The sequence below is a fragment of the Mesoplodon densirostris genome, chromosome 18, assembly GCF_025265405.1.
Source record: "Mesoplodon densirostris isolate mMesDen1 chromosome 18, mMesDen1 primary haplotype, whole genome shotgun sequence".
In the NCBI taxonomy this organism is placed as follows: domain Eukaryota; kingdom Metazoa; phylum Chordata; class Mammalia; order Artiodactyla; family Ziphiidae; genus Mesoplodon; species Mesoplodon densirostris.
In genome coordinates, this window is record NC_082678.1 from 44080342 (window position 1) to 44214575 (window position 134234).

Below are 134234 nucleotides of genomic sequence, written 5' to 3' on the forward strand. Positions count from 1 at the left end.
TTTACATTCGGTTAAGTAATATTTTATTAATGATGTTTGCATCTGTATTTATAAATGAAATGGGCCTATAATACTTATATTACCCTTAACTGATTTCAGAGGCAAGAGTAACGTAGCCTCAGAAAATGAGTTGGTCGCTTTTTCACTCCTTCTCCAGATCTGTATCTCAAAATGCACTCCAGGCTGAACCATAGGAGATTATCTGGACCAGCATCCTGTTTCCTAAGCAGGCAAAATATTATCATTCCTATTTTACAGATGAGGCAATTGAAGCCCAAGAATAAATTCCTGAATGGGGTGGAATTGGAATCTGGAATATTTTAACTGCCTTGGATGTGTAACTTCTTGGTCTGACCAGTAAAATAATCACCAGTGACCTGTATAATAATGAGTTTCTGAGTTATAATACATAATATTAAAATAACATTGCAAGTTTCCAGAGTTCACTTATTTATCAGTTTTTTTCAGAACTCAAAACATATTTTCCCATAGAAATAAACAAGTTGGTAGGGTTTCCATATCAGGTTGCCTACCTCATATGGTGTAGGTCCCCTAACCTGATCCAATATTCCAACCAAATTTGATCTTTCAAATTCTTCCACTGTGACTTCTGGACTCAACATCTGTCATCATCCTTATATGCCAGCCTCTTCTCTGAATGTTCCTTTCGGAAACCTGGCTGTCTTGGAGGACACACTTCCCCGGCAGCCCTTTTTTGAAAATTAAATTAAATTAATTTATTTTTTGCCACGCTGCATGGCATGTGGGATCTTAGTTCCCCAACCAGGGATCAAACCTGCACCCCTTGCAGTGGAAGCACAGAGTCTTAACCACTGGACCGCCAGAGAAGTCCCAGCAGCCTTTTTAATAAAGGCCTATTTTTGGTCCTACTTCATACACCTCAGGGGCTGGAGCTGGGAGTATTGATCCTCAGTGCTACTTTAGACCATTATTCTTCCTTCATCCTTCAAAATCCTCTGCTCCTGGGCTTTTCCTGCGCCTGCGCCGGAGACGAGACCCTCCGAGCAGGGACTAGGTTCGCCGGAAGCCCGCGCTCCCGACTTCTGCTTCCGGGTCGGAGCCATGGCAGTGGCAAATTCAAGCCCTGTCAATCCCGTGGTGTTTTTTGATGTCAGCATTGGCGGCCAGGAAGTTGGCCGCATGAAGATCGAGCTCTTTGCAGACGTTGTGCCCATGACGGCCGAGAATTTTAGAAAAGATGGGGTTCCAATAGGATACAAAGGGAGCACCTTCCACAGGGTCATAAAAGATTTCATGATTCAGGGTGGAGATTTTGTTAATGGAGATGGTACTGGAGTCGCCAGTATCTACCGGGGGCCATTTGCAGATGAAAATTTTAAGCTTAGACACTCAGCTCCAGGCTTGCTTTCCATGGCAAACAGTGGTCCCAGTACCAATGGCTGCCAGTTTTTCATCACCTGCTCTAAGTGTGATTGGCTAGATGGGAAGCACGTGGTATTTGGAAAAATCATTGATGGACTTCTGGTGATGAGAAAGATTGAGAACGTTCCCACAGGCCCCAACAATAAACCCAAGCTGCCTGTGGTGATCTCACAGTGTGGAGAGATGTAGTCCAGAGGAAGTCTGAATCAGGCCTTCCCTTGCTCGGGGTGATGCTCTTGAGTAAGATAAGCTGGATTTGGCCCCTGTGTTTGCTTCCCTGCCTGCTGCTGCCCCATTTGATCAAAAGACCTTGGAAGTATCACAGACTCAGAAGCCAAGATTTTGTGTTTAAGTTTTCAACTGTAAATAAAGTTGTTCTTTTAAAAAAAAAAATCCTCTGCTCCTATGACGTTCATCTCTGGAAGTATATCGCCCACTACCTCTAATTGTTGCTGGGGTCTTTCAGCCTGATCCTTCACCCACATTCACTGACAACTTTAGCAACTGGCTCATTGTCTTCCTCTTTACACCCATGTTCTCATCATCATTGCTGTTGACTTCAAAGCCCACCAGGGTACTCCACCGACTTACAGTCTCTCAGCCCTCAGTCTCCTCTCCAGTGACCTTTCTCTTCAGCCCACCCTCAGGCCCCTACTCACGGCTCTGTCATCTCCTAAAACACCCTCTTCCAGTTTATTGAATTCAAGCTTCGCACCTCTTATGATCACCTCCTAGCCTTCCGGGTCATCTACTCATGTATCCCTACTCCTTTCACTTCATGGAGACCTTGAAACCATTGACCCAATCAGTTTTTCACTATCCACCGACACCGACTCCTTTTTATGTTTACTCTATTTTATACCCAATTTATATCCATGATCTAGCACATAATCACTCTCATGCAAATACTTTAAAATCCCTTCTCTCTCTCTCTGTTTTTTTTTTCCTTTTCTTTTGGATTCTCAGTTCCCTGATGAGGGATTGAACCCAGGCCACAGCAGTGAAAGCCCAGAATCCTAACCACTAGTCTACCAGGGAACTCCCCCTTCTCTCTCTCTTTTTTTTTAGAAGATGTTGGGGGTAGGAGTTTATTAATTAATTAATTTATTTATTTTTGCTGTGTTGGGTCTCCGTTTCTGTGCGAGGGCTTTCTCTAGTTGTGGCAAGCGGGGGCCACTCTTCATCACGGTGCGCGGGCCTCTCACCATCGCGGTCTCTCTTGTTGAGGGGCACAGGCTCCAGACGCACAGGCTCAGTACTTGTGGCTCACGGGCCTAGTTGCTCCGCGGCATGTGGGATCCTCCCAGACCAGGGCTCGAACCCGTGTCCCCTGCATTAGCAGGCAGATTCTCAACCACTGCGCCACCAGGGAAGCCCCTCTCTCTTTTTAACAAAATCCAAATCCTGGTTAATTCCAACCATCCATCCACTTGCTCCTTGGACCCAACTCTTTACTTGAAGGCTACTAGAGCAAAAAATCCACAGTGATGCTGACTGGTCACACTTTAAATCAGTGGTTCTTAACTGGGACCAATTTTGCTCATCCCCTCACTGGGACATCTGGCAATGTCTGGAGACATTTTTAAAAATTTTATTTTATTGAAGTATAGTTGATTTACAATGTTGTGTTAATTTCTGCTGTACAGCAAAGTGATTCAAATACACACACACATTCTTTTCCATTATGGTTTATTACAGGATATTGAATATGGTTCCCTGTGCTATACAGCAGGACCTTGTTGTTTATTCTGGAGACATTTTTGATTGTCACACTGGGGTGTTGGGGAGGATTCTACTGGCATCAAATCAGTGGAAGTCAAGGGTGCTGTTAAATATCCTATAATGCACAGGACAGTCACCCATAATAAAGAATTATCTGGTACCAAGTATCAACAGTGCCAAGGTTGAGAGATCCTGCTTTAAGTTAATATAACAAGTCTCAAAGGGACAATCGACACAGGGTCTTAGCACTTGCTGTTCCCTCTACCTATAACATGGTTCTCCCCTGGCTGGCTCATTATTTAACAGTCCCTTCCTAGAAAGGTCTCCCTGACCTCACTCTGGAGTGGACCCAAGCTCATCCACCACATTATCCTATTTTATTGCCTTCAAAACATGCATCATGGGCTTCCCTGGTGGCGCAGTGGTTGAGAGTCCGCCTGCCGATGCAGGGGACACGGGTTCGTGCCCCGATCCCGGAGGATCCCACATGCCGTGGAGCGGCTGGGCCCGCGAGCCATGGCCGCGGAGCCTGTGTGTCCGGAGCCTGTGCTCCGCAACGGGAGAGGCCACAGCAGTGAGAGGCCCGCGTACAGCAAAAAAAAAAAAAAAAAAAAACAACATGCATCATTTTTATGTCTTTATTGCCCACTTCCTCCCTCTAGAATCTAAGTTACCTGAGTGCAGTGTCCTCTTGTTTTTTTGTTTTTCTTCTCTTTGGCTGCACTGCCTGGCATTCAGAACTTCCCTGATGAGGGATTGAACTCGTGGCCCCTGTAGTGGAAGTGCAGAGTCTTAACCACTGGACGACCAGGGAAGTCCGCAGTGTCCTCTTGTTTATAGCTGTAGCCCCCATGTCAAGCATGGTGCCTGGTACATTACATAGGGACTCAGAAAATATCTACTTGTCAAACAAGTGGATGAAAATTTTGTTAATTTGCAATTTAATCATTCATTCATCAACTATTTATTGGTGATAAAATTCAGACATATCTCTGCCCTCTTGGAACCTATAGTACAGTGGGGAGACTGACACTGAGTAAATAATCACACAAGGTAAATAGTTTCTAACCATGATAAGAGCTTTGAAAGTAAAGTACATGTAGCGGTGAGAGCATTCAGCAGGTGATCTGACTCAGCCTGGGATGGGGTAGTCAGGCCAGGCTTCCCAGGAGAAGTAATATTTGAGCTGAGAGCTGAAGGATGAGTCGGTTAGCAAGGTAGTGGGAGGTTGGGTGGGGTAGATGGAGATGAGCACCCAGGCATAGAGAACAGAGTGCAAAGGCACTGTTGTGGGAAGGCACATAGCACGGTTCAGGAAGTGTGGCTGACGCACAGAGTCTGGTAAGCCACAGTGTGGCATTTATTTGCCAAATCCAGTGCAGCAATAGGAGCAAAAGTGTGCCATTGGAAGTTTTAAGGATTTTAAACAGGAAGTGACAAGATTTAAGTTATCCCGGAGGACAGACTTTAGAAGGACAAGCAGGGAAGCAGGGAGATTGGTTTGGAGGCAGTTGCAGTGTCCAGGCAAGAGGTGATGGTGGCTTGGCCTGAGATGGTCTTAACCTGGAGAGGAGCTGGATATACTTATGTAATGAGAAACACGGAATTTCAGAGCTGGAAAGCACCTGAAAAAAAAAAAAAAACAAAACCTCACCATTAATCAAAAGGTAGAAAAATTAAAATGAATAATAAAGAATTCATTAAAGTCTGCATTTTATAGAAAAGCAGGTTAATTAGCTGAGCATGAAGGGCCCTTTAATTATTTTTATTGAATAAAAGAAGGAAAGAGAGAAATGTTTGAGAGGGAGGAGCAAAGACGGGAAATGTGAGAGAGTTGAGATAAAAAAAGGAGAGAGAAAAATTAAATGAGAGAGACAGAGTAAGAAAGGTGTGTGAGCCTGAGCCGTGGCAGGAGGTTGGAGGAGAGGAAGATTGGGAAGAAACTGGACAAGGGGGTGGCAGCGATGTGCACTCAGGAAGATGTAAAGAAAGGCTACTTGGTGATGCTGGGCTCCAAGGGGGCTGGAGATAGGGTACAAAGGTAGACCAAAAGAGTGGGGAGTAAAATAGGAAGCGGAAAAGACAGGAAGGGGAGATGATAACAGATGAGGGAGGAATGGATAAATGGGGGATGCTTGGAGGAGATGTGTGGAGAAAGGATGGGGCCATACATAGCTCAGGGAGAGTGAGAGAAGAAACCTGAGGGTGAGGTGGCAATCTGAGGGCTGAATCAAAGGCCACATTAGAGCCAGGTGTTCTGGAGGACAGAATGGTGAGAGGGTGGGAGAGGGCACATAAAGGGGCAGGTCCAGGCTCAGAATGAGGGAGAGAAATGTGTGCAGGGCTGGGGGAGGAAGAAGAGGGAAAGGTGGAGGACGAGTTGGAAAGACTCCAAGGGAGAGGAATGATGGGTGTGGCCAAGACTCTAACCCTGGCCTTACCTTGCTCCCACCCTCTGCTGGCTTCTGGCCTCAGCGGTTTCTTCCTTCTGCTACAAGGACCCTTGAGACGGGATGGGATAGTGAACGCTGGGAGGTGGGGTGCCAACGGCCCCGCCGTTAAGTCATGTCAAGCAGGAATCGGAATAGGGGGCCAAGGAGATGGGGGGCGTTGGGGCGCCATGCCTGGAAGCTGGGTGTCTGTTGGAGGGCGACAGCGGCGAGCGGTGGGTGGGTGCTAGGAGGTGACTTTGGCGGTGGAGACTCCAATAAGGCTGCTGAAGTGGGGAGTTCTGCGGGATTGGAGCCAGAGCCCTTGAAGGTGGGATCGGCTAGGAAAGGAGAAAAAGAGCAGAGGGTTGGGGCGAAAGTAGGGCGGGACAAAGAGCGCCCAGAGTAGAACCCGAGAGTCCCTGCGTGGGGGAAAGGTGGAGCCAAGGCTGGCCTGGGGCATCCCCCCGGCTCCGGCTCCGCCGCGCTCTTAGCGCACCTGTCGGGGAGAGAGGAAGGGACATCCTGGTGCCCGAGGGACCTCCAGTCCAGAGGGGCTTACTCGGAGCTTGGGACTCCCGAGAAGACTCCGCCTCCTCCCCTCCGGCGGCCCAAGCCCGGTAAGTGAAGGGGCGTGACCCTGGTGCTCAGGTTTCTTCCTCCTCACCTGGGCCGGGAGGGGTGGGGGCCAGGACTTCCGGCTCAGGTGAGTGTCCCTTCGGTGACGTCAGGTCATCCTCGGCCGCCCCTCCGGTCCCTCCCCGCCTCGCGCTCCCGGTGCCCGCGGGGGCGCGCCCCCGACGACCTACATATACTCAGGTGCGCCGCACCTGTCCGCCCGCACCTGCCCGCTCACCGCTGAGCGACCTTTCTTCGCACAGCAGCCTTGGGCCGACAGCCCAGGATACTTTGGGGACTTCCAGCATCCGGGACCGCGCCCACACGGCCCCTCCACCTTTTGTTTGGGAAGGGTCGCCGAGCGCCGGAGGGAACTGCCGGGTCTTCGCGGATTGCTTTTGTCGGCCACCAGTCCTGTTCCCTCTGCTGTGAGATCCTCGCCCCGCCGGAGGGGTAGATTTGTGTTTACTTCGGTGACAAGATTTGCAAGCACTCGACCAAAAACTTTTTTGCCTCTTTGGGTGACAAAACTCGCCAGCCCGGCGCCTCCCGTCTTTTCTGAGGGCGGAAATGGCCAATTCGGGCCTGCAGCTGCTGGGCTTTTCCATGGCTCTACTGGGCTGGGTGGGCCTGGTGGCGTGCACCGCCATCCCGCAGTGGCAGGTGAGCTCGTACGCCGGCGACAACATCATCACCGCTCAGGCCATGTACAAGGGGCTGTGGATGGACTGCGTCACGCAGAGCACGGGCATGATGAGCTGCAAAATGTACGACTCGGTGCTCGCCCTGCCCGGTAAGGCCGCGGGACCGACGGGGCGAACGCGTCCAGGGCCGAGGTAGCGGGGTGGGCGCGGGCCCCGACCCCAGGTCACACGGCCCGACGCCCTGGGTTGCCGGCGAGGGCGGGCGGAGAGGAGGAAGCGGAAGCGGTCGGGCTGGGGACGCCGCGGGCCGAGATTCTGGGGTCGCACGTGCGCGCCTCCGGGGCCGGCTGCGCCCCTCTTCGCCCGCGGACCGGCCTAGTCTTCGGGCTTGGCGGCCGGCGGCCCAAGCACCTCCCGGGAAGCCGAGTCCTGGGGCGGGGCCTTCCCCCTCCCCCCACCCCGAGGAGGCCACGGCCTCCGCCATCTCCCGCCCTTTTCTCTGACAAAAGGCGGCGTGAGCTGGAGGCCTCGGAGTTGGGTTGGGGGCCGCGGGGTCGGACCGAAGGCCGAGGAGTCGTGCACCCTGTCAGTCCTGGGGCGCCGCCTGCGGCTTCTAATCTTATCGGCAGATTAGCCGAAGCCACAAACCGTGGCCTCGATAGTGGGGTCAGAGCTGGGACGAGGACCGGGATCTGCGGGCGGCGTCGGGTCTCCGACCACCGCTTTCGGGGCTCAGGCCACCACCTCGGTTCCTCTTCGATGTACCCTTTCACCCTTTCCCCTCCCCGGAGCAGTTTCGTCGAAACCCTGGCGCCCCGGGCGGATCCTAGAGCCGAGAGGGCGGGGCGGAGCGGGAAGGCCTGCGGAGTCGGGAGGGGGCGGGATCCACCCGCTCTGGCCTGGGACTTGGGCGTCGAGGGAGCCCCAGGCCTGCGGCGAGTGGGTGCAGCCGGCGACTCAGAGGCTGGAGCCATCCGAGGGCCGCTGGCATTTCCATCAAGGACAGCATCCTTCCCCCTTTCCTGCAGCGGCCTTGCAGGCCACCCGAGCCCTAATGGTGGTCTCCCTGGTGCTGGGCTTCCTGGCCACGTTCGTGGCCACGATGGGCATGAAGTGTACAAACTGTGGGGGGGACGACAAAGTGAAGAAGGCCCGTACAGCCATGGCCGGAGGCATCATTTTCATCTTGGCAGGTGAGCAACAAGTCCAAGGTGGGCCCAAGGACTGTTCTTGCCCATCCTGGGCGGGTAAGGGTGGGCACGGTGCTGGTTTGCCGGGGGCTCACAATATCTGAATCCTCATTCTTTCTCCAGGTCTTGCTGCCTTGATAGCTTGCTCCTGGTATGGCCACCAGATTGTCACAGACTTTTACAACCCGTTGGTCCCCATGAATGTTAAGTAAGTAAGAGAGCCCTGCCTCCTAAGGGGTCTGGGGTCGGGAGAGGCAGGCCAGGGTTTCTGACCCCAATCCTTTCCCCACAGGTATGAGTTTGGTCCTGCCATCTTCATTGGCTGGGCAGGGTCCGCTCTGGTCCTCCTGGGAGGTGCACTGCTCTCTTGCTCCTGTCCTGGGAGTGAGAGCAAAGTTGGGTACCGTGCACCCCGCTCCTACCCTAAGCCCAACTCTGCCAAGGAGTACGTGTAAGCTGGGACGCCCTTACCCCAGCCTGGCATCCTAGAGGTGCCCCCAGACATCTGAAAGGACCTGGGGCAGAGAGCTCAACCCGTGGGCAGGGTGCTGAGCAGAAGCCTGCGGTCACTCTAGCCCAGCACACCATGTACAGTTCCCTGGGGTGTTGGGTGTGGTGGGGAGACAAAAAGGGGGAGGGTGTGCTTTTTGTACAGTAATAAAAATATGTTTTGCAAAGTAGACTTTTTTTCCCTTCGGGGCATCTGCTTTCTTCCAACCCAGATCCTTGCAGAGAAGCTAGAACCTAAAGTGTACCTACTTCAGTTAAAAAAACATTTATTGAGCACCAATGGTGTGCAAGGCTGTTCCAGCTCCACTATTTCAGTCATTCAGTCCCCAACACTTTTGACTACTGACTCTAAACGACTCATGTTCTTGGCTTCCCTCATCCCCTCCCAGCCTCCAATCCTATCCACTCGCAACTCTTGCTTAAATAGCGACCAAAGAGCTTTTGTTTTTAATTTAAAAATTAAGATTTTATTAGGCTTGTGGGGGGGTGGTGTCACCTTCCGTTATGCCCCCATTCCACTTTCTCTCCTCACTGGAAGCTGCTCCCTGGCTCATGGGTCACAGGGCAGGGCCTCCACCGACACAGGGAACAAAGATGGGGCAGAGACAGGCTAAGGCCAACGCAAACAATGGAAGGATGGTTATGGGCCCAAGGTGTCTCTCTTCCTCCAATTACAGTCTAGTCACATCTCCTGGCCAGTTAAACATCTAGGTCATCATCTGGGTCTTCTTGGTCCAGGTCATCGTAAGCATCTGGCTCATAGAAAATGTGGCTGGTAGCCTGGCCCAGCCCAGGGCACAGTAGAGCCTGCTGTCTGAGAAGACATAAAGGGAGATTGGTGCTGGTGAGGGTGGGTAATGGGTCATGTCTGGATACCCTCTTTCCTTGTGACAGTGACTCCCTCTTTGGCCTCCATATTTTCTTGGTCTAAGTCCCCCTGTGTGACCTCGTTTAGTTAGCACAGAAGCGCCACCTGGTACAGGGTAGATACTCTTATACCGCTCTCATAATAGCCTAAGTTCTTAGCAGCTTGAGGGCAAGGATCCTGCCGAAGTCTGGCTTCACCTGCCCACACACTGGGCACAGGACAACAGGCATCTACTAAGCCTTTATTAACCTGCCTCTGCCATACCCATCTAGCTTCCTGTCCTCTTAGCACCGCTGCCTGGAGACAGGGCCGCTTCCCCAGGGTCTGGTCTGGCTCAACCCAGGCCCAGATTACTTTGGGGACATCTGTGGAGCTGGGACCCAAGGCTCTAACGGAGAAAAAAAGACATAAAGGACCTTTCCCATTGCTGGGGTTTGGGTGGGTAGAGAACCCCTCCCCAGACGTGCCTCTGGAAGTGGACTTCAGCCCCTATAAAGTCTAAGAGGTTAATCAACAACCTGCTGTTGCCCCACCTCTTAGGCCCAGATGCTGGGCTCAGCTCAGGGATCCAGGCACTGAGGCCCCAACCTTACTTTTCCGAGCTGAACTGGAAGGGCAGGGTCAGGCTATCTTTGGCTTCTCTCTCTTTCTTGGACAGGCGAAGGTTAAAAGTCAAATGAGTCGTGGGGTCCATCTGTAGAGACAAAGGATGCTGCCACTCTGCCCCATCACTGAAATCCCTGACCCCACCCCCAACCTCTGCAGTCTTTATCCCCCTCTCTCCTTTCTCCAGACTCCAAACTGCATCCCCTTGTTCCGGCCCTGGCTCTCTTAGATACCGAGGGAGTATGAGGATCTGGGTAAGCCTGGGATTCTTGAGGCGGCCCCCCTTGGAGCTCCAGGCTGAAGTCAGGAAGGACAGAGAACCACTGAGTCTGGGGAGAAGAAAGAAGAGTGTTAAGAAGGTTTTTTTTCGTCTTACTGAACAAACCAGAGAACCAGGACCTGCCACCCCAGCTCCCAGCCACTTATGTAACTGGCTGCTTCCAGCTCTTGCTCTCCTTTTTCATCTCCTGGAAGGTAGTATCTTTCATTGGTTAAGCTCACAGGATCTGAGCTTTCCAGGCTACAGAATAGGGATAATAAAACAATCTACCTCACAGGGCAGCTGTGGAGATACAACGAGGGCAATGTTCAAACCACGAGAGCCTAGGGAAGTGCTCCATCGCATCAGCCATTTTATTGCTCTTCCTCTCTGACCCCAACCTCCAGTTCTCCTGTGCTTCTGACCTGGTGGGTCGGACGCTGTTGGGGCCTCCGACAGAGGATGTGGGCTGAGGCCTGGCCCATCGCACCACTCAGGGTCACCTCGGTCTGAGCAAGGCTGCTCAGTGCTCCCAAGGGGCCTGGGCCGTGAAGCTCTTCATGCAGCAGGCCCAGCACATGCACCTGCTCTCCTGGGGAGCTGTCACCTGGAGAGGCACAAGAAAGGTGGTGCACGAAGGGCAGTAGGGAGCATTCGGGGGAGGCCTGGGATCAAATAGTGAAGAGGAAAAAAGGAAGGAGAGGGCCACGTTCCCTCAGAGCCCTGCCAGGGTCCTGACTGACCTCGGCCAGTGTCACTGCCCTGTTCTGACCTCTTTCAGCCCTCACCTTTAAAACACTTTCTTATTCCAATGCACATCGAATCAAGGCACCGCTCTGACCTCAATCCACAGGAGCGCCTCAAGGCCTTCAGGATGGAATCCACACTTTCAGCATCTGTTCTCCGCTTGTTTTCCAGCCTCATCTCTTACACACTGAACCATCTGCAGTGTCAGGAACTTGCCAAGATCCCAGTCAGTGCCTTAGATCCCCTCTTTCCTTCCCTCCCTTTTTACCAGCATTTACAAAGCGTCAGGCACTGCACTAAATACTTGCATTTTTAGGTTGGACTGTATGAAATTGCTGACATTTGATCATATCTGATCTACAAAAAAAGCAATTCCAAGTGGTTCATCTTCATACTATAAACTCCCTCCTTCCTCGGCTTTTACTGAGGAAATGGAAGCACTGTGAGACCAAGCACCTGTATACCGAGCTGGGTATCTGACTCTAAAGCCCATTCTAGTACCCACTGTACCTTAGGGCTAGTCCCAGTGCCCCCAGCTGGACAAACTGGCCCTTGCTCTTCAAGACATTCCTTCCTTAAGGTACTCTGTGCATGTTCCTTTATCATCGTGGTCCTTATCAGACTTTCTAGTAATTGCTGGTTTACTTGTCTATACCTTTACGGGACTTTGAGCTCCTGGAAGGCAAGGACCTGACTACAGTTAGCCTTTATTTTTCCATTATCTAGAACTGTGCCTGATACAGTGTATGTATGTGTACGTTTGTTGAATGAATGAATGAAATGAATGAGGGAAAAATAAACTTGGAGAAGAAAAAAAAGAGTAATTAGTAGATAGCATTATGAAGAAACCAATAACTAGAATAAAGGCTAAAGAGATGGAAGGAAGTCCAATTGGAGATCCCTGATATGTTTCCTGTTAGGGTGGAAAGGGGCACATCCCTTGGCAGGGGGAATGTATGGTGGGAAGAAACGAAGGAGGAGTCTCACCACGGCAGGAGTCCTGATGGCTCAGAGTGTGCAGAGTCTGGCAGAGTGTGGTGCAGGGAAGGTGAAGCAGCAGCCAGCTGAGGGAATCGAGAGCAATGGTGACAGGGCCAGGATCTGTCCTCCTGCTCAGGGCCCTCAAGACTTCCAGGGGACCCCCAGGAAGGGCTTCCCCAGTCTTTGACCAGTTGAGAGGGTCTCTAAAGAGGTCATGGTAAACGAGCCTGCAAAGGGAAACAGAAAGGCATGATTCTACTGCCCCTCCCCCTAATCTCCAAATTCAGCTTCTGATCTTTGTGGCTGTTTCTCGATTTTCACTAATATCCTAAACATTAGTGAAAAGGGTTTTTTTTTGTTTTTTTTTTGCGGTACGCGGGCCTTTCACTGTTGTGGCCTCTCCCATTGCGGAGCACAGGCTCCGGACGCGCAGGCTCAGCAGCCATGGCTCACGGGCCTAGCCGCTCCCATGGCATGTGGGATCTTCCCGGACCGGGGCACAAACCCATGTCCCCTGCATCGGCAGGCGGACTCTCAACCACTGCACCACCAGGGAAGCCCTAGTGCAAAGTTTTTACTGAGAAGTAGAATATAGTAATTGAGAGCACAGACTTTGGCATCAGACAGCCCTGAGCTGCAAGCTTGGTTCTACTTGTCCAAGGTCACCTAACTGATACATTACTTCACCTCTGTAAGACTCGGTTTCTTCATTTATAAAATAGGAATACCAACCTCCTGACAGCACAGTACTAAGTGATGCCTAAAGTGTATCATCCTCGAATGGATAAAGAGAAAAGAGAGGACCTGAGACATGGTTCCTGCCTGTAGGACAGCTTAGAGAAGGTCAAGAATCAAGTCTTGAGGTACTAACTACAGATAACATAGCGATTCAGGAAAAGAGACTGGCATGGACTAGAAATCCTGGGAAAGCTTCACAGTGGCAGAACTTGTTCCCAGACATCTTTCTATCGCCTGCTTCTCTTGTGAATGCCATCTTTACAGCATCACCTCCACTATAACAGCTGATACAAAATTAGGGCTCAACAGACAGGTGTAAACTGTTATTATCCACTTAGCTAACCAGACCAGGAAGTAATCTTTCTTAACCACCCAACATAGGTGGATTCAGGTACCTCCTGATCTGGCTGCTTTCCTCTACCCCACATCAGTCTGTTAAATCCAGGAAATTCTACCTGCTAAAGTCCTTTTACATTTGTCCTAAACTCTCCATCCCTACTGCCACTGTCTTTGGCCAGGCCTCTGTCACCTCCTACCATTATTCTCTAAGATTCACTGGAACAGGAATCATATTGGCTTCATTCACTGCTCTAACCTAGCTCAGTTCCTGGTTCACAACTAGTTCTTAACCGGTACTTATACATCTGAGTGAACCTGCATTACTGCAATAGCCTTCCCACCTGGTCTCCCTATCTCCAGGCTGCCCCCTCCTAACCCATTCTCCACACTGTGGTCACTGGACGAGTCTTTCTAACAGGTATGACGTTATCACTCTCCTCTCAAATTTTCGTTTTCGTGCTCTGTAAGACCTTCTACTACCAGGTACCTCTCTCTGTCTGACCTCAGGAAGCTCTTCCATCTCCCATGAACAGGTGTGCCTTCCATACCTCTCTAATTTTGCATAAACTGTTCCTTCTGCCTGTAAGACAAATCCCTATGTACCCTGCAGTTAGTGCTGATGCATGTTGATCACCAGATTCTGAGTAACTCAAAAGGCAGAACACGTTTATTCTTGTCCTCCAGTCCAGCCTCTAGTGCTAACCTGTACTGTCGGCCTTTTATTACTCTGTTCCTCTCATCTTCTATGGTCCCCGCTTTGGATTCTCCAGATACCACTCTTCATCATTCCTCTTATTAATTCCTACCTCTTGAAAAACCCATATCCATTCAATGAACAAGTAGCTGCTACAGGTTTGCCCCTGTTGCTGGAAGGGGAGTTCCTCAGCAACAGAGGTCCCAAATCCAATTAAATTTCTTCCAATTTGCACTTACCGGCTGTTGATATTGGAGTCAAACCCTTCACGAAACTCTTCTTCGCTCACTTCACAGCCCAGGATGTGGACTTGCTCCCCACTGAGGCAGAGATGAGGGGGAGTGTCAAAGAGTGGGGCCCAGGCTCCCTTCTCGGGTAGGACAGCGAGACGCTGCGGGATACTCACCACAGTGCAGATTTCTTGATAAGCGCCTTCAAGAGGCTGCGCCCCTCCCACTCCACGGAGTCTGGAGAGAGCGAGGGACGGATAAACAGCCTGAGAACACTGAGGTTTTCGCATTCGCGAACCGGTAGGGACCTCCACCCCTGGCCTCTTACCCACGGCCCTTCCTCTCCACTTCCGCCCCTTGGGCCCTGCTCCTAAGGCCCTGTGCCTGTGACCCTCACCCCGCAGCAGCACCAGCCCACCAAGAGCCAAGAGCGACTCCAGCATCTCCAAAATGCGTCGCGTCCCTCTTCGGACGCCCTCTGATGACGTCACTACCCATCGCCCCGCCCCTCCACATGGAAGGGGCGGGGCATCCACGATCTCTCCCACCACTAAGACCTGGCGTAACCTGGCGTGAGTGGTGCTTAGGTTCACTATCCCAGGAAGGCTCACGCGGAGCGACCCCTCCTGAGCCCTGGTGCACAGACGCAGGGACGACGCCCCTCTCTACATTTTTACCGTGACTAGGGCGGGAAGAGCCGTTGGGGCAGTTGTCTGTGGGGTGGGAGGGGCAAGTGGCCCCGCAAGCCCGCCCGACTGTCGGAGCCTCTGGCGCAAGTGACGTCACTCCGCCCCGCCCATGCAATTCGAGGCGGGCCTGCTTTGCCCCAGGCCCCGCCCCATCGCCACCCTCCGCGCATGCGCGATACTGGGGCCTTGTTCGGAGCACGATCCACTTTCCTTATCCCCACCCCCGAAGACAGAGTAGGGGGAAGTTCAGCCCCGGTGAAGCGAATACACGTCACCACCGGAAGTAGTGTCAGAGGGGAAGAGGAGGGGGGGAAGAAAGAAGGAGGGAGGCCTTTGGGCGGTAAAATGGCGCCTGTCAGAGTGGGAAATCCAGCTGCAGAGGCTGCAGCCCCGCTCCCTAGCGGCTGAGGCACCCCCGACCTCGGGGAGGGGGAGGCCGCTCCAGTCCAGCCATCCGCGCCCTTCGGCTCCCCCTCCCCTCCTTCCCGGCTCCTTGGCTCAGCCGGTCCGTTCGCTGCCACCGCGGCCCTGCGCGCGCCGCTGCCCCCGCCCGCCCCTTTCCCGCGGGCAGCCCCCTAGCGCGCCTGCGCAGCGGGCCACCCTCCGCTTCCCCCTTCCCCTCCCCCTTCCTTCTCCCTCCCTCCCTTCTCCCTAGCCCCCTCCCCCACAGCCCCCTCCCCCAATTCTCCATCCCCTTCCCTCCTGGTCTCGGAGGACCCCATCGTAGCCCGACCTGTCTCGGCCCGCAACCTCCGCGAATCCGTCGGTGCCACTCCCCGCCCATGTGGGCCCCCGCGGGCTGCCCACGCCTGTCCCCCAGCTCCCCGTTCCGCTGGGCTTTCCCCTCGTCGTGGGTGGCTTTCTGAGCCGCCCGCTCCGTGCCCCTCTCTGCAGCCTCTCCTGCCACTCGGGGCCCCCGTTCCCCCTCCCGGTGGCGGGGGGCTGCCCCCGGGGGGCTGGCGGAGCTGGGCCGCGGGGGCCCCGGGGCCGGCGGTGCCGGGGTCATCGGGATGATGCGGACGCAGTGTCTGCTGGGGCTGCGCACGTTCGTGGCCTTCGCCGCCAAGCTCTGGAGCTTCTTCATTTACCTTTTGCGGAGGCAGATCCGCACGGTGAGCCTGGGTGGGCGCTGGTGGTGGTGGGGACCTCTGTCAGCGGTGCTCGAGGGTTTTTGGAAAGTCTCGGGCCTCTGTTAGGGCCTAGAAACTGAGCCCCGGCGGCAGCGTTTACCGCTAGAGAATTAGAGCACCCGTCGCTGGGCATGGGGTGGGACGGGGAAGAGGAAGACCCTTGTAGTAGAACCGAGATGGTGGAGGGGGGCTAGATGGGGAAAGGATTTGGCAACTCTTGGGGGCTAGGGTGATGGGTGGGGTGCTCTTTAAGAAAGCTGTAGTTGTTGCTAAAGAAGCCGAGGGGCGGGGAACACCTGTTTGATGGCAGCAGGTCTGTTGATGTGGGCTTGTGAAAGACTCTCCTATTATTTGGAACCTCCGTGTGTGTTTGGTCTCATAACAAGGGAGAGACAGGCTCATGTGCCAAGGGTGGGGGTGGGGGGGGGCGTATGTCACCAACAAGGATGGGAACGTGGGAAAAGCCCTGGGTGTGAAGGAGAAATCCCTGCGGTTCAAATTAAGGGAACTCTTCCGAAAAAGGTCCTGAAAACTCATTTCATAGTGTGAGTGTGAACATTTGGGTTTATTAAGACTTTGGGACTAAAAAAGATGCATTTATGATTGGCATCTTTAGTTGTGGAAGGGAGCACATTAAAGTTTGGGTGTTCCTATCAGAAGACGGTGCTTGTCAGTTTAAGGTTTGAATCTGAGGGCACGCTTCTCAGATTGTTTCTCCAGGAGACCCCAGCATTGTGAGGGATACTGTGGGGAGTGTATCTCTGGGTTTCCTCTCCCATAGCTTTTCTCCAAGGTCAAACTTCCTTAGGCTAACATCATTTAATGCGCTCTGTGTTCCCACCATCACGGAGGAGAATCCTCTGAAGGAGTCTGGGGAGGATTCAGTGAGCTGGGTCGCAGAGGGTCTCCAGTCTGTACTCTGGTGTACCTCAATAAAACGTGAAGGAATAAAACCAGGTGCGGGCTGCCTAGGTCAAGGAACTTCCAGAAAGCCCTGAGTGGTAGTGGTGGTTGACTTACTGATTTGGGGAATGGGCCTGGCCTTGGATTCAGTGTCTCCTTTACCACTCCACTCCTTCCACTTCCTGATTTAGGGTTTAGGGTGAGGATTGTTTCTGGGTGGTCATGGCTGTAGGCAGGGCTATTTCCCTGAGATAAGGGTTAGGAGCCAAGAAGAATCGGGTCAGAGATACTGAGATGTGGGGGGGACTAGCTCCTGGGATTTTCCTTACGTGTTAGCTGCTGTCCTCTCTTCCTGGCCTTGCTCCGAGCATCTCCCCTTCTTCCCCTAACATAGCAGTTTGCTGATCTGGGTGCAGGGATTGGCTCCAGCACATGCAGAGACTGGTTCTTTGCAAAATTGCTCTCCTCTGGGCAGCACTGACCCCACAGCCTTTTGTCTTCCCTTCCTTCCTTTCCAGTCTGGTTTCTCCCCCCACCCCCTTTCTGGCAGATGCTTAGAGCATTCCCTACATGCCCAGCATGTGCAACCCGAGATAGCAGGGCAGGACACCCGAGCTGTTGCGGCCCTCATCGCAGCCCCGAGAGAAAAGAAGGGCACATGCCTTGGGATTAGGGGGAGAGGGCCCTTTGGTTTGAAAGTGGAGAGCCTGGTTCTGGTGAGACTTGGGGCCTAGGAACAGACTGTGCTTAGAAGAAAAGAGCAGAGGAGGGAATTGCCAAGCTTTGCACGGGAGAGATTTGAGTGCTGGAAACAGGAGCCTCTAGAGAAGGCTTGGAGAAGCTGGAAGGCCGAGATGGTGACGTCCTTGTCCCTTCCTCACCTCCCACTCACAGCCCTTACTTCACTCTGGCCTTCTTGATACTCTCTCAGTCTGCCTGGTGAGTGGGGCTTTCCAGTGTGCTCTGCCTTGCCCTGGGTACCAGGATAAGGAGGCTGTTCAGAGGGCCGAGGTTCTCTACAACTTGTGACTTGGCTAGTGGAGACAGAAATGGACAGGTGGCTGGTTAAAATAGGCCTGGTGGCCCCCAGCCAGAGGAACTTAGCTGACCTGACAACCCCTGGATTCCCTCATTCTCTGTTCCCCTTAGTGACCCAAGGACCTCCCCTTCTGACTCTTACGCCCTGTCCACTAAGGAATCTGAGGCTCTCAGCTCCCAACAGGAGGTGATGAGAGCTGTCACAAAGAATTCTTGAGGTGGAGGTGGGGAGGGCCACGCATTTCTTTGTTCCACGTAGCAGGATAACATCATGGTTAAGAGGGCACGTCCTTGGATCGGACCGCACAGGTACAATCCTGGCTCCACCATTTCATTGATTCTAATGTAAGTGATCACCCCTGCTATAGTGTTCTAGGAATACAGCCACGATCGAGACAGAATCCTTGCTTTCATTCTAACTGGAGGGGCAAACTGCTAAATAAGACAATTCCTAGCTGTGGGGTCTTAGGCAAAGTATTTAACTTCTCCAAGCCTTGGTTTCTTCGTCCTTAAGACGTAGATGATATTGTTGTTGTTATTATTAGGGTTGTTCTGAGGATGAAAGAAACAACCCTAAATTACACTATGCCCAATGTATGCTAAATGGTCAACACGGGCTTCCTATTAGTAGTGGGGAAGATTTCCTTGTCGAGGGTTCTAACCCTCTCTCTTGCTGTTCCTATAGGTAATTCAGTACCAAACTGTTCGATATGACATCCTTCCCTTATCTCCTGTGTCCCGGAATCGGCTAAGTGAGTATGCTGACTGGGAGGAACCCTAGGTGAGGTAGGGTTCAAGCTCTTGGCTGGAGGTTGGTTGGTGTTACCCCTTCCCATTGTGGTTCAGGCCAGGTGAAGAGGAAGATCCTGGTGCTGGATCTGGATGAGACACTTATTCACTCCCATCATGATGGGGTCCTGAGGCCTACAGTCCGGCCTGGAACGCCTCCTGACTTCATTCTCAAGGTGTGTGGGGCTGGGAAGTGATGGAATGGTTACGTCTGTTATTCTGCTCGCTTCTTTGCCAGTCCCAGAGCATCTCATCCCTGGCTGTGTCCTCTGGCAGCCTGAAGGAGGGAAGCAGGCAGTGGGAGGGTGGGGGGTGTCCTTTAGGCCTGTGTTGTGGTGCTCAGGACTTCTCCAAGCCCTGCTGTGTTCCTCTACAGGTGGTAATAGACAAACATCCCGTCCGTTTTTTTGTACATAAGAGGCCCCATGTGGATTTCTTCTTGGAAGTGGTGAGTTTGCAGAAGCTGAAGGCAGCTCTGTGGTGAAGCAGTGGTTTTAGGGCTCTGGGAGTTTAGAGGATTTGGAGGAAGTAAGGGATCAGGAGAAATGGGTAAGGGCAGTTTTGGAGAGGGGAGGTTGTAGGATGCTCAGAGAATGGCGTTCGATAGTTTGGGTTCATTTGTTTTGCTGATGCAATTCTATTCTTCCATGGCCTTCCCGCTCTTTTGTTCTTGCATCTGTGAATCTTAAGGGTGTATGGTGCCTAAGACTCTGAGTCTGAGGACAGTTTCAGAATTTTGTGTCCTCAGAGACATTCAGTGTTGTTGGAAGTCCTGAAGGACTCTGCTAGAGTCTTAGTAAAAGGGAACTATATGTCTGAATGATCATCTCTTCTGATACCTTCCTCTTCTCCAATCTCTTTCAGGTGAGCCAGTGGTACGAGCTGGTGGTGTTCACAGCAAGCATGGAAATTTACGGCTCTGCTGTGGCAGATAAACTGGATAATAGCAGAAGCATTCTCAAGAGGAGATACTACAGACAGGTAAGGGGCTAGAGTCCAGGTCTAAGAGTGAGGCTTGGGAGGCAGGCCATCAGGGAGGGACCTGAGTTTGAGGCAACTGCCCTGGAATGGGACCTTCTGAGGGTGTGGGGGAGGCATACTGTATAATCTCTTTTGTGAGAACTGGCTGCCTGTGGGCACTGTTGGGATTGGGGGAGCAATCACAGAGGGCGAGTCTCCTTTTGATGCCCAGCTCACCCTGCCTTCCAGCACTGCACTTTGGAATTGGGCAGCTACATCAAGGACCTCTCTGTGGTCCACAGTGACCTCTCCAGCATTGTGATCCTGGATAACTCCCCAGGGGCTTACAGGAGCCATCCAGGTACAGGGGACGGTGGTGAGTCTGGCAGGACTAGGAAGTGGTTCTGGGGAGGTATTTTGAATGCATGGAGCTGGGATTCCCTGGTTTACAGTAGGTCAGGATGCAAGTTGTTTCTCTTTTAAATGAGATGTTCCCCGCCCCCCATATCCATTTCATAAATCAGATTTCTCATATCGAAGTGCTTCTGGTAAGACACAAGGCAGTAAGTTTGACTAGAAGCCTCACCCTAGTATGAGATACGGTGATTAAAATTTTATTTTATTTTGAAGAATAAATCAAGAAGGTTTTACTTAGGTCATTGAGTTTGGGGGGGTATGTATTTTAAAGTAATGAACCCCACCCCCAAATAAAAGGAAAAACACCCTGTCTCTCTTGAATCCTTTGTTTCTTCTCATGTGCCTTTTCACCCACTCTAGACAATGCCATCCCCATCAAATCCTGGTTCAGTGACCCCAGCGATACCGCCCTTCTCAACCTGCTTCCGATGCTGGATGCCCTCAGGTAAGGGAAGCTAGACACTTAGATTTCTGAGGAGAGGAGCGGGTGGGGGATCCCAAGAAGGAATAAAAATTGGTCCTGTTTTACTTACTTATCTCTTTTCCCTTAAGAATATTACTTTTGAACAAGGTCTTCTTAAAACTCATCACTTTTAGCCATTGGGTTTTGGGCAAACTGAACCTGTCTCATGTGAAAACGGTGATCCTTTCCACCCCACGTCTTCCGTGAGGCTGCCTTACAGTAGTGTGAGGATATCAACATAAGGACTCTACCAATGCAAGTTATTGTTGTCCCAGGTTCACCGCTGATGTTCGTTCTGTGCTGAGCCGAAACCTTCACCAACATAGGCTCTGGTGACAGCTGCTCCCCCTCCACCTGAGTTGGGGTGGGGGGGAAAGGGAGGGTGAGCCCTCGGGATGCCGTCTGGTGCCCTGTCCACTGGTGAGGACTGCCTGGGCAGGGTCTGCCCCTCCCACCCCTCTCTGCCTTGGGAGCCCTGCACTCCATATGGAGTCTGGATGGACACAAGGGCCAGATTCTCAAGCAGCCTCACTCTAACTTCGTGTTCGCACTCCCTGGAAACCCCAGACTGGGACATAAGCGGAGGCCTAGGAGAGCCGCAACAGTGTCTGGTGGAGAGACAGGACTGGCCAGAGTGGGAGAGAGACATTCGGTAATCCGGGAGGCTCAAAGAGAAGCCAAGCCAGCTTTGTTGTGATTTGTTTTTTTAAAAACTCTTGTACAAAACTGATCTAATTCTTCACTCCAAGGGCTGGGTTGTGGGTGGGAAACTGGGATTTTGGGCCACTGGATTTTCCCCAAACTTGTCCCCTCCCTTACTTTCTCTCTATTTTCCCTTCTTCCTAGATTCCCCTCAGACCTGTAACCAGCTTTCTCTTTTTTTTTCTTTCTTCTCTTTTAAACCATGCATTATAACTTTAAAACCAAGGCTGCCCTAGGTCCTTCTCTGGGGTTTTGGGAAATGAAGGGAGGGGTCTTTGTTCACACCCACCCTGTCCCCTAGGCAGAAGGAAAAGAGGCTGCTGTAGACCCGAGGGGTAGGGGGAACGGTGGTGTTGGCTTTCCCTGGTGGGAAGGGTCTTAGTGACAGGATGGGCGCCCTGGCGGGGAGTGAAAGGACAGCTGTGTGTCCTGAGGGAACGTGAGCTTCAGTGCGGTAGGACGGAGAAATATGAAAGGAGGAGAGACCTGGGCGCCGGCAAAGCCCGCATTTCGTCTGGGGGTGGTTAACGTGAACAAGCTAAGCAGACGCTGCCCCTGAGCGGCGTGGGGCGGGAAGGTTGGGGGGGGGGTGCTCCACGCCAGCGGCGGACCGGCCGAGCCCCGGGGCTCCACCTCCCCAGCGCTTCCCTCCCCGAAGCTAAGCCGGCTCTACTTCTTCGCACCCGCCACGTGACGCTCCGCCCTTCTCCGAGATCACATGATACTTGGGTACACAGGGTGCAGTATTCTTCCGCGCTGACGTAGTCCTTACTTTTCGGACCTCCTCTCTAGTCCCTATTGGTCCACTAACCCCTGGAACCTAAGCGTTCCGTGCGTCTTTTCAAACATACGTTTCGTTTTTCCCCTCTATTTCCGGAGACCACTTCCTCTGCTTGGGTACTACTTTGTTTTGGTGTCAACGGCCGCTTTCAGCGTACCAACACGTTTCATGAATAGCTCTCCTTGTAATTATCTGCTCTTTTCCTGTACGTTATTTCCGAAAAGAACTTTTGGAGAGCCAAGTCTCAAATTACGATCACCATCATCCAGCCATTTTCATCGTTACCTTCCTGGGGGAAACTCGGGAAATGGGTTTTCAGTTATCTTCGACGATAACAAAAGCCAACAATCTTTCCTACGCCGCCTGCGTAGCCTCCAAATTGATTCCAAAGCGATTGCGCTGACGGCGTGGGGGCGGCGGTCAGTAGGTGGTGCTACGCTAGTGGCGTTAGGGCCGTTGCGCTAGCGGCGTAACATAGCAGGCGAGGAGGCTCCTGATGGTCGGGGGCGGGGTTGGTGAATAGGGAAGTGGCCCAAGTCTCGGGATCGCTCCGCCGAATCCGCCCGCGCGTTGCCGCCGTCGCCACCGCCCCCCGTCCCGGCCCCCCCCCCCGGGTTCCCTCAGCCCAGCCCGGTCCAGCCCGGTTCCCGGGAGGATGAAGTTCGTGTATAAAGAGGAGCATCCGTTCGAGAAGCGCCGCTCTGAGGGCGAGAAGATCCGAAAGAAATACCCGGACCGGGTCCCGGTGAGGACAGTAGCCAGGGCCGAGGGCGCGGGGCGCTGGCGCTGACGCCACAGCCCGGGCTTGAGTCCGGGACCCGCAGCGCGGGCATCAGGCTGCCGGCTGTGGCGGGGTTGGGAACGAGCCCGAAACTGCTGTCCCTGGGACCGGAGGTGAAAGGAGTGGGCTAGCGGTAGGGCTGGGGTTGAGAGGATGTAGACGCGAGAGACAGACCTTGAGATTCATGTGGGAAGCCGTGGGGCGTTTGACAGTCTGAGCTTCACATGGGGTTTTTCAAATTGAAGCTGTAGTCGGCCCAGACAAGTCATCCCCTTATGATTAAAATAACAGTTTGTTACGACGCCCTGTTTAGGGATCCTGGATGTTTAGGTGAATTTGAGTCAGTGGGGTCAGAATCCCTACTCAGGGCTGCGCCGCGTGTTCAGAGACAAAGAGAAATGAGTCTGGGGTAGGTGTGGGTGTTAGGAATGTTGTTTGAGTTCTTGACAGGTGGAGCTGTCCGGTTATATACCTAACGTCTCCTAATTTTCACCTTCTCTTTAACAGGTGATAGTAGAAAAGGCTCCCAAAGCTCGGATAGGAGACCTGGACAAAAAGAAATATCTGGTGCCTTCTGATCTTACAGGTGGGAATCTGACCCAATACCCGGGTTTGCTTTCTGAGGGTGGGAGCGCAGTTTCTGTGGGAGGAGGCTCCACATAGAAGGTGTTCTTTTGAGGGCATTTGTGATCTCTGACTTTATCAGGCCTTGTATCTTTGGCAGTTGGTCAGTTCTACTTCTTGATCCGGAAGCGAATTCATCTCCGAGCTGAGGATGCCTTGTTTTTCTTTGTCAACAATGTCATTCCACCCACCAGTGCCACGATGGGTCAGCTATACCAGGTATGGTGCCTGGGAAGTAGTGGAGGCTTTGGAGAGGAATTGGAAGCGCTTCAGAGGCAAAAAGTTTTAAGTCAGCAATTCTTGGACCAACTGGCTTGCTTAGCTCTCAATTTTATATTTGCTCTTAAAATTTCCATATAGTCTTGGGTTGGGGATTTGGACACGGCCGTGGGAGTAGAAAGAAAAGAGAATAGTGAGCTGGAGCAACTGTTGTGATCCAGACTCTCCCCAGGCCCCTCCCTGTTCCGAGGCAGCAGAGAACAGTTTGAGGTCTTTTTGCCCAAGACTGTTGGCTAGAATAATACTGTTCAGCGTCTAGGGCCTGGAGCAAGTGAGAGGGAGAGTCAAAATGAATGGTTTTGGAAGAATCTGTTCCGGTGGTGGGTGGTTCAAGTAACTAAAGCCCAGTTGCCTGAACACTGTTACTTTCTCCTTTCACCCCAGGAACACCATGAAGAAGACTTCTTTCTATACATTGCCTACAGTGACGAAAGTGTCTATGGTCTGTGAAGCTGCTGTCCCTAAGGTGGGGGGTCCCATTCTACAAAGAGAGAGGTGGCCCCCCTTCCTTGACCTGCTCCTCCTTGAGGGTCAAACACCACCTCCCTTTTTCAGGACCTGCACTAACTAATGTTTGAGACTCTCTTCTAGCCCCTTTAAACACAAGGGTTAATGGGGGAGATGGCCTCTAGTACCCACTCTTTCTCCCTTTAGCACCTTTCCCATTCTGCTTTAGACTTCTTGACTGTCAATCTCTGTCACATCTGGTGATTGTTTTGGTTTCTGTTCCCTTTCTAACTGCCCAAGGGGCTCAGAACCCCAACAATCCCTTCTTTTCACTACCTTCTTTTTTGGGGGCTGATGGAAGGGACTGAAATTGTGGGGGGGAAGGTAGGAGGCACATCAATAAAGAGAAAACCACCAAACTGAACTGGATTTTTCTTTGTGTTGCTCCCCTCCCCCTTTTGTTCTCCCTCGTCAGTGGTGGGGAAAGAGGAGGTTGGAGGGATAGTAGTATATTTTGGTTTGTTTTTATGTTGGGCTTTTCCTTGTGCATAAAAAGTGTGCTTTTGTTGTGCTGGATGGAATACTGAGTATCATTTCATGAAAGTTCAGTTTTATATACGTGTGTATGGATTGGGTCCTGAGGTTATAAAGAAAATTGTTTTTTTACTGTGGGTTTCTGTGGAAATTTGAAAGCACCTGCTTTAGATAAACCATCCAAGTTTGTCATAACCTTTTGGGTTAAGGAGATTTTCGAGTGTGGGAGCTAGTAAAAGGACTCTGTCCTCAGATGCATGTCGCTTAGACAGACTGCCGGCGTGAGGGATCCAGTGGAGTGTAATCCAGGAGAGGGAGAACACTGGGAGGAGGGAGCCATTATCACCGGGAGAACTTCATCTCCCAGCAGCCTTTTCTCTGTCTGGCCGGAAGTGGGGCGGTCCCCCGTGGGTAGAAAGAAGCCGCAGAATGAGGCAGTATGGTGGCCGAAAGTTCTAATCCCTTCTTTCCCTTCATCCCCTTCTTTCCTAGCCCCGCCCAGCCTACATTTCCCAGGAGCCTGAGCGCACTCTTCCACTCTCCCCTCTGCTCCCAATCTCCCCGCCACTCCCCGGGGGAGGAGAGCGGTTTAGTGCGCCTGCGCCAATCCGTGGCTTGCTGGGAACTGAGGTTCCGGAGGCTTATGCGGTGTCCTTTTTGCTGCCCCCGGACGGACTATAATCCCCTTGATGCATTGCGCGTTAGCGCCCGCGAAGGGAGGGGGGAGAGAGGAGGAGGGAGGGAGGAGAGAAGGAGGAGGGAGCAGGCGGCCGGCGGCGCGGGGGGAGGGGGCCCGGTCCGGGAGTGCGGGAGGCAGTGGTAGAGGGAGGTGGCGGCAGCGGCTAGCGGACTCGAGTCACAACCGAGTCGAAGCAGACACCTCCGTGGAGCGAGGCAGTAGGAGCACCGAGCACCGGAGGCGGCACCGGGATCCCCGGCTCAGGGGAGGGGGGCGCCGGACCGGGAGGAGGGGAGGGGGCGATGCTGGAAGCCATGGCGGAGCCCAGTCCCGAAGGTGAGCTCTCGACCGGCACAGAGCGCTTAGCCGGCGGGGGGCGGGCGAGGAATCTATTGGCAAACTTGGAGGTCGAGCCCCGGAGCCCAACGGGGGAGGGTGGGGAGGGGGTCGGGGGTCGGGGGCCTGCCCCTGGAGGTGGGAGAGTGACGAGTTGAGAGACCTTGGAGAAAGAGGAGTGGGAGACTGGGCTGGGGGTAGTTGGAGATCAGGCGCTGTGTGTGTGTAGGGCGGGTGGGGTGGGATGGGGGAGCGGGAGCTGGAAACCCACAGCTTCGGGGGTTAGGGGCCGAAAGGGCCTCCGGCAGGTTGGGGCCCTAGAACTGGGAGGTTGGGGGAATCTGGGGGCCGGAGAGTTGTTGGGGAGGAAGGATGTAGAAAAGGATTGAGTGAGGAGCTCGGTAGTTCGCCGAGGTGGGGGAGTTTGTGGCGGTGGTGCCGGAGCTCCCGGTAGTTGCCGCGGGAGCTAGCCCGGTGATTGTTGGAGGGGTGGGCAGATAGTTGTGGGGAGAAGAGAGGGGCTGGGTATTGTCTGCGATAGAGAGACCTATGCGGGGGGGTAGTTGTGGGGAGAGGGAGCCGGGAAGCGACGAGAGCTGGCTAGGTTTGGGGGCGGTGGGCCGGGGTGGGGGTTTAAGGCCGGCGAGTTGCGCCGGGGGGGGGGCTTGGTCGGTCGGCGAGGGTTAGAGCCTGGGAGTTGCGGAGGGTGAGGGGGGCAGCGGCGGCAGCAGCGGGGGTTGCTGGGGAGGAAGAGAGTAGCTGGTTGGGGGGGCTCGAGTTTAGGGGTCCGTAGCCTAGTGACTTGCTGGCGAGTCCGGGGGCAGGGAGGGGGGGCGGCGGCCGGAGAGAGCTCGGAACTGGGCCCGGGGCCCGGCGGGGAGCCCGAGGAGCTCGAGACGGGGAGGGGCCAAAGCCCCGGATGGGGGCGGGGGGACGGCGAAATTGTGGGGAGCGCGGTAAGGGGGGGCAGGTGGGGCCGCGTCCGGGTGAGAGCTCTCAGGTCTGTCCCGGCCGCGAAGTGGCGTTGGATGTGTGAGCCCGTGTGTGTGTGGTGGGGGTGAGGGGCGCGCCGGGCCTCGTGCTCGAGTAGAAGGGGCCGGAGGGCGGGGAGCGGTTCGGCGTGGTCATCCTAGACCCTGGGGGCCGGCGGGCGGCGTGTGCGGTCGCGGAGGGCCCGGGGCGGTAGAGCGCGGCGGGGTGGGAACTCCGGGCACTGGGCGCGTGTGAAGGACAGGGGCAGGCGGCAGCCCGGGCTCGGTCCGGGGAGCGGTATGGCGGGTGGGGCGCCGAGAGAGCCGAGGAACCCGGAGTCTAGAGAAACCGTGAGGTGGGGGGGGCGGAGCGCCAAGCCTCCGGTGGGGGGAAGGGGAGCGCTATAGCGAGGCCTGAGAGGGCGCCGCGCCCAGGCTCCGCCCCTCGCGGGGCGGAAGGGGGAGCAGCGGCGGGTCCAGCACCGCTGGGGGCCTGCTCGTCTGGCTGAAGGACCTGGGAGCGGAGGGGGTTCACTTGGGACCTCGGAGGTTGAGAGGTGGGGTCTTACACCGACTCTTTCCTAGTGCCTTGACTCAGCTTTTATTGCTTTCACAGATCCACCTCCGACCCTTAAGCCAGAGACTCAGGTGAGGTTTCCCATTCTTTTGCAGCCCAGTATTACTGCAGGATCCCCTGCTCCTTCTCTATCCCTCTCCCACTTTTTCCAGATTTCTCACTCCAGGGACTATGCTTTTGGGAATGTCCCTCGTAAACTGTGTGTGCTACATATTTTTTTCCTTTCAGCCACCAGAGAAACGACGGAGAACAATTGAGGATTTCAACAAATTCTGCAGTTTTGTTTTGGCCTATGCTGGTTACATCCCTCCTAGCAAGGAGGTAGGGATAGGAGGACAACTGACTGGAGGGTGGTGTCCTAGGGCTGTAGAGGGGCTCTTGAGCTTATGAGACTGTATTACTTTGTAGGCAGAGCCTAGAAATTATATGTAAGACTAGGGAAATGGAAATTTTGGTGGGAAAACTAGTATCTGGAGTGGGGGTGGGATTAATAGATAGGTGGTTTGAGTGCAGTGAATGGTTTTGGGGTGCTCTAAATGGAAGGTGCTTTTGGATAAAAACTTGAGGAAGCTGAAAATGGTAACAAATGAGGCTGTTCAGAAAGAACTAGAGAAATATGGCTCTGGTCTGGGGGATGCTGTGTTGTGAAGGCAGTGGGCATTGGGGAGATGGTTAGAATTTGAGGTGGGGGTAACATGGAAGTGTTCAAGAGGAGATGATGGGAATTGGGGTGGGGATAAGTTTTCTGAATACAGTAAGATTTAGTGGTTTGGGCCGGATATTTTGGTCTTTTAAGTTGGGTTTGTATAGGGGCTGAGATGACCCTGGGCCCCTTGCTGATCCTGGTCTCTTCTCCCCTTTAAGGAAAATGATTGGCCAGCCTCCGGCTCCAGCTCTCCATTGCGAGGTGAGAGTGCGGCAGACAGCGATGGCTGGGACTCAGCCCCCTCAGATCTCAGAACCATCCAGACCTTTGTTAAGAAAGCAAAGTCATCCAAGAGGAGGGCAGCTCAAGCAGGTCCCACCCAGCCAGGACCCCCAAGGTCCACTTTCCCTCGTCTGCAGGCCCCTGACAGTGCCACCCTGCTTGAGAAGATGAAACTCAAGGACTCTCTCTTTGATCTAGATGGGCCCAAAATGGCATCTCCACTGTCCCCCACATCCCTGACACATGCCTCCCGGCCCCCTGCTGCTCTCACCCCAGTGCCCCTTTCCCAGGGGGACCTCTCCCAGCCTCCTCGAAAGAAGGACCGAAAGAACCGAAAGTTGGGGCCAGGAGGGGGGACAGGCTTTGGGGTGCTTCGGAGGCCTCGGCCAGCCCCTGGGGATGGGGAAAAGAGGTCTCGAATCAAGAAGAGCAAGAAGCGAAAGTTGAAAAAGGCAGAGCGGGGGGATAGACTCCCACCTCCTGGGCCTCCCCGGGCACCCCCCAGCGATACAGACTCTGAAGAGGAGGAGGAAGAAGAGGAAGAAGAGGAGGAGGAAGAGATGGCAGCAGTGGTAGGAGGGGAAGCCCCAGCCCCCGTGCTGCCAGCACCTCCTGAAGCTCCTAGGCCCCCTGCCACAGTGCACCCTGAAGGAGTCCCTCCCACTGACAGTGAAAGCAAGGACGTGGGCAGCACTGAAACAAGCCAAGATGGAGATGCCAGCTCCAGTGAAGGCGAGATGCGGGTCATGGATGAGGACATCATGGTAGAATCAGGTGAGAAGTTTGGGGCTGCCCAGGGGTAGCTGGGTTGATGGGTTTGGGGGTATTGTGGATCTAAGAGCTCCAGCAGAACACCAAACAAACCATCTTTTCCCCAGGTGATGACTCATGGGATCTGATCACGTGTTACTGCCGAAAGCCCTTTGCAGGCCGGCCCATGATTGAGTGCAGCCTGTGTGGAACGTGGATCCACCTCTCCTGTGCTAAGATTAAGAAGACCAATGTCCCTGATTTCTTTTACTGCCAGAAATGCAAGGAACTGCGGCCAGAGGCCCGGCGGTTAGGGGGGCCTCCGAAATCTGGAGAGCCCTGACATATGCCATCTCTGGGCTGGAACTTCGAATGGCAACATGACTTGGGAACTGAGCCTCAGGGTCATCAGCCTGTCACCCGGAGCTGGGATGTTGTCCCACTTCAAGGCAGAAATTCCCAAGGGAGGCTGGTTTGGAAATGAGTGATGTTCCTATCCTACCCTTCCTTCCCGTCTTGTGGACTTGAACTCGGACCTAATGCAGTTGGGGGTGGGAAGCTGTCTGGGTCCCTAGACACTTAAGCTCTGTCCCTTGGACCTGCCACCACTCACCTTCTGGGCCAGGGTTGGAATTGGGATGGAGTGGGACGGTTGTCTATAAAACTCTAGTGTAAATATAGCACTCCCCTCCCTCATCTTTTCTTTTATCTCACTCCCCATTTATTCTACACCGGTTGTATTTTTAATTTTGGACTTCTCCTTTTGAGTATGGCAGCTCAGAGGTGGAGTACCAACCAGAGCTTGGCCGAGGGAGGAAGGAAAACAGAAAGGTGACGATGCTCTCACCTCTTGTTTTTAATAATATTGGCCAGCTGTTTGTACAGACAGCCTTCGTGTTGTAAATAAAGCAGAGTGGGCTCTTTTGTGTTTATAGCCCTCACTGACTGTCCTGCTTGGGAGGGAGGCTTTGGAAAAGCTGGCTGGAGGTGGGGCTGAAACTCACCTCCCTTAAAAGTCCAAGCTGAAAATGGCCTGGCGCTGCGCCTTTTCCACCAACCCTAGGACCTCGATTGGCTTTGCCCCACCTCACCCCCCAGTCAAGGACCCCCCCACAATTCCCACCCTCACCTCCCACTTGCACGCTCCAGCGGATCAGAGTTGCTTGGAGCTCTCTCAGGGGGTAAAGGGGGGTGGGAGTCGGTTGCCTGCCCCCTGAGGGCAGAGGCCAGCCGAGCCAGGGTAGTTGGAGGAGGCGGGTGGGGACACACTTGGGGGCGGAGCCGTAGAGGGTTGGGAGACCGTTGCTGAAAGTGGCAATAATGTGACGGGGCGCTAGGCGGAGCTGAGAGTCACGTGACCAGTGAGGGTCACGTGGTGGGGCGTTACGGGCAGAGCGGGGGCGGGCTAGTTCTAGCCACGTGACATGGGGAGAGGTGGGCGGGGCGCTGGAGAGCCCTCGCGACGTCTGCGGCGGCGGCGGCGGCGGCGGCGGCGGCGGAGCCCGCGGCTTTGACTCGCGCCCCACAGCCCGTCCCCAGCACCCCCCGCCGTCACCTCGCTGAGCCTTGTCTTTTTCCCTTTTGCACCTTTCTTGCGCTGGGTCGGTCGCGTTGCTCGCGCGTCGGTTCGTGGGAGTGCGCAGGCGCGGCGGGGGCGATCAGCCCCGCTGGGTGGGCGGTGGAGCCCGGGAGCGCGCGGGCGAGACCATGGCGGGCAGCGGCGCTGGGGGCGGTGGTGTCGGGGAGACGAAGGTGATTTACCACCTGGATGAAGAAGAGACTCCCTACCTGGTGAAGATCCCCGTCCCCGCCGAGCGCATCACCCTCGGCGATTTCAAGAGCGTCTTGCAGCGGCCCGCGGGCGCTAAGTACTTTTTCAAGTCTATGGATCAGGATTTCGGGTGAGCGCGAGGCCTAGACTAGGAACGACGGGGGCTGTGCTTTTGTGGGTTGGGTAATATTGAGGGGCACTGGTCTACTTTGGGACATGCTGGGATTTTCTGGGCTCTAGTGGAACACATCTTTACTATGCTCGTGTAGATTGGCTATCCCAGGACGGACAAGGTTATGCTTAGACAGATTGAGGCGTGCGGAACTGTAGGAGGACAGACTGGGCTATACTAAACCAGATTATAGAAGATTAGGCTATACTGGAATAGAGTGGGGCACACTGGTTTATTTTTGGGTGTTCTGGTCTGTGCTGAGGTAGATTGATCTCTCCGCTGGTAACTACATTGTGAGTAGTCCTGTAGCACACAGGCTATGTAGGGACATTGTGGACTCTGCTGATGTAGATTGGGCTATACTGGGCAGGCTTGGGATGTTCTGTCCTATACTAAGGCAGACAGGATAGTTTGGGGACAGTCTATTCCGTACTAATGCAGAGTGTTCTGTTGGGATGCCATTCTGGTCTCCAGCGGGTTCTTTTGATTGATCTTAGTTTCTCTGGGGGCCTAGTTTTTATTGGGACACTCAATACAAAGGCAGACGGGGCTGACGAGGTCTGTACCAATACAGCTGGTACAGTCAGCTGTATTGGGATATTTTAGTCTATAATGGTGTAGACAGCTGCACGTGGTAGAATAGATTGGGCTACCCTGGGGTAATTTGGGACAGTCTGGGCAAGACTGGGACTTTAAATAATGCAGAGTAGGCCCTTTTGTGTTTATAGCCTTTGGGACTGTGCTCTCTTGGTTCTCAGTCTCAGCTCTTGAAGGGAGGCCGGATCAGGCTGGGATAGCCTGGGTTATAGGAAAACTGAACAGACTGGGCTCTACTTAGTAGAAAGACTATTGGACGTTGGGAAGGTGGTACTGTCTTGGGAGTTACCTTGGATTTCAATGTTCTTTTTGTCAGCACTATAATCTGGGGCAATTTATTTAACTTTTGTGCCTTGATTTCGTCTGTGAAATGGAGTTAACCAGAGTAAAATGCTTAGTACAGGTGCGTGGTACGTTCTTGGTGTGTGATCATTGCCCTTATTAGCATTGAGTCTAATTCTTAAACTAGGTTATGATGATACAGGATAGAATCACTTGGCAGGCTGGACTATGCTGAGACTGGATTATGTTGGGACGAATACAACGTTATGCTGAGACAGATTGGTAGTGACTGGGCTGTGTTGTCACATTGATAATAGGTGGGATTGAGTTGACATATATCCAGGCTCTTAGAACCATATTAGGCTAAAGAGTTAATCCGACCCGGGCCTTCCCTGGTGGCGCAGTGGTTAAGAATCCGCCTGCCAATGCAGGGGACATGGGTTCGAGCCATGGTCTGGGAAGATCCCACATGCCGCGGAGCAACTAAGCCCGTGTGCCACAACGACTGTAGCCCGTGTGCCTAGAGCCTGTGCTCCACAGCAAGAGAAGCCACCGCAATGAGAAGCCCACGCACTGCAGCGAAGAGTAGCCACCATTCGCCACAACTAGAGAAAGCCTGTGCACAGCAACAAAGACCCAACGCAGCCATAAATAAATAAATAAATTTATATAAAAAAAAAGAGTTAATCCGACCAGATATCCCAATTTGGGGGGGAGTGTGTGTGAGAGTCTATTCAGGGCAGAGCGTGTCATAGTTTACACGTTTATTAGTTTAGCCAACAGGTATTTGTTAATGCTTACTAAGTATCAGGTACTTTGGCCCGTGGCCGGGGACATGGTGTTGAACAAGACAGGCATTAATGATTTCACTTGGTGATTGAAAAGAAGGTCCGTTGAAGGAAACCATGGGAGAGGTGACCCCCAGGGCTGGGCTTTAGGGTCTGTCAGGAGGAGCAGATGGCTTGGTGCAGAGTTTGTGCCAGGTGAGGCACAGGAGAATGGGGGTCTGGGCTTCACCTCTGCTTGGGAGCTCAGTCTAGTGAGGAAGGTACTATTCTTTGGTCTAATGGGTATTTTTATCTAGGGGAAGACAGCACATTTGGACATCTCTCTGGAAGTGAGTTAGAGAAAACTAAGGAAAGCATAAAAGTAGAGATGTAGATGAGGACCAAAGCCTTTGGGGGAAGTTGTGTGAGGAATAGGGTGAAAGTTGGAGGGAGGCTGCCTGCAGGGCTCCTAAGGTTAGATATCTGGGGCAGCTGGGGCAACCTTACGGGAAGCCTTTGAAATTGGACTGAGAGGTTTGAATCAGACTCTAGGAAATCTCTGGAACAGCGCTGAGCCCCTGAGGATGAGCTGGGGAGAGAAGGAGAAATAAGGAAAAGGAATTGAGTTTGGTGATTTCTTAGGTGTAAGTGTTTCAGCATCAGAGAAGGAGACTTGGACAAGGTGGGAGAAAAGCAACATCCTTGAGCTGGATGAAGATTGGGAGAAACTTCGAGTGTGGGTGGGAATGGGGGAAGCCAGTCCAGTCTCACTGACCTTTATCTTGTCTCTCGGCAGGGTGGTGAAGGAAGAGATTTCAGATGACAATGCTCGCCTTCCCTGCTTCAACGGAAGGGTGGTATCCTGGGTAAGGGGCCCTGCCAGAGAGTCCCTCTGGCATTGCCAAGCTCCTCCAAGCCTCAGCCTGTGCCCGCCCCCTCTCAGTTGCTGGAAGCTCTGGCTCTTTGCCTTCTTACCTGTTTGTTTCTTTGTCTGTTTTTGGCCATGCCCTGTGCGGCCTTCGGGGATCTTAGTTCCCCGACGGGGACTGAACCTGGGCCTGCCGGTGAAAGCACCGAGTCCTAACCGCTGTACTGCCAGGGAACTCCCATCCTCCTTACCTGTTTGGAGAGCCAGCCAGCTGGAGCTCCTCAGCCTTCTCCTTCTGGAGCCTCTAACGCGTGCTGCTGCTTTTTTTGTGCTTTTCTCCAGGCTCTCTCAGGCGCTGTCCCCTTTTCTACTCTTTCCTCTTACTCTTATCTCATATGCCTCACTTCCCCATTGAGCCGTTTTCTTTTGTTGTTGTTCTTTTCAAATCACTTGCATCCTTCTAGTTAGTGTCATCAGATAACCCCCAACCTGAGATGGCCCCCCCAGCCCACGAGCCTCGGACAGACCCGGCGCCTCCACCGCCCCCTGTACCCCCTCTGCCACCGGAGAGGACCAGTGGCATTGGAGACTCCAGGCCTCCATCCTTCCAGTGAGTCCTTGGGATTCTTGAGTCCAGGGGAGGGAGGTGAGGAGGGAATCCAAGCCCCTTGGGAGGGGAAGCCGAGGATTAGGAACCTTGTCCCACTGACGCAGGTGGGAAACCCTCTTTGCCCATGTAGCCCTAACGTGTCCAGCAGCCGGGAAAATCTGGAGCCCGAGACAGAAACCGAGTCAGTGGTATCTCTGAGGCGGGAGCGGCCTCGCAGGCGAGACAGCAGTGAGCGCGGCGGTGAGGGGGGCCAGGCCTGGAGGCCGGCGAGACCGGGAGCTGGGGAGGGGTTGGCTCCGACCCAAAGCCCTGACAAGGGTGAGGAGCCCGAGTCCTGGTTCCTGAGGTTCCTGTTCTCCCTCAGCGGGGGGCCACCGGCCCAGCGGCCCCTCGAGGCTCGAGCGCCACCTGGCAGGGTACGAGAGCTCCTCCACCCTCATGACCAGCGAGCTGGAGAGCACCAGCCTGGGGGACTCGGAGGAGGAGGACACCATGAGCAGGTGGGGCTCCGTAGACCTCCCCCGGGCGCCCTCCCCGCCCCCGCCGCCACCCCATCCTCTCCTTTGGCCCCGCGACCGCGGCCCGGCCAGCTCCCCGCCCGACCTCCCCACAGGTTCAGCAGCTCCACAGAGCAGAGCAGCGCCTCCCGCCTCCTCAAGCGCCACCGGCGGCGGAGGAAACAGCGGCCACCCCGCCTGGAGCGGGTGAGGGGCTTCTTGTGGGGCAGCTGGACCTCGGGGGAGTTGGGGATGCAGGCCTTGGTTTCGGGGGTACAAGGCCCAGACGGGGAGAATCCTGGGTCTTGTCCCGGCTTGTTGGAGGCAGTCTGGCTCCTTCCCCTTTACCCACCACAGGCCTCATCCTTCAGCAGCGTCACCGATTCCACCATGTCTCTCAACATCATCACAGTCACGCTCAACATGGGTATGGAGGGCGCCCGGGCCCTGGGGGCTGGGAGGACCTGGTCTCCAGGGTCCCTGGGAGGCATGAGACTGGGCCTTCCTCTCGTCACCTAGCCTCCCTCCACAGAGAAGTACAACTTCCTGGGCATCTCCATCGTGGGTCAGAGCAACGAGCGGGGAGATGGAGGCATCTACATCGGCTCCATCATGAAGGGTGGGGCTGTGGCGGCTGATGGGCGCATTGAGCCCGGGGACATGCTTTTGCAGGTGAGCTGGGGCGGGGCCACCCGCTGACCCAGGCCAGGGCCCTCAGCCCCTCTCCCCCACCTTTGACCCACCGCCCCTCCTGCCAGGTGAACGACATGAACTTTGAGAACATGAGCAACGACGATGCGGTACGGGTGCTGAGGGATATCGTGCACAAGCCGGGGTGAGCCTCCGAGCTGGTCTCAGGCCCTTGGTTCTCTTTCTTTGCCTTTTCACCCTTCGTTTTAAAGTGGCGAAACATAATGCTCATCAGAAAGTACGTAATGTGGGACTTCCCTGGCAGTCCAGTGGTTGGGACTCCGCGCTTCCACTGCAGGGGGTGAGGGTTCGGTCCTTGGTCAGGGAACTAAGATCCCGCATGCAGCACGGCGCTGCCAAAAAAAGTACATAGAGCAAGAACACGTAACGAGTGAGTCTGGAGTGAGTGGGTGTTTGTGTCCCCACCGCCTAGATCATGACCTAGAAGATTTCTGACCCGGGAGAGCCCCTCGCAGTGTCCCTTCCCACTCCCTCCCTCCTCACTCCCCCAGAGGTAACCACTCTGCTGATGCTTTGGTCATCACCACGATGGTTTGCTTGGTCGTCGTTTCACCGGCCATACACGTGTTTTTGAACAACACAGTTTAGTTTTACCTGTTTTCGGACTTGCTCTGAATGGGACCATGCAGCGTATACTCACTTGAATTGCTCAGCAGTGTGTTTTTAAGAGTTACCCGTGTTGGTGAGTCACCCGCATTGTGGAGCCTTCCACCATCACCTTCTCTGGCCCAGCCATGTCTGTGCTCCTTTTTCTTTTCCTTTTTTTGTCCCTCACCCATTCTCATTCCAGGCTTCCCCGCTCCTCAGGCCTCTCCCCTCACCCCAGCTTGACTGGCCTCCTCTTCCTCACAGCCCCATCGTGCTGACTGTAGCCAAGTGCTGGGATCCCTCTCCCCAGGCCTATTTCACTCTCCCCCGAAGTGAGTGATGCTCAGGGACCTGTAGCTGGGAGGACAGGGCGGGTGTGGATACCCTTGGCCTCCAGGCTACAGGGAGTGGGGTGGGTGAGGGTCAAGATGGGGCTGGGACAGGAGTCTTATTCGGGGAGGGACAGGGCTGGCTCTCTGGGACTGGGAAGTGACCATCTTGGTGGCCTTCGCTCTCCCAGATGAGCCCATCCAGCCGATTGACCCTGCTGCCTGGGTCTCACACTCTGCTGCGCTGACTGGCACCTTCCCAGCCTATCCAGGCTCTTCGTCCATGAGCACCATCACATCTGGGTCCTCTCTTCCTGATGGTGAGCCCCCAGGCCCACCTCATCCAGCCTCCCTGGAAGACCACCCAGTGTGGTGTGAATCCACCGCTCCTTGGCCCTACCTCTCATTTTCTGTTTCTCCTTTGTCAGGCTGTGAGGGCCGGGGCCTCTCCATCCATACAGACATGGCATCTGTGACCAAGGCCATGGCAGCTCCAGAGTCTGGACTGGAAGTTCGGGACCGCATGTGGCTCAAGATCACCATCCCTAATGCCTTTCTGGGTACGGCTGGGCTCTGGGCAGGTGGTGTGGGGAGGAGGAGGCCAAAGCTGGGAATGGTCCAGGCAGGGGTGAGGCAGGAGCTGGGGAGAAGAACCTGAGGCCTTTCTTTGCTCTGGGCGATCCAGGCTCGGACGTGGTTGACTGGCTCTACCATCACGTGGAGGGCTTTCCTGAGCGGCGGGAGGCCCGGAAGTATGCCAGCGGGCTGCTCAAGGCAGGCCTCATCCGGCACACCGTGAACAAGATCACCTTCTCTGAGCAGTGCTATTATGTGTTTGGAGACCTCAGTGGCGGCTGTGAGAGTTGTGAGTGCCCCTGTCCCAGCCCAGGGAGAGCGGATCTGGCTGCCTCGTCCTGCCTCTCCAACTCCAGGCCTAGCCCAGAAACCAGCCAGGGCCACCGTGGACGCTGAGCAGCATGCGTCCTGCGCTGGGCCCTGAGCTGGCTGATGACACGCGTGGGGGCTGACGTCCCCCGGTGTTCTGCCGGACAAGCTGTGCGCCACATGCAGGGTTGGGTCTGCTGGTGGGGAGGGCAGCTTTTCCTGAGTCACATAGAAGCATGTGGGACTAGTGGTGGCCCTGGCCAAGTTCCTGCCCTGATGGCTGTGGCCGGTGGGACATTTCCTGTCAGAGGCCTTCGTTTTAACCCCCATCGTGGATGGTTGTGGGGAAACGGTTCCCAGTTCCTCTTCATTCGATGTCTTGGGGTGCTGGCTTCTTAAAGCAGTGATCCTAGGTCTTTCTCTTGCCTTCCAGACCTAGTCAACCTGTCTCTGAATGACAACGATGGCTCCAGTGGCGCTTCGGACCAGGACACCTTGGCTCCTTTGCCCGGGGCCACCCCCTGGCCCCTGCTGCCCACCTTCTCCTACCAGTACCCAGCCCCGCATCCATACAGTCCCCAGCCCCCACCCTACCACGAGCTCTCGTCCTACACCTACGGCGGAGGCAGTGCCAGCAGCCAGCACAGTGAGGGTAAGTCACCGCCAGATCCCCATACAGCCGGGGCCTGGACGTGGGCACCAAGGTGAAGCCAGGGAGCAGAGGCTGGAGCGGGGACTGGGGAGGCCAAGGGACCCTGGGCTGGGGCTCAGTTGCTCCCATCCCCTCTCCCCCAACAGGGAGCCGGAGCAGTGGGTCGACACGAAGCGATGGGGGGGCGGGGCGCACAGGGAGGCCTGAGGAGCGGGCCCCTGAGTCCAAGTCTGGCAGCGGCAGTGAGTCTGAGCCTTCCAGCCGGGGCGGCAGCCTTCGGCGGGGCGGGGAACCTGGTGGGACTGGTGATGGGGGCCCTCCCCCATCCAGGGGCTCATCAGGAGGTGCTCCCAATCTCCGAGCCCACCCAGGGCTCCATCCCTATGGCCCACCTCCTGGCATGGCCCTCCCGTATAACCCCATGATGGTGGTCATGATGCCCCCTCCCCCACCCCCTGTCCCTCCAGCAGTGCAGCCTCCAGGGGCCCCTCCAGTCAGAGACCTGGGCTCCGTGCCCCCAGAGCTGACGGCCAGCCGCCAAAGCTTCCACATGGCCATGGGCAACCCCAGTGAATTCTTTGTGGATGTTATGTAGAGCGCGTGGTGGGGCCATGTTGGATCTCCACCCTTGGCCTGTCAGTGCTTGGTGCTCCTGTCCTGTGATTGGGCGTCTTGTCAGTCACGTGCTCATTACTCCTCTGGTGCCTGGACTCAGCCTGTCCTGTGGGCTGCTGCCTGCTGTGAGGTTGTTGCCACTGTGACTCTTTCCAGCAGTGCCTGGTTCCTCCCCCTTCCCTCAGGGGTCAACAAGGGACCTTTGGTTATTTTTAGCTTTATTGTTTTTTATAAGCCTTTTGGGGGGTTAAAATAGACTTTTTTACATTTTTGGGACTATTTTTTTACTAGACATTTTCTCTTTTGTATGAAGAATCCCTGTCTCCTGGGCCCCTTCTACCCCCAAAATGTGACCTCCTACTCCATTTGCCCAGTCAGCTCTGTCCTGCGCAGGGTGGGAGGGTGGTCAGTCGGTGGTACCCTGGGAAGTGGAAGGGGGTTGGTTCCCCTAGACAGCAGTCAAAGAAAGCTGGGGTATTTGGTATTTGGGGGCTGTGTAGCTGCTTTTGTTACTCTATTTATTTTAGTCACTTGTATAAAACACCAAATAAAGCAATAGGGGCAAACTCCCCATGCCTCTGGCTCCTTTCTTTGGGAGGGAGGCAGGCAGCAAGGGAAAGGACAGAGGTACGGCAGCAGAGCATGACTTGTTAGAGACTTTATTTGTGAGGCGGTAAGCACTCCCTCTGAGAGTAGGCACCTTCCTGGGCCGAGGCCCCCTTCAAGGCAGAACCAGGATCAGCACAGAAGGGGCCTGGGCTTGGGCTTGGGAGAAGGCACATTCTGGGCCAGGCCCTAGCTGAGAGTATTCAGAAGCCAAGGGGGTTGCTGGTGACCACGCCGCCCCGCTCCACCAAGGCCTTGGAGATGCTTTTGAAGTTACGGAAGAGCTCCTGCTGCTGGGGGTCAGACTGCAGAGCAGCCACGTTCTCCCGGATCCGGGCTGCAGCCTGGGGAGGGGGAAGGAGGGGTCAGACCTGTGCCTCGAGGGCCCCCCCCGCCGCCCCCTGTACTTGGTAGCCCTGGATCTCACCTCAGTACACCAGCTGTCACAGAGCATTTTCTCATGCTGGGCTGTGGGGTGGCCCTCACTCAGGGCCCTTGAGGCCCTGGGGGGAAGCAGGAGGAAACCAATCTGGGCTGTGAGCCTGGCCCAGGACCCCCAGTGCCCCCACTGCAGCTCAGGCCTCCCCCACTGCCTCCTCACCTGGACAGAACCACCACCATGGCATAGAGGTCAATGGCACTGTCTGCCAGACGCTGCAGCAGAAACTGTTCGTCTGTCAGGTAGATGGGATGCGGTTGGGGGGCGGTTAGTCGGAGGGAAAGGAAAGTGGGGGGCGGGAATGGGGTAGAGCTCACTCACTGACAATCTCCTTCTTGTGTTTTATCAGCTTGGTCTCCACCACTGCAGCAAACTGCTCCAGAGCCTGCACTGCCTGAAGAGATGGGGAAGGTGCCCGGGGCTCAGAGTGGGGCCCAGCCCCGTCAGTCTTCGACGCAGACTGTCCCCCCACCTTGACCACTTACTCACCAGCTCACCGCTCCGACTCAGTTCCTGGTGGATGGTGCCGCTGAGACTCAGGCCACTGCCCAGCCCTGCCCGCCTTGGAGAAAGGGGAAGGGTGACTGGTTAGTTGCCATACCCTGCCCTGCCCTGCCCTGCCCCGCCCCGCCCCGCCCTGCCCTGGCCCCTAAGCTTACCGCCTCAGCTGTTTGCTTGCCTCTCCCAGCAGGAGGCCAGCATTCCCAAAAGGATTCTTTAGAGCATTGCCAAGCCCCGAGAGTTCCTTTCCTTTGTCCTGTGGGGGGAGGAGGGTCCAATAGTCAGGACTCGCTGTCCTGCCCAGCTCCTCCCCCCATTTCTCCTCCCTCTTACCATACAGCCCTGCAGAGCCACAAACAGCCGGAGAATGTCATTCGTCCCTTCAAAGATCCGGAAGATGCGAAGATCTCGGAGCACACGCTCTACCCCAGGCTCCTGCCACAGGGGAAGACAGGTCATACGCCCCTGCTGGACATGCTGCCGCCTCCTCCTGGCCCACTGCGGCTGGCCTGGGCAGAGAGGTGTTCTGTACCTTCATGAAGCCCATGCCCCCCATGATTTGGATGCACTCATCTGTCACCTTCCAGGCTGCCTCCTAGGGACAAAGAAAACACCCAAAATTGGGTTTGGAGCCAAGCTCCCAAACCGGGCTCTCCCTCCCCACAGGCCTGGGACCTCACCGAGCCAAAGATCTTGCTGATGGCAGCCTCTATCTGGAAGTCTGTGGATCCCTGGTCCATGTTGGCACTCACCATGTACGCCATGGACTGAGGTTGGGACACGGGAAGGGAAATGGAAAAGGGCTGCATCAGACTCGACCTGATCACCCATATCTACAAGACTGGATCTGCCCTGGCGCCCTGTGGCCCTTGCCTTCACCTTCCAATGCCATGTGTCAGGCACGTCCAAATATTTGGTTCCCTGGTCAGTTCGTCAGGGGCTTGCAGGCATTTGACTTCTTGAAAGGGGTGAAGGAGTAAGGGTGGGGTGGGTAGACCAAATTTCAGGGACCTCTGGAAGCACCTCGGCAGAACAGCATGGCTCTCTCCATCCTGCGGAAGCTGAGCTGACTATGCCTCCCCGCATCCCCTAGGGCATTGGTGTAAAGCTGGAGACCCACTGCCCCAGGTGCTGCTGGGGGTTGTAGTCTGACCCAACTGGGAAGAAGGCCTCAGGGCTCTGGGGAGCGGGGTGGCCCTCACCTCAGTCACATATTGCAGCATAGCCATCCGGGCCAGCTTCTCCTGGATCATCCCAAAGTTGTGAATTTTTTCCCCAAACTGGGTACGATTAGCAGCATGATCCACCTGGAAGAGGGCACGTGTGTCCCAGTGTGGTTCTCTAGTCTCCTCTTTCCGGGAGGGGGGCTGGGCTGCGCTGGGATGGGATGGGTGGGCTTTGGCCACAGCCAGGAGTTCAGTCCAGGCTGGGTGGAGACCTAAGCTATCAAGTCTGGAGCTGTTGGCAGGGGAGGGGCCTCTGGTGGAGGGAGGGCTTGCAAGAGACCAGGGACACATGGAAAGGGAGACAGTGTGACTTAGGCTTAGATTCAGGCTAGCTAGGGACTCAGGCAGGGTACTCACCGCCTTAGCAATGATGCCCTTCATGGTGCCTGCCATGGCCGCGGCCATGCCAAACCTTCCATTGTTGAGAATGTGCATGGCGACCTTGAAGCCGCCCCCCACCTCACCCAGTACGTTCTCTGACGGCACCTGTACTCCGTCAAAGTGCACCTCTGCCGTGTTTGAGGCCTTGATGCCCATCTTCTTCTCAGGGGGCCCGCTGTGACAGACAGGGTGGAGAAGTTGCCACTGGGTGTGTGTGGGTGAGCCATTCATTCATTATGAGCCAGCCTGTAAGAGGCGCAGGCAGCAGTCCCTGGCATGCCCAGAGGGCTGAGGAGGCCTGGCTCTGTCCTGCTGTCGTGCGATGGGCTCAGTGGTTGCTGAAGCCAAACTTTAGGTCAGTTGCATGCATACTAGGCCTAAAAGGGACATGCTGTCCAAATGCTCTGGCTTTTGCACCCATCCCCAGAGTGACCTGTGACAGCCATCTGCCCTAGAACTCAGTACTGCCCCCTCCCTGGCTCCACCTCTTTCTCCCCAGCCCACTCACTTGGTGACACCTCCAAAGCTCCTCTCCACCACAAAAGCTGTGATCTTCTCCTTCACGGCCCCCGTGGCTGTGTCTTTAACTGGTGTCTTGGCAAAGACCGTGAAGATGTCCGCTAGGCCTCCATTACTGTGGAAAAATGAGAGGCAGTCAGGATGGAGCAGTGGGCCCTGGACGTGGGCAGAGGTGGAGAGGAGGGAAAAATGGGAGAAGAGTGCCTGATCCAAATCTTGCTTCCATTGAGGGTATAGTATTTTCCACAGGGGCTAGGCACAGCTGAGGTTCGGATAGAGGCTGCATCTGATCCACTTGAGGGCTCAGTGAGACAGAAAGCGGCAATAGTCTCCCCTATTGGAGAGAGAGCTCCTTTACACTGGGTTCTGATGGACCGGAAAGGCCCTTTAGTGCCCCCCACACAAACACAGTCATTCCCCCTTAATGCTTCCGGCGATATTCAGTGTCTTCCTATTTCCCCACCAGCACACTGTGATGTCTACCCAGAATCTCCCCCAGCCAACACACCCAGCTGTGTGGTGATCTAAGTACCACGCAGCCTAATTTGTGCCAGGCCCAGGACACTCCCGATCTCTGGGTCTCCTAGGGCTGCCTCACCAGATGCCAGTTTGGGGAGGTATTTTTCCTTCTGGGCCTTTGTGCCGAAGAGCAGGATGCCTTTGAAACCGATGCTCTGATGGGCCCCCAGGACGATGGCCACGCCGAGGTCATGCATGCCCACGATCTCCACCAAGCGGGCATACTGGAGGGGAAACAGGCATCTGGGGCTGTAACTGGCTACGTGGGGACCTGCCCTTAGCAGGAAAGCGTGGGCAGCAGGGCAGAGCCCGACCTGGGCATCCCTGCAGAGAGAGTGGGCAGAGCAAGCGGGGCCATGGCAGAGGAGGACACTGGCAGGTCTGTTCCAGGTCTCGGTGGGAGGTTGGTTCCCTACATTATCCTCAGGCAGTCCCCACCTTAGCGATTCATTAGGACTTGGGACCCTGGGTGAGGTCCATGGCCCTTGGGAACTGCAAGTAGTTTGGTGGTAAGAGTCAACATCCCACAGGCCCCCAGGGCAGCTCTTGGCAGAGACCTTAGCTCCAGGGGTGAGGAGTAGACTGGGACACTGGAGGTGACCGAGGGAGCTCCCTCACCTGGGTGTTGCAGAGACCCACACCACCCAGTTCACTGGGCACTTGCAGACCAAAGGCCCCCATCTCCTTGAGACCCTGCATAGTGGTCTCCTCCACTTGCTCCAGCATGTCATTCTTGGCAGGATCGTTCACCTCCTGGGGAAGGCACAGGATCTCGTATCCAGGCTCCTGTTAAGCTCCTTATCCTCTTTCCCACCCCATCAGGGACCAAGCTCTATTCCTCAGGCTGGTGCTGCTCACCTCAAAGAATCGGGACACAGGCCCCACCAGCTCTTTAAGAAACTGTGTCTGGTCCTCGTTGAGCACTACAGGGGTTGGAGTGGCAAGAGGGACGGGCAGGTCAGGCCAGGCCAGGCGGTCAGGGGAAAGACGCCCCATCCCTATCCAGCTCCGCCTATCCGTTTCCTTACCAGAGGGGTACGGGAACACCTGATCAGTGGTGAGCTGGCCTTTGAACATCCCCACAGCAAAGGACTTAGATTCCTGCACAGGGAGAAGGGAGTTTCAGGGAGCAGTATGGGGTGGGTCTGTCCCTAGCTTAGTTCCTCCCGGGCTCGAGCCACATACCGGCTTGGCCCGTTTTTCCCCAGTCGAAGCCTCAGAAGAGAGAGAATCGGACTTCTCCACAGCCGCCTGGGGAAAGGGATGGTTAGTGAGGCCGGTGAAGGGGATTCCAAAGTACCAAGGAAAGCAAAGGGTAAGAGCTGGGTGCCAGGGGAGGGCGCGTCTGCCACCTTTCCCCTAGTTTCATCTTCAGGGCACCCTGGTCTGCCCTTTCCCCTACTTTCGGCGCCAGGGCGATCGGCAGGTGACTGGGACCAAGAGGGAGACCCCTGCCGGCGGCTGGGAGGTGGGCGCCGAGGCGGCTTCCCGCTCTCATACCCTCGAAGGTGGCCGTCACTTACCTGGGCGGCCCCACTGGCATAGGGTCGCCAGGCGAGGCCGGGCCGGGGCTGCCCAAGGAGCGCACTGGGCCGCGAGCTGTGGGGAGTAGGGGTTCAGTCCTGGCCCGGTGTCCGGGCCCACTGCCCCCTTACCCCCTATCATACACACACCTCCCGCTCCCCAACCTCAGCAGCTGCCGCCCCATGCTCGGCGCCACCCTCGCCGCCTGCATCACCGAACCGCTCCGACCGGTGCTACCCTGAGCGTTGACTTAGCGCTCTCGCCGGGTTAGCCAAAGTCTGGTCCTCCAGCCTTGCCTCATCCTCCACAATGCACTGGGAGGCGGTGGGCGGGGGCTTCCGGCCGCTGGGGCATGCTGGGGGCTGTAGTTCCGGAGCGCCACCGAACCCCTGCATTCTGGTTGACCTAGGGTCATTTCCAAACGTCCCTTGTCTCCCCCAAACTCCTTCATCTCGCCTGTCCGAACTGGAGTGTAGCCCTCAGAAGGGGTGATGAGATAGGCTGAGACGGAAGACTGAGGAACTTAGGCGGCTGCAGCCAGAGGGATGGAGGGTAGACTGAAGGGAGGACTTCCCAGGTGGAATTAGAAGGGAGAGGTGGGAAGACATAAACGTAAGATAGATGCCAGAGGCAGAGGCATGGAAAGAGGACTCTTTGGGGTTCCTCGTGAAATCCGTCTCCACCAACACAAGACAGAGGGAAATAGTGGGGTGGGGTTAGAATGGGCATCATCAGAAAATCTACAAACAACAAATGCTGGAGAGGGTGTGGAGAAAAGGGAACCCTCTTGCACTATTGGTGGGAATGTAAATTGATACAGCCACTGTGGAGAACAGTATGGAGTTTCCTTAAAAAACTAAAAATAGAATTACCTTATGACCCAGCAATCCCACTACTGGGCATATACCCTGAGAAAACCATAACTGAAAAAGACACATGCACCCCCATGTTCATTGCAGCACTATTTACAATAGCCAGGTCATGGAAACAACCTAAATGCCCATCAACAGACAGATGGATAAAGAAGATATGGTACATATATAGAATGGAATATTACTCAGCCATAAAAAGGAACAAAATTGGGTCATTTGTAGAGACATGGATGGATCTAGAGACTGTTTTACAGAGTGAAGTAAGTCAGAAAGAGAAAAACAAATATTGTAAATTAACGCATATATGTGGAATCTAGAAAAATGGTACAGATGAACCGTTTGCAAGGCAGAAATAGAGACACAGATGTAGCAAACGAACGTATGGACACCAAGGGGGGAAAGGGGTGGGGGGGGCGGGGGTGTTGGTGGCGGGGTGAATTGGGAGATTGGGATTCACATGTATACACTGATGTGTATAAAATAGATAACTAATAAGAACCTGCTGTATAAAAAATAATTTAATTTAATTTATTTATTTATTTATTTATTTATTTATTTATTTTTTTTGCGGTATGCGGGCCTCTCACTGCTGTGGCCTCTCCCGTTGCGGAGCACAGGCTCCAGACGGGCAGGCCCAGCGGCCATGGCTCACGGGCCCAGCCGCTCCGCGGCATATGGGATCCTCCCAGACCGGGGCACGAACCCGTATCCCCTGCATCGGCAGGCGGACTCTCAACCACTGCGCCACCAGGGAGGCCCAATTTAATTTAATTTAAAAAAAATAGTGGGGTGGATGACCCAAGGCATATTATCCTGAGACGACGGAGTTGCACTAACTCTGGAAACACCAAAATTTTCACAGTAGGAAGGACCCCGAGGTATGCTGCCTCCCCCTTAGGGCCTCTGAGACCTTCCTGAACATCTCTCTGTGCCCTCTCTTGTTCTTTCCTGAGACCATGTGCTCAGGGCAGACCTCTGGACCTCTGGGCAGATGGATTCTTCCCAGTCCTGAGAGGAACTGTAGGAATTCTCATGTCCTGTCCCCTTCACACACACACACGCACGCACGCGCGCGCGCACACACACACACACACACACACACACACACGTCTACTCTGGGTCAAGAAGTCCCAGGTAATTTATGCCCCTCTTTTTGCCATTCTCACTGGGGACAGGCCCAGGAGGATAGAGTGACAGCTTCCTCTCCTTTTGAGAAGAGAGAGCAGAGCCCCTTGGGGTTGGCCCTGTTCCCCGGTGGTCAGGAAAATGTTGCGGTCATGCCTGGCTTTGGGGAGAGGGGCCAGCGTGTGAGGGGGAAGGTGGTGGTGGCGGTGGTGCCTGGGGACCTGGGAAGAATGGAATGGTGGGCGGGTCAAGCCTGCCTACTTTACCTGACAGCTCAGGCTGGGTGGGGAGAAGACAGCTCAGCTCTGATCCGGTGGATTAGAGAGATTAAAGTGAGAGAAGAGAGAGATGTCTGAGGGACCAGGACCAAGAGGTGAAAAACAGGAGTCCTTGTGAAGGAGAGGCCTGGGGGCTGGTGGGGGGCTGGGACCCAGGGATCCTTCTCCCTGGACCTTTCCAGAGAGTCTGGGGTGAGAGGGCAAAGGCTGGGGAAGAGGAGGTGAGTGTGTTGGTCTCTCTCTCTCTTCCTTGTCCCAATCCCCCCTCACTTGCATTTCACCAGCTCCCAGGTCAGCCCTCTGGCTCCTGGCCCCCCCACTATTGCGATGGGCACCCCCTCTCCTCACGGTGCTGCACAGTGACCTCTTCCAGGCCTTGCTGGGTGAGTCACCCCAGTTTTCTGGGGGGCGGTGGTGGAAAGGGCTGGCCTGTGCCTGTGAGGGCAATTACTGAACTTGGGGGCTGGTTCGGAGCCTGGAGATCATTTGATACAAGCAGGAGCCCCGGGCAGGGGTCATCCATCAGCATCCAGTCCACCAGCCTTGGCTAGAGGAGTTCCTCTGTCCTTACCAGGCAGGTGGAGGGGAGGTGATAGCAGGGGCAGCCAGGGAGGCGGGGGGATGGGGTGGGGGGTGGGGTGGGAGAGCTAACTCAGCTCTGTTCCTGTAACAGACATCCTGGACTATTATGAGGCTTCCATCTCAGAGAGTCAGGTAAAGGGGTGAGGGTGGGGGCCTGACTTCCCAAGGGAGCAGGCAGGGCTGGAGGGGGACCAAAGTACTGCTAATATGAACCTGAGACTTGGGGGCCCTGGGGACAACATCCTGAGTCAGGGGCAAGGAGAATGCACTCTTTCCGGTCCTGTAGCCCCTTCGCCCTCTTGCTTCCCACTCTTCTTTACCTGCCCCAGTTTCAGGCACTAAAGAGTCTAGGACGCAGTCACTTTTCAGGCTTCCTTCTGTGAATCCTGAGGGAGCACTAGGCCCCCAGGTATTCCCTCCTGCCAGCCCCTCCCTCACTCCCTACCCCCTACCATGGCCTTTCTCCAGTATCTCAACAACCCCGGGTGCTCCCAGCCCATCTGTGTGTGCCTCCTCATCTGAGAAATGAACTCCCTCCTCACTGCCTCTGCTGTCATCGCTGGTGGCTGGCCGAGACTCCATGTTTGCCTCAGGGCCTCTGGGCTCCTGCTTCCTTCTCCTTTCCCATTATCCGGGTTCCTGCCAGCGCGGAAGCAGTTAACTCTACCAAGGCACCCCCCCCACCCTTCTCGCTCCTCGCTCCCTCCCTCCCTCCCTCCCCCTGCTTCCTCTCTCCTCCTCTCTCCCCTTCCCTCCTCGGCTCCACGGCTCCCTCGGCCGCTGCCGCCTCCGACCCCCCCCACCCCACTCCCCCGCCACGGCCCCTAGCCCCTGGCCGTTAGGCAAGACCCCCCGCTACCCCGGGGCTCCCCGAAATCCAGTTCCCCTCCCCCACCTCAGCTCATGCCCCAGCCCCCGAACTCCGGGGCTGCCTGCCCCCGGTGCCCCCGCCCCTCCTGAGAATCGGGGTGTGCTCCCTAAGCCCCCTCCCCTCCATTGGGGACCCCTTTTTAGGGCCCCCTTCCCCTCCCTCCCACGCTCCCCTACCCTTCCCTTCTCCAACCCCCCTTTCCCCTCTCACCCCTCCCCCCATCCTGGCCCCCCCTGCAAAAGTGGGGTGCGGAGGGGGGAGGGGTGAGAACCCACGGAGGGGAGGAACGAAACTCCGATGAAGTCAGAGCCCCTTACCCGCCGCCGCGGCCAGGCCCCCCAACATGGACTGTCTCTGTATAGTGACAACCAAGGTAAGCATGAGGGGGGACCTATAAACTGGGGGGAAGGTATGAGTTCGTGGGGAGGGGTTAGTTAGGCCTAATCCGCGGCTGGGGGCCCTGGGGTGAGAGCATCAGAAGATGTATCTGCGGGGGTCATAATTTAGTTTTGGGGTGGGAAAATGCTGGGTTTGGCCACAGGTGCCCCCTGGAGTGAGCCCTTTGAGGGAAATGGAAAATTGGGGGTATTCTGTGACTTGGGGCATCTGGTGGATTTTGAGGTTCACCAATGATGTTTGAGGGAGACTTATTTAAGGAGAAGCCTGGCTCACATGGGAGTCCTGCTTGCTGTATGTTAGAAGGTGGACTGCATGGCGGGGGGGACCTCTTCCCTCTTGGGGGACAAGCTGGCTTCCAGGTGCCTTGCCCAATTTCACGGGGCTCCTGGCTTGAGGGTAGAAGGTTACTGGTTGTGAGTACCTGACTGGTCTGGGGGTGTCAGCTGTCAGGGAAGGGGTGGGCCTTCAGGCTATAAAAGAAGCGTCTCATGGCTGATACATTTGGGGGCGCTCTCAATTTGAGGGAACTGTCAATTTAGGGTTTGATCATGTGGAATGGGGATACTTGGGAGTTGTCAGAGAGCTGGGGCCTGACATAGGATCACCTGAGGGAATGGACCAGGTGAGGTTAGGATTTGGGGTACTCCCTTGGGAAGTAGAAGGTTGCAGCAGCTGAGGTTGCCAGCTCCTGAGGAGGAGGATGAGAGGTTTGGGGAGAGGGGATTTGAGGAGGGGCACCAGGTGCGTGGTGCAAAATTTGGGGGTGGCCCAGGCAGGTGCCCAACATCCCCGTTTCCTCCCACACTGAATCTACCCCTGGTTGAGAAAGAGGGAGAAGAGCAGATGGAGGGGAATGTTCCTGTTACCCCTGACACTTGGGATCAAGGTGGGGGAAGACACCTGTATTTAAGGTTACTGGGGTGAGAAGGTGTAGGAGAAAGGCCGGGCTGGCAGCAGTGAAGATCTGTACAAGGGTGTCCCTGTGGTTGGAGCCTGGCAAGTGCAGGAGATCTTGGATGGGGAGCACTAGCAAGCTTCTGGTGGGATGCAGAATACCTAGGTCTTGGCTTAAGACTCTGGGACTGGAAAGCTGGATGCCTGGTGTGTGGAGGGTGGCTTGGGCGGGTGGCAGGCAGCTGGGGGTTGGGGGGTGGGACAGGAAGTGGGGGCCGGGGAGGCGGGGTCTGGGTGAGTCACAGGCTGGGGAGGGGGTTATATTTAGTGGGAGCTGCAGATTCTCAGGGGAGGGAGCTGAGGACACACATGTTCCCTGCCACAAACTCACATATGTATATACACATGCATCTACACATGCGTCATGCATGTGTGAGCATGGATGGAGGAGACTGGGGGCTGGGGACCTTTAAGTCCAAGTCCCCACCGCCTCTCCAGAGCTACTTGCTTATCCCACATTTTGTGGGCTTTGGGCTTTCTCCCATACTACCTCTTCCTCCCATCCCTGTAGTTTCAGTGGATTTTTGTGCCTCAGTTTCTTTGGCCTGCTCTCCTTTAATGTCTGTCTGATTCTCAGTTCCTCCTGTCTCCTGCCCTTAGCCTGCCGCTTAGCCTTAGGCTCCCTGGCTATGGTCCCTTATGTGCAGGTGTACACAGAAAGCCAGGTGGAATGTGTGGGCTCTGCTTCCAACATGTGAACACACACACACAGGAGCAAGGGTGAGGGGCTTGCCTGCAATGGCAGCTATTCTGGGAGGATGGGTTTATTCATTTCCCTTCAAGAATCCTGCTTCTTCGGTGGAGCCCAGGGTTGAGCATCCCCGAAGGAAGGAGTCTTGCGCAGAGAGGATCATGCATTTTGTGGTTTTACAGAGGTGTGGAGACCCAGGCTTGCCACGTTCCTTGGCCGGAAAACTTGTCAGTCTCGGGATGGCGGGGACTCGAAGTCCCATAAGGCCTTGAGGCGCAAGATCCGTCAGTGTTGGCGAGTTGCTGCCCCTGGGGCTGTTGGGAGTTGTGGTTTACCTCTATCCAGGGCAGCGGAGGGTTAGCTTAGGAGGAGCCAGCAGGGGGCACATGGCACTTGTCCTCCCCCAAAATGCTGGGTGGGGTAGACGGTGCTCATGCCTTGCGGTCGTTGAGCTTCCCAGCTCCGTCTGAGTCCTCCATCTTTCATTGCCTATATTTAGACTTCTGCCGCAGTAATTTAAGGATCATTTATTGAATGCCTACAATGTGCCAGGTCCTGTGCTTTGTGCTAAGTCTGCCTTTATAGCTGTCACTTAGTCTTACTCTGTGCCTAGCTCTCTGCCTGTATCTCTTGTCTCTGAGCATCTCTTTCTCCCACTCCGCCCCCGTCCCTCCCCCTTCTCCCCGCGCTGCTGCCGCCGTTGCCATGGTAACCGGCGACGACTGAAGTTGCGTGGCGGACTTGAGGGCCGGGCGAGGGTGGCGGGGGGCGGAGCAGAACAAGTGGGGGAGGGGGGAAAGTGGGGAAAGACCGGGGGTATTTGGCCAGAGTCCGGGAGGCGAACCGGTTAAACCCTCCGGGTGGTCCTTATTGGGCAAAGCTAAGATGCCGGGGGCGGGGCAGTGTGGCCAACGGCCTCATTCATTGGCCGACTGGGGCGTGGCGGAGGGGCAGTGTGGGCGAGGCCGGGGGAGCGAATGGGCGGGAAGTGGACGGAGGCGCGGTCTCCTGGAGGCAGGTGGGCGGGGTCTGGCTTACTCTACCAAGGGTGGCGGGCAACGAAAGGGGCGGGGCCTTAGGGCTGGGTAACCGGCCCGAAATGAGGGCGGGGCTGACCCGGCAGGGGCGTGGCGTGGTCCCATGTGCCGAAAGGAGACAGGGTTTGAGGGGCTTGTTGTCTAAGAAACTGCGGGGCGCGGGGGTCTTTGGAAAGGAGAATCCGGGGGTTGGGCGATCTGACGTCTCAGTTTTCCTAAGATGGAGGCCTATTCGGATTTCATCAGAGCAAAACCTCCTACCTCAGCTCTATGTTCCAGGGAGACGGTTGCTAGGCGACAGCGAAGTCCTGGATTGCTGCGTTGCCGGGCAACGGGGAAACGGAAAATGGAGGGAAAAAGGAAATGGGGGATGGGGGAGGGTCTTAATGGGCCACAGCGCCCACTGGTGGAGAACGAGGGCCTGCGCACTTTCTTTTCTAGAAGGAATTTCGAGTTCAGCCCTTTCCGCACTGGCTCCCGGATCCAAGCATTTTATCCAGATATGAAACTAGGACCTTGGGGGTCATCTCGGGGGCGCATCTAACAGATTCCAACCAACGGGGAGAGAGGGGGCACGGGTCAGGTTCTAGGGAAGTCAGTCCTCTCTACCATATGTAGGCATTTTAGAAAAGCCAGAGAAGCAGATTTTAGGAGACTGCTCACTGGGCTTTAAGAGTTGGAAAGGTGGGCGTTCAATGGGAGAATATTTGGAAGAGATGCTTTCAGGTTCAGTTTGGGACAAAATGCAAAACATCTGAGGCAGTCATTTTGGGGTGTTATGGTAGATTCGTGGGTCACTGCAAGTTGCAGGCCAGATCTTATTTTGGTAAAAATTTTTTGAGACTTGGGTGTGGGGGAGATAGATATATTTGGGAGTAATCTTCCAACAAAGTTAAAATTCAGAATCATGGTGGGGGAATGTTGAGATGTAGGGGAGGGCAGCCAGAAAAGGGAGCAATGTATGCATTTAAGGGGGAAAGAAAAGGAATAGGGAAACATCTCTTAATTTAAAGGTTTGGTAATAAATTGAAGAGGTTTCAATTGAATTTAGAAGGTCAGCTTTAAATTACATTACATATTCCCTGAAATGGAATTTGGTGGTATTGGGGAATGGTATATTAGAAACTCATGAGTATCTCATTAGGTTCAAGGATTTGGACAGGGGACCCCAAACAAATTTGAGGACTGCTTATTTGGGTGTTTACATTAGAGCAAGGGTAATAGCTGCACTAATTTCAAGGTCTCCGTCAGTGGATTGGGGGAATAGATATAATTTTAATAGGGATGATTTAAAGGGTAGATTAATTTGAGGGCACAACAGGATCTGTGGTCCTTCAACTCTTGGAAAGCGTTGTCTGGCTATCATGTGGGGCTTTCCCGCTGGTTAGAATAGGAGGTGTCTTGGCATCTGTGGGGATGTTGTCTACATTAACAATCTTTGGGGAGGTTGGGGGGAGGGGATTGTGGGAGGCAGTGTAGATCCCTTGGGGGTCCTTCTGAAGTGAGGGAGAAGTGCTGCTTCCTTCCCTGCACCCTGAGAGTCCAGTGAGGTTTTGTGATAGTTAGGGCCTGGTGATTTTAGGGGTGGGAGATTAGATAGAATAAGGGGTCCCAGAGAACCAGAGGGATAAATTGGTAAATTTTAGGAGTGAGTCTATTTGTAAAGGAATAGGAATATACTGTGGAAGGTGAAGTGCACAGAGAAACAGCTGGAACCAGGGAAGTTGATGGCTAAGAGGGTCTCCCCTCACCCCTTCTCTCCCATCGTGACGCTCTCCCGCACTGCGCAGGCGCCGTTCCCCCCCCACCACCCCAAGCTGCAGCCTCCAGTTGCCGCGGCCGCCGCAGCCCCCGCCCCTCTGCCCCTCCCCCTCCCCCAACCCCGGGACCCTTGCTCTCCCACCCACCCCTTCCCCTCAGTCCCCTCCCCTTCTCCATGTCGGCTCGGAACAGATTCGCCTCCATGTGTCTCTGCGTGGTACGTGCCGCGGTACGGGCTCCGGCCCCGCTCCCCTCTTCCCGGACCCCCCAAATCTCAGGGTGCAAGCTTCAAGTGCTGTCGCTCTTCCTTCTGCTTGGCAGGGTCTCTGGGTTGCAGTGTCTCGCGGACAGGCGTAGTGGGTCGCCCCTCCTATGATCATCCACTTTCACTCACACCCCTCTATTCTGGGGGTACAAGGCTGGGTTCCAGGTCATTTTTGTAACTGGGGCTCCGGTGAGGAGGGAGCCAAGGGGGAAAGAACAACAGCGACCCCCAGCCTTTTGATTTATCCTATGCCTTAATATATTGGGGGTTCAGACTTGATCCCAATAGCACTGGAGCTGTCGCCCCGCGGTGGCCCTGAGTCCCTGTAGGGTAAAAGAGGGGATCCTCCTTTCTTGCCTGTGCTGCTTTAGTTGTCCTGTCATCTGGGATGAGAGGTGCTGACCCCGACCCCCACCTACCAGTTTGCAGTTTCTGAATGACTCTCTCCCAGCCCCACCTCTCCAGAGGTTTTCCCTCACTACATTTACTTAGAAAATGTCCAGGGACTGAGCACAGGCCCTAACCTCCTCCAGCCACATTCTGGAAACTTTGGTACCCTTTCCTTGTTCCCCATCTCCCTCACCTTGTCTCCCAATCAGGAGGAGCCTTTTCCTCAGTCCGAGACACCCCCGCCCCCCATGGAGATGGGGCAGGGAGAGGTGTCTGCAGTCTCACTGTGCTACAAATTTACTTTCCTCTCCTATCTAGAATAAACAATGAAATGTCCCTTTGCAAACTTCCATTTTCGTTATGTGCACCCTGACAGTTCTTCATCGAGATTCAGGAATTTTCTGTGTGAGGTGGGGTGAATAAAGATGGAGGGGCATTGGGCTCAAACCCTTCCCCTGACTCCAAAACTTGAAGCTGCAACCCTTGGCCCTGCCTCATGTATCATGCAGGGAATTGGGGGCCTTGCGAAGTGGGGGCACAGCTGCCTCCTCCCTTTCTCCCTGGCCCCTCCAGTTCTGGGGCTCTGTCCCTCAGATCTCGCACTGTCCAGGCTGAAGACCACCTTTTCAGGGTGTGGAATGACAACCTCTTTCATTTTATCGAATTCTGTTATCCAGGAGGGCCCAGCTTTGAGGAGGATTATTTAGCTTATACTTCCCCTAGCTTCCCTTCTTCTCCACTTTTGGTGTTCATGATATCGAAACCTGGAGGGAGCTTGGGATTCTCTCTCCAAGACTGTCTCCAAGTCAAGTCTCTCTCCAAGGCCAGAAAACAGAGTGTACCTTGATGAGCCCCTGTTTTCCTTCTTTAAGGCTCTTCAAATGTATCAAGGTGCTCCTGATCCCAGCTGTCTCTGTGTCCTGGGTTTGAGAGTCTCCATGTACCATCTTCCTCTTCCTATTCTCTTACTTCATCCTTAGCCACGGCCAAAGTTGGATTACATCCTCTGCCTTGGTTCCTCATCCTCAGAATTTTCAGAATCATACTGTAGCATCAGGCATTGACCTTGATAAGTTTCCTCCAGTTTGACCTTGTAACTGTTGGTCTCCAAATGTTGGGGTCCTCTCAGTTTCTCAGATACTTTCTTTGAGAGGGAAATCTTGCCTTCTCTTTTCACCCACGTGTACTGGGGAGTGTATTCTGTCTTCTCCAGTCTCTGGGGGAGCCCTGCATATGGTAGCCTCCCCCTCCGCCATGGAGCCTGGTGTTGGGGAGGATTTGCTTCTATGGGAGCAGAGGCAGATGTGGGAGGACCCAGGCAGGGGCGCTGCCCTTCACCGTCTCCAGCTGCCCTTTTCCTCTCTCTGGTCCCCAGTTAATCTTATTTACTGGTGTCCCTATTAAGGTAGTATGGGAGGCCCTTGAGATGGCACGTGGTTAGTTAGGAAGCGAGTCAGGGGTCAGGTTGGGTCTCTCACTCCAAGAGGCCGGAGGGAGACCATGAATTCATTCTGAGGCTCTACCCCCTTCTGCAGTCAGCAAACCTGGAAGCTGACACCCATTCCTGCCCCCGTTCTGAGCCCCTACCGTCTCTGTACCTCCCCCTTTCTCCCCCTTCTCCTTCTAGTATATCCGATTAGCTGCCTAGGCTGTGGGCGTTTGTAGAGGCGGGGTAGACTCCTGGGGCCCCTTTGCCGATGACCTGGGAACCAGCGAGGCCAGCTGGCCGGGTTTAGCTTTGTCCTGCCAGGGTGGGTGACGCCAAGTACCGGCTAGTTGAAGGGCTTGACTGCAGTCCCTGCCTGGGGCCTGCAAGGTGCTGGAGAGCCACTCACTCCAGGCGTAGAGGCTGCAGCGGGGAGACTGAGGCAAGGAGGGTGGGGTGGGGTACAGAGTGGGAGAAGCAACTGGAAGGAGGCAGTGGGATTGAGGTAAAGAGGAAATGGGGGGAAGCTGATGAGGAAAGCAAGGACGCTGGGGATGGATGTAGAGAACGGGGGTGCACGTGTCAGAGGGGCTGGAGCTCTGGGAGAGGGGTGAGGAAACGGACGCCAGAGGAAGGAGTGTGCTGGGTAGAAGGCGGGGGTCCTAGGCTGGGAGTTGAAGGAGTTGGGGGATGGGGCAGGGCTTTGGGAAGAGAGGAGAGGTGCCGAGGCCCTGGCGGGAGAGGGGGATGTGGGGAGGTGGAGAGAGGGGAGCCAATGGGCTGGAGGACAGGGAGGGGGAGGAGCTGGCCAGGCCCCAGGGCCTTCCGCACTGCACTGGCGGGGGGGAAAAGGAGGCGCGCCGGGGCGGGCAGCCTGGAGCCCGAGGCGCTGGGCCGGCCCCTGTGACGCCTCCGTCCCCGTCCCCAGAAATACCGCTACCAAGATGAAGACACGCCCCCTCTGGAGCACAGCCCGGCCCACCTCCCCAACCAGGTAAACGCCCCCGAGCTGGTGCACGTGGCGGAGAGGAACTTGTCCCACCTCGAGGCCGTCCAAGGGGTCGTGGGCCACGCCCACTTCTCCCCCCTCAAGGTAGGAGACTCAGGCGGCCCCCTCCCCAGTGCGGCCCTCGGAGCCTCGGAGCTACAACATCCCCAAGGCCCGGTAGGGCGTGAGCCGTAGGTGGGGGGAGGCCGGGGCTGGGGAGCTGGGCTTGGGCTCCTGGGGCCGGGGGAGGGAGGGGGCATTTGGGGCGTCGGAAACACCTGATTACCAAAGAGGAGAAAGAGAGGCCAGGCAATTGGGAGTGGGTGTAGGGCTTACAGCCAGGAGTGTGTTTGTGTGTGTGCGCGTGTGTGTGTGTCTGCGTGTCTGTGCGCACGTGTGTTGAGATGTGTGCATCCCCCAGGATGCTCTCGCGCCCCAGCCCTCTTCATTCCTGTACACCCTCCACCTCCATTTCCATTTTCTGCGGCCAGAGCGCTGCCCTCATTTGCTCTTGTCCCTTCGCTGCCTCCTCCCCCCAACTTCCGGCCTCTGGGCCTGGCTCTCCAGCCCTTTCCATCTGTCTGGCCTGAGACTAGTCGCCCGGGCCTTTCTGCCTCCATCCCCTGCCCCGGCCTTTGCACCCCTCCTGTGCGCCACCCGCCTCGCTGCCTTTCCCTCCCTGTTGGCTGGCGGGCTGGTTCTAGATGCTGTCTGTCTCTTCCTCCCACGCATTCTCTTTCTCCCTCTCCCTGATCCCCAGCTCAGGCCCTCTGCGGCCTGATCAGTCCTCTGCTTCGGCAGCCGGCTCCCCCTCTCCCAGCTACCCCCTTCCCTACTCATCACTTCTCTCCTTTCCTCCTATGCCGCCCCTCTCTCCTCCTCTTGGGCTCTCACCTCCACCCAGATTTCTTTATGCCCCACCCCGCCCCGTGTCTCCCCATTATTATTCACCACCACCTGTTTCCCCTTATCTTCTGTGCTCACCGTATGTTTTCCCTTCTCCAGTCTTGGGTAGGCCTTGTTTCTGAGACCTTCCATTCTGCAGGCCACTTCCCAACTTCTTCCCCCTCAATGTCCTCTTCTGGGGGCACAGGCTGGGGAGGATGGAGTGTACCAGGCTAGCAGGGAGATTCAGGGGAACACTGTGGGGTGAGGGGTGAGATTCTAGGATCTTGTGGGATGCCCTGGGAAGGGGGGGTTGTTGACATTTCACCAAGAAGATGGTGAGGAGGTTTCTGAGCCTAGAGATGAGGAGGCAGAGAGGGGGCAGCAGTAGGTTCTGGGGTGAGAAGGATGTGGTAGGAGAGGAGTTGGAGAGGGAGAAAAAGACTGTTCTCAGGCAGGTAGCAAAGTGGAGAGACAACAGCAGGGTAAGAGGTCTTGGGCCAGGAGACAGACGAGGATGAGACTGTGAAATCAGGGCAGCAGGTCGAGCTGATTGAGAGGAAGGAAAGGAAGGCTCTGGAGATGAGATGGTGCAGAGGATTCCTGTGAAACTCTGGGGGCTACAAGGAGTGAAGAAGACTAGAGATGCTTTTTTCCCCCCAAGATGGGGCCATGAAGTCCCTGGGGAAGGAGAAGAGGAGAGAAGGTGGTAGTTAGTACAGAACGAGGGAGATTTGGAATCTGAGCCCAGGAAGCAGAGGGAAGTGGAAGGAGAGAGTGCTGGAGGCCATGAGTGTGGGAGGGAGGTCCCACGACAAGGCCTGAGCTGGGGGACAGGAGAAGCCTCAATTTTCAGAGGAGAGGGGGAATGGGTTGAGAATGAAGGATTGTGATTTGGTCATAGAATCTTGAGGGTTTGAGGATGAACTAAGGGAGAGTGGTGCTGATCTCTCTGGGGAATCAGAAATTAAGGTGGAGGATAAGAGCAGGAGACTGATAAGGGATGGGCCTGGATGGGAGGATGCGGACAGGGAAGTGGACAGGGAAGTGGATGGAGAATGGAAGATGCGAATTGAAGGGTGGGGCAGAGATGTAGATGGAGGATATCGGGTGGGGTAGAGAGAGGGAGGGGACACAAATGAAGGTAGTTGCGGATACAAGATGGGGCCTGGGAAAGGAAATTCTAGGATAAGGATGGGGATGGCGATTGAGGACAGGCTGTGGGATAGAGGATGGACGTGCGGATGAGAGTTGGGCAGTCAGTGGCTATTGGTTGGACAGTTAGCATCTGCTGAGATTTGAAGGGTCGGAGGATGGTGTTAATAGATTTATGGATATGAAATCAACTCTAGAGCTTGAAAATGTGTAGTATGGACAAATAGCAGTAGGAGAGAGGAGGGACCCCTTTTGAAGGAGAGAGCGAGGAGTCTGGGGAATCCGTGATGAGTGCCTCGCGCTTGGTAGGCTCCAAATAAATACTTGTTTAAGGAGGAGATAGGTTGGGGACCCCGGAAGGAGGCTTTTGGCCGCCTTCCCCCATTGCCATGGAAACGTGGCTTCGGTTGCCCAGGCAATTGGGGAAGCCCCTAGGACCGGCCTAAAGCGGGCTCCGCCCTGGAATCTAGAGACCCTGCTGCGTCGAGGCGACTGACGTCAGGGACCTGGGCACACCCCACTTTAACCCTTTCCCGGATGAAGTGGTGGGCGGGCGGAGAGTAGATGAGAGGATAGGACCCGGATGTCTTTCACCACTCCCCTTTCCTGATGTTCTTTGCACTGCATAGGGTGAGGGGCGTACGGGAGGGAGGAAAGGAAGTTATTCAGGGTGCGCTGCGCCCTCAATCCTCCTCAGCCTGGACTTATTTCTGCCGGGCTAACGGGGCGGTGGGGGGGAGGGGGCGGGGCCCAGGTCAGGAAAGGCGGGGCTAGAGGATCCCTTCTGCCTTTGGGAATCTGGTTGCCCTTAGGCCACGCCCCATCTCACCCTCCTGTTGTCCTGGCGACGGGGCCTCCAGGAGGTGGGTCTCCCCAGGCCTTGGCTGGGCTTAGATACCGTTGCTAGGCAACAGGGTCCCTAGAGGAAGGAGTAGATTGAATGGTGGGTGGGCGAGAGGGAGGGTGGGGCCTGCATCTGGGGGAACCCCGGATTCCCGGGGCCCAGGGTTTAGGGCAAATGTGTGTGAAAGTGAGGGGCAAATCTGAGGGAGGGTTATGAAGGTATCTGGGTGTATGTGGGCGGATAGGGACAGGGATGGGGGCAGGAAGGGGGAGCAGGACCCAGTGGACATAAGCCCTGTGGTGTCTGTGTGTAGCACATAAGGCATGTAACACTCTGTGGTGTTACATCCGGTGAGACGCTTCCCCCCCCAAGGCGCCCCCCCCAACCCTTTACCATCTGCTGCTCCCCTATCTGGCTGTCTCTCCCTTCCTCCTTCTCAGACACCTCCTTCCACATGCAGGGGGCCTGGGCTGGGCAGAATTGGGTCCAGCATGTGTATGTGTGTGTGTATGTAACATGGACTGAGGCTGGGTCCTTCAGGGAGTCAAGGGTAACAGAGCGGGCTGGGTTAAGAGGCTGAGAAGGTAGCCAGGCCGGTGGGACTCTTGGTTACCGGCTCCCTCTTGAGCCAAGGTTCAGGCAGCTTTTCGTCTCCTTTTTCCCCTCACAGGCCAATTCTCCCCCTGTGATTGTCAACACAGATACCCTAGAAGCCCCGGGATATGTGAGTTGTTTAGATTTTGTGGCCATTACAGAAGAGAGGAGGGAGACAGGGAGGGCTTGGGTCCCAGCAGCCAGGGTAGGGCCAGGTTCTCAGGTAGGAAGTCTGTCTCACTGCTCTTGTGTTTCTGGCCCGTGCTGGAGTTGCAGGTGAACGGGACGGAGGGGGAAATGGAATACGAGGAGATCACACTGGAAAGGGTGAGCAGGCTCCTCCATCCAAGGTCCTCCCCCCTTGCTCCCTGTCTGTGCTTCTCTCTGTGCCCACGTTTTCTCTGTGGCCAGCCTCTTAACCCTGTCCCTTCCTGCTCTGGTCACAACTCCCCGACCCACTCCCCTACCCTCTTGCCCTGTCTAGAGTGGGCGGTGAGGGGAGCTGACCCTCTTCCCCTCCTTCTGCCCAGGGTAACTCAGGTCTGGGCTTCAGCATCGCAGGTGGCACTGATAACCCACACATCGGTGACGACCCATCCATTTTCATCACCAAGATCATTCCTGGTGGGGCTGCTGCCCAGGATGGCCGTCTCAGGTGGGGAGAAGAGACAGGGGTTAGGATGCTGGTTCCCTTGAAAGGGAGGGCCAGGGCAGCAGGAAGCTCCTGGCTCAGGCCCACTTTGCTGCCCTCAGGGTCAACGATAGCATCTTGTTTGTAAATGAAGTGGACGTGCGGGAGGTGACCCACTCAGCCGCGGTGGAGGCCCTCAAAGAGGCAGGCTCCATCGTCCGCCTCTACGTCATGCGCCGGAAGCCCCCGGCTGAGAAGCTCATGGAGATCAAGCTCATCAAGGGGCCTAAAGGTAGCAACCTGTTATGTCTCCACCCCCATCCCACTGTCCGCTGCCCCAAGGCCTGCTCCCCAGGTACCTGGGCACCCACCTCTGCCTTCCCCTCCATCTAGGTCTTGGCTTCAGCATCGCTGGAGGTGTAGGGAACCAGCACATCCCCGGAGATAATAGCATCTATGTAACCAAGATTATCGAAGGGGGTGCTGCCCACAAGGATGGGAGGTTGCAGATTGGAGACAAGATCCTGGCGGTGAGGACCCCCATCACTTTTCTAGCCCACACTTAGGTCTTGCCTACTGGTCCTGAGCAGGCCCAGGCTTCCTTATCGGCTCACCCTCAGTGCATCCGTCTTGAGGATGTTTCTGGTTCTGTCTGAGCTCTGCTTCCCTTGACCCTAGGTCAACAGTGTGGGGCTGGAGGACGTCATGCATGAGGATGCCGTGGCAGCCCTGAAGAACACGTATGATGTTGTCTACCTAAAGGTGGCCAAGCCCAGCAATGCCTACCTGAGTGACAGCTATGCTCCCCCAGACATCACAACCTGTGAGAGCCCTCCAAACCCCAGAGCTGCCCATGCCCCACCTCAGTCACCCCATGACATCCCTGGTGACCATTCCTCTTCAGATATTTCCCCTGAACTGGACACAACCTCTGTCACTTCCTGTGGTTGGAGAATAGATGGGAAATCGGTCACCATCAAAGAACTAGAAAAGATTGTCAATAGTTCCTCCCCCAGAGGGCACAAGGCCCAGATGGTTTTATGGCTAATTTTATCAAATCCTCATGGAGTAGATAATTTTTATGCTCTTTTTGAATATAAGAAAAGATAAAATGTCTCATTTCATTTTATGAGGGCATTTGAAAATGGTCACAAAGATTATATAAAAGAAGGAAAGTAGGGAGTTCCTTGGTGACCTAATGGTTAGTATTCTGGGCTTTCTCTGCCGTGGCCTGGCTTCAATCCCTGGTCGCAGAACTAAGATCCTGCAAGCCGTGCGGTGTGGCAAAAAAAAAAAAAAAAGAAGAAGAAGAAGAAGGAAAGTATAGGCCAATTTTGCTTCTGAACAGAGATGTAAAAGTATCTAATAACATAGTTGCACAACAAACACAGCAGTATATTAAGGGAATAACATTGTCACAGAGTAGGGTTTGTTTCAGGGAATTAAAGGTGGTTCCATATTATGAAACCTCTCAGTATGATTTATTGTATTAAAAAGTTAAAGGAGAAAAAGGGTAAGTTCATTTCAGATAGATGTGGAAAAGGCATTTGATGAAATTCATCATCCTATTTTTGGAGGGAAACTTAGTATACTAGGAACAGAAGAATTTTCTTTAACGTGACTGAAGAATAGCTATCAACAACTAACAATGAACACATTATAATGATAAAATCCTAGCAGTGTGTACAGTAAGTTAGGAACTAGGCAAGGATGCCTCTTCCTGCGGCTGTTATTCCACATTGCTTTAGAGCAGAGTTTCTTAATGTTGGGACTGTTGACATTCTTTGTTGTAGGAGGTTGTTCTGTGCCCTGTAGGATGTTTAACAGCAGCCCTGGCCTCTGTCTATCAGATGAAATGGTACCCCTCCCCACCAGTGAGAACAACCAAGAATGTCTTGAGACACTGCCAAATGTCCCCTGGGAGGCGGAATCCCCCTGCTTGAGAATCACTGCTTTAGAGCTTTCAGGCAGTGTAGCAAGAGAAAAAGAATAAATAGATGTTACATTTGAAAGGGGAGAAACAAACTTATCCTTATTTGTAAATTATACTTTTGTCCATCTAGATTAAAATCTAAGTGAATTAACCGAAGAACTTAGAAATAATATGTAGGGTTAAGAAAGTGGCCATAAAATGTAATGGGTAAAAAGATCCCTTTTGCCATAGGAGAAAAGCTCTATAAAATTCGTAGAAAAATAAGCTTTACAACAAGTGTGTAAGGTTTACATGAAGAAAATGATGAAACTTTCCTGAAGGACATGAAAGAAGACTGAAGAATTGGAGAGTCACATCGTGCTTCCTGACGCAAAAAAAAACATAATATGCTAAAGATCTCAATCTTCTCCAAGTTAATCTCTACATTTTATGCAGTCCTTATCAGAATTTTAATGTCCCCCCTACCCCGAACTGGAAAAATACATTTAGGAGAATAGCTAAGAAATTTTCGGAAAAGAATAACGAGATGTGACTGCTCCATCCAAATCTGAAATCATACTGTAAGACCATATTAAAATCACATGGTCTTGTTTCTCAACACCATAACCTACCAAAAGGAACCTTGGCTCCTTGGAGAAAGGGCCAATTCCAAATCTTGAGCAAGAAATGTGCAAGATGAGCTTGTAACATCTTTCATACTAGAAAGCAAGGAAGATATGAAAGGGTCGTGTCAAAGACACAGAAGTCAAGTTGAAACTGGCCATTCAACCAAAGCTCATTAGATATGTTAAAATCTACAGGATTATAATGATACTTCAAAATAATTGAGTACCTTTAGAGGATGCTAGGGAACTCATCCATTCTGAAAACTGGCAAATAAAGGGAAAGAGTCAAGCATTTATTCTCCCTTCCTGTACAAACTGCACCTTAGAGTAACCAAATGGTTGATATGGGAACGTTCTTTTTTTTCTTAAATCTATCTATTTATTTATTTATTTTTGGGCTGCATTGGGTCTTTGTTGCTGCACGCGGGCTTTCTCTAGTTGCAACGAGCGGGGGCTACTCTTTGCGGTGCGCGGGCTTCTCATTGTGGTGGCTTCTCTTTGTTGCAGAGCACAGGCTCTAGGCACATGGGCTTCAGTTGTTGTGGCATGCAGGCTCCGTAGTTGTGGCTTGCGGGCTCTAGAGCGCAGGTTCAGTAGTTGTGGCGCACAGGCTTAGTTGCTCCATGGCATGTGGGATGTTCCAGGACCAGGGCTTGATCCTGTGTCCCCTGCATTCGCAGGCAGATTCTTAAGCACTGCGCCACCAGGGAAGCCCAGGAACGTTCTTTTTTACAGACGAATTCTCACTAATAAATGTTCCTTCCTCAAAAAAACAAAAACAAAAAAAAATGTAGAATATCAGCGCTATTTTGCTGTCCCCAGTGAACTATGAGGACCAGGCAGCCATCATCAGTGGCTGCTAAAACTCTTAGGTGAAAGCCTGATGGGGAGCTTTATAATGCATGGATCAGGCTGACAATACCTGAACCTACAGATTGTCTTACCTAAGAAAAGGCAACCGGACATTATTGCATCCTTTCATGATGCAGAAAGTACGCAGCACCACCTATGAAATATTCTTGCCCAAAAGTGAACTTGAGTCTCTTTTCGGATGACCAGTGTACAGGAAATACAGGGCAGAGGCGCAGGTTAATACCCCAGGGACAGGGATGCAAGCAGTGATTTACCTATTAGAATTTTCCTAGTAGAATGTGGGAAATTCTGCTAGACAAGTGCCCTAGTTTTTTCAACAAATGAACGGCCAAGAGGGGGAAAAAACGGGGAGAGGAATTTCATAGATGAAGGGATTTGAGAGATGCTACAACCAAACGAAAAACCCCAAAGCCTGGTATTAATATTCTCCTTGGCTCCGTGATCCCTGCCATACCGAGGTCACATACCCTTCAGATCCACTGTCCCCTAGGAGCACCAACCCCTACGTCACCTGTGAATTCCTGCCCCTGACATTGCTGCGACCTGACGCCCCCTTTACCACCCCAGCCTTGTTTCTCTGACACAGTAACTTCCCCTTCCCCTGAGTCTGGCTCTGCTGATTCCCTAGGGAGGAGGTGGGGTGGTGGGCGCTGTCTTCTTCCATGTACTTCCATCTCATCCTTTCGCCCACGTCTTCCCCCAGCCTATTCCCAGCACCTGGACAACGAGATCAGTCATAGCAGCTACCTGGGCACTGACTACCCCACAGCCATGACCCCCACCTCCCCTCGGCGCTACTCCCCGGTGGCCAAGGACCTGCTCGGGGAGGAAGACATCCCCCGAGAACCGAGGCGGATCGTGATCCACCGGGGATCCACGGGCCTGGGCTTCAACATCGTGGGTGGCGAGGACGGTGAAGGCATCTTCATCTCCTTCATCCTGGCCGGGGGCCCTGCAGACCTCAGTGGGGAGCTGCGGAAGGGGGACCAGATCCTCTCGGTGAGGGAAGGCCTGCCCCAGCCCGGACCACCCCCTCCCCTGAGGGCAGAGCCCTGTAGGCTGGAGCTTGGCCCGCATCTCCAGTGACTCAGCCTCTCCTGCTCTCTCTAGGTCAATGGTGTTGACCTCCGCAACGCCAGCCATGAGCAGGCTGCCATTGCCCTGAAGAACGCGGGTCAGACAGTCACGATCATTGCTCAGTATAAACCGGAAGGTATCGGGCCTGAAGCACGCCTTCTCGTGGGCTCAGCTCTCTGTCTCCTTGGCTTCTGGCTTCAGCAGGGGGCGAGGGAGGGTGGCGGTAGTATGGGGCCCGAGCTCAGGAACCTTCCTGTCCTTCCTCAGAGTACAGCCGGTTCGAGGCCAAGATCCACGACCTTCGGGAACAGCTCATGAACAGCAGCCTGGGCTCAGGGACTGCCTCCCTGCGAAGCAATCCCAAAAGGGGTTTCTACATCAGGTCGGACGCTTCCCGGGCTGGGCTCCAAGTCCTCCTGTGCCCTTCGGCCCCCAGCCAGCTTTCCCCCTCAACCCTGCCGGCCCCCCCTTACCCCACCCCTGCCGGCTGACACTCAGCTGGCGTTCCCGCAAAGTTAGCATTGTGAAGTAGTCGCTATGATCCCTACTGCCACTAGCCCCGGTCACCCTGGTACCTCCCCTGGGACCCCCAGCTGTCCCACAATCTGGTAACTCAAAGGGTAACGCCTGGCAGAGCAGGGGGCCTCTCGGCTTTTGGAATATATTGCCGCAGCCCCCCAGCCCCATGGGATACCGCAGTCTAGGGTCTAGGGGAGGTGGACCACCACTCTCTCCAGTCTGTCCCCATCTCTCCAGTGGCATTTTGCTACCTTCTTGGGGCTCCTTCTCCCATTGGCTCCTCTTTCTCGTTCTCTGCAGGCCTAGGCGCTGTGTCTGATGCTTTTTCCCTTCTCTCCCTTTGGGGCCTGTCCACTCCCATGGCCTCACCTGCCACTCGCTCTGCAGATGTCTCTCAGAGCTGTCAGCTCTGGCCTGACCTCTTCCTCGAGGTCTAGACCTGCAGTTCTGGCCATCTGCTTTCTGGACACGTCCATGGGGATGTCCCACAGGCATTCACACTCAACATGTCCCAAACTGTGAGCTCACCTCTTTCTCCCGTGCACTCGTGCTCTCTGTCCCACCCAGTCAGTGTTCTCTCTCCCTGAATGGCACCTCCATCCGCCCAGATGCCCGGCTCAAACCCGAGCCTCGTCGGGTCCTTCCCTCCCTGCAGGCTTCGGCTGGCTCCTAGGGCTGGTCAGTTCTGACTCCCAGGTGATGCCAGGCAGTCCTGGGGTCCCGTCCCATCCTTCCAGCCCCGGTGCTCTGCTCAGCATCTCTGCTACCTCTGCGGTCATTCCTTCCCTCGTCCTGACCTCAGGGGTTGTGCGTTACAGGAGTTCCATACTGCTGAGGGTAACCAGAGTTTGCAAAGAGTGATCTTTTTTTCTTTCCCTTATGAGTTCGAGTCCACGTTACCCCTGTGACTGTGACGTGTGTGCATACTGCAACTGCTTTCTTGGGAGGGTGCCGTTCTAGATCTTACTCTAGAAATTGCACTGAATCCATAGCCTGTCTGATCCCTGACACAGTGTGGACTGAATGACAGTTCATAGTTATGGTGATTATGAGTTTTGGTAGAGCTTTTGGTCCCCACACAGTTCTTGGGTTTCTCAGAATCCACGGCACCTGTGGGAGAGCCATCAGCGGCCGTACTTGTCTCTAGACCCCGGGGCAGAACCTCCAGGTTGGGTCTTGGGGGACGGAGTCCTCACCAGGCTCTGACCAAAGGCCGCCTGCCCTCCAGGGCCCTGTTTGACTACGACAAGACCAAGGACTGTGGCTTCCTGAGCCAGGCCCTGAGCTTCCGCTTTGGGGATGTGCTGCATGTCATCGACGCCAGTGATGAGGAGTGGTGGCAGGCGCGGCGGGTCCACTCTGACAGCGAGACTGATGACATCGGCTTTATCCCCAGCAAACGGCGGTGAGCCTTCCTGCCCCAGGCACTGACGCTCCCAAGGGCCCCAGGCTGGGCAGCCAGTCGGGAGGACATGGGTCTGCCTACTGACTTCTTGGGAATCTGTCTGCTGGGCCTTCCCGGGCACCGTGACTCACATGAGCACTTCTGGCAAACGCCTCATTTAGGAGCACGGGGCCCACGGGCTGCTGAGAGATGGGGTTCTCAGCTGGCCCGGGGTGAGGCCATCGGGCTTCTAATGGGCATTTCCCTACACACACCCCCACCATCCCTCCATGTATCCCACAGGGTTGAGCGACGGGAGTGGTCAAGGTTAAAGGCCAAGGTAGGTAGAGGAGGCCGTGAGCTTGGGTGGAAGAGTTGGGGGCTCGTGGGCCTGGACTCTTGACTGATCGCATGGCCTGCTCTTTCTTCCTAGGATTGGGGCTCCAGCTCTGGATCACAGGGTACGTAGGGTCAGTTTGGGAAGACCTGAGGTGAGAGGGGCCCTGAGCCTCGCTTGAGTCCTCGGGACGGCAGCACAGGGCCACAGGGCCCCTGCCTCAGAGCCCCCTTGCCGACACCCTGCCTCCCACTAGGTCGAGAAGACTCGGTCCTGAGCTACGAGACGGTGACACAGACGGAAGGTGAGGTCTGGCTGTGCGACCGGCCCAGCCACCCCCGCTCCCTGCTCTGCTCACCTGACCCCGCACTCTCTCCTCAGTGCACTACGCTCGCCCCATCATCATCCTCGGGCCCACCAAGGACCGTGCCAATGATGATCTCCTCTCCGAGTTCCCCGACAAGTTTGGATCCTGTGTTCCCCGTGAGTGCTGGGGCCTTGGAACGGGTGGGGGGGCCCAAGCGGTCACACAGGCAGAGCTGCTTCCGGGCATTGGGATGCAGCCGGACACAGGGGTTCTCAGAGAAGGGTGCTTCTCAGCCACCCTCATGTTCCATGGTGACCTCTCCAGGCCGGGGACTCGGAGGACCCGGGGTTGCTGAGGAAGTCTCCCCAGCTGCCCCCTTCCCTGAAGGACTGGCTGGGCACTCTGCGGGGGTCGCTGTAGGCAGGGTTTAAGCTAGAGGGATGGCGGTTAGATCTTTGGGTGGTGGGGTGACTTCCTGGCAGATACGACACGGCCCAAGCGGGAGTATGAGATAGATGGCCGGGATTACCACTTCGTGTCGTCCCGGGAGAAAATGGAGAAGGACATCCAGGCGCACAAGTTCATTGAGGCCGGCCAGTACAACAGCCACCTGTATGGAACCAGCGTCCAGTCCGTGCGCGAGGTGGCCGAGCAGGTAGGAGCTGCGGCGCCGTCCTCCTGCCCGCCCCCCCGTGGCCTTCCTCCAGCTCTCTAATGCGCTCTCTCTCTGTCTCTTCCCTGCTGGGTCTCCACTCCGCTTCTCCACCTCCTGCTCTTCTTGGGCAACTCTGCCTGCCTGCTCTCTTGTGCCCCGCTCCCCCTGCCTCCCTCCCTCCCTTGGTCCCTGACCCCAAACTCTGCTCTGCCATCTGTCCCCTCTCCTCCTCTGCCCTCCTCCTTGCCCCATTTCACCTCTCTTCCTGTGGCCTTGCCCTTGGTGGCTTGGCCTCCCCCCACTCGGTCCCTCCCTTCTGCCGGCTCCCCTTTGGCCCTCACCCCTCTCCCCTCCCACTCCTCTGCCACCACCTTCTCCCTGCTGCCCCCACCCTGCCCTCTCCCTCCATGGCTCCTTTCTCCATCTGCCTCTCCTCCCTCCCATCTGTCTCTCCTTGTTCCTTCCATCTGTCTGTCCTCTGTCCGTCCTCCCCTCCCTCCTCCCTCTATCCTACTTCCCTTCTCCTTTTTCTTTGCTTCTCACGACTCCCCCCCGCCCTTGCTCCGCCCCATCTTTTGGTTCCTCACACCTCCCTCCTTCCCCCCACTCCCTCCCTCCTGTGCTGACCCCTCCCTTGCCCTCCGTCTGCCCCTCGCCTTTTTCTCTCTGTCTTTCATTCTGTCTATCCATACCCTTCCTGCCTCAACTCTCTTGTCTACGTGTCTTTCGACATCCATGTCATTTCCCTTTCGGCCAATCCCCCGTTCCCCACCTTTCCATGAACTGTGCCCTGTCCTGGCACCTGTGTCTGTCCTTTCCCGCCACCTGCTGGTCCGCCTCCGCCCACCCTGCCCACCCCCAGGGGAAGCACTGCATCCTCGATGTCTCGGCCAATGCCGTGCGGCGGCTGCAGGCGGCCCACCTGCACCCTATCGCCATCTTCATCCGCCCCCGCTCCCTGGAGAATGTGCTGTGAGTATGGTCCCAGGGGGCTTCCCCTCTGCTCGCCCACACCTGTGGCTCTGGGCCTCAGAAGGCCTCTGTGTTGAACTGTCCCCTCAGAACCCTAGACAGCAGCTCCGGCAGCCCTTGAGGGAAATCTGCACCTAGAGCTGGAACCCAGAGGATACGGGGACTCCCAGGCCTCTTTCCTTTTCTCCTGCCCCGGGCTAGGCAGGACTACAACTCCCAGCAACCCCTGGGGGTACACACCTGATAGGCCGAGCCAGAGCTTCGGGCTGTCGGGAGTTAGGGTCTGAATCCCTTCACTGGGGCTGGCGGCTGGAAGGATGAAGCTCTGGAGAGGTCCCTGGAGTGGCCACACCCGGCTGGGGTGGGTCATGGGGAGGGGGCCCGTCTGTGGCCCCAGAGGATATTGGGAATTTTTTTTTTTTTTTTTTTTTTTTGCGGTACGCGGGCCTCTCACTGTTGTGGCCTCTCCCGTTGCGGAGCACAGGCTCCGGACGCGCAGGCTCAGCGGCCATGGCTCACGGGCCCAGCCGCTCCGCGGCATGTGGGATCTTCCCGGACCGGGGCACGAACCCGTGTCCCCTGCATCGGCAGGCAGACTCTCAACCACTGAGCCACCAGGGAAGCCCGGGAATTGTATTTTTTGCTTCGTGCTCCAGATAAGAAAATACTGGTTGCGACTTCACAGCCCTGGATGGAGGAGATAAAAGGTGGGGCAGGACCCACCCTCAGGTCTGTGTCTCTCACTCTCCACAGAGAGATTAATAAGCGGATCACAGAGGAGCAAGCCCGCAAAGCCTTCGACAGAGCCACCAAGCTGGAGCAGGAATTCACAGAGTGCTTCTCAGGTGTGGTGCACACAAGGCACCTTTGGTTCAGATTCAAAGAGGGGGCCCCCACTGGGTGGGTGGTTTAGAGAGAGGCGTCCCCTTTGGGTGGGTGCAGCCCCACGGCACGTGGATAGGAGAATTAGAAAAAGGTGCCCCTCTGGGCCTGACTCCCTGCTCCCCCCCTACCCCCAGCCATCGTGGAGGGAGACAGCTTTGAGGAGATCTACCACAAGGTGAAGCGCGTCATCGAGGACCTCTCAGGCCCCTACATCTGGGTCCCAGCCCGAGAGAGACTCTGATTCCTGCCCTGGCTTGGCCTGGACTCGCCCTGCCTCCATCGCCCAGGCCCTTGGTCTGGACTGAATTGCCCACGCCCTTCGCACCTCCAGCCTCCCTCCCACCCCTTCTTATTTATTTCCTTTCTAACTGGATCCAGCCCATTGGAGGGGGGACACTCCTCTGCATGTATCCCCGCACCCCAGAACTGGACTCCTGAACCCCAGGAACCTGGGGTCTGGGGGGGGGGCCCTGGGCTCCTGATCCCGAGCCCTAGCTCCTTAGGACCCCTCGCCCCTGCCCGCCCCCAACGCACACACAGACCCACCAGGGGCCACCTGCCTTCCCCCGTCTTCTCCCACACACATTGTGGAAGTCAGGGCCCCTCTCAAGGAGCACCCCGCTGCAGGGCTGCAGGGCTACAGGCCTCCGCGCTCTCCCGAGGCAGGGTCTGGGGTCATCCCTGCCCCTATCATAACTCCCCCTGTCCCTTGATTTCTCATTTATTTTTTTCCATTTTTTTTCTTCTCAAAGGTGGTTTTTGGGGGGATAAGTAGGGGGACTCCACTGTGAGCCTCCTGCTTTCTACATGCCCCCCACCTTTTTTCTTTGCCGGTTTGCATGAGTGGAAGGTCTAACTGTGGCTTTTTTTTTTTTTTTTTTTTCTGGGATTTTTTTTTGGGGGAATGGGGAGGGATGGGTCTAGGGAGTGGGAATGTGGGAGGGGGGGCAGGGTTGGGGGTAGGGTGTCCGGGAGCCAGGGGAAGACTGGAAATGCTGCCGCCTTCTGCAATTTATTTATTTTTTCTTTTGAGAGAGTGAAAGGAAGAGACAGATACTTGAAACCTGGTGTGTGGCCTGGTTATTTGGGCCCCGGGTGAGGGGGGAGACCGGGTGGGAGCATAGGGATGGGTCTGGTAAGGTCAGATCCTTCTTCCCCCCGCTGCACTCCCCACCCCAGAGGATAGAGTGGCCTGAAAGGGGCCTTGGAGGAACCTGCAAATCAAGGCTCCAGAGTCGTTAGTGAAGAATGTGCCTGGGGGGTGGGGTGGGGCGGGGCTGGAGCTCGGTCGGTCCGAGGTCACTGACAGACCCAGAAAGAGGACTTGCAAATGTAGCCCAGCCCTGACCACTCCCCTGGGCCGTCTCAGTCCTGTCGGGCAGCACAATGGTCTCTAAAGAAAATAGTGAGGACACTTCGTTCATGTTCACGGAGCCGTGGACAGAGCTGGGCTCTGGCAGTGACCTTCAGAGAGGTTTGCTGATAAGAAATGCTGTGTGAATATTCATTGGATTTCTTTATGTCTGCCCCATCTCTATAGGGAATATTTGAAGCAGTTTTGCAAATAACAAGGGTAGGAAAATAGAATGTGATACCAAAGGTAAAAATAGGAGAAACAGATGTATTAGCTATGAGGGTAAATATGATTTCTGAGCTTCCTGGTAGACAGGGCAAAAAGGGAAATGGTCCATTACATACATACATACATATACATGTATGTTGTGTATGTTATGAAGGAGAAAAACTTCTGGCTCTTTTAAGGAGTCACGTTTTCCTGGGCCCTAAATCCTAACTGAAGTTTCTCAGATGCTGCTCTGTAGATACTCGTTCTCAGCTTCCCTTCTGCCAGTGTTCATATGCTTGACAGGCTCCCCTCACACCAGCCTCAACTGCAGCATAGATGAGCCATTGCTGGCACCAGCTGGGGGATCCCACCTACCTCTTTCTCTCATTCAGGGACCCCAGGGAGGAAGGCTGAGGTGGGGTGGTTAAGTCCTGAACCGTGCAAAAGGGCAATTTTGTAGCCACCCCTGCCAAAGCTGAGAGTTGGATGGAAAAGACCAACCCCCAGGGGCAGCGTTGGGGGGCAGTGTTGGGGGGTGCTGCCCTGGCCTGACCAGATCCAAGGCTAGAGGTGGAGATCCCCAGAGGTGTGGCCCTTAAAGCAAGGGTCCTCTCTGGATCGCCCTGCTGGTTTTTGAGCAGCACTCTATCCAGCAGAGGCCAGTCCTCGGGGTGGGACGGGGAGGGGGGGTGTCTGCCTTTCAGGAAACGTCCCAGGTGATTCTGATGTCTTGCTGGATGGAGAAGCACCGCCTTTTCCAATAACCCTTTTAGCTTGATTCTGCGTAGGAGCAAATGGTTTGAGGCTGTGCTCATATTCTCTGCCATTGGCTGAAGGGAGAAAGCTGTGAGCTGAGGAAGGTGTGTGCAGGTAACCCGTCTGCATCTAAGGGGTTAAGGAGAGTTCACTGAGAAGGGGTAAAATCCCCTAGTTCTGCATGTGTTATGTTTTAGGTTACAACACTAATACACGTACCTTACAAAACTGCAAATAAATATAGAAATACGCGTGGTTAAAAAAAAGTTCCTTCCCCATCTCATTCCACTCCTCAGAGGGAAGCATGTTCACAGTTTAGGATGTATTCTTCCAAATCTATAAAGAGCTCTTTCCTGTCCCTTTAGGGAGACCACATGTGCTTGAGTGGTAGGCGCACTGGGTTCCCACACAGACTGGAGTTCAAAGCCTGATCCTCTTTTTTTTTTTTTTTTTTTCCCCCCCTCCTGCTTTTATTTATTTTCAAATTTATTATTATTTTTTAAAAGCCTGGCTCCTCTTCACCCCCCTCTACTTTTTTCAACAAATACTAATTTGGATCTTCCTTGGTGCCAGGCAGTGTTTGAAATGCTGGGAACACAGTGTCCCTGCCCTCAGGGAACTTGGGGGGGTCTACCCAGTGGGGACAGAGAGTGGCAAGTAAAGGAATGCAGGGAATTTAAGATAATGATGGTGCTATTGAGGAAAGAAAGTGACCACTGGGTGTGTGTCCTTGCTAGTTTAGACAGGGTGGTCAGGGAGGCTTCTTCTTGGAGCGACTTCTTGGAGTTGAGACCTGAACTGTGATGAAGCATGGGGTGGGGGAGTGTGTCAGGTAGAGAGAGGATGCAAAGTAGGAAGAAGTTTGTAATGGTGGTGCACAGAAAGAGGTCACAGAGTGGAGCAGGGTCAGGGGAGGGAGGTAAGTAGGATATGGGTCAGAGGAGTCAGCAAGGCCTGAGGCCTTCACGTGGATTTTATAAATGCCAGGAAAAGTCCTGCGGGAGGGCTGTAAGAGGGCACCGGCTGGCTGCCGTGGGTCCTGGTGAAGGAGGTATGGTCGGAGGCAGTAGAGAGCCAGGGAAGAAGTGGTCGTAGGTCAAGATGAGAGGCGTGGTGTCACTGCAACTGGCCAAAGAGTTTAACTCCTCTGACCCTGTTTCCCTGGCTGTTAAATGGGAATAGTAACTACTTTGTTGGATTCTTGTGAGGAATAAAGGGAAAAAACACGTAAAGCCATTGGCACACTGCCTGGCACACGTTAGAATCTGGTAATGGTTATTGCTCTTGGCCTCTTGATCTGTTCTCTGTTACTGGGTAAACTTGAAAGTTAAATAAAACTTGGAAACCTTTGGAGTTTTACAATTTTCTAAAATTTTCACCCTCTTAAAAGTAGGAAAGGGGAGGAGAGAGGGTCCTGGGTCACAGGATCCTGGCTGTCCCAGCACAAAAGACAGTGGGGTTGGGGAGGACGGAGCCAGCACGGGGCGCGCCTATGGGAGACGGGCGCTGCGGCCCCTCCACACAGGCGAGTTCTCACCCAGCCCCAGGGAGGGGATGTTGAAGCCCCGGGTGGGTTTATCAGTTCACATCTGAAACTTGTGTGCAGTGGCTCTCCCCCTTCCTGCTCACAGCCCCCTCTTTCTCTGCCGCTGCTTCTGGCGCTGAGCGCTCCAGCCCTACTGCAGCCCCCTAACCTCCCCTGTCTCATCTCCACCCAAGCCCAAGTCAGCCTCAGCTAGATTTGGGGAACCACAGGTCACCCTCTTTGGAAAGTCAGCACAGAGCCTTCTCTGTGCCCCTCTGCCCATTTGTTGTCACCTCTTCTGCTGGGTCTGCTGGGTACATGACTCTGCAGCCCACAGGGTGCTGAGAGGCACAAGGTGGAATCCCAACCCTCTGGGTCTGGGGCCCACTCCAAACACGAGGTCAAAAGCACTCTGAGAGAGAAGTGTGAGCAGGTGTGGGCTCAGGACGCAGGTCTCCTCCATAGAAAGGGAGGGGGCTGTCTTAACTCAGACAACACCCCAGGGCCCCAGTTCTGCCCCGGGGAAATTGCTCACCACCCTCTGGGATTTGGGGAGAGACCTCCTCTGCTATCCTGACCCAGCCTTCCCCCTTTCCCCTCATGCAGAGGCCCTGGAGGTAACTCAACTCTTGGCTGTGCTGCTAGTGATAATAATAAGAATAAAAATAGGTAGCACGCACAGAGCACTTGGTACGTGCCAGGCACTGTTCTAAGGGCTTTCCACTCATTTAACCTTGACATAACTCTGAGATGGGCATTAAACCCACTTCCTAGATAAGGTGAACTCAGGTCTGGCTGATAGCAGCCTTCAGGTTCTTTGTGCTTCTCTAGTTTTCCACCCCCTTAACATCCTTCTTGGGGACCTCTGGCCGTCGGCATCCTTCCTTCTCAGCGTCCACATGCCCCCTCTCCCCACCAGCCCCTTCTCCGTCCCCCAACTGCCCAGGCCCCGCCTCCACTTGCCAGAAAAGCACTTCCCTCTTCCTGACTCACTCCAATAGGAGGCCCAGACCCCTTTCTCCTTGACCATCTTTAATCTGGCACTTGGGGTCCCCAGAGCTGGCCCTGAAGGTCACCCCCACTTCCTGGGGCTCTTTCTTCTGCTTCCCCAACAGGGGCAGACTCCATCCTGGGCTGCTTTATTTCCACTGTGGCCTCATCACAGGGCAGCACCCAAGACCCCGCCTTCAGTGTAACCAGAAATCTCTATGGTCTCCAGGAGGCTTCTGGACCCTGGTCAGGTGCACTGCTGTCCTTGCCCCCATCCCCCGCTTCGCTCTGTGTCCAGCAGCCACCAGGTCAGCTCCATTCTTCTGCAACGTTCTGCCCCTGTGACCTTCCCTCTCTGGCCTCAAGCCTCACACTTTCTTACTGAGATCAACTCAGCAGCCTCCTGACAGAGCTCCCTGCCTCTCAGGGACCCACCTTTGACCCAGCACCCACCCTGAGGCGAGGCCATTGTTCAGCTTACAGCTCTGACCTCACCACTGCCCTGCCTGCAACTCTTCATGGGCCCCTGTAGTCAGTCTTTAACTTGGCTCTTCAGGTGCCAACATCAGTACAGTGTTTTTGGTTGTGTGTCCCCAGTGCATATTCACTCCTCTAATAATTCTATACATCTTGTGGCAGCCAGCCTTCAAGATGGCCCCTGATTATTCTCATCCCCTGGTATTCACACTCTCGTATGGTTCCTTTCCACACTAGGGAGGCACTAGGATGCTGTGGAGATGATGGAGTGTTACTTCGGAGGCTAGGTCATAAAAGAAATTGTAGCCTCCACTTTGTGCTCTCCGATCATTTGCTCTGGGGGAAGCCAGCTGCCATGTTGCAAGGACACTCAAGCAGCCCTGTGGAGGGGCCCATGTGATGAGGAGCTGAGACCTGCCAACAGCCAGCACTAACTTGCCAGTCTTGTGAGTGAGTCACCTTGGAAGCTGATCCTCCAGTCTCAGTCAAGTCTTCAAATGACTGTAGCATGGATATACATCCTGACTGCACTCTCATGAGAGACTCTGAACCAGCACTAACCCTCTAAGCTGCACCCAGATTCCTGACCCTCAGAAACGGAGTGAGATGTTAAGTATTCCTCGTTTTAAATTGCTCAGTTTTGGAGTGATCATTTTACAGCAATAGATCACTAACACACATTTACCACTGTACAAGTCTATTATGTACATGATAAAACACATCCCCAAGTAGAAATCTAAAGAAAAGGGATAAAAATATATATAAAGTGCTTTGTTTTGTGTTTTTTTTGGTTTTGTTTTTGTTTTGCCATGCCACACAGCTTGAGGGACTTTAGCTCCCCACCAGGAATTGAACCCGGGCCCTCAGCAGTGAAAGCCCAGAGTCCTAACCACTGGACCACCAGGGGATTCCCTAAATAAAGTTCTAATGTTTTCTTTCCACACCCTCTTCCCCCCCCCCACAGTGCTTGGGTTTTATTTAACGTCACTTCCGTGACCAAGAGCCAGCTTGGAATCCACAGTCAGGATGGAGCCACATGGGCCACAGCGCACCGGGACCCGCGTCCTCCCAGCCTGCCCTGCACTCACAGGTTTTAGAGCCCTCGTAAAATGAGCTCCTATAAGCAGCTGCTTCTCGTGGAAACTCAGACGCCGGTGGGTGGTCCAGGGTGGGCGGGTCAGGGTGGGCTCCTAATTGCTGGTCTTCTTTTGTTTCAGTCTAAGCTTGTTCCAAATCCTCTCCAGGGCCACTTTTCCCATGAAGAAGGTGATGGCAAAATTGCGCTTGTACCAGTCCCTGGTACAATACATGTGCTTCCGAAAATTTTTACTTAAAAATTCCTTGTAAAAGTCAGCCATTTCTTCTGCATTCAGTGTTGCTTTTTGACCTGATGTAGCTCTCAGTTCCAGGCCTTTGGCTTTTAGTCTTGAGTCAATAAATTCTTCTTTTTCCTAAAAGAAGACAGCTATCAGAACTCCCTTTCTTCGTCTTTTTGTTTTTCCTTGGCTAGGACACAGCTCTCAGTGCTCTGGAGAAGTCTGGATGTGGATTTCCTGAGAAGTGGCCCATCTCAAAGCCTTTAGAAAAGTCAAATTCTGGTTTGCCCAGAACTGTTGGTTCCGTTCTTGTGTTTCTTGTCTTAATTCTCTTAGCTTCTGTTCCAATGGTGATTCATTTTCAGGGATGTAAAAGTGAACAGGTTGAAGGTTTGAATATTTATCTGGGGGTCCTATCCAATCATGGCAAGATTTTCTTGGAGGGCAGAATCTTGAGACCTGCAAGTGTTGGAGGGTTTCCTGCAGAGGGGGAGATGGCCGTGGCTCACCGTGGGGACAAGGACACTGGCAGCAGAAGTTCTGGGAAGCACTCCTTGGCGTGAGCCCTCGAGTCTGCCTCTTGCCACCTTCTTAATGGATGATCTTGTGATCCCCCTGGGGCACATGTCCCCCCAGTTTGGATACCTCTGTGCTTCTGAATGACATTCAAGATGCCTCACCCTGAGTTTGAAGGCCCTCCTCAGGGTGGCCCAAGCTACAACTCTGGACATTTCTCCCACTCTTTCCAGGGTCACTTGCTTATTACAGCTGATAAAAATCCTTCCTGTTCTTTCAGGCCAGCGTCACAGACCTCCCCTAGGGAGCCTGGTGGTGGGATTCCCAGGTTTGGAGCCCGGCCTCTCTGAATTGCTCTCTGCACGTGCTCTATATCCCAAGGTGAAGTGTACTCAGAGGGGACAGCGTCGCTTTGCATGAAGAGGCAGAGTTCTAAAAGTGGCCCCCAAGATTCCATACTGTCCCCCCCAGCACCTGAGGACATGCTGAGATATCTCTCTCACAATTGTTATGTTATAGGGAGTGATCCTTACCTATGGCCGTACACATTGTACAGGGGGCTGGCTTGTAAATCAGCACCCCGTGTATCGTGTTGTTTGTCTAGCTTTCTTCATAGTGTCTTATCACCTCTGACTCCTGTTCTTAAGTTGTTGTGTATGTCATGTACACAGCTGACCTTAGGACAGGAAGATTCTCCAGGTGGGCCTAATCTAATCCCAGGAGCCCCTTTGAAAGCACAGGGGGAGTCAGAGAGATCTGCATCTTGAGGAAGATTCCAGGCACTGTTGCTGACTTTGCAGATGGAGGGGCCATGCGATGAGGAAGGCAGGTGGCCTCGAGGAACAGAGGGTGGCTCCCAGATGACAGCCAGCAAGGAGATGGGGACCTCAGTCCTATGGCTGCAAGGAACTGGATTCTGTCAGCAACCTGAAGGAGCTTGGGAGCAGATTCTTCTCCTTTGCCTCCAAAAATGAATACAGTCCTGCCAGCACCTTAATCTCAGCTTTGTCAGACCCTGAGCAGAGAAGCTAGCTTGGACTTCTGCCCTACGGAGCTATGAGCTAATAAATGGGTGTCATTTCAAGCCACTAAGTTTGGGGTGCATTGTTACTCTGCAATAGAAAATGAATACACGAGGCTATGTCCCTGAAGACCCTGCATAATTCAAGGTATACATTCTTTTTTTTTTTTTTCTTTTTGCGGTATGCGGGCCTCTCACTGTTATGGCCTCTCCCGTTGCGGAGCACAGGCTCTGGACACGCAGGCCCAGCGGCCATGGCTCACGGGCCCAGCCGCTCCGCGGCATATGGGATCCTCCCAGACCGGGGCACGAACCCGTATCCCCTGCATCGGCAGGCGGACTCTTAACCACTGCGCCACCAGGGAGGCCCCAAGGTATACATTCTTTTTTGGTTTTTGGCCTCGCTGCACAGCTTGTGGGTTCCCTGACCAGAGATCGAACCCAGGACCCCTGCTGTGGAAGTGCAGAGTCCTAACCACTGGACCGCCAGGGAAATCCCAAGGTATATATTCTGGCCTCTCCCGTTGTGGAGCACAGGCTCCGGACGCGCAGGCCCAGCGGCCATGGCTCACGGGCCCAGCCGCTCCACAGCATGTGGGATCCTCCCAGACCGGGGCACAAACCCGTGTCCCCTGCATCGGCAGGTGGACTCTCAACCACAGCGCCACCAGGGAAGCCCCCCAAGGTATATATTCTTAAAGGGATAAATGTAAAGAGTTCTCAGGGTGCATATATGTACCGCCATGTGTTGTTGTTTTGTTTTTAGCTACTTTTTAGTTTCTCAGGATTATCTCTGGTATTGTACAGGTGGCTTGTAAGTCAGCCACCGGGTGTATCGTGTTGTTTTGTCTGGCTTTCTTCACAGTGTTTTATCACCTCTGACTCTCACCCTAAACCTGTTGGCTTTGGCGTATTTTTCGGCACTGGTCCAAGTACTGCTCCCTAAGCAATGGGTTTGGGAATATGGTTATAGGGTAGAACCAGCTTGCAGGAACATCTTATTCCTGTATAAGATGCAAACAGAAGAATGCACAGATCTTAAGTGTACAGCTTTCAGCAGTTTTACAAACTGAACACAACCTTGCAACTGGCATCCAGTTCAAGAAGTAGAACATTTCCATCACCCAGAAGCTCCCTTCCAATCACCACTCCTGTAAGGGTGACCATTATTCTGACTGAAACATCGTAGGTTTGTTTGCCTGAATAAACCAGATCGTAAGCGATAATATCAGAGAAAGCCAAATTAACAGCCCAACAGTCACCAAAATTACTGGCCACAGTCCCAGTGCATGCAAACAACGTGGGGCTTTTCAAGACACAGACAAAGGAGATGCAGCCAGGGCTTCTTATTTTATACAAGGGACATGTTCCTGAATATCTCATGTAATGTAAACTCTCCTAACTCAGGTCTAGTTTTCTCACTGAAATAACTGTAACCTAGGATTCCCGTGACTTCACATTTGGTCCTAAAGCGAGACTTATTAACGTCTTTAACATTGCCCAATTTCTAGTTTAGCATAATTCCAATCCAGACACTCCTCTGAACACAACACTCCCTGAACTCTCCCTGGGGCTGTGAGGAACCACTTTTTTTTTTTTTTTTTTTTTTTTTTGTGGTACACGGGCCTATTACCGTTGTGGCCTCTCCCGTTGCGGAGCACAGGCTCCGGACGCGCAGGCCCAGCGGCCATGGCACACGGGCCCAGCCGCTCCGGGACATGTGGGATCCTCCCAGACAGGGGCATGAACCCGTGTCCCCTGCATCGGCAGGCGGACTCTCAACCACTGCACCACCAGGGAAGCCCGAGGGACCACTTTTAGCATTTCTGGGACCCCGGGGCCCAGCTATGGTGACAGGACGGGACCCTGGTTCTGGGGGTAGCACACAGGTCCTGGAGTCCGGCTGCCCACATCCCAGCCCTCCCTCTGCTGTTCCTTGCAGTGTGACCCTGGGTAAGCTCTTACCATTCAGGGTCTCGGTTTCCTCATCTGCGAATCGAATAGGGATGTGCTCGGGGGGCTAATGAGAGGAGGTAATGAAGGAAAAGCACACAGGAATCACTGGAGGTTTGTTGGCACCAATCCCGGCTGAGTGGGAAAAGCGTGTCCTCCTGCCTTTCCCTGCACCGCCCCCTACGCAGCTGGGAGGACTTTACTCCCCCTCCCCGCCCACCGAGAGCAAAGCCATTCAACCCCAGGCTGGGGAGTCTGGCGGCTGAGCCCCAGTGACGCCGGGCCCAGGCTCAGATGCCAGGGTCACAGGCCTGGATTGGGCAAGAGCAGAGATCGGCCCCTCTGATCCCGGTCAGGGATATTTGGAGACACCACCAATTCTGGGAAATTCAGAGGCAGGAAGTGAAAGGGGGGAGGGGCAGAGGGGAAAAGGCAAACTGCACCCTGGCCCCTCCTGGCCTGGCCCCCTCCCAAACGGTGCCATGAGTGAGGTGACTGCATACAAGGAATGGGGACAGACCGGGGAGACTCCCCACCCCTGGGAAGAAAAGAAGAGGCAACCCATCCCCCACTCCCAGCCCCACACCCCCAGAGTTCCAAATCCAGTTCTACCTCTGTTTACGTCCAAAGTCCCGGGCACTGGAGATGCCAGGTTTGATGTGTTTGGACACACAGACACGCAGACGCACAGACAGGCAGACGGCACAGGGCTCAGGGCCCTCATATGGACCCTGCCCCCTCCTCTCCCACCATCCAGGGCTGTCTGCGCACCCTAATCCTCCAGGCTTCAGCCCATTTCTTAGCCTGGGATCTGTGCAGCATCGAGGGACCCAGGAGTCAACCTTGAGACCTTCAGCAAGTAAAAGGGGAAGAACGGCTGTGGGGGGGACTAACTGGGGGGTGGGGTGGGGGAGGGGATGGAGGGGACCCATGTCAGGAGGGCTGAGGATGGAGTGGGAAAACTGTAGAAGATAGATTTTGGATGTCAGGCCTGGGAGGGAATGGGAGCAAGAAGAAAGGTCTCCTGCTGATCACCTAGAAAGGGACTGGACCACACACCCCAACTCTGTTCAGCCGTAGCCTCAGCCCTAACCCCAGCATTGACCTGGTCCCAGGTCCAGCCAGCCCTACCATGACAAAGGATTATCAAGATCTTCAGCATCTGGACAACGAGGAGAATGACCATCAGCACAGAAAAAGTGAGGGGACGCCTCCCCCCATTTCTGAAAGGCGAGCATTAGGTGGCTCTCGCTGTCTCCACTCAGCTCCTGCTTCTTTCTGTAACCCCGACTCTCCCTGGGTCTGCCCCACTCACAGGGACACAGCGTCTGAGCCGCCCCTCTTAGGGGAGGTGCAGGGTGTAGGGCTGGATTTCCTTTCCAGGTGACGGCTGTCCCCAGGCTTCTTCATGACCCTCCTGTCCCTCACCTTGTCACCGACTTCTCAGGACCCTGGGGAGGGGGGCGCCCAGGGCCATGGGACTAACTGGAAGAAGTTAGGCCTCCTTCTTCTTTCCTCTTTCAACACCCTGTGAGCCTTGGCCAACTGTGTGAGTGTGTGTGAGCGTGTGAGTGTGTGTGAGTGCATGGGTGTCAGGGATCAGTTTGGTCAAGGGGAAGATTTCTGGGACGGCTCTGAGGGATCTCTGATTGGGGGAGGATGAGGCTCTCTTACATCAAAAAGCAAGCCCCCTTTCTTTCTCCTGCGAGCAGGGATGTTGCTTCGGCTGAGCCAGGATGAAGTTCTTGGTGGATGGGAGTGGGCAGCGACCTTCGATGGGGGAAGGGACTGCCGGCAAAAATGGAGGGGAAGCCCCCATATTCCAGCTCACTGGGACAGGGCTCCCGGGTGGGAGCAACTTGAGGGACCTGAAGTCTGGCTACTCCGCCTCTTTCCCTGCGCGCAGCCAAAGAGGAGTGGGATTCGAGGGGTGACCAAGAAATCCACTTCTCTTGCTCCACCTGCAAAGCGGCCCCCCACCCCGCCCCCAATCTCCTGCAGCTCGCAAACTCCGTCCATCCTCCAGGCTCTGAGTTCTGAGGCTGCAGTGACTCAGCCAGGCCAGCAGGTGTCAGCAAAGGCCCAGGGCCTGGGTAGGGCTCCGGCGGGTTAAAGCTTCGCGCCCCTCCCCACCTGCCGTTGCCTCTGGCTTCTCCGGGCCGCCCACCGCCCAAATTTCTTCATCTATAACGTTCCTCCTAGTCTGCTAGAGGAGGCTCAGACTGCTCTCCTTCTAGGACCCCGGAGCTGCCCCAGGCTCCTGAGGCCCTCTCCTCTTGCAGGGCCGCCTCCTCCCCACTCACTCTTTCGGCGTCTCTGCTCCGGACCCAGCCTCATCCTGATCTCCATCGGCCTTAGCCTCCTGCTGTTGGTGGTTGTCTGTGTGATCGGATCCCAGAGTGCGTTCCCCGGGGGTGGGCTGGGGAGGGAGCAATGTTGAGGGTGGGTGGGTAGGGGACGTGCTGGCTGCTGTGATGGTGGACACAACCTCCTAATTTTGTCCTATCCACACCCTCTTCTGCCCAGACTCCAAGCTGCAGGAGGAGCTGCGGGCCCTGAGAGAAACGTTCAGCAACCTCACCGTGAGCACGGAGGCCAAGGTCAAGGCCCTGAGCGTCCAGGGTGAGGAGGGCTGGGGCTGGGGGGGCTGGGAACGTAGGGACATTGGGACACTGAGCAAGTCTCTCCTCTAGGAGGAAATGTGGGCAGAAAGATGAAATCCCTGGAGTCCCAACTGGAGAAACAGCAGCAGGACCTGAGTGAAGGTCAGCGAGGGAGCGTGTGCGTGCGCTTCCGCATGCAGGATACAGGGGTCTCTCAGGCCAAACCAAGGGGCCTTACGGCAGGAGCATCTATGATCCATCTTCACGCCCCAGCACGCAGACGACAGAGCCTTCCCAGCCCCAGTCTTCATCCTGACTTCCTTGCCCGCTGCCACTCATTCCCCTCCCACTCTGTCTCCCCAGATCACTCCAGCTTGCTGCTCCACGTGAAGCAGTTTGTGTCTGACCTGCGAAGCCTGAGCTGTCAGATGGCCGTCCTCCAGGGCAACGGTGAGGGGGTGGGTGCTGCCCAGCCCCGGTTTCCTGCCCAGTTCCCCTCAGCCCCTCACCCTCCCTCTGCCTGCCCCTGCCCCCACCCCTTCCCCAGGCTCTGAAAGGACCTGCTGCCCCGTGAACTGGGTGGACTATGAAGGCAACTGCTATTGGTTCTCTCACTCGGGAAAGCCCTGGCCCGAGGCTGAGAAGTACTGCCAGCTGGAGGATGCCCACCTGGTGGTGGTGGGCTCCTGGGAGGAGCAGGTGAGGGCCAGGCAGGGCTCGGCTGGGAGGCTGGCAGGTCTATGTAGAGATCACCAGCCCCTCCTCTCTCCCCAGAAATTTATCCAGCACCACATGGGCCCTGTGAACACCTGGATGGGCCTCACTGACCAAAACGGGCCCTGGAAATGGGTGGACGGGACAGACTATGAGTCGGGCTTCAAGTGAGTGTGTGTGCCCCACAGCCCTGCCTTTCGCCTGCAACCCACCGTCCCCGCCTGGCGGGTCCCAGGGTGCCAGGGGCTGCTCGGCTTGGCTGAGAGTCTGGGCCCCTCGGGCCTGCATCCATCTGGTCTCTTTAGGAACTGGAGACCAGAGCAGCCGGACGACTGGTATGGGCACGGGCTCGGAGGAGGTGAGGACTGTGCCCACTTCACGGACGACGGCCGCTGGAACGATGACGTCTGTCAGAGGCCCTACCGGTGGGTCTGCGAGACACAGCGGGACAGGGACAGCGAAAACTAGCAGCCTCCTCTCCCCCTAATTTATTTCCTCAATGCCTTTACCTGCCATAGGGCTCCTGGTTTGGGGACCTTCCTATCTGGGGGCTTCTGGATTTTCATCTAAGATTTGGAGGGAAGGGTGGTGTCTGAGGAATGTAGACTGATGTTTGGAGGGGCGAAGAGATTGAAACCCATGCCACTTTCTGTGGTTTGCAGGTTATTATTGTCAACTTTTTTTTTTAGAGTAAAAAGAAGAGAAATGTATGAAATATTCTGAGTTGTCTTGTTGTTCGGGATTAGGAATTGGGATTGGGCTGGTTGGCACTAGATAGCCTTGGGCAGGCAGCGGGTCATCCTGAGAACTGTCTGGGCTTTGGGCCAGGTGGCCTGGATTTGTTATTTACAGGTATGTGAGTTGGGGCAAGTTATTCTGCTCCCTGAGTCTCAGCTGTAAAGCAGCATTGTTACTGGTGTTACTGAACTCAGTTTCAGCTGCTTGTCTCTCAAGAATCCAATACTGAGAGACAAGTGCTGGGTAAAAGGAAATATAGCTTTACTGAGGAAGCTGGAAGTCCTGGGGAGAAGGTGGATTCATGTGTCAAAGAACCAACTTCCCCTTGCTGATCAGGGCACACGAGCTTTTAAAGGGGAGTTTCATGGGTACATAGGCAGGGCAGGGGGCTACATGCAGAACAGCACAGTTAGCTCTGATAATCACCTTGAAATTGGTCATGCGGAGGTCTGATCAGCATCATCTTGATTGTTTCAAGTATAGTTAATCTTCAGTTCCAGGGTCGGTTTGTTCCCATTTCCTTGAGACCAGTTCTTGAATTGTACAAGATGGAGCAGCTTATGTCATGACTACAGTCTGGTCATTGTGCAGTTAACTTTTTCCATTTGGTGGTGGTTTTAGTATCTGCAAAACAACTCAGGAGTGTGCCTCAGACACTGTTGTCTGTGTCCTTCAGGGAGGAACTAAAGATTCTGTGACTCTATTGTCCTAATCATTAACTTCTTAAGCTTTTTTTTTTTGTGACTCGGGAGGCTTGGGAGAGTACAGCATTTTTTTTTTTTTTTTAACAAACAAGAGACAGGGGACATGGAGGGGCTTTTGTACCTGGGAGGTCCCCCGCAGGGTCCTGCTTGGTTTCACTGGGATCATCCTACCTCCAGCAATGCCCCCAGGAACAGAACCATCCCAGTGTGAACAGAAGCAGCATCCACAGTTAGGTAACAAATACAACAAATGCAAAGGTGAACCCACAGTCCAGAATCACCAACATGGGAGGAAAACCAATACCATGGAAGAGAAAACCACAGCAAATAGAATCCACAACCCAGATGGGAGTTAACAGGACAAATAGATGAAGACTTTATGGACACTTATGGGTTTATCAACCAAAATGGACAAATTAACCCACAGTTAAGACCTCCACTAATTCTAAAAAGGAGCAATGCTCTGACCACAATAAAATAAAGTTAGAAATAAACACAAAAGTATAGCCAAAAAAGATCTATCAACATATACGTGACTCACCATCTTTCCAGATAACTTGAGTTTAAAAAAAAATAGAAATGAAACAGTCAAGTGGTTTAGAAGTGAACAAGGAGAACACTACATACTGAGATTGTGGGATGGTATAAAGCAATTCCCCAGAGGAAAAGTATATAGCCTTAAGCACATTTATTAAAAAAAATAGGAAAGGCTGAATGGAAATAAGCTTATTTTTAACTTAAGACACTTGAAAAAAGCAAAACTTAATGCACTAGAAAATAAAAATGTAGATATCATCAGTAAAAACAAAATCTGATTCTTGGAAAAGGTAAATAACAAACAAATATGAAGGAGAATAAAGGAAATACAGGTACATGATTTTAGAAAGGAAAAAGATTACAGAAGAACAGATATAGAGGATATAATTATGTAACACTGTCTGATTTGAAACAACAGAGTGCAGTTTCTCCTACCATTGTTGTAATTTTTAGGTTAATCCCTTAGAAACAGAGCTTTTAACTTCCAAATTTATAAAGGGGAAAAATGAAGAAAAAACAATCTAAGGGGTGGCAGGAAAGGAGAGAAAAACAGAACAGGTAGATAAGAAAAATCAAAGAGTTATGAATCCAAATATGTTGATGATTATATTAAATACAAAAGACTAAATAATCTGTCATCTATCTATCTATCTCTTTATTTATTTATTTTGGCTGCACCATGTGGCTTGCGGGAATCTTAGTTCCCTGACCAGGGATTGAACCTCGGGTCACTACAGTGAAAACACCAAGTCCTAACCACTGGACTACCAGGGAATTCCCTAAATTATGTTTTTAAAAGACATGAACTTACAGACAGAATAAAAGGTAAAGTCCAACCACATGCCCAAGAGACACATCTAAAGAGAGAGGTTGAAAGTGAAAGTATGAAAAAGATATATTAGGAAAATTCTAACCAAATAATTATCTTATTTTTAAAAATTAATTAATTTGGTTGTGCCAGGTCTTAGTTGTGGCATGCATGTGGGATCTAGTTCCTTGACCAGGGTGAACCCAGGACCCCTGCATTGGGAGTGTGGAGTCTTAACCACCGGACCACAAGGGAAGTCCCCAAATAATTTTCTTATAAAGTACACTTTATAACAAAAATTATTATTCGAGATAAAGAGTGTCGCTTCCTAATGATAAAAGGTTTAGTTCAACAGGAAGATAAACCAGTGTTAAATATATGTTCACAGAATAACGTGGCCACAAAATACATGAAATAAAAAATCTGGAAGTACAAAAAGAATAGACAAATCTATATTCATAGTAGGAGATTGTACTGCACCTCTGTCGGTAATTGATGTATCAAGCAGACCGAAAAATCACTAAGTATACAGATGTTTTGAATGCCAGGTTGAAGTATAATGATCCAATTGACACATTTAGTATAGTGCACTCATCAGCTACAGAATACTCATTCTTTTCAAGTATACTGGTACATTTTTTAAAAAATTGAGCAAATACTGGGCCATAAGGCAGGTTTTTTAAAAATAAATTTATTTTATTTATTTTTATTTTTGGCTGTGTTGGGTCTTCATTGCTGCACATGGGCTTTCTCTAGTTGCAGTCAGCAGGGGCTACTCTTCATCGCGGTGCGTGGGCTTCTCATTGCGGTGGCTTCTCTTGTTGCGGAGTGCGGGCTCTAGGCTTGTGGGCTTCAGTAGTTGTGGCATGCAGGCTCAGTAGTTGTGGCTCGCAGGCTCTAGAGCACAGGCTCAGTAGTTGTGGCACACAGGCTTAGTTGCTCCGCGGCATGTAGGATCTTCCTGGACCAGGGCTCGAACCCATGTCCCCTGCATTGGCAGGCGGATTCTTAACCACTGCGCCACCAGGGAAGCCCCCATAAGGCAAGTTTTAACAAATTTCAAATAGAGTATTTTCGCTATAATGACCAAAAAATGTAAGATTCCTATATAAAATATTAACTAGCCCAATTAAGTGGTGTATTAAGAGAGATAACATGTTCAAGTAACATCTATGCCTTGAGTAAGAACTCAAAGATGCTTTAACAACAGAAAAATCTATTCATAAGATAGACATAGGGAGTACAGAAGACTACATTAATGGAGTACAAAAGAAAAGATTACATGATGCAGAAAAAGCATTTGGCAAAAGCTCCACACCTGTTTATGATAAAATCTTTTAGGACCTTGGCTGCTTCTGTACTGTTGCTCTACTGTTCTCAGCCTATGGAATCTATCACCTGTTCCAAGATGACTGCCCCAGTCCAGCTGTGACACATTCTAGGCAAGAGGAAGGTGAGAAGAGAAAGAGAAAAGTATATCTATGAAGGAAAGAGATAAAACAATATGATCGTTCACATGGAAAATCAATATCAATAAACAGTTAGACCTAATAAGAGGATTTAGGAGGTGTATCTGTTACCTATCATCACAGTGACGTATAAAGAATAGACAAGAACAAAGTTAAAGTCCTTGCCAAATTCATATAGGACTTCAATGTGATAAAACTACAAGTTTCAGCTGGATTTTTAAAAGCAACTCAACAATCTTTAAAAAATGATAAAAGTCAATTTGGGGAAAAAAAGAGTAAAAATTGAAAGAAAGGGAAACCAGATTTACCAGGCATTAGAATATATTGCAAAGCCATATTCATAAAGACAGTATGGTAATTTTACAGAACAGACTAATAGACCAATGGTATGGAACAGGGGGCTTGGAGACAGAACTATGCATAAATGGGAACTTAATATATAATAAGGGAGGCATCTCGAGTTGGTGGAGGAAAGACATTATTGGGAAAAGTGGCTCTCCATATTAAGAAAAAAAAATTGATACCCAACAACACATGCAAAGGTGGATGCTGGATAGATTCAAGGCTTAATATAAAAGGTAAAATTACAAAAATAATGGGAAAAAAGGAAGGAGAATCTTTTACCTAGGAGTACAGAAGGACTTCAAAAATAAGAACTCCAAAGCACATACCGTAACACACACACACACAAAAAATCAGTGAAATTGACAGTGTGCAAATTAAAAATTTCAGCTCAGTGACAATGTATCAGTTAGGCTCCCAGCAAGAAACAGATGGCATAAACGAAATGGGTAATTGGAAGGTGTTTTAATAAAGAGATGATTTACAAAATCCTGTGAGCAGGATTAGGGAAGCCACGAGAAATAGGGCAGGGACCCAGGTATCCCAACAGTGGGGAGCTGATGGCACCTTCAGGAGCCCAGAGAAAGAGAAAGCTGCATGGAGAGGGCCTCCGGGAGCCATGACTTTTTCAGTCTGTTGTGACTTTTGGTTGCAGAAGGCAGTTAGCCCACAGCTACCCAGCAGGGAAGGAGCTGGGGAGTCAGTATCTTCATTTCCCTCCTCTTCCTCCCTCTGATCTCCTTCCAGGGCTTGAAGCCAAATGGCAAGGGAACACTTTGGTGCAGCCATACAGCTCAGCCTCTGAGGCCACAGAATGACATGGAGAAGGGTAGACAGTGGTTGCGGAGGGACAAACAGAAGACATCCAGCACCTAAGGAGCCCAGAGACGAAGAAATAGATAGGACATCTACTAGGGAAGTAGCCAAGGATATAAACAGCAGTTCACAGAAGAGGAACCCCAGGGGTCCAAAGTGCATATGAAGACATGCTTATAATCACTAGTAGGGAGAGAAATGCAATTTAAAACAAACATCAATGAACCATCCCTTTACACCCATTCAGTTGACAAAAATGAGAGAGGAAAAGTCAAGTGCTGGCAAGGATGCGGGGGAAATGGGAAACTTATATGCACGCTGATGGGAGCATAAATTGGAATAACCATTCTGCAAGGTATTTCGTGGAATTAAAAATGCGTGTATACCACGATTCCCGCAGTCCTACTTCTGGGTATACATACCAGAGAAATTCTCTCACTCGTCCACTCTGGGACACTGTGGAGACGTTCACGGCAGTGCTGATTGGGTAACAGGAACTAGAGGCGACCTAGGGGTCTGCTGATAGCATAATGTGGTGGGTGTGCCTGAAGGGCTATGGTCCAGCATTTAGGAACAGCAATTATGGTGCAGCCACTATGGAAAAGAGCATGGAGGGTCCTCAAAAAATTAGAACTAGAACTACCATATGATCCAGCAATCCCACTTTTGGGTATATAACCAAAGGAAATGAAATCAGTATCTTGAAGAGATACCTGCACCCTCATGTTCCTTGCAGCATTATTTATAATAGCCAAGATACGGAAACAATCCAAGTGTCTGTTGATGGATGAATGTATAAAGAAAATTATATATATATATATATATATATATATATACACACACACACACAATGGAATATTATTTAGCCCTAAAAGAAGGAAATCCTAATCCTGCCATTTGTGACAACATGGATGAACCATGAGGACATTGTTTATGCTAAGTGAAATAAGCCAGTCACAGAAAAACAAACCTGTATGATCTCACTTATATGTGGAATCTAAAAAAGTCAAACTCATAGAACCAGAGAGTAGAATAGTGGTTGCCAGGGGCTGGGGGTGGAGGTGGCAGAAATGCTGAGATGTTGGTCAAGGGATACAAAGTTTCAGTCATAAGATGAATAAGTTCTGGGGATCTAATGTACAGCGTGGTGACTATAGTTAGCAATAACATATTGTATACTTGAAATTTGCTAAGAGTAAATCTTAATTGTTCTCACACCAAAAAAATGGTAACCATGTGAGGTGATGGATATGTTAACTTACTTGATCATGGGAACCATTTTACAATGTATATTAAATCACCATGTTGTATACCTTAAAAAAATCACATTGTACAATCTAAAAACATACAATTTCTATTTGTCAATCGTACTTCAACAAAGCTGGGAAAAAATGTTTAAAGCATCTTGCACAGAAAAAAACTCCAGTGACTACATGTCCATACAATAATAAGAGACACCTAAAAGCAGCATTGAATGAAAAAACTAAAAAATAGAATACTGCCTAGAACTCAAGGACACTGATAAAAATCAATAGCCTACACACACAGTAGCACTATGTACATTTCAAGGATCCATACATTTTCAAGGACATGTCTATCCCATTCAAGTGGTTGCTTTAAGGAAGGGAGGAGACTAGGACGTGAGCAGGGTGAAAGGGGGCATCACTGAGAGGACCGTGAATAGACAGAAGCTGAGAACCTTGAGTGAGAGAAGCTCACACCTCATCTTTGGTCCAGAAGGAAAAACGTTCATGCACATCTCAACCTCCACTCTGCTGGGATTCTTAATGGGGAGAGATGAGAAATAGGACCCAGAAAAGGAGGTGAATCATCGCCTGGACTACTTCTAGAGGTCGATCCAGAGTGAGAAATAAGAATAAAATGATTAGAAAGGAGAAGGTCAATTGAAAAACATTGCAGACATTATGTAGCTCCCATTTTGATGCAATAGGGGCTACACAGCATCACCTGAGAAAGACTTTTCTCAGAGAACCTTGAACTTGAATCTAATTAAGCTTCTAGCACTAACTACTAGTTTACAGGAAATTTAGTGGGGAGGGGAGCACGCACACAGGTGTGCATTCTGTCAAATCCAAAAGGGGGAAGATTTTACAGAGCCAATTTCCAGTTTCTTCAACAAATAAATGACAAGGGGGAAAAAAAGAGGGAGGGGGGATTGTTATAGATTAAAAGAGCCTTAAGAGGCATATCCTGTATGTGCAACATGGGGACGTTGGATCCTGATTTGAACACACCAATTGTAAAAAGACATTATGTGAATATCAGGTAATTCTGAATATTACCTGGATAAGGCATTATTGTTAATTATTTTTGGTATATAGTATATATTATGGTTAAGTTAAAAACAGAAGATTCTCTATTTTAGAGATGCATGCTGAAATATTTACAGGTGAAATTACATGTCTGGGATGTGCTCTGAAATAATTCAGCAGGGTCAGGGGGACAGGTTGGGATGGGTGTAGAAGAAACAAAACTGGTCATATGTTGATAATTGTTGAAGCGAGTGATGGTACATGGGTGTTCATCATACTATTCTCTCAGCTTTTGTACATATTTTATTCACCTCAGCTGAACTAGAAAATGCAGGTCTGCAGATATGATTTAATGAAAATATGGTACATAATAGATTTTTTACAAGTGCAATATGGGGGAAAAGATATTTTGCTTCTCCAGAAAAGATGGGCAGATTTGACTTCACTAAAATTAGAAACAAGCAATAGACTTGGATGAAATATTTGCAACATTTATAACAAGTAATTAATATCCAGAGTATAAAGAACTCCGACAATAACAAGAAAAAGAAGCAACCCAACAGAGAAGCAGAATTTTGTAGTAAACATTTGTCATCTGTTTTAGGGAATCCCCCATTATGTGCATACTTGAGAACACAAGTAGCCCAAGGGGGACCATATTCTCCCTCCTGCCTCCCCGGTGTACCTGGGGTGGGCTTGTACTTTAGACTTTGCCCACTGGACCCTCTCTCCCAGGATGTTTTTTTGTTTTAAATTTAATTAATTAATTTATTTGGTTGTGCCAGCTCTTAGTTGTGTCACGTGGGCTCCTTAGTTGTGGCATGCGAAGTCTTAGTTGTGGCATGCATGTGGGATCTAGTTCCCTGACCAGGGATCGAACCCGGGCCCCCTGCACTGGGGGCACGGCGTCTTAACCACTCTGCCACCAGGGAAGTCCTGCAGAATGTTGAGTCTGGAATGTATGATGCAAATTTGTGGGGATAGTTGGAAGTGGGGAGAGGTCATGCTTAAGGTCTTTAAGAAATTAAGTAAAAGAATCCAGGCTGCAAAATAATATATACAATATAATCCCATCTATGTAGTATCCTCCCCAATAAAAAACCCCTGCCATTGCTCTATATTTCCTTAAATCACTCCAGTGATTGTCGCTTTTCTCCTGTATTTTCATCCTCTCCCCCTCCATGGATTCTCTCCATGTTCAAAGACTTTCCCATCAAAAATTCCCCACCTGACCTCCTGGTCCCTCTCCAGCCATTGTCTTACCTTCCTCTTTATTGCCTCAAGCTAACCTTGCTTTGGGGAATAAAGAGAGGGGCTGTGGCCTGGATTTGGGGGAGGCAGACTAGGGAGGGTTCCAGGGTTGTGGAGTTACAGGCTTGTCAGAGGTATTAAAGAGACTGGTAAGGCACCAAAGGCTGGAAAACTCAGGAATATTTGGGTTACAGCTTGACGTGTGTGTTTGTGTGTGTGTGTCTGTGTGTAGGTATTTATGTTTGTGTCTGTGTGTCTCTCTGTGTGTATGTACGTTTGTGTATATGTTTATGTATGTGTATATGTTTGTGTATGTGTGTGTGCATGTGTATGTATGTTTGTGTGTATCTCTGCATGTATGTATGTCTGTCTATGTTTGTCTATATGTGTGTGTGTATGTGTGTGCACACGTGCATGCTGGGAAGGAGAGTCAGAGGAGAGGAAACCATGTCCAAGTTAGCCTTTCCTGCCCCTCGTTGCGTCCCTTGAGAGGACTATCCCTTGGGATCACTCTCACCTGAAGAGACACAGGGCAGCCTACTCCCAGCTCTGTTCAATGCTGCATGAAGGTGCTGTGGTGTTTCTTGGCAGCAGGGAAACCAACCAGCTCGAGTGACTCTCCTATAAAACTCCATTGTCTCACATGAGTTAGAATCCTCCAGGAGGCCTGTCTTGGTTTGAGTCTCTTCTAGAAGGGTCTCTCCCTGAGAGAAAGGCTTGAGGGAGGGAGTTTTCATGGGAACTGGTTCTAGAAAGAAGGAGGGAAGACAGGGGGAGTGGGGCGGGAACCAGAGACCAGTAGGGATGCATCACCGGGGTTGCTGCATGCTTCGGGAGCTTTGGGCTATGGGACTCCCCAGCATCTCCTGAGCTACCGACCTAAAGGAGGGGTGGCTGGAGCATTTCCCCACAGCTCCTGTTCCTCGTGGGTTCACTCCTCGTCAGGTCTGGGCTGTACTTGGCTGGCCAGGCAGCTCCTAGCGGTGCTGGCTCATGCTGGAGGTGGGGTGCTGTCAGCAGGAGGACCTGCCCGAGCTCACGTGGCACTACCCCCTCTGCTGTGGCTGAAATAGGAAGCAGTCAAGGGGATGTGATGTAGGGTATCAGAGGTGTCTACCGCAGGCCCTATCCCCAGACTGCAGAAAGAAACAAGAGGATGCTCAATAGCAACCAATACATAAGACCCCTGAGGATGAACTTAGGAAATGTGTAAGATGTGTACGAAAACAGCTGTAAAACTCTAATGGAGGTCATAGAAAATACTTGAGTGCAGCCAACTTATCCTTGGCTAGGGAGTCTCAATAGGGCAATGGTTTTACTTTCCCCTAGATTAATGTATAAAGGCAAGGTTATTCAAATCAAAATTCCTATGCAATTTTTTTTAGGAATTTGACAACATGCATAAATGTGTGAGAATAACCTGCAGGAGAAAAACCAACAATCAGGGAACTTGTCCTATCAGATATTAAAATAGAAGGTAAGTAACTAAACCACACTTGGCACTGGCATGGGGATGGACAGATGAATCAGTGACATGGAATAGACTCCAGAAACGGATCCAGGGACTTAGTAGGGGCAGTTTTGTTTGTAAGTGACAGAAATCCAGTGGGAACCAGCGTAAGCAAAGAAGGAGTTTATCAGAAGGATTGTGGAGTGTCTCATGGGATCTCGGGGCAGGGGTGCAGCTGGGGCTCATGAGTCAAAATGGGGACTGGAGCTCTATAGGGGACCCAGGAAGTTCTTTCTGTGTATCAGCTGTGCTTTTTTCAGAGCATCGTCCTCATTCTTCTCTTATTGCAGGATGGCTTCTCTGCTCTTCAGTTCACATGCTTACAGTACTCCTGGGTTTTATAGCCTACATATTCTCTCTCTCCCTCTCTCCCCCCCGACCCCATCTCTTTCTCCCCAAACTCCCAGGGAAGGCACTGATTGGCTCTCTTTGTGTCAGCTAACTCTGTGCCAATAAACTGGAGCCAAGGGTAAGGTCATGTCATGGCATCTGCTGTAGTGACCACATGGAAAGGAGGGGGAGGGTTTACAGAAATGTGGTGATTGGGGGATGGAGGCAGGGATGTGCAAGCCAAACAATAGATATCTATTATATCCAAGTGCATATAGGAATTTAGTAGATAGCTGTGAAGTAATAAGAAATATGTATTTGTTATCTGTCCCCAGTTCCTGACACAGAGCTCCTAAATCCCTTGGAATTTCCTTGGTGATAAGAGCATCTTTTGTTCTAATGAGGCTCCTCTGTAGGGTCCTTCCTGGATGGCTTCAGGATGGGGGCTGGTCATCAGAAAGACCAAGCCATGATGAAAAACTTGGAACTTTCAGTCCCACCCTCCATCCTCCATGGAGAGGAGAGGGGCTGGAGATTGAGTTGTTAACTGATCAATAATAATTGATCATGCCTATGTGGTGAAGCCTTCATAAACCACCTAAACTTCGGGGTTTGGAGAGCTTGTAGGTTGGGAAACACATTCAAGTATCAGGAGAGTGGGGCCCTCTCAACTCCACAGGGACAGAAGCTCTTGCACTCAGGACCCTTCTGGACTTTGCCTTATGAAACCCTTCATCTGTCTGTTCATCTATATCCTTTATCATATCCTGTATAATAAATCAGCAAATGTGTTTCCCCGAGTTTTGTGAGCCCTCATAGCAGATTATTGAACCTGATGAGGGCATTGTGGGAACCCCTGATTTACAGCTGGTTGGTCAGAAGAACAGGTGACAACCAGGACTTGTGATGGTATCTGAAGTGGAGACAGTCTTGTAGGACTGAGCGCTTAACCTGTGGGTCTGTGCTAACTCTAGGTAGCTGGTGTCATAATTGAATTGTAGGACACCCCGCTGGCATATGCAGTTTGAGAATTGACTGGTGTGTGAAAATCCCCCACATTTGATGTCAGAATTGTTGTGAATAGAGGAAAACAGAGTTTTCCTTTAATAATTAAGGAGACATTTCAAATCATAAATGAAAAGATGCAAATTCTGGTGGGACACTTATCCAATTCATTGACCTCATCACTTAAAAAATATTGGGTGATGGGATAATTTATTTCGTATGTGCCATCTTTCTCAATTCTGAATGCCTGTAATGCTACTTCTCAAAAATGCAGGTTCAGGGGCTTCTCTGGTGGTGCAGTGGTTAAGAATCTGCCTGCCGATGCAGGGGACACGGGTTCGTGACCCTGTCCGGGAAGATCCCACATGCCACAGAGCAACTAAGCCCGTGAGCCACAACTACTGAGCCTGCGCGTCTGGAGCCTGTGCTCCGCAACGGGAGAGGCCGCGACAGTGAGAGGCCCACGCACCGCGATGAAGAGTGGCCCCCGCTCTCCGCAACTGGAGAAAGCCCTCCCACAGAAACAAAGACCCAACACAGCCATAAATAAATAAATAAATGAAATTGAAAAAGATGTCAAAATCTAATTTAATGCGTAAGAACCAGATATTAGATACCCCCCCAAAAAAAATGCAGGTTCAAATATTACATTTTATGCTGACGGACCAGGAATAGTAAAATTGGTACGGAAAAGTTATGGTTACCCCATAGTTTTAATAAGAGGTGAAGAAAACTTCAAATTTCAAAGCTTAAAACCCTTTCTATGAAATGAAGCTCCAAGAGCTTCTTCCCCCCTGAAGTCACATGTTTTACCAAAAATAAACTCTTTTGAAATAGCCATGGAATGCATTCCACCTGTATGGTGGAAAACTTCCTGTGGATAATATCTTTTTATTTATTTATTTATGGCTGCGTTGGGTCTTCGTTGCTGCGTGCAGGCTTTCTCTAGTTGTGGTGAGCAGGGGATAGTCTTCGTTGTGGCGCGCGGCCTTCTCATTGCGGTGGCTTCTTTTGTTGATGAGTACAGGCTCTAGGCACGCGGGCTTCAGTAGTTGTGGCACGCAGGCTCAGTAGCTGTGGCGCACGGGCTTAGTTGCTCCGTGGCAAGTCGGATCTTCCCGGACCAGGGCTCGAACCCGTGTCCCCTGCATTGGCAGGCGGATTCTTAACCTCTGTGCCACCAGGGAAGTCCTCCCATGGATAATATCTTAATGCCCCTAAATGACTCACCGTCTGGAAATCAACTGATTTCCCTAAGGACCTTCCACCAAACACCATACCTTCAGCACATACATTTAGCATAAATTCTCCCATATTCAGATTTTTCAATTATAGTGCTTATGTTGCCATTTTTGTCAGGATAATAATAGCAGGTACCAACAGTTCTGTTTCTGTAATCTAAAACCAACTAAAAAGGAAAGTAGAAACCTAGATGCCAAAATATTTCATACTTAAAGGCAAATGCTTTAAGTTAATTTCCACGCAGCACATAATAACCAGGTCTATGCACTTGCTACTTCTTTTCCAAATCAACAGTTTGGAACAGCATTTGAGGATCCACTCAACCTCCAAGGTGACACATCTTGGAACAATTCTGGTAAGTATCCAAGGTGGAGGGGGGAAAGAAACATTCTTGCTGACCTAGAGATTAGCCAAGTGAGGCATGTGCTGGAGAAGGGTCTCTTCCATGGTCATCAAGTTCAGGCTAGGGCCATATTAGTTAGCCTGTACCAGCAGATGTCTGTAGAAAGCCATTGGGATTTGCCACGGCAGGGAGGAGGACCTGGGAGAAGAGGAAGAGGAGACAGTGTCCCTCTCTCTCTCTCTCTCTCTCTCTTTTTTATACATCCTCTCCCCCGTTTCCTACTCAGTGTCTCTTGATGGAGTGTAGAGTCTGCTGGTTGGGAAACACAACTGACACATTTTGATGAACGATGGAAGGGGAAAAAACCCATCCAGGGACAATGGAAGTAGAATCGTCCTCCTAAAGGTGCCGTACCAAGCCAAAAGCCTCCCAAAAATCCCCCCGTCACTGGAACATTCTTCCTCATAAATGATGCCATCTTCTCGGTTTTGCTTTTGAGGTCAATAGGTATCTGGTTGCTCTTAGGGATCTTCAGCAATTTCTGGTCTTTCTTCATATCCTTCTCTACTCGATGCCAGTGAACTTTTTTTTTTTTTTTGAAAGTACAAATACTTTATTGCTCACCTTTCACACAAAGCACTCCTCCAGCCATTTTCTTTCACAGCTTGACAATATTCACGTGTACAAAAACCCAGCAAGAAGCGTCATGTAGATTTCAGTAAAGGTGAGTGTCAAACATCAACGCAGCCAGGCTTTTGTTTTCTGCAGCAATAATAAAGCGCCTCCTGCTCTAAGCAAAAATCTGTCCTCTTACTTGGTAGTGCATTTTTTCCATTACAAAAAAAGTCTCCTGCCCAAAGCAAACTAACTTGTATTTGCTGAGCCAGTGGTATTAACTTGTGCATAAAACAAATTTCAGTTTGCTGTTTCTTCTAGCAGATTTCAAGTAAAAATAAGGTTGAAGGAGGAACTTGTTTTGAATGGATGTCGGTCAGTTTGAATTGCTATCCTTAACTAAATGCCTACATGTACTATAGGTTCACAGCTTAGTTTGCTTTTATAATCTTTATGGATTTTGGCCGTGTTCAAGGTTTTCAGAGTTGAGTATATGGTACAGTATTCTATCGAAAGGATTAGGCCACTGAATGTGCTATCTACAGAAGGACTCATTTAATAGGAACTGACCTCAAACTTCTATCATGAAGCAAATGTTGCATAACCTCTCAGAATAAAAAGCCAATCAGGGCAGAACTGTGCTTGGAAAATAGGCATTAGAATACTTTAAAGAAAATACATATAAATGGATTGTTAATATGAGGAAGGTTTCCTAGTTGTAAATCTAAAAAAATGTAGGAGAATCTTCATTTTTCAAAACTGCGTATTGAAAACATGAAAACTACTTATTCAAGTAAGCTGCCAGTACACTTTGATGCACCCAGTGTGGTTTGCAAATTGAAGGAGAAGGGAGAATCTACCTCTCACAGATGTTGCAGCCAACTTTCCAACCTCTTGGAAAATGAACCCCATGTGCCATCCAGGAATGCCTCCCATCAACAGTGGGGTGGTCACACTAGCCTTTTCGGCATGGGGCCCAGACTCCTGCCCAGACATGACTGCTCTTAAGCAAATCATGCAAGGTCCAGTGGTTCAAAACCTTCCTCAGAGTTTCCTTGCCTGGACACAGCCATGTAGGCAAGCTTGTCTCCTGAGGACACTGCAGGGGCTCCTTGTGGCTCCTTCAAATTATCTTTCCCTTGTCATGTTCACTGCCCTTCTCGGTGAGCTTGAAACAATTAAAATTATAATTATAATCCTTTCGTACCCTGAATTCCCTTGCTCCTCTTTCCCTCTGTCTTTCTCACCAGGCAAAACTCCAACCCCACTTAAATTCTTTTCCTCTTGCTCTGGTCCTGCACCCAGGCAGGTGGATGTGGCTGTATGAAGCAGTTCCAATAACAACAAAAACACCAGCACATGATGACCTGTCTGACTTTAAAATTGTGACCAACTTCAAGTGACTCTTCATCACTGCCCGACATTCCTGCAGGTTCTATACATTGATCTGCTCTCCATTTCTCCAAGATCGTTGTTTTATAATTCTCCCTCTCTTGATCCTTCCTCACTTTCAGTCGATGACCTTGCTTCTTACTTCACTGAGAAAATGTCTGGTCTGATGAGAAGCCCACGCCCCCCCGCCGACCCATGCTCCGTGGTGGAGACCACCTGGGTCGGCACTGATCTCATCTCCTCTCACCGATCATGGAGGAATTCACACCCCAGCCTCCCTTGGAGGTAGGTTGGGTCAATGTGACTGGCTTCTGGCCAGTGCGACTTCTGTAGTGTGCGTCCAGGCCTGGCCATAATGCGTCCTACTTGGTCCTTCTCATTCTGCCTCTTTACTTCTCAGCTGGCCAGATGGAAGGGATCCTAAGGAGGCCCTAACGGACAGCAGAGCCGAGGATGGCAGGGGCCTGGACCCCTAAGCTGCCCCACTGAGGAAACCTGTCCTCCTGTGTACTGTGATGTGAGTGAGAAACACGCTTTGTGATGCTAAACCACCGAGATGGGCATTACAGCAGCTAAGGAGACACTCACTTTCCCACCTCCAGGTACCAACTCCCGTGCCTGCATCTCCACCCACACACCTCTCCTTCCCTTTTGTTAACTGCGGTGGAGCCTCTCTGTTCCTATCAAAGACCCTGGAGCCCACACCTCCTCATTGATTCCAGGGCTTCCGTCCCCTCTGCACCCATGAGTTTTCTTTCCCTGCTGAACCATTCCCACAAGTTACAAACAAGCTCTCCCCACTCCCGCCTCAGACGCCCGCTCTCTGGAACATGGACCACTTCAGCGAATTCCCAGCTTCTTTGCTTCTCTTTAGAGCGAAACTCTGAGTTGCTTTTTCGTTGTCTTCACTTCCTCACCTCCTAGTCTCTTTTTATTTATTTATTTATTTTTTAGTCTCTTTTTAATAAAAAAATTAATATTAAGAGATATTTCAAACCTACAGAAAAACAGAAGAAAAATAATCCATATACCCAGAATCTAACTTTCATAGATGTTAATATTTGGCCGCATGTATTTCTGATATATTTTAAAAGAGATACCTACTCATTTAAAGCCACCAGCATATCTGTTTCCAAGCCCATCCTGTCCCTTTCTCTTCCTAGGTAAACAAACCACCCTGAAGTTAACCAGTGTGGTTCTCAAGTTTTTATGTTTTAATTCGTTTACGTAGTATGTGCCCATTACCAAAGGCTAGCATTATTTTGTGTTTCTAGACTTTACATACATAATATCCTACTTATAAATCATTCTACAAATTGCTTTTATTCACCCAACATTTTGTTTGTGAGATGTATCCATGTCAGTGTATGTAGAAGTATTTTTATGTCCATATAAAACTGCAAAAGGGTTCCATTTTTTGACTACTGCAATCTCCCTCTCTCCCATTTTAATTTTCCTTCTGATGCTCAGTTGGGTTGTTTTCAAGGCTTTGCTATAACAAAATTTTCAGATTTCTATTTCTTCTTGAATAACTTTTGGAAAGTTATACTTATTCTAGTAATTTGTCCATTCTATTTTTATTTTCAAATGTCCCAATATTGTTTATAGTATTCTATTTCTTTTTAATCTCTGCTCTATCTGAAGTTATATTTCCTTTTGAATTCCATTTTCTTCATGATTGGTGTTCTCAGTCAATTTCAAAGAAACAACCTTTGGCTTTGCTGATAATCTCTAGTGAGTCTCTGTTTCCTATTTAATCTTGGCTCTCAGCTTTCTTTGAGTTATTCTGTTCTTTTCCTAACTTTTCTAACTTTATTTATTTTATTTTATTTTTATTTATTTTTGGCTGCGTTGGGTCTTGCATTGCTGTGCGTGGGCTTTTTCTAGTTGCGGCGAGCAGGAGCTACTCTTTGTTGCGGTGTGTGGGCTTCTCATTGCGGTGGCTTCTCTTGTTGCGGAGCACAGGCTCCAGGCGCGCAGTTTTCAGTAGTTGCCATACGCGGGCTCAAGAGCGCAGGCTTAGTAGTTGTGGCGCATGGGCTTAGTTGGTCTGCGGCATGTGGGATCTTCCCGGACCAGGGCTCGAACCCGTGTACCCTGCATTGGCAGGTAGATTCTTAACCACTGCACCACCAGGGAAGCCCCCACTCCTAACTTCTAAAGAAGACTATTTAGTCTATACTTTTCTTATTTATTTATTTTGGCTGCGCCGGGTTTTAGTTGCGGCATGCAAAAATATGGTTCCGGAAGGTGAGAGGACCATTCTGGTGTATCCTCAGGGTAGAGCAAGAAGCAGGAACTGGAGGGAGTGAGGCTGGAGCTGTTCCCCGACCAGGGATCAAACCCGGGCCCCCTGCATTGGGAGCACGGAGTCTTAGCCACTGGACCACCAGGGAAGTCCAGTCTATGCTTTCTAATAAAAAGACGTGAGAATATAAATTTTCTCCTATGTTCTGCTTTTGCTGCATCCTACAAGTTTTGATGTGTAATATTTGTAATATTGCTCAATTCTAAATATTTAAAATTTGTTGGGTTTTTTTTGATTTATAAGACATTCGAAGTGGGTTTTTAAATTTCCAACTGTACAAGAATGTTTAAATTTCTCTTCTTGTTAATGGCTTCTTACTCACTGAGGTTTGATGAGAGATCTGTATGGTATTCTTTCCTTGAGACTTGTTAAGACTTGCCTCCATCCTGTTACTCAGCCAATTTAGTATAGATTCCAGGTGTGCTTGAGTAGACTGTAATTTTTAATTCTTTGGAGCAGGGTTTTATATGTGTCAATAAATCAAGTTTTAAAATTGAGTTTTTCAGATCTTCCATATCTTTGCTATTTTAGGAGGGGAGGCATTGATCTATTAGTAATTGCAAGAAGCATGTTGAAATCTCCCACCATGATGGTGGATTTGGCAGTTTCTCTCTGTAGTTCTATCAAGTTTTCCCTTTATATTTGTTGAGGTTATCTCATTAAGTTCATATAATTCTACAGTTGTTATATCTTTAAAGAATCTTTGAATCTTTGATCATTTTATAGTAAGCCCTCTATCTCTGAAATGCCTTTTCTGTGGGTCCAGGACCACTAGCCAATACATCCCTCTGAGAGCTTGGATGCAGCCTTGGGATCAGCGGCCAAGCCTGGAAACGATGTCCACGGTGGAATGGGAATGCAGGACAGAGACAACATGGTGAGGAAAACAGGAACGTGGCCTGGAGGATGGGCTTGGTATGCCGCTGGACGAGGTAAAAGGATGTAAGGCTTCCAAAGGTTGACCGTTTCTTGCATCCTGGCGCGTGTGATGCTGGTTTATAGTGGTGACCTATTTTATGCTCCTCCTGGGGGACAACAGTCACCTTGTGTTATGTGTCAGGCTGGGGCAGCGGAACCTGGAGAAACCAAGCAAACAAGGAAAAGATTACCAGGGAGTGTGGCTACATCCTGTATTAGTCAGAACTCCCTTTTTGGAAGTGGTAGAAACCAAAAGAAGAATTTATTGACTCATAAAACCAAACCTTGTGAAGGACAGGGGTGGAGCTGATCTTTGAGGCTCCTGGAAGGAACCCAAATGCTGTTAGGATGCTCTGTCTTTTTCTGCATGTTGGCATCTTTCTCCCAGATCTGCTTCACCATGAGGCCATAACTACTGCTGCTAGCCGTTCTTACATCCTCCAGTCTCCAAAAGGGACTTCCAATTCAAACACGTCTGCAGAAAAGTCAACTTTAAATGCTTTGCTTGAAAATCACATAAAAGCAATAAAGAGGGCTTCCCTGGTGGCGCAGTGGTTGAGAGTCCGCCTGCCGATGCAGGGGACACGGGTTCGTGCCCCGGTCTGGGAAGATCCCACATGCCGCGGAGCGGCTAGGCCCGTGAGCCATGGCCGCTGAGCCTGCGCGTCCGGAGCCTGTGCTCCGCAACGGGAGAGGCCACAACAGTGAAAGGCCCGCATACCACAAAAAAAAAAAAAAAAAAAAAAAGCAATAAAGAGAATGGAAAATTCCATTTTCAATAAAATGAGAAAATAGACCTATCCACAGACAGCAAAATTCCAGCTGTGAGTAGGCAGAGATTGTGATTAGGAGAAAGGGAAGGTGGGAACACGGCAAGAGGATGGAGGGGCTGCAGCTTTCTGAAAGTCTGAGCAAAAATATGGTTCCGGAAGGTGAGAGGACCATTCTGGTGTATCCTCGGGGTAGAGCAAGAAGCAGGAACTGGACGGAGTGAGGTTATTCTGCTCACTGTCTGCTCAGTGAAGCAGAGGAGTTGGGCTCCACAAAGGCTCCCACAGTTGGGCCTTATTTAGAGGAAGCAGCTGAGGAGAGAGCCTTTGGGCTGTGACGCTGGGAAGGACACTGTGCAAATATTGACCTAGGAAAATCCAGCTCATTCAATGACGAGTCCAAGACAGTAACTAGCACAGCACTGAGAAGATATACCAAAGGGAAAAAAATGTGGGAGACAGCCATAAAATTCACAAGTAGAGGAAGAGTACCCACTAGAAAAAATTTTGCCAGGGAGCAGCTGAAAACACTGATTGAACATTTTCCTAGGGATTAAAAAAAAGTAATTAAGCAATCATCCTGATGAAGGAAGATACGAAGGCAGAGGTGCAAGAGCTCAGAAAAGAGATTATGGGACAACAGGGGCAGATGGAATGAGAGCTGGCTGAATTTCAAGAAACAATGGAAGAAAAACATCACAAACATTAGAGAAATGAAAATGAAATTGGGGGAACACACATTTAAATATATGATTTCAAGATAGTTTTTCTGAGATAAAAGAGACTTGACTCTATGCAGGGAAAGAAAAAGCTCTGTGCCAGGGAAAACTGATCAAGTTATTGAATTTTAAAAAATACAGAATTTTTTGAACAGCCAGGAAAAAAATCAAGTCACTTATAAGGGGATAAAAATCAGATTAGCCTTGGATGTCTGCAGACCCATATCAAATGCCAGAAGAGATGGCACAAGATAGTCAGGGAAAGAAAACATGGGTTAGGATTTTATAAAAAGGTCACTGACAGTTTTCTCTCCTCCACCCCCAGCTCCTTCTGGCAACCATTGATCTTTTTAGTGTCTCAATAGTTTCTCTTTCCCCAGAATTTGACAGAGTTGGAATCATATACTATGTAGCCTTTTTCGACTGGGCTTCTTTCACCTAGTAATATGCATTTAAATTTCCTGTTTGGCTTGTTAGCTCATTTCTTTTTAGCACTGAATAATATTCCATTGCATGGAAGTGCCACAGTTTGCTTATCCATTTACCTATTGAAGGACATTCTGGTTGCTTCCAATTTTTGGCAATTATGAATAAAGCTACTGTGGGTATTCATGTACGGTTTTTGTGTGGACCTAAGTTTTCTCTTGATTTAGGTAAACACCTAGGTGCTTGATTACTGGATTGTAAGGTAAGCCTATTTTAGCTTTGTAAGAAACTGCCAAATTGTCTTCCAAAGTAGCTGTGCTATTTTGCATTCTCGCCAGCAGTGATGAGAGTTCCTGTTGCTCCACATTTTTGCCAGAATTTGTTGCCAGTGTTTTGGATTTTAGCCATCTAATAAGTGTGTAGTGGTACCCACTGTTGTTTTAGTGTAAAATTCCCTAATGACAAATAATGTTGAGCATCTTTTCAGATACTTCTTTGCCATCCACGTGTCATCTTTGGTGAGGTGGCTGTTCAAATCTTTTCTCCATTTTCCAATTGGGTTGTTTCTTTTCTTATTGTTGAGGTTTTTTTTTTTTTTTTTTGCCACACCGTGTGGCATGTGGAATCTCAGTTCCCCGACCTGCAGTGGAATCACAGAGTCTTAAACACTGGACTTCCAGGGAAGTCCCTTACTGTTGAGTTTTAAGAGTCCTTTGTAAATTTTGGACACAAGTCCTTTATCAGATATATTTTTTGCAAATATTTTTTTCCCAGACTGTGGCTTGTCTTTTTATTCTCTAAACCATAGACAGTTTTGAACATGTATGATCTCAGGAAATATTGTTCTCACGAGCTCTTTTTTTTGTGTGTGTGTGATTCCAGTTCCCCGACCAGGGATTAAACCCGGGCCCTCAGTAGTGAGACTGTAGAGTCCTAACCACTGGACCACCAGGGAATTCCCATCATGAGCTCTTCTTAAAGAAATTACTAGAGGATGAACTTGAGTCAACCAAGGGATAACTGAGTAAATTTTAGTGAGAGGAAGGTAGTGAATGTTGAATATATTTAGCGTAGAAATAAGACTAAAACAAAAATTCAGTGGTAGAGTTGAGAGAAGGAAGGAGGGAAGATGAAAATACACGTTAATTCATTTGTTGTTCATAAAAAACAAATTTGAAAAGCTGTATCATTTTCTAAAAAAAATATTATTCATCAAAAATATCCCAGATGAGGGCTTCCCTGGTGGCACAGTGGTTGAGAGTCCGCCTGCCGATGCAGGGGACACGGGTTCGTGCCCCAGTCCGGGAAGATCCCACATGCTGCGGAGCGGCTGGGCCCGTGAGCCATGGCCGCTGAGCCTGCGCGTCGGGAGCCTGTGCTCCACAACGGGAGAGGCCACAACAGTGAGAGGCCCGCGTACCACAAAAAAAAGAAAAAAAAAAAGAATTGGGACCCAATATCTATATACAAAATAGATAAACTACAAGGACCTACTGTATAGCACAGGGAACTATATTCATTATTTTGTAGTAACTTATAATGGAAAAGAACCTGAAAAAGAATATATATATAACTGAATCACTTTGCAGTATACCTGAAACTAACATGACATTGTAAATTAGCTATACTTCAATTTAAAAAATTGTTTTTAAAAAAGAATTGGTACCATTATGACAAAATGGACTTTATTTAGGAAATGCAAGGATGGTTCAATATTATCACCCTTCTACCCATGCTTAATTTTCATATAATAATAACAATATCACACTTCTACCCAACGTAGGGCAACTGTTTTTCATTCCAGTAAAGAAGCCCAAAAAAGGGGGGACAGAAAGTCCTATCATTCCCCTTATCCATCTCTGGGTGATGTTAATTTCTCCTCTAGCTCTGTCACAACCACTCCTGGATATTATGTGACCTGAAAAATAAAATTTAAAGTTAACCACCACCACTCTTTATATGATATGGGAAGAGAAAGGAAAAGGGGAAAAAGGAAATAACTGGTTAATGGATTCAAATCTGTAACAAGCAAGGAAGAAGAAATACATATCTGCTACAGTCCTTCTTTCTGTTATGGGTACAGAGCTGTAGTTCATCTTTATGATGTCATTCTTCCACTACCCATCCCCTGTTCCCTCTGCCCTCAGCATGCACTAAAGTAGGCAGACAGGGTGCCTTTTCCTGGTGGGAAACACAAACCTTCATTCCGGAAGAGTCGCTGGTTTTTCTGCCTTTATTAGGTTGTTGTAGTCTTCCATTAAGTTTTACTATAAGGCATGGGTGGACCAAGGGCTGCCCATGAATCCCCCGAATTCTAGATATACTCCTCCCTGCCCTTGTTGTGTAGCATCAACCCCATTCCATCTTGATAACCATGATCGATCATTCCAGACAGTATAGTAACCTCTCTATGGTTCAGTGGCAGGAGAGGCCCAAAATGGTCATGGGGACGATACCATTTCCAGTTCAGTGCAACCAATCACGTTTCCTCATGGAAGCATTTCACCCTTGGGAATTAATGCCTCTAAAGTTAGTAGAACAGAAGCTAAATATGAGTTAGTTATTAAATGGAATAGGGAGAAGAACCCTTTGATTTCTGGACCTGTGAATCCAGGCTTTGGGAGGAACCATTCAAAGTCTATAGAGCATCCTGTAGGACAGCACCCCAGTCTTACAGGGTGTTGTTGCCCAGCTGGCACAGTTATCGAGTGTTGACTAAATCATCCCACCAGAAGTCAGATAAGCTGCTTCTGGGTGACAAGGTACAAGGAAAGACCAGTGAATCCCATGGGCTTGAGCCCAGTGCTGTACTTCCTTTGTTGTAAAATGAGTTGCAGGCTCAGGAGTACGTTGTGTATACCGCAACAGTGAGTAAAGCTTTCTGAAAGTCCAGGCATGAGTGGTGGTGCTGGCAGAAGCACTGCAGGCAGTGAAGGCAAATCTATAGGCTGAATAATGACTAGATATATATGCTGCTACCTCCATGACGTCCAATACCATTAACCAATAAAGTGCTACTAGGTGGGTGACTGGCTGGTCTCCAACCTCCCCTCCCCTGCCCCCATCATGAGGTCCAGCTTTTGTATTTTTTTTTTTCTTTGCGGTACGCGGGCCTCTCACTGTTGTGGCCTCTCCCGTTGCGGAGCACAGGCTCCAGACGCGCAGGCTCAGTGGCCGTGAGCCCGTGGCATGTGGGATGTTCCCGGACCGGGGAATGAACCCGTGTCCCCTGCATCGGCAGGTGGACTCTCAACCACTGCACCACCAGGGAAGCCCCCAGCTTTTGTATTCTTTCGTCTGCATGATACCAGGGACCTTTTGGTATCATCTCAATCTCTACCAGTACAGAGCAGATTTTAATCGATCAACCAAATTGTTAGAGCTGCTCTCAGCTCCTTTGACTAACTCGGTGAATCCAGAATCTCTTGGAAGTGCATTCCTATCCATAAAATAACTAGGTGTCACACAGACCTGTCTCTTTAATCCTACGGCTCAAAATGGGCAATAGTTAAAGTCTCAAGTGCGTTGCCAAGGTCAGCCTAGCCAGATCATGACCATGGAAGCTCAAGCTTGATCAGACCAGGTCCTGCTTCCTAGTCAGACCTGCATTGGCTGTGGGTCACCCCAGGGTGCCTCAAGGCGGTCACAGGCAGACGTCCACAGTGGGAGGAGTAGAGCATGGGTACCAAGAGAGACGTGGACGGGTAAGGGAGAGGCAGGCATGCATCTCTCAGGGAGAGGTGTGGGCTGCAGAGTTCTCCTGTTTCACTCTGGACATTTATGACCAGAGACATTAGGACTGGCCTCCCTGAACCCGAGACCAATGCCAATGTTACAACAATCAGGGAGAGTGCAACTGCTTTTTTTGTGGGGGGAAATTTCTTTGGGGAGGTAAAGCCACAGAAAGGACATATATTCAGAGAGGGCAGCCTATACCTGTGTACAAATACAGAAGCAGTCCCCAAATGCATGCTTTGTCCAAAAAGCATATCTTCAAGTTGGCCATCAGAGCCTAGGTGCATAAACTTTGTATTATACTCTTGTTAAGGGCTGCACTGTGTCCCCCCAATATTCATACGTTGAAGTCCTAACCTCCGGTACCTCACAATGTGACTGTATTGGGAGACAGGGACTTTAAATACGTAATTAAGTTAAAGAGAGGTAATTAGAGTGGGCGCTAATCCATATGACTGGGAAGGGGAAATTTGGACACAGACACATATAGTGAAGACACAAAGAGAAGACGGCCGTCTACAAACCAGGGAGAGAGGCCCTGAACAGATCCTTCCCTCACGACCCTTAGAAGGAACCAAACCTGCTCACACCTTGATCTACGACTTCCAAATTCCAGGACTACAAGAAAATGAATTTCTGTTGTTTAAGTCTGCGGTACTTTGTCACAGCAGCCCTAGCAAACGAAGACAGCTCCCTTCCTACGTGGATGCATGTAAAATTCAGAGCCACCTCTGAAAATCTGTGATGCTAAAAAAGAGCCAAATCCACCAATAAAAATCCCTCTCCAGAGCAGTTAGGATTATTAAGAAATTAAACCCTACAAGTGAGGAAGGCATCCAGCAAGATTTGTATCGAATTCCTGTTTTGGAATCCCAAAATTCCTCCTTTGCATGATGTCAGTGTGGGCAAAGAAGGGCGGTGTAAAAGGATAGCACTGCTTTGAACAGAGATACCCGCTGGGAGCGTTGACAATGCGGTTGGCCCCCTGTGTCCTTTTAGGGCCCACTCTGGCCATCCCTGCAGTTTCTAGGCCACACAGCAGAGAAAATGCCTTCTTTCCTCCAATCTAAACCCCCATCATCCTAGCGACCTGCATTCCATCATCCAGAAGGCAGAGGAGGGGCTTTGCTATCAAACAAGCCTGCCTTGTAGTTTTAGTAGTTTGTTTTGCTGTGGAGAAATTCCTGGGGTGAAAGGAGCAAAAGTTCAACAGGAAGCTTTTAAATTTGGTTTGGATTTTGTAGTTCTTCTCTCCCAGCTCCTTGTCCCCCCCTGAGGTTGGCGGCTTTATCGCCTAGGGAGACCATTCTGCCCTCCCACCAGCTCCCACAGCAGGGCTGTGTTTTCTGCTCTTAGGGAGGAAAAGAGAACAACTCACAAACCTAAAATACAAAATTAGTTCTTTCAAGTTCAATCCAATGTATAATAACATTTTTTGATCTAACAACTACAGTTCAACAACAGTCCAACTGTTGTTCTTTGTCTTGGATACTGTTTAGAAACATAATAAAGATATTCCAACCTCCCTTAACAAGAGGAGGGTTCTCAAACAATAAGGTTTGTGGTTCAAGGGAGGGGCTCAATCCTTTAACGAACATGTCATTTAGGTACCCTGACATATTGTATTTTTATTGCAAACATTTAAGGACCTCCAAAAACAGAGGGTCATGTTCCCACTGGGGAAATAAAAACTTAGGTTTGTTTTAGGAACAAATGAACTCTTTTGTTATCAGCCCTTTCTGGGTTTGGGGATGTGGGGAGCCCATTTAAAAAATAAGTTAACCTGTTAGAAACACTTAAAACATGAATTCCACACCGGAGGTACAAGCTACACAAACAGACATTAAAAACAAATCTACTGTGGTTTCCAATGCAGAAATTTGTTTTTGTTCAGTAATTTAGCTGTGTGTTTAAGAAAAAAAGTCATTTCCTCAAATAAAGCAAGACTTTTGATCTTGCCTCTTTTTTTTTTTTTTACTAAACCTCTCTCTTTTAAAAAAAATTATTTATTTTTGGCTGAGTTTGGGTCTTTGTTGCTGCGCGCAGGCTTTCTCTGGTTGCCGGGAGCAGGGGCTACTCTTCGCTGCGGTGCGTGGGCTTCTCATTGCGGTGGCTTCTCTTGTTGCGGAGCACAGGCTCTAGGCGCGTGGGCTTCAGTAGTTGTGGCACGTGGGCTCTAGAGCACAGGCTCGGTAGTTGTGGCACACGGGCTTAGTTGCTCCCCGGCATGTGGGATCTTCCCGGACCAGGGCTCAACCCATGTCTCCTGCGTTGTCAGGTGGATTCTTAACCACTGTGCCACCAGGGAAGCCCGATCTTGCCATTTTTGACAACGTGGAGGGCATTTTGCTGAGTGAAATAAGACAGAGGAAGACAAATATTGTATGATCTCACTTATATGTGGAATCTTACCAAAAAAATAAAAAAGAAAAATTCCCCAAACAAAAAACCAAAATCATGAATACAAAGAACAGAATGGTGGTTGCCAGAGGTGGGGTATAAGTAGGGAAGAGTGAAATGGGAAGTTCTCTGGCCCCTGTGAAAAGTTCCCACCAAGACCTATGGAGACGAGCAGTCTTGTCCAAGCCAGGGACAGGACCTGTGTCCCCACCCGCTGTGGGCAGCTGGGCTCCCGACTTAAACAGCTGAGGAGAGGCTCTTGCAAGGTCACTTGCAGACAGAGAATTTGTTAGCAAGTTTCACCTGTCAGCTTGGGAAAACAAAAGAAGCTTATGTTCCTTTAACCAGGCACTGGTGTTTCATCATTAAACGTTAATTAGAAGAAAAGCTATTGCCTGGATGGGTCACAGGCAGCTAGGTGTTCCTGAGCCGGGCCGGAGGCAGGAGGCTGGCCTGGGGGTGTCAGGAGTTGGAGACCAGAGGTATGTGTGGTGTGAGGGGGTGGGAACAACCTGGGGGATGAATCCAAGACGGAACCAGGAGGTAGAACTCACCTGCTGTCAACTGCAGACCGAACAGTTTAAGACCCAGGTTGCGGATTACCTTCAGAACCGGCCCAGGAGGAAGACTCACTCGGGCCTGACCGGAGGTCCAGGACTGAGCCTGAGTCTGGAGAGGGCGGGGCTTACTCGGGAGTGGGGGTGACAGAGGGTCCCCGGTGGAGGCCGAGGGCAGTGGGGGAGGGAGTGGGCCGCAGGTCCCCCGGCGGCCTGGCAGATGCCCTTCATCACACTTTCCGGGCAGAGCTGGCGAGAAGGGCATCTCCCGGCCTAGCACAGACTCTGGGAAAGGGCCAGAGAGCCCGACGTGTGCAGAGGCCGCTGGGTCTCGCTGGCCTCCCAGCTCTCGGGCCTCCCCGGCCTCGGCTCCCCGGCGCTCTCAGGCCCATTTGCACACCGCAAAACCAGCTGGAACTTCCGTGTCAGAAACTTGCTGAAGGCGGATGCTGAAAGCATGATCGGTGAAGATACGCTTGCATCTAACCTTGAAGGCAAGAGTTTGAGGGTTCGTTGAGGCCGGTTGTCAAGCAGGCGGGCTGCCGAGACATCGGCAGGGTGATGCTGGCAGAGGCGCCTTGGCAGTGGAGGCGGGGTGGGGGGGTGGGGGTGGGTGATCCTGCCTGGCGGGAGGGGCTGTCTTTCTTCCGAGGGAGCCAAGGGGACGCTCTCTCCTTCTTGGGGGAAGAACCAGATAGGGTGAGAGTGGCATTGCTCTGTGTAGATCCCCCCACCCCCGTTTCCCAAGTTGACTAAGAGAGAGAAGGGAAGCAAAGATCTGATAGGAGAGTGCACTTTCTATCAGTTAAGCACTTTCGTGGAAAGTAAAATTCAAGAGGCCCTCCCCCCTCCCCGCCCCACCCCAGCTCTTATAAACCTGGGGCTTATAAACTCAGTCATCCTGGTTTCTGAACTTGAAACCTGGGCATTACACAGAGAAACTACCACCTTCTGATGCCACCGTGACACCTTCAGGGTCTTTGCAAGACTTTACTGACTCTAAGAAGTCAGAGTAACCAGTAAGTGTATAGGATTTAAGCTGGAATAAGGTAATAAAAGTTAATAAAAGAGAAATGATCAGAGGAAAAAGTTGCCAAATTGCCCCCAGGAGTTGATTTGTGGAAAACTTTCAGCTATCAGAATGATTCCTTTGCTATTTAATGTTTCGCTTCAGCTATTTCGAGAGAGGCAAGAAGTTAAAATGTTAGGGGGTGGATTAGCGGGAGAGCCTAGGTCCTCGCAGACTGACGCATCATGCAGGTGTGACCACGCGGTGGCGCTGCCATCCTGGATGTTGGGAAGGTAAGCGAAAAAGGAAAGAAAAACCCAGCTTCTTAAATGGTGAAAGAGTAAACCCCCCAAAACATGGAATGACTTTGAGCGCCTGTTACAGTAATTTAAATAAGTTTTCCAGAAACATGCATAGGTCAGATTTCACAAATTGAACACACATGTGCTACCAGAAACCAGATTTCGAAAGAACATTATCAATGCCCCAGAGCCCCTGTGTCCCCTTCCTGTCCTGGCTGCCTCTCTGACTTCTAATAGCACAGGTTAGTTATGCTTGTTTTTGTACTTAAGTAAATGGAACCAGGCCCTACGCACTCTTGGGTCTGGCTTCTTTCACTTATTAATTGTGAGATTCATCTGGATTGTGGCACAGTCTTGGGGCTCTGTAGTGAAATATGGGTGTACTTCTGTTGGGTATACCCCTAAGGCTAGCATTCCTGGGTCATGTGTCCAGATTTAGTACAGGCTGCCAAACAGATTTCCAAAGCGATCACATCATTTTAAGCTCCCACCAGTGGTGTATGTGAGTTCCAGTTGCTCCACATCCTCATCAACATTTTTCCTACCACAATAATTTAAAAATGTTATTTCGTCAAAAAAAAAAAAAAGTCGTTAGGGCTTCCCTGGTGGCACAGTGGTTGAGAGTCCGCCTGCCGATGCAGAGGACACGGGTTCGTGCCCTGGTCCGGGAAGATCCCACATGCCGCCCACATGCCGTGGAGCGGCTGGGCCCGTGAGCCATGGCCGCTGAGCCTGCGCGTCCGGAGCCTGTGCTCCGCAACGGGAGAGGCCACAGCAGTGAGAGGCCCGCGTACCTCAAAAAAAAAAAAAAAAAAAAAAGGACTTGTTAATATTTCATCCAGGAATTAGGCAGACATATTTACCTAGTCACAGGCAGAGCTGGGCAAAGCAGGCTTTCTCTGCAGGGGCAGGCTCAGTGTCCTGACAGAAAGTAGATCACAAACTGAGCAGTGAGACACCAAAGAGAGCCCCATGGGGCTGAGCCAGGCCTTCTCAGTACGTCAGGCTTCCTCCCCTGGGGAGGAGTGAGTGAGGGCAGGGACGTGTGGAGGGAGGCCCAGAGAGTTTCCCTACTGGGAAATGTACATGGAAACATGATGCCAGGGGGAAAAAATGCCCAAATTTAGCTGTTTTCTCATTAAAAATTAAAATAAACTTTGTCCTTTTGTTCTTTTTCTTTTTTTTTGAAAGATTTCCTAATTTTTATCTTCCAAAACTTCCGTTAATTGTTCTGGCTTTAACAATAATATATTTTATTTTCAAAAGACCTTGCTTGTTTTCCGAAAGAGTATCAAGAATATACAAGAAGGGCTTCCCTGGTGGCGCAGTGGTTGAGAATCCGCCTGCCGATGCAGGGGACACGGGTTCGTGCCCTGGTCTGGGAAGATCCCACATGCCGCGGAGCGGCTGGGCCCATAAGCCATGGCCGCTGAACCTGCTCGTCCGGAGCCTGTGCTCCACAACGGGAGAGGCCACAACGGGAGAGGCCACAACAGTGAGAGGCCCGCATACCACCAAAAAAAAAAAAAAAAAAAAAAGAATATACAAGAAGTTCTGCAAATCAGCAAAGTGAATTCAGGAAACCCAATAGAAAAATGGATAAAGGATGTAAAAAAGCAGTCTGTGCAAGGGGAAATCCGAAAGACTAGAAAATGGATGAAGAAATGTTCAGACCCACTATTAACCCTAAATGCAACCCAGAACAGCGAGATGGCATCAGGCTGGAAGCTACTGAGGAGCTGGATAATATCAAGTGTTGAGAAGGATGACTCAAAAAAGGGAGTCCTCATGTCCTGGTGGTGGGAGTGTCAACAGGCACAACAATTCTGGAAAATGTAGAGCCTGCCAAGACTCAGTGAAATTAAGCAAGAGAATCCTTTGTGACCTCCCACTTTCACTCCTGGTTATATTTCACAGGGAAATTCTCACCTAGGTCCACATGGGAACTTGACAAAGCATTAATAGCAGAGATAAAACAGTAAGACCATTTCTAGATGGTTAATATTATCACAGGAGAGGTAAGGATGGAGGATGCAGTGAGGGGACAGAGTAGAGAAGCATAAGGCAATTGAGGGAAGAAAAGGAAGAAAAACTGTACTGAAAAAGAGTATTGCAGATAGGATCTCATTGATGCAAAAAATAATAATAATGTGTGCGTGTGCATGAAATTAAGTGTGAGAATATTCTGTGACCTGGCAATTTCATTCTTGGATATAGTCCCTAGAGACACTCTCACCTAGGTCCACATGGGGACATGATGTGTTCATTGTGGTAGTTGGGTGTTGGCTATTGGTGACAATCTAGGGTTCATCATTAGGGGACTGGGTAAATATACTATGATGGATACACTCCATTGAATATTGTGCAGCGGTTCATAGCAACAAACCAGATGTACAAATAGCAACATGGTTAGATCTTAAACATTTATTCTTGGGTGAAAAAGGTCAGGAACAAATGAAAGGTATAAAAGTTCCATTTATCTACTTTAAAAAACATATAGGCACACAAACTATACGACATATTTGATAAGGATACATATTTAAGAATATATATTATTTCAGTTATCTATTGATACATAACAGACCAGCCCAAAGCTTCAGTGGCTTAAAATAAACAACTACAGTTGACCCTTGAACAAGACGGGTTAGGACTGCGTGGTTCCACTTATATGCAGATTTTTTTCACTAAAAATGTGTTACACCATCTGCAGATGCTGAACCAGGGATACAGGGGGTGAAGTTATACTTGAATTTTCAACTGCAGGGGAGGGTCGGTGCCCCTAACCCCTGCATCATTCAAGGGTCAATTGTATTTATTGTTTCTCAGGATTCTCTGGGTCAGAAATCTGAGTAGGCCTAGGCCACATGGACCATGTGGCATTGGCTAGGGTTACACACACTTGGATGCATTCAGCTGTTGGCTGGTCTGGTCTGGAAGCTCCCAGAAGGCTTTGTTCACATGTGGAGGGCCTTGGTACGCCTTCATGTTCTCTCTCTCTCCATATTGTGTCTTACCCCCTGGGTCTCTCCACTAGGTCTCTCTCTCCAGCAGGATAGCTGGACTTCCTTACAGCCTGGTGGCCAGCTTCCAAGAGTGAAAAATGAAGCTTCCAGGTCTCTTGAAGGCTGGGTCCAGAGCTGACAGATTGTCAATTCGAGCACTTTCTATTGGTCAAGGCAAGTCGCACGGGCAGCCCAGATTCAAGGGGAGGGGAAATGGACTCGACCTCTGGATGGGTGGTGTGACCTGCATGGACAGTGAGGGGAGAACTTGACGGCCGCCATCTTTGGAGACTGTAACAAGTTGCAAACACATGATTTTGGCTGCCTCTGAAGAGTCGAGGAATTGGTGTGGGGAAACAGGATGTGGGAGGAAAAGCAATAAAATAAGAGAAAGGTCTTGCTCAGACTTCTGAGGAGGACTGGGTGTCATGAATTCAGGAATACCACTAACCTAACTTCCTGCACCTGAGGTACAGAAATGAAACAAACGAACAAAAAATCCAAATCAACCAAATAAAACAGGATTCCATAACCAAAATCAGAAAACCAACAAAAAGTAACAAGACAATATGGAAACCTCAGAAACAGCCCAAGCATATGTCAATTTTTGGTAGATTGAAATGCTGACTTTCAAATAGGGAGAAAGAGGAGGATGCAGAGGAATGTCTTGTTTTCTCTGTCCTCTCTCGCCAGTGCCAGGGTGGGAGGTTGTACCCTGAAACCTGGAATCAGTTCAGTAAACGTACGTGGCTGGTGAGAATCCCCCCATCCCTGATGGCAGTTGGTAAACCTTGATACTCAGTAGAATAAGCCATTTGTTAAGCTTGTGCCTGCATCTTGGAACTAAAACCACATCCCTGCCAAGATTGGGACTTCATGGTAGTGTTTTTCAAACTTTGAGTTGCGACCCCAACTTGGGAAACTCAATTTAGTTGGTCATGAATTTGAATGCAAGTAGTAAGGTAAGCATTGTTTTATGAAACGTTCATCTTAATAATATATCTACAAATTCATTCATTCATTCATTCAGTAAATACTCATTGAGAACCTACTATGTGCCAGGCACTGGGGATTCAGGAGAAAGTAAAACATACAAATATGCGTGTGTGTGGGTGCCTGCGTGTGTGCTCTGGATCACACTGTAAAACGTATCTCTTACTGCGAGTTACAGTCAAAAAGCAAAGCAGCCACCACTGCTTCTGTGGCTTCGCAGGAATGCCAGGCTATTGGAGTGTGTGGCTACTTCCTGTGTGTCAGAAAGTTACCCCAAGAAAAGCACAGGCCTCTGTCCCAAACCCTTTTCAGCACAAGGGGAAACACAGGCAGCTTTATAAAAGGAACTCTGCCCGTAGCCAGCATCTAAGTTTGGTGAGGGTCAGAAAATCAGGGACGAAAACGGCTTTTCTTTCCCAAGCTATTGTTCGCGCGAGAGTAGACAGACGGCGAGTTCGCGCGAGAGTAGACGGCGAGTTAATCACGCTTCTCAGTTCATGGAGCCCCGTCTTCCTCACAGGACTGTGAAGACCCCCCCTCTGATGGTATGCCTTTTTTCTTTTTTATCCGGTTTTGTCTCCCAATTTCCCTACCCACCTCCACCCGGGTCAAGTCACTTAATCTCCCCAAGGCTCTATTTCCTCCTCCGTGAAGTGGGAACAGCAGAAGACCCACCTTCTGGGGTGAGAGTTACCTGAGAAAAGGTCTGTGGATCATTCAGCCCCATGGTTGGGTGTGAGGACCGAGGTTTGTGTTGCCAGGGCCACAGAAGGGGCTTATTTATGAGGTTGAACCCCTCCTGCCCACTACCTTCTGAAGGGATGCTCTTCCCTCCTTCCCTCGAACTTTGGGTCCCTGAGGGGCTTTACTCCCCTCCTGGAGAGTGAGGCCATCTGGCCCAGAGCCGGGGAGCCTGGTGGCTGACGCAGCAGGACGCGGCGGGGTGCACCTAGGCTCAGATGCCGGATTGGGCAAGAGCACAGAAGCGACCCCTCTGATCCTGGTCAGGGATATCTGCCCAACAATTCTGGGAAATTCAGAGGCGGGAAATGAAAGGGGGGAGGGGCAGAGGGGGAAGAGCCAACTGCACCCCGCCCCCTCCTGGCCCGGCCCCCTCCCAAATGTGCCATGAGGAGTGAGGTGACTTGCTTGTGGGGGGAAAGCGGACAGACCAAAGAGATCCCTTCTCTGTGAGGGACAGAGGCAGTCCTGCCCCCGCCCCCATCACGCTTTGCCTGAGTTCCAACCACTTCTGTTTACCGTCCAAAGTCCCAGGGGCAGGAGATGCCAGGTTAGAAGCACTTGGACACTCAGACACACGGGTTCAGGGCCCTCGCCTGGACCGGCCCCCTCCCCTTCCCTCCTTTCCTCTGTGAGCACCACCTGCTCCACTTCTCCTGCCTCAAGCCCCTCCTTCACCCTGGGGCCTGGGCTGCCTGGGAGACTGGAGAGTCAGCCCTCCAAACCTGTAGCAGGTAACCGAGGTCGGGAGGCAGGCGGGACCGGGGATATCTGGGATTAAAGAGACCCTGGGGCTTCCCTGGTGGCGCAGTGGTTGGGAGTCCGCCTGCCGATGCAGGGGACGCGGGTTCGTGCCCAGGTCCGGGAGGATCCCACATGCCGCGGAGCGGCTGCGCCCGTGAGCCATGGCCGCTGAGCCTGCGCTTCCCGGAGCCTGTGCTCCTCAACGGGAGAGGCCACAACAGTGAGAGGCCCGCGTACCACAAAAAAAAAAAAAAAAAAAAAAGAAACCCTGGTTCAGAGAGAGTGGGTGCCTGATGGGAAGATGTGGGGTGATTTGGAACGTATGGAGGGGAGGCTCCGGCCATGTCAAGGCCCAAGCATCTCCTGAGGAAGGATGGGACCCAGCTGTATTTCAGCCCCACACTTCCCGCCAACCTCAGATCCAACCCAAACCGTTGCCTCGACCTACTATCAGCCTCCGCCTGAATTAGCATCTTAGCACAGCGTCAAGCCCGAGCTCAGCCCCAGCCCCAGCCCGGGTCCAGCCACAGCCCAGGACCCAGCATGGCGAGGGACTTTCAGGACATCCAGCAGCTGGGCTCTGAGGAGAACGACCACCAGCTTTGCAGAGGTGAGGGCCCAGGCACTCGCGGGCGCAGTCCCAGAAGAGAAGAACCATTCTGGAAAGGCAAGTGTCTGGGGTCTGGGGCTTCGCTCCACCTTGGTCTAGCTCCTGGTCGCCCTCTGTCCCTCCGAGGTCTCTGTCACATTCACTCTGTGACCAGGGACTGGCCCCTGACCTCACCTCCTCCTCCACCCCCAGGACCCCAAGAAAGGGGTCTCCCCTCTTCCTTCCAACCTAAGTAGCGTGTGCCGTGTGTGTGTCTGCGTGTGGGGGTGGGTGGGTAGGTGTGTGTTGGAGGGAAAGAGCACAGAGATTCTGGAAGATTCCCACTTACCCCAAGCCCCCTGCCTGGATCCTTCTCTAGCAAATCTTGACTGAAGGCTCCAAGTGTCTGAAGAAGGTTTTCGGGTGAAAAGGATCTGAGCAATTCTAGGCTGAAGGGCTGGAGCTGGGGTGGGGGAGGGGTGTCAGGTGTGCGTGCTGGTGATGGAGTGAAGCTCTGTGGAGACCAGGAGGGGTTGGGACTCGAAGCTCAGGGAGGAGGATTGGTTAGCCTGGGCTGGGAGGAGGGACCCCTCAGTCCTGAGGCTGGCAGACCAAGGGAGGGCAGGTGCTCTTGCAGGTGTGGGTGGGAGCTGGGCAGGGCAGGAACAGCAGGAAGGACAGGTATTCCCACCACACTTCTCCTTTCCTGGGGTAGCGGGCTGGCAGACCTTTCCACCAGGCAGTAGGCTGCATGGGGAGAGGCCATATCTGTCTACTCCCCTCTGCACCCCTGGGGCCCACGTGCTGCCTGGTATGTAAATGAACACTCAAAAATGATTTTGGATATTGTTGAATCTTCTGAAGACAAGAGGATTCAGTGTTTAAACAGGAGGCTTGGAGAGAGTCCAGAGGTTTTGGATTTCGTGGGAGAGGGGGCTCACCCAAAAAAGACCTGGTGGACAGCATTGCAGGTGAGACCGAGCAGGTGCAACCATCAGTACGTTTCTCTTCAGCAGCCTCTGCTGCCTTCATGTGGGCTGTGATAAATGGAATATTTATAAATGGAATATTTCCTGCCGTATCAATAAACAAAGGATGTCACAGTCATCAACGATTGCAACCCTCCAATGTGAGCCGGTGAGCCCTGAGGGAACTCGGGGCTGAAAAGAATACCTGCCATCTAGCAGCCATCAGACTGCAGCCACTCCCTGCGGTGAGCCCTGAGGAAACTCAGGATGTGAAAATACATGATACTGGCCCCAGATGGCTGAGGTGCACATCAAAGGAATGATTTCAGTGAGCCCAGACCCTTGCATCTTCCCATACATAGAAAAGCGCTACATTCCTTAACTTGAGATATCTGGTTTTCTTTAATTAACAATAATCTTTTGATGTTCCCAACTACCTGCCCTTTGTTGCAAAACCCCTATATATCCTGGCTCCTCCCCTCACCTCCTCGGGGCAGTTTCTCAGAGTTATCTGTCTCCCGGGCTGCAGTCCTCATTTTGCCCCAAATAAAACCGAACTCGAACATTTTTTTAAGTCAACAGCTGACATCTGTCACCTGCTTACCAGGGATCACATTCCATTCTTCCCAGCCTTTTATATGCCTATAGTTTTCAGAAGATTTAGAAATATATTGGCCATTATTTCCTCAAAAATTTCTTCTGCATCCCCATCTCCCCTTTCCATCAAGACTCCCAATTACACATATATTAGTGATCCCACAGCTCACTGGTGGTCTTTCTAGTTTGGAAGGAGGGATGGGATTCTTTTTTCTTTTGGTGTTTCTTTTTATATAGTTATTATTGCTATGTCTCTAAGTTCACTGATCTTTCCTTATGCGTGTCTAATCTTCCATTAATTCTATCCAATGTATTTTTCATTCCAGACATTGTAGTTTTCATGTCTAGAAGTTCAACTTGGGACTTTTATTTATTTATTTTTATTTATTTATTTTTTTTGCGGCACATGGGCCTCCCACTGTTGTGGCCTCTCCCGTTGCAGAGCACAGGCTCCGGACGCACAGGCTCAGCGGCCATGGCTCACGGGCCCAGCCGCTCCGCGGCATGTGGGATCTTCCCGGACCGGGGCACGAACCCGTGTTCCCTGCATCGGCAGGCGGACTCTCAACCACTGCGCCACCAGGGAAGCCCCAACTTGGGACTTTTAAATATCTTCTTTGATAGCCAACTTAATTTTTGAATATTTTACAATAACTTTTAATGTCATTGTCTGTTAATTCTAACATCTGTGTCAGTTCTGGATCAGTTTTGGTAGATTTATTAACCTCCTCATTATGAGTTGTGTTTTCCTGCTTCTTTGTATGCCTGATAATCTTTGATTGGATGCCAGACATTGTGAATTTTACCTCGTTGTGTGCTGGCTATATTTGTATTCCTCTAAATATTCATGAGCTTTGTTCTGGGATGTGATTAAGTAACTTGGAGTCAGTTTGATACTTTTGGGTTTGCTTTTATAATTTGTTAGATGGGTTGGGAACTTCTTGGGTACTCTACCCAGTGCCCTGTGGGTTATGAGATTTCCAGTCTGGCTGGTGGGAATAGGCACTATTCTTGGCCCTATTCCTGCCAGGCACTGTTCCCTAAAGCTTTTGGATTGTTTTTCTCCTGGCCTTGAGTAGTTTTCCTTACACGCATGTGTTGATCAGTACTCAGCTGCTTGCTTGAGGGGAACCCTCCTCAGATCTCTGGGATTCTCTGTGCAGCTCTCTTCTCTGATCCTCTGTCCTGTGAGTTCTGACCCCTTTGGTCTCCATAGACTCCCAGCTCCATCTGGGCTCTGATTGGATTTCCCCTCCCTGCCCTGTGGCCTGAAAACTTTCTCCCAGCAGGAGGCTGGGGCAATCAGACGGCTCACCTTGTTTGTTTCCTGTCTCCACAGGGATCATTGCCCTTTGTTTCCTGAATCCCAGTGTCTCGAAAAATATTGTGTCTTTTAGCTATCTGTCTCTTGTTGTGGTTGTTTCTGGGAGGAGGGTAAATCTAGCCCCTCTGGGTCCATGTTTATCACAAAGGTTTTTGTTTTTGTTTTGTACGCGGGCCTCTCCTGTTGCGGAGCACAGGCTCCGGATGCGCAGGCTCAGCGGCCATGGCTCACAGGCCCAGCCGCTCCGCGGCATGTGGGATCTTCCCAGACCGGGGCACAAACCCATGTCCCCTGCATCGGCAGGCGGACTCTCAACCGCTGCACCACCAGGGAAGCCCTGGGTCCATGTTTAGACCCGTTTTTTTTTTACTTTCAAACTTGCCTGTGCAGCACTTTCTATGTTTAATTTCATTCTCAGAATAATCCATTCAGGTAGCTACTGTTCTTACCCCAATTTTTAAAAATCGCAGTAAGAACACCTAATATGAGATGTACCCACTTGACACATTTTTAAGTGCCCAGCAGCCCATTGTGAGCTCAGGCACCATGTTGTACGGCAGATCTCTGGAACTTATTCAACTTGCATGACAAACTTTATACCCCTTGAACAGCAATTCCTCATTTCCCCAGCTCCTGGCAACCACCATTCTACCCTCAATTCCTATGAGTTTGACTCTTTTAGATTCCTCATTTAAGTGGACATGAGAAAACAGAGGCGCCCAGAGGTTCAATGACTTGTCTGTGACCTCAGAGCCAGTTGGTGGCACAGCTGATCTGCCGTGGAGGGTCTGGTTTCAGGGTAGAGGTGCAGAGATAAATGCTGAGCTGACCCAGAGTCAGGGGTTTATAGGTCGTAGGTCAGGTTGGGAAGCAGGACAGGGGCCCGCTGAGTGGATGGTGCTGGAGAGAGCAGTCAGGGCTCAGCCATGGGGTCCCCTCTGGGTGGGGAAGACTGTGGTCTGGGAGAGCTTCTCTCCCAGGGGATTGAGGAAGACTTGTGGGGGGTGAGAGGAACAGGGGAGGATATGCTGAGAGGGGGGAGTGGGCAGTGGGGTGTCAGAGACATGCCTGTCTGGGTCAAGAGGAAGGCTGGGTGTGGCTGACGTGGAGGAAGGTGACAGTCCTTGGTGTGAGGGGTCAAGAGTTCTGAGTGGATGAGGGGGTGCCTGGGTGTGGAGAGAGGGGGCTCAGGGTCCAAGGCAGAGAAGAGGAAGCGTTCTGTTGGCAGGAGGAAGACACAAAAGCAGGAGCCCAGGGCTGGGAGGACAGCCACTGCCAAGCCTGCAGAGTTGGCAGGAGGGGAGAGGCCAGCTCTGCGTGTGCGAAGATGTGGGTGCATGAGTGTGAGAGCGTGTGGGTGTGTGAGAATGTGAGTGTGTTACGTGTGCTGCAGTATGTGCGAGAGTGAGAGGACGGGCATCTTAGTGCATGTGTGAGAATGTGCTAAGGAGAGTGTGTGCATGCATGAGTGTGAAATGAAAAATGCGTGTGTGATTGTGTGTGTGTGTGGGGGGGGGTCAGGGCTCAGCTTGGTCAGGGGGGACGGAGAGGTTTCTGTGAGATGATTGAGAGCTAAGGGAAGAAGGTTTATGGTGGAACAGAGGTTTCTGGGGGGCAAGGGTGGAGGGAAGAGGGCAAGGAGGCCCTGAGTGGTGGGAGATGGGAGGATGGGCTTGGGGGTGGCCCCTGGGGAGTGGTCCATGGTGGAATGACCCTGACTTAAGGGTCCCAGTGGAACTGGGGGCGGTTGTCCCAGTTTTGGATTTGTCTGAGAGGCCCAGACAAATTTTAAGACAGGGTCTAGCCTCTAGGACCCCCAGGTCCAAGATCAAGGCTGTGCACACAGATGATGTGAATATCACGTGCACGTGCATCATATGCACCTGTGTGTGTGTGTGCATGTTTGCGTGAGTTCCTGTGGGTGCGAGTGTGCAAATGTGTGTGTGTGCACGCTGCATGAACGCTGGGGTAAAGCCCATTGACTCCCCCATCTACCTTCCTCTCCCCCTCCCACCCCAAGGCTGTACGTCATCAGGCTCTGTTCCCCTGATGCTCAGTGACGCTGGCTCTCCAGCTCCCCTGCCTCTGATGCCCCTCGTTCTGACACCCCTTCTCTTGCAGGGATGCCACCTCCCCAGCCCTTTGTCCTGCAGCGTCTCTGCTCCAAGCTCCGCCTCAGTCTGCTTGTCCTGGGCTTCAACATCCTGCTGCTGGTGGCTGTCTGTGTGATGGGGTCCCAAAGTAAGGGTCATGGGTGGGGCAGCAGTGGGGGAGGCAATACGGGCAGTGCTGGGGGCAATGAGAACCACGATAGGGGAAGAGATGGGGGCAGTGCTGGGGCAAATATGGGGGCAGTGCTGGGGTGGGGAAGGGGACAGTCAGATGGACAGTGATACAGAACACAACGCAGCCCACTTCTTCCTGTTCTGACAAGGAGCACAGCTGCAAGTGGAGCTGCAGACCCTGAAAGAAACTTTCAGCAACTTCTCCTCGAGCACCTTGATGGAGATCCTGGCTCTAAGCTCCCATGGTGAGTGGGCGCGCCCCTAGGGGAGGAACTGGGGTGGGCTGGATGGTCAAGGAGCTGGTTTTTCAGCATGGGTTTGCTGGACTCCGTGCTGGGTGCCCAGTGCTGGATCTGCAATAGTGGAGTGTTTTGGGAGTGCTGGGGGCAGGGTGTGCACAGATGGGGTCAGATAACCCAACTGGAGAAGCTGGGCAAGGCTTCCAAGGATGCTGATTCCCGAGCCGAGGGTCCCTGAAGGATGAGTAGGTGTTAGAGTGGAGGATGGAGGTTAGAGCCAGGTAGAGAGCAGAGTCTGTGATGACCGGGGCATGAGGAAGACCACTGCACATTTTGGGACTCTAAACGTGTCCAGTGTGGCAGGAGGTGTGGGCCAGAGAGGTGGGTAGGGGCCGGGCCATGCAGGCAAGCCTTGCTAACTCGTGAGACTTTATTTTGAGAAAGTGGGAATCCATCGGAAGGATTTAGCAGTGGACAGGCCTGTGCAGTTTACCCTTCAGAAAATCACTGCTCAGCGTCCAGAAGAGTGGGCGGAGTCGGGGAGACCAGTGGGCGGGGCATGCAATGTCCCACGTCAAGGTAAAGGTGGCCCAGGCTGGTGCTCCAGTAGTGTGAGGATAGAGGGATGTTGGGGATGCGGAACGGAGGGAAAACAGTTTAGCTTTTCTCTTTTTCAGGAGGCAGCGCCGGTGACAAGGTGACATCTCTGGAAGCCAAGCTGGAAAAACAGGAGCAAGACCTGAAAGCAGGTCAGAGACTCTCCCTTGAGAGAGAGAGAGAGAGTGTGCGTGTGCGTGTGCGTGCGTGTGCGTGTGTGTGTGTTGTGTTTCCCCAGCTAAATGCTGGAGTCCTGGTAGGTGGGCACACACACTGCCCACACCATTGTCATCACTCTGGCCCCTAGATCATGCCACTTTGCTGCTTCATCTGAAGCACTTCCCGGTGGATATGCGCACGCTGGCTTGTCAGATGGCGTTCCTCCAGAGCAACGGTAGGGACGGGGCGGGGGGGGGCGGCCTCCAGTCCCTCCTGCCTGTCCCGTCCAGCTGGATCTCATCTACCTCTTTCCCCCAATGCCTTCAGGCACAGAATGCTGCCCCGTGAACTGGGTGGACTATGAAGGCAGCTGCTACTGGTTCTCTCGTTTGGGGAAGCCCTGGCTGGAGGCTGAGAAGTACTGCCAGCTGGAGGACTCCCACCTGGTGGTCATCAACTCCAGAGAGGAACAGGTGAAACCGTACCTTTCGCAAAGGCAGGAGGAAACCTTGGGAACGCAAACTCTGGGAGGCTGGGTCAGGCTTGTTTTGTTATTTTTTCTAACCTGAGGAAGAATCCAGAAGCAGAAGTCTGGCCCAGCTCTGGGAGATCCATGATGGAATCTAAGCCATTGATTCTAAGAGGTGGGAGATTACAGCCCAGAGCTGGGGCAAAGGACAGGAGCCAGGTGACCAGGTGATGAGGAGCAGGTCAGGAGACAGAACATGTGGCAGGATGAACTAAAGGGCCAGGACTTGGGTAGAGAACACAGTGGAGCCACTGAGAGTCCCTGCTTGCTGTGCGCTGGCCTTGGCATGTGATGGTCCCTTGGGTGAAAGGAACAGAGTGGGCGGGATTCCCAGAGACTCACCACTGTGGGTTACTGGGTTCCTCCAAAGCACCCCAGGTCTCCCTTCCTGATGCTATCACCAGACCACAACCCCAAATGGCAAGTTCACAGGGAAGAACCAACCCATTAGAACAGGTGGGGCATTTTTGGGAAAAGTAAATGGTAATTTTTACTGAGTCCTTACTATGTGCCAGGCACTTTTATATATCTACTTTAATCCTCACAACCCTATGGGGTAGGCATTCTTGTTATCCCCACTTTGAGGGGCATAGAGATGAGGGAACTAAAGAGCAGAGAGGTTAAGTAACTTGCTGCACATTCTGCATAGTAGAATGATTCCAAACATATCTTGCTTTACCAATCAGGTTGAAATTGCCAATATTCTATCAGTATTGGCCTATAAAATATCAATTTCATGTGGGTCAACCTAAGATTTCAGCAGTCTGTGACTTGGTCCACAAAATTTCATGCCGGCTGCAACTTCATGGTGGATGTGATTGTACCTTCATCATTTTAAAAAATATTTATTTATTTATTTATTTATTTGATTGGTTGCACCAGGTCTTAGTTGTGGCTCTCAGGCTCCTTAGTTGCAGCAGGTGGGCTCCTAGTTGCGGCATGCGTGTGGGGTCTCTGACCAGGGATTGAACCCGGGCTCCTGGCATTGGGAGCGCAGAGTCCTATCCACTGTGCCACCAAGGAAGTCCCCACCTTCATCATTTTGAAGTGAATGTCAGTGTCCTGTTTAATGCTTTTTGCCTTGAATTCATCTTCATGTGATATGAATAGACTGGTCCTTGATTTCTTTTCGCTTGCATTTGCTTCATGTATCTTTGCCCATCCTTTTATTTCCAACCTTTCTGAGTCTCATAGATGAGTCATTCTCAGCCTTCGCAGTATATTGTAATCTCTTGAGGAATTTAAAACATATTGACATCTGGTCTTACACTCAAAGATTCTGATTTAGTTAATCTTAGATTCATCCTGGGCACTGAGATTTTTTAAGGTCTCCCCCTGACCCCACCCGTGTGATGCTACTCTACTGTTCAGCTAAGCTTAAGGTATTTCTCCTACAGGTTGTGTATAGTTGTTTTTGGTTTTTAAAAACAATATGTAAGAGACTTTTTGCCTTTAAGAGGTGAGTGTATCTCATTTACATTTCTTTTTTTTTCTTTTTTTTTTTTTTTTTGCGGTAAATGGGCCTCTCACTGTTGTGGCCTCTCCCGTTGAGGAGCACAGGCTCTGGACGCGCAGGCTCAACAGCCATGGCTCACAGGCCCAGCCGCTCCGCGGCATGTGGGATCTTCACGGACCGGGGAACGAACCCGTGTGCCCTGCATCGGCGGGCGGACTCCCAACCACTGCGCCACCAGGGAAGTCCTATTTTTCTTTTTTGAAAAAATTTATTTTATTTATTTTTAGCTGTGTTGGGTCTTCGTTGCTGCGTGCAGGCTTTCTTTAGTTGCTGTGAGCAGGGACTGTTCTTCGTTGCGGTGAGCGGGCTTCTCATTGCGGTGGCTTCTCTAGCTGTGGAGCACGGGCTCTAGGTGCACAGGCTCAGTAGTTGTGGCTCGTGGGCTCTGAGCTCAGGCTCAATACTTGTGGCGCACAAGCTTAGTTGCTCTGTGGCATGTGGGATCTTCCTGGACCAGGGCTCGAACCCATGTCCCCTGCATTGGCAGGCGGATTCTTAACCACTGCGCCACCAGGGAAGCCCCTTTTTTCTGGTTTTAACTGAAGTATGTTCACAATATTGGGTTAGTTTGAGGTGTATAGCAAAGTGATTCAGTTATATATATTTTTCAGATTATTTTCCATTTTAGGTTATTACAAGATATTGAATATAGTCCCCTATGCTATACAGTAAATCCTTATTGCTTATTTATTTTATGGATAGTAGTGTGTATTTGTTAACCCCATACTCCTAATTTATCCCTCCCTGCCTCCCTTTCCCCTTTGGTAACTATAGGTTGGTTTTCTATGTCTTCTGTTTATGAGTCTGTTTCTGTTTTGTATATAGATTCCTTTGTATTATTTTTTATATTCACACATAAGTGATATCATATAATATTTGTCTTTGTCTGACTTACTATGATAATCTCTGGGTCCATCCATGTCGCTGCAAATGGCGTATTTCATTCTTTTTATGGCTGAGTAATATTTATACATATATATATGCAACATCTTAAGCCAGTCATCTGTCAGTGGGCACTTAGGTCGCTTCCATGTCTTGGCTATTGTAAATAGTGCTGCTATGAACATTGGGGTGCAGGTATCTTTTCGAATTAGAGCTTTTGTCTTTTCCAGATATATACCCACTGGTGGGATTGCTTGATCATATGGTAGCTCTATTTTTCGTTTCTTAAGGAAACTCCATAGTGTTTTCCATAGTGGCTGCACCAACTTACATTCCCACCAACAGGGTACGAGGGTTCCCTTTTCTCCACACCTTCTCCAGCACTTATTATTTGTAGACTTTTTGATGATGGCCATTCTGACCAGTGTGAAGTAATACCACATTGCAGTTTTGTTTTGCATTCCTCTAAAAATTAGCCATACTGAGCATCTTTTCATGTGCCTGTTGGCCATCTGTATGTCTTCTTTGGAGAAGTGTCTATTTAGGTCTTCTGTCCATTTTTTTTATTGAGTTGTTTGCTTTTTCGATATTGAGCTGTATGAGCTATTTTTATATTGGGGACATTAACCCCTTGTCAGCTGCATCATTTGCTAATATTTTCTCCCTTTCCATAGGCTGTCTTTTTGTTTTATTAAGGGTTTCTTTTGCTGTGCAAAAGCTTTTGTTTGATTAGATCCCATTTATTTTTGCTTTTATTTCTTTTGCCTTGAGAGACTGATCTAAGAAAATATTGCTATAATTTATGTCCAAGAATATTTTGTCTATGTTCTCTTCTAGGAGTTTTATGGTGACATGTCATATATAGGTTTTTTTTTTTAAATAAGTTTATTTATTTATTTATTTATTTATTTTTGACTGCGTTGGGTCTTTGTTGCCATGTGCGGGCTTTCTCTAGCCGCCACAAGCGGGGGCTACTCTTCGTTGCAGTGCACGGCCTTCTCATTGCAGTGGCTTCTTTTGTTGCAGAGCATGGGCTCTAGGCGCTCTGGCTTCAGTAGTTGTGGCTCACGGGCTCCAGAGCACAGGCTCAGTAGATGTGGCGCACGGGTTTAGTTGCTCTGTGGCATGTGGGGTCTTCCCAGACCAGGGCTCAAACCCGTGTCCCCTGCATTGGCAGGAGGATTCTTAACCACTGTACCACCAGGGAAGTCCCAATATATATAGGTTTTTAAACCCTTTTGAGTTTATTTTTGTATATGGTGTGGGGGAGTGTTCTAATTTCATTGATTTACATGTAGCTGTCCAGTCCAGTTTTCCCAGCACCACTTGTTGAAGTGACTGTCTTTTCTGCATTGTATATTCTTGCCTCCTTTGTTGTAGATTAATTGGCCGTAGGTGTGTGGGTTTATCTCTGGGCTCTCTCACTTACATTTATTTTAAAATACATATCTTTAATCCAGTCTTTTTTTTTTTTCTGTTTTGTATGCTGCTTTTGTTTTCTGCCATTTGCTATCAGAGATGTATTATTTTTGTTTTCTCCTCTGTGTTATTTTGGACTAGATGTAGCCTGTTTTTCATAATAGTAGTAATTACTGTCATAACTTAATTTTTTTTTTTTTTTTTTTTGCGGTACGCGGGCCTCTCACTGCCGCGGCCTCTTCCTGTTGCAGAGCACAGGCTCCAGATGCGCAGGCCCAGCGGCCATGGCCCACGGGCCCAGCCGCTCCGCGGCACGCAGGATCTTCCTGGACCGGGGCACGAACCCGTGTCCCCTGCATCAGCAGGCGGACTCTCAACCACTGTGCCACCAGGGAAGCCCTACTGTCATAACTTTAAATGATGGGCTGAAACTTATTGGCTTCAAAAAATAAAAGAGGTTATATAACTTTCCATGTGAAAGATGAGGAAACCAGTACACCTTCACATGCCTCACTCTTTTCTCTTTTTTAAAATTGAGATATCATTGACATTTAACACTGTAAGTTTGAGGTGTACAGCATGCTGGTTTGACAACATTTACATATTGCAATATGATTAATACAGTAGTGTTAGCTCTCACCTTTATCATGTCACATAATTATCATTTCTTTTTTTGTTGAGAACAATCAAGATCTAGTCTCTTAGCAACTTTGAAGTTTATAATGCCTTGTTCGTTTCTCTCCCACATTCCTTAAATGTTTGCACGAATAGTTGGAGTCTTTTCTATCTTTGAATTTCATTAACCTCATCCAGATATATCTCAGTGTTGCTCATTCTCTCTGTATTTTCACTCTGAGGCCAGGAGAGTCCTTTTAACACATAAAGTTAGGTTTTCTAACATTTTGGAAGATTTTCTTAAGCCCTGTGTTTGAAAATTTTTTCTTGACCATTTGTTCTCTTTTCCTCTGGAGCACATCATCCAAAATGATCTCCATTGTCTGCCCCCATAGCCATCCTCGTGTTGCTATTTACTTCCATCTTTCTCTCTTTTCCTCTGTATTCTGGGTTCTTTTCTCAAGCCTATCTTTTGTATCTCAGGCTTGGTTTTTTTGCTGAATTGCTGGGGTTTTTTGTTTTTAATGTACTTCAAAATTTTCTCTTCAATTTCTTCCCTTTACTTTTCATTGTTATCTTTCTTCTTTGATATACTGTTTCATATTTTTATGTCATTCATCTCCTCTTTAATGTTTTTGAGGATGTAAGTTGTTCTCCAGTATCCTCTTATGTTTTGAAACATGCCTTCTTTACAAAGTATATTTTTCACCTCTCTTTTGATATCACAGTGCTTTTTTCTTCCTCCTCTTCCTTTCCATTCTCTTTATTTTTGCACAAGTTCCATGATAATACTCCCCTGTGCTACTTCTTTGAATGGGCTGAATTCTTTCTTGCCTGTTATTTACTCGTGAACAGGGCAAATGTGTTCTTCTGGACTATCTTCTTCGATCATTTGACACTATTTCATTCTTCCCCTCAGTCTTCAACACAGAGGGCTGGATACTGATGATTTGTATTCTTTGTTCAGTTATTCAGCTTCTTGTGATGATGGGAAGAGGGGACTGGGGCAGGGGGCAGCAGCGAATAGAGTATCTTGTCTCCAGTCACTTTCCCTCCAGCTCTGTTGACTCCCTTGATTTTGGGGAGCAGCCCTACCACTCTCTGAGGGCTGTCCCTTCATGCGCAGGATGTTGACCTATTTACAGGATTCTAGAATTCAAAGGTGCTACTGTATCTGCCTTTAGATGAGGTGACTAACTGCAGTCTTAGTTGGGTCTCTGGGACATGAGAGTGGAATTAGGAAATTTTCCTCCAAATGCAGTTGGAGACCTTTCATATGCTGTGAAAGGGAACTGCTACACGTGCATGTTGGTCACCCATCCTTCTGTTTCCTTCATAAAACAAGGTGATCACACCCTCCCTCTGCTGCCCTCCCAAACCAGGGGACTTAAGTTCCCAGAAAGAGCCATATCTATAAGAGAAAGCTGCTCGGATGTCTGTTGTCCTAGGAGGTGTGCATGAACCCTGGCAAGCTATCTCAAAGACCACTTTTGTCCCAGCCCTTGCCAGCTGGATGACTGGGCTGCCCCTCGCACATAGGGCATCTTCCTATTTTCAGCCAGACTGCCAGACTCCATGTAGCCAAGTCATAACAGGGCTCTGGGCAGTGGGTCCAAGCTTGGAAGCTCTGGGGCCTGGAAAACAACAGAAATGACAGCTATACATAGAAGCAGGAGCAGATAAGTGTACGTGAGAGGTGAGTGAAGCCGAGATCCTTAATGGGTCACTGGGGCCCATGGGGGCGTCAGGGGCCGGGGTCAGGATTCAAGAGTTTGTGGCTGTGAGCAGAAGACAAGGAGAAGCCTAGAATCTGAGTCTAGCAGCCATGCGTTAGGAATAAAACGGGAGGCCAGGTCAGGGGGCAGCGGTCATGAACTCAGGCACTGGATTGATGCTCTGGGTTCCACGATTACCGTGAGTTCCTTGACCTCACATGTAAAGTGTGAATCATTAGGGCACCCAATTTAGAGGGCTTTATGAGATTTAAATAAAATAATCCTTGTAAAGCACTTAGTGCAAGGTTTAGCCCAGTAAATATTCACTAAATGCTAGCTATGGTTGCAGAAGAAAAAGAAGGAACTAGTGTTGGGAGCTGCTGCTTCAAGGTGGCAGCAGATCAGGCTGGGGAGGGCTGAGGGAACCATAGCTGATGCCTGCATGGAAGTACAAGGGACTAGAAACTTCCCTCCTGCCTGTTTTCCAGAAATTCATTGCACAACACACGAACCCCTTTCAAACCTGGATAGGCCTCACTGACAGTGATGGCTCCTGGAGATGGGTGGATGGTACAGACTATAGGCACAACTATAAGTAAGTGGCTTCACCTCCTCTCTCTCTGTTAGTTTGGCCTGGGGACGGCCATCTGGTCTCTTCCCCCAGTACACTCCCACTCATCCCTCAGGGACCAAATTCTCCAACCATCTCCCCCCCAGACTCCCAGGCTCCAAGGCTGCAGCTGCTGCTCCCCAAACCGCCCAAGGCCATGCATTTCTGAGGTGGGGATGAGGGTTGCTGGGATGAGGGGGCATCCAGAGCTGAGCTCTGTCCTGCCTTCCTAGGAACTGGGCTGCCACTCAGCCAGATGACTGGCAGGGGCACGAGCTGGGGGGCAGCGAGGACTGTGCTGAGATCCGGGGGGACGGCCGCTGGAACGACGATTTCTGCCAGCAAGTGAAACGCTGGGTGTGTGAGATAAAGCGGAACATCACCATCTAGGTGTCCCGACCTCCAGCAGACCTCTGACCTCCAGCAGACCTCTGACCTGCACCCCGCCTCCTCCAAGTCCTCCACTGGGCATTTTGAAGAAAGGAAGAAGAGAGTCCTCAGGGATGTGGGGAGGGGTTGAGGAGAGATAGAAGGGGGTGGTTGAAGAAGCTCAGACCTTGGGGAAACTGAGATCCCGCCTCCTTCTGAAAGTCACTGTAATTACTATTATAATTTTTGGCCTCCTCAGTGGAGTAGGAAAAGGACAGATACTTGAAACTCTGCGTGGATTGGTTATTTGGAATTGGGAACTGTAGGGTACAAAGAAGAGGGAGGGAGAGGGTCTGGAAGAGAGAACGCTTAAGTGCGACACCTAATCTTGAAGATGAGGGTCAGGGAGGGGAGGGAAGAGGATTGAAACAGAGGAAGGCCCCGTGGAAGGCACTGGCGGGGGCGGGGAACTGGCTGGGCCGGGGCTGGAGGGTCTGCCCACACCCTGAGGGGTTCCCTGCAGTTGGGATCCCCTCCAGAAGAGGTTCCAGGGAACACCCCTGCTCCACTGTCAGCCTGGGAACTTTGAACTGGGCTGGCGAAGGTCAGTGACAAAGGTGTGCTAAGAGAAGGAGGATTGGTATGACCCCAGATAGACCTAGATGTGTCTCCAGCACATGGTGTCTCCAACAGTTTCCACAGTGGGTAAACTGCACCTTCCAAGATCATTCTGAAACTGATCTTAAAGGAGTCTGTAATCAATTAGATTTTTTGGTTTTATTTTTATTACAAAAGTAATATATACTAGTAGTTTAAAATGTTTCAAACACACACACACACTGGGAGTCTCCTCCCCTCACCCTTCTCACTTCTCCACAGAGTTAACAATTTCATGGATATTGTATTAGTCAAGGGTCTCCAAAGAAACAGTCGATAGGATGTATATGTACCAATAGGAGATATATTGGCTCATGTGATTATGGAGGCTGACAACTCGCGAGTTCTGCAGGTGAGCTGAAGAGCCCCAAGGTTCCTGTCTGAGTCTGAAGGCTCAAGACCCAGGAAGAGCCAATGTTTCCATGTGCCAGTTTGGAGAGGGTCAGGCAGGAAGAACTCTCTTACTCATGAGAGGGCCAGCCTTCTTTTTTTTTTTTTTTTTTTTTTTTGCGGTACGCGGGCCTCTCACTGTTGTGGCCTCTCCTGTTGCGGAGCACAGGCTCCGGACGCGCAGGCTCAGCGGCCATGGCTCATGGGCCCAGCCACTCCACGGCACGTAGGATCCTCCCGGACCGGGGCACGAACCCGTGTCCCCTGCATCGGCAGGTGGACCCTCAACCACTGCGCCACCAGGGAAACCCGGGCCAGCCTTCTTGTTCTCTTCTTGGCTTCAACTGATTGGGTGAGGCCCACCTACATTAGGGAGGGCAATCTGTTTTCCCAATTCCAATGTTCATCTTATCCAAAACACTCTCACAGACACACTCAGAATAATGTTGGACCAAATATCTGGGCACCCTGAGCCCCAGTCAAGTTGACACATAAAAATGAACCATTACAGGGTTCCTGTCAGGATGTTTCCTGTGTATGTGCATATATGTGTTACTACATGTTATTAGTAGCTTGTTTTTTCACTCTCCAGTGTCTCATTGATTCAATCTATGCTATTTCCTGAGAGGTTTTACTTCACTGCATTTAGCAGGGGTAGAGAATTCCAAAGTATGGATGTGCCATATATTATTTAATCATTCTCTGTGGTGGGTAATTGCTATTTTTGTTTGTTTTCACATATAATGTTTCAAGCAATTTTTGCTTCTAAGCTTGTGCTGGGTCAAGACTTCACAATTTTCAGCTGCAAATTTTTCTAGGACTTTTCCTTCAAAATGTATGTAATTGGCATTAAATTAAAAAATTATGACAAATAATACATACAATTTAAAGTCTTGTAGGGCTGGAAGCAGTTACAGGAACTGTTTCCTTCAGCCACTCCTGCTGCTTAGAGAAACCACTTTTAGTGTTTTAGCTGTTTCCCTTAGTGTTCACATTTGTACTTCTAAATAATATGCACAAACTGATATCTCTTTATCAGTTGTAGACATTATTTAGTCACTTTTCATCACGTAGATAGGCACAATTTTCCAATTTAGTCTATAGCAATTTTTGCTTAAATCCTAATTCAGAATCTGTGTCGGTTATGGCTGTGTCAATATTGTTAACTGCTGAACCAAGTAGTATAATCTGATTACATTTCCTTTCTTGCACAACTTTTGTTTTTTCTGAAGTTAATAGTTGAAAAATTTGCTTCATATTCTTTGAAACAATTGCAAAGTCTTCCTTAACTGTAAAAAGGCTGACAACATAATTTTCTGCACGTGCAAACTGGTCACATAGCCAGCACTTCAGCTGTAGTTTTTTCGAAGAGCCACCAGGGTGAATCCAAGTTTTATGGGGCCTGAAATGTACACAGTTTTGGAGAGGCCTCCTTAGGAAAAAATACAAAATTATGAATACAAAATTAAGCATAAAAATTGCTCTTAAGTTAGGACAAAAAACAAGCTGAAAGCTACCATAAACATCACAAAATACAGAAAACTGATATAATATTTTTAATAATTTTCCAACACACCTGTGAAATCCATTTTCCCCACACTTTTTGGCTGCATACTTTTTGTTTACTTCTGCATGTGACAAAGGTGTTGTAAGGTGATTTTCCACAGAGAGAAGAGAAGGATAATTGAGGGTTTCCTCTAGCATGTTTCCTCTTTACTACTGATGTCAGTGCTTCAGGGAAGCTCATGGCCACCTTCATGTCACCTCCAAGTGAGTCTACACAGTGGATGCCAACAGTGCCCGTGAAAGCCATGCCTGGGCAGGTGAGCCAACCCTAAGGATGAATGATGTGACTGCAAAGCACATAGCAGGGTCCCTCTCCACTCAAGCCAAACACGTATTTCCAACCCAGCTTCTTAGCTGGATTAAAAAAAGGCCATCTGGGGCTTCCCTGGTGGCGCAGTGGTTGAGAGTCCGCCTGCCAATGCAGGGGACACGGGTTCGTGCCCTGGTCCGGGAAGATCCCACATGCTGCAGAGCGGCTGGGCCCGTGAGCCATGGCCGCTGAGCCTGCGCGTCCGGAGCCTGTGCTCCACAGCAAGAGAGGCCGCGACAGTGAGAGGCCCGTGTACCGCAAAAAAAAAAAGGCCATCTGACACAGAGGGAAATGTGAAGGAGAAGTCGGAGTTAAAAGTGACATGGTCGGGGGCTTCCCTGGTGGCGCAGTGG

The 134234-nt window shown here is 51.4% G+C and overlaps 12 protein-coding genes across 29 annotated transcripts; 9 read left to right on the forward strand and 3 right to left on the reverse strand.

The window, feature by feature from the left end:
* The first annotated feature begins 1081 nt into the window (after window positions 1-1081).
* LOC132478363 (peptidyl-prolyl cis-trans isomerase H-like) lies at window positions 1082-1615 on the forward strand. Its single transcript, XM_060081489.1, has one exon. The coding sequence runs from the start codon at window positions 1084-1086 to the stop codon at window positions 1591-1593; it is 510 nt and encodes a 169-aa protein (XP_059937472.1). The 5' UTR covers window positions 1082-1083; the 3' UTR covers window positions 1594-1615.
* A 5128-nt stretch (window positions 1616-6743) lies between these two features.
* CLDN7 (claudin 7) lies at window positions 6744-8462 on the forward strand. The gene is made up of 4 exons (XM_060081731.1): window positions 6744-6966; window positions 7846-8010; window positions 8131-8215; window positions 8300-8462. The coding sequence occupies exons 1-4, from the start codon at window positions 6744-6746 to the stop codon at window positions 8460-8462; spliced, it is 636 nt and encodes a 211-aa protein (XP_059937714.1).
* A 494-nt stretch (window positions 8463-8956) lies between these two features.
* On the reverse strand, window positions 8957-14465 carry ELP5 (elongator acetyltransferase complex subunit 5). Of its 3 annotated transcripts, none has more exons than XM_060080446.1 (8): window positions 14377-14465; window positions 14156-14216; window positions 13989-14069; window positions 11985-12205; window positions 10676-10857; window positions 10225-10320; window positions 9979-10079; window positions 8957-9331 (listed from the first exon to the last, which is right to left on the reverse strand). In XM_060080446.1, exons 1-8 carry the CDS (start codon window positions 14420-14422, stop codon window positions 9217-9219), a joined length of 903 nt encoding a protein of 300 aa, XP_059936429.1. In that variant the 5' UTR covers window positions 14423-14465; the 3' UTR covers window positions 8957-9216. The 3 variants fall into 3 exon arrangements, with proteins under 3 accessions (XP_059936429.1, XP_059936427.1, XP_059936428.1); XM_060080444.1 differs by having other exon boundaries at window positions 14308-14442; XM_060080445.1 differs by having other exon boundaries at window positions 14398-14430.
* Window positions 14466-14973: 508 nt separating this feature from the next.
* On the forward strand, window positions 14974-21295 carry CTDNEP1 (CTD nuclear envelope phosphatase 1). The gene is made up of 8 exons (XM_060080447.1): window positions 14974-15780; window positions 18425-18491; window positions 18586-18704; window positions 18905-18976; window positions 19393-19509; window positions 19738-19849; window positions 20266-20350; window positions 20644-21295. Exons 1-8 carry the CDS (start codon window positions 15679-15681, stop codon window positions 20702-20704), a joined length of 735 nt encoding a protein of 244 aa, XP_059936430.1. The 5' UTR covers window positions 14974-15678; the 3' UTR covers window positions 20705-21295.
* A 1086-nt stretch (window positions 21296-22381) lies between these two features.
* On the forward strand, window positions 22382-24406 carry GABARAP (GABA type A receptor-associated protein). The gene is made up of 4 exons (XM_060080448.1): window positions 22382-22596; window positions 23140-23218; window positions 23357-23475; window positions 23920-24406. The coding sequence occupies exons 1-4, from the start codon at window positions 22507-22509 to the stop codon at window positions 23983-23985; spliced, it is 354 nt and encodes a 117-aa protein (XP_059936431.1). The 5' UTR covers window positions 22382-22506; the 3' UTR covers window positions 23986-24406.
* Window positions 24407-25314: 908 nt separating this feature from the next.
* Window positions 25315-29691, forward strand: PHF23 (PHD finger protein 23). The gene is made up of 5 exons (XM_060081192.1): window positions 25315-25531; window positions 27119-27150; window positions 27308-27400; window positions 27944-28781; window positions 28886-29691. Exons 1-5 carry the CDS (start codon window positions 25498-25500, stop codon window positions 29098-29100), a joined length of 1212 nt encoding a protein of 403 aa, XP_059937175.1. The 5' UTR covers window positions 25315-25497; the 3' UTR covers window positions 29101-29691.
* A 543-nt stretch (window positions 29692-30234) lies between these two features.
* DVL2 (dishevelled segment polarity protein 2) lies at window positions 30235-38670 on the forward strand. Of its 6 annotated transcripts, none has more exons than XM_060080765.1 (15): window positions 30235-30658; window positions 33143-33212; window positions 33679-33824; window positions 33955-34064; window positions 34189-34324; window positions 34438-34528; window positions 34679-34748; window positions 34854-34993; window positions 35080-35156; window positions 35840-35952; window positions 36141-36269; window positions 36378-36509; window positions 36635-36814; window positions 37268-37486; window positions 37633-38670. In XM_060080765.1, the coding sequence occupies exons 1-15, from the start codon at window positions 30465-30467 to the stop codon at window positions 38079-38081; spliced, it is 2256 nt and encodes a 751-aa protein (XP_059936748.1). In that variant the 5' UTR covers window positions 30235-30464; the 3' UTR covers window positions 38082-38670. The 6 variants fall into 6 exon arrangements, with proteins under 6 accessions (XP_059936748.1, XP_059936750.1, XP_059936749.1 ...); XM_060080767.1 differs by having other exon boundaries at window positions 35885-35952; XM_060080766.1 differs by having other exon boundaries at window positions 33955-34052.
* A 7-nt stretch (window positions 38671-38677) lies between these two features.
* Window positions 38678-44114, reverse strand: ACADVL (acyl-CoA dehydrogenase very long chain). Of its 4 annotated transcripts, none has more exons than XM_060080776.1 (20): window positions 43966-44114; window positions 43816-43891; window positions 43478-43543; window positions 43321-43393; window positions 43151-43215; window positions 42911-43045; window positions 42372-42516; window positions 41978-42107; window positions 41763-41888; window positions 41231-41429; window positions 40850-40954; window positions 40328-40414; window positions 40180-40242; window positions 39981-40082; window positions 39806-39903; window positions 39636-39708; window positions 39468-39540; window positions 39309-39381; window positions 39135-39210; window positions 38678-39051 (listed from the first exon to the last, which is right to left on the reverse strand). In XM_060080776.1, the coding sequence occupies exons 1-20, from the start codon at window positions 44025-44027 to the stop codon at window positions 38911-38913; spliced, it is 1968 nt and encodes a 655-aa protein (XP_059936759.1). In that variant the 5' UTR covers window positions 44028-44114; the 3' UTR covers window positions 38678-38910. The 4 variants fall into 4 exon arrangements, with proteins under 4 accessions (XP_059936759.1, XP_059936760.1, XP_059936761.1 ...); XM_060080777.1 differs by having other exon boundaries at window positions 38683-39051; window positions 43981-44114; XM_060080778.1 differs by having other exon boundaries at window positions 38683-39051; window positions 44054-44075.
* Window positions 44115-47432: 3318 nt separating this feature from the next.
* On the forward strand, window positions 47433-69993 carry DLG4 (discs large MAGUK scaffold protein 4). 5 transcript variants are annotated; one of them, XM_060080771.1, is made up of 20 exons: window positions 47433-47917; window positions 55396-55560; window positions 59010-59063; window positions 59201-59260; window positions 59464-59588; window positions 59687-59856; window positions 59958-60094; window positions 60243-60387; window positions 63679-63974; window positions 64086-64188; window positions 64320-64434; window positions 65800-65976; window positions 66259-66295; window positions 66389-66416; window positions 66549-66596; window positions 66674-66775; window positions 67082-67254; window positions 68117-68226; window positions 68980-69071; window positions 69246-69993. In XM_060080771.1, exons 1-20 carry the CDS (start codon window positions 47888-47890, stop codon window positions 69350-69352), a joined length of 2274 nt encoding a protein of 757 aa, XP_059936754.1. In that variant the 5' UTR covers window positions 47433-47887; the 3' UTR covers window positions 69353-69993. The 5 variants fall into 5 exon arrangements, with proteins under 5 accessions (XP_059936754.1, XP_059936755.1, XP_059936756.1 ...); XM_060080772.1 differs by having other exon boundaries at window positions 59210-59260; XM_060080773.1 differs by having other exon boundaries at window positions 55396-55461.
* Window positions 69994-75596: 5603 nt separating this feature from the next.
* Window positions 75597-76470, reverse strand: LOC132479236 (cytochrome c oxidase assembly factor 8-like). The gene is made up of 3 exons (XM_060082793.1): window positions 76420-76470; window positions 76001-76219; window positions 75597-75874 (listed from the first exon to the last, which is right to left on the reverse strand). The coding sequence occupies exons 1-3, from the start codon at window positions 76468-76470 to the stop codon at window positions 75614-75616; spliced, it is 531 nt and encodes a 176-aa protein (XP_059938776.1). The 3' UTR covers window positions 75597-75613.
* A 3423-nt stretch (window positions 76471-79893) lies between these two features.
* Window positions 79894-83247, forward strand: LOC132478161 (asialoglycoprotein receptor 1). Of its 4 annotated transcripts, none has more exons than XM_060081070.1 (9): window positions 79894-80088; window positions 80304-80428; window positions 81467-81628; window positions 81756-81851; window positions 81923-81994; window positions 82196-82282; window positions 82380-82531; window positions 82607-82713; window positions 82852-83247. In XM_060081070.1, the coding sequence occupies exons 2-9, from the start codon at window positions 80362-80364 to the stop codon at window positions 83012-83014; spliced, it is 906 nt and encodes a 301-aa protein (XP_059937053.1). In that variant the 5' UTR covers window positions 79894-80088; window positions 80304-80361; the 3' UTR covers window positions 83015-83247. The 4 variants fall into 4 exon arrangements, with proteins under 4 accessions (XP_059937053.1, XP_059937052.1, XP_059937055.1 ...); XM_060081069.1 differs by having other exon boundaries at window positions 80345-80428; XM_060081072.1 differs by having other exon boundaries at window positions 80345-80428; window positions 81512-81628.
* Window positions 83248-117088: 33841 nt separating this feature from the next.
* Window positions 117089-130979, forward strand: LOC132478578 (asialoglycoprotein receptor 2-like). Its single transcript, XM_060081819.1, has 8 exons — window positions 117089-117212; window positions 122145-122264; window positions 122458-122553; window positions 123225-123296; window positions 123452-123538; window positions 123631-123776; window positions 130468-130574; window positions 130823-130979. The coding sequence occupies exons 1-8, from the start codon at window positions 117089-117091 to the stop codon at window positions 130977-130979; spliced, it is 909 nt and encodes a 302-aa protein (XP_059937802.1).
* The last annotated feature ends 3255 nt before the right edge of the window (window positions 130980-134234 follow it).

What these genes read in the sequence shown, in the direction of transcription:
- LOC132478363 (XM_060081489.1), top strand. Translation starts at nt 1,084, where the DNA reads ATGGCAGTGGCAAATTCAAGCCCTGTCAATCCCGTGGTGTTTTTTGAT.
- CLDN7 (XM_060081731.1), top strand. Translation starts at nt 6,744, where the DNA reads ATGGCCAATTCGGGCCTGCAGCTGCTGGGCTTTTCCATGGCTCTACTG. An exon ending in CTCGGTGCTCGCCCTGCCCG is followed by an intron (nt 6,967 to 7,845) that starts GTAAGGCCGCGG and finishes CCTTTCCTGCAG; the next exon opens with CGGCCTTGCAGGCCACCCGA. An exon ending in TTGGTCCCCATGAATGTTAA is followed by an intron (nt 8,216 to 8,299) that starts GTAAGTAAGAGA and finishes CTTTCCCCACAG; the next exon opens with GTATGAGTTTGGTCCTGCCA.
- ELP5 (XM_060080444.1), bottom strand. Translation starts at nt 14,422, where the DNA reads ATGCTGGAGTCGCTCTTGGCTCTTGGTGGGCTGGTGCTGCTGCGGGGT. An exon ending in AACAGCGTCCGACCCACCAG is followed by an intron (nt 10,321 to 10,675) that starts GTCAGAAGCACA and finishes TCTTCTCCCCAG; the next exon opens with ACTCAGTGGTTCTCTGTCCT. An exon ending in TTCCAGTTCAGCTCGGAAAA is followed by an intron (nt 9,332 to 9,978) that starts GTAAGGTTGGGG and finishes ATGTCTTCTCAG; the next exon opens with ACAGCAGGCTCTACTGTGCC.
- CTDNEP1 (XM_060080447.1), top strand. Translation starts at nt 15,679, where the DNA reads ATGATGCGGACGCAGTGTCTGCTGGGGCTGCGCACGTTCGTGGCCTTC. An exon ending in TGCGGAGGCAGATCCGCACG is followed by an intron (nt 15,781 to 18,424) that starts GTGAGCCTGGGT and finishes CTGTTCCTATAG; the next exon opens with GTAATTCAGTACCAAACTGT. An exon ending in TGGATTTCTTCTTGGAAGTG is followed by an intron (nt 18,977 to 19,392) that starts GTGAGTTTGCAG and finishes AATCTCTTTCAG; the next exon opens with GTGAGCCAGTGGTACGAGCT.
- GABARAP (XM_060080448.1), top strand. Translation starts at nt 22,507, where the DNA reads ATGAAGTTCGTGTATAAAGAGGAGCATCCGTTCGAGAAGCGCCGCTCT. An exon ending in AATACCCGGACCGGGTCCCG is followed by an intron (nt 22,597 to 23,139) that starts GTGAGGACAGTA and finishes TCTCTTTAACAG; the next exon opens with GTGATAGTAGAAAAGGCTCC. An exon ending in GGTGCCTTCTGATCTTACAG is followed by an intron (nt 23,219 to 23,356) that starts GTGGGAATCTGA and finishes TATCTTTGGCAG; the next exon opens with TTGGTCAGTTCTACTTCTTG.
- PHF23 (XM_060081192.1), top strand. Translation starts at nt 25,498, where the DNA reads ATGCTGGAAGCCATGGCGGAGCCCAGTCCCGAAG. An exon ending in GGCGGAGCCCAGTCCCGAAG is followed by an intron (nt 25,532 to 27,118) that starts GTGAGCTCTCGA and finishes TTGCTTTCACAG; the next exon opens with ATCCACCTCCGACCCTTAAG. An exon ending in GGACATCATGGTAGAATCAG is followed by an intron (nt 28,782 to 28,885) that starts GTGAGAAGTTTG and finishes TCTTTTCCCCAG; the next exon opens with GTGATGACTCATGGGATCTG.
- DVL2 (XM_060080764.1), top strand. Translation starts at nt 30,465, where the DNA reads ATGGCGGGCAGCGGCGCTGGGGGCGGTGGTGTCGGGGAGACGAAGGTG. An exon ending in CTATTTCACTCTCCCCCGAA is followed by an intron (nt 35,953 to 36,140) that starts GTGAGTGATGCT and finishes TCGCTCTCCCAG; the next exon opens with ATGAGCCCATCCAGCCGATT. An exon ending in CATCCCTAATGCCTTTCTGG is followed by an intron (nt 36,510 to 36,634) that starts GTACGGCTGGGC and finishes TGGGCGATCCAG; the next exon opens with GCTCGGACGTGGTTGACTGG.
- ACADVL (XM_060080776.1), bottom strand. Translation starts at nt 44,027, where the DNA reads ATGCAGGCGGCGAGGGTGGCGCCGAGCATGGGGCGGCAGCTGCTGAGG. An exon ending in GGGGCATGGGCTTCATGAAG is followed by an intron (nt 40,083 to 40,179) that starts GTACAGAACACC and finishes CCCCTGTGGCAG; the next exon opens with GAGCCTGGGGTAGAGCGTGT. An exon ending in ACACAAGAAGGAGATTGTCA is followed by an intron (nt 39,382 to 39,467) that starts GTGAGTGAGCTC and finishes TCTACCTGACAG; the next exon opens with ACGAACAGTTTCTGCTGCAG.
- DLG4 (XM_060080771.1), top strand. Translation starts at nt 47,888, where the DNA reads ATGGACTGTCTCTGTATAGTGACAACCAAG. An exon ending in AGGGGGACCAGATCCTCTCG is followed by an intron (nt 63,975 to 64,085) that starts GTGAGGGAAGGC and finishes TGCTCTCTCTAG; the next exon opens with GTCAATGGTGTTGACCTCCG. An exon ending in CGCTCCCTGGAGAATGTGCT is followed by an intron (nt 68,227 to 68,979) that starts GTGAGTATGGTC and finishes CACTCTCCACAG; the next exon opens with AGAGATTAATAAGCGGATCA.
- LOC132479236 (XM_060082793.1), bottom strand. Translation starts at nt 76,470, where the DNA reads ATGTCCAGAGTTGTAGCTTGGGCCACCCTGAGGAGGGCCTTCAAACTC. An exon ending in GGAGGGCCTTCAAACTCAGG is followed by an intron (nt 76,220 to 76,419) that starts GTGAGGCATCTT and finishes CCCCCTCTGCAG; the next exon opens with GAAACCCTCCAACACTTGCA. An exon ending in AGAATTTGACTTTTCTAAAG is followed by an intron (nt 75,875 to 76,000) that starts GCTTTGAGATGG and finishes GTCTTCTTTTAG; the next exon opens with GAAAAAGAAGAATTTATTGA.
- LOC132478161 (XM_060081070.1), top strand. Translation starts at nt 80,362, where the DNA reads ATGACAAAGGATTATCAAGATCTTCAGCATCTGGACAACGAGGAGAAT. An exon ending in GCAGCAGGACCTGAGTGAAG is followed by an intron (nt 81,995 to 82,195) that starts GTCAGCGAGGGA and finishes CTGTCTCCCCAG; the next exon opens with ATCACTCCAGCTTGCTGCTC. An exon ending in TGGGCTCCTGGGAGGAGCAG is followed by an intron (nt 82,532 to 82,606) that starts GTGAGGGCCAGG and finishes CTCTCTCCCCAG; the next exon opens with AAATTTATCCAGCACCACAT.
- LOC132478578 (XM_060081819.1), top strand. Translation starts at nt 117,089, where the DNA reads ATGGCGAGGGACTTTCAGGACATCCAGCAGCTGGGCTCTGAGGAGAAC. An exon ending in GGAGCAAGACCTGAAAGCAG is followed by an intron (nt 123,297 to 123,451) that starts GTCAGAGACTCT and finishes TCTGGCCCCTAG; the next exon opens with ATCATGCCACTTTGCTGCTT. An exon ending in GGCGTTCCTCCAGAGCAACG is followed by an intron (nt 123,539 to 123,630) that starts GTAGGGACGGGG and finishes CAATGCCTTCAG; the next exon opens with GCACAGAATGCTGCCCCGTG.